The sequence below is a fragment of the Eschscholzia californica genome, unplaced genomic scaffold (genome assembly GCF_041429995.1).
Source record: "Eschscholzia californica isolate CP2 unplaced genomic scaffold, dmEscCali1.0.p SCAF_6, whole genome shotgun sequence".
Taxonomy (NCBI): domain Eukaryota; kingdom Viridiplantae; phylum Streptophyta; class Magnoliopsida; order Ranunculales; family Papaveraceae; genus Eschscholzia; species Eschscholzia californica.
In genome coordinates this window covers 18,373,350-18,517,129 of record NW_028238483.1, presented here as the reverse complement: position 1 = coordinate 18,517,129, position 143,780 = coordinate 18,373,350, and the positions used below count along the sequence as shown (strand labels likewise).

At 36.2% G+C, this 143,780-nt stretch overlaps 11 protein-coding genes across 12 annotated transcripts; 3 read left to right on the top strand and 8 right to left on the bottom strand.

Annotated features, from left to right (window-relative positions):
* Positions 1–34,861: 34,861 nt before the first annotated feature.
* LOC147532169 (uncharacterized) lies at positions 34,862–36,339 on the bottom strand. The gene is made up of 3 exons (XM_086648888.1): positions 36,124–36,339; positions 35,909–36,038; positions 34,862–35,646 (listed from the first exon to the last, which is right to left on the bottom strand). Exons 1-3 carry the CDS (start codon positions 36,278–36,280, stop codon positions 35,028–35,030), a joined length of 906 nt encoding a protein of 301 aa, XP_086505014.1. The 5' UTR covers positions 36,281–36,339; the 3' UTR covers positions 34,862–35,027.
* An 11,098-nt stretch (positions 36,340–47,437) lies between these two features.
* Positions 47,438–53,302, bottom strand: LOC147532168 (Gut esterase (DUF1350)). The gene is made up of 10 exons (XM_086651200.1): positions 52,748–53,302; positions 52,472–52,541; positions 51,934–52,058; positions 50,785–50,893; positions 50,648–50,711; positions 50,485–50,540; positions 50,096–50,203; positions 48,946–49,095; positions 48,185–48,355; positions 47,438–47,857 (listed from the first exon to the last, which is right to left on the bottom strand). The coding sequence occupies exons 1-10, from the start codon at positions 52,999–53,001 to the stop codon at positions 47,624–47,626; spliced, it is 1,341 nt and encodes a 446-aa protein (XP_086507326.1). The 5' UTR covers positions 53,002–53,302; the 3' UTR covers positions 47,438–47,623.
* Positions 53,303–59,255: 5,953 nt separating this feature from the next.
* On the top strand, positions 59,256–67,943 carry LOC147532167 (topless-related protein 1-like). Of its 2 annotated transcripts, none has more exons than XM_086651198.1 (25): positions 59,256–60,002; positions 60,094–60,273; positions 60,406–60,519; positions 60,611–60,769; positions 61,294–61,480; positions 61,563–61,683; positions 61,872–61,984; positions 62,107–62,275; positions 62,462–62,571; positions 62,684–62,753; positions 62,914–62,987; positions 63,131–63,226; positions 63,330–63,425; positions 63,517–63,644; positions 63,769–64,003; positions 64,352–64,501; positions 64,578–64,676; positions 64,799–64,945; positions 65,407–65,517; positions 65,613–65,792; positions 65,881–66,009; positions 66,106–66,201; positions 66,404–66,592; positions 66,864–67,030; positions 67,357–67,943. In XM_086651198.1, exons 1-25 carry the CDS (start codon positions 59,923–59,925, stop codon positions 67,556–67,558), a joined length of 3,402 nt encoding a protein of 1,133 aa, XP_086507324.1. In that variant the 5' UTR covers positions 59,256–59,922; the 3' UTR covers positions 67,559–67,943. The 2 variants fall into 2 exon arrangements, with proteins under 2 accessions (XP_086507324.1, XP_086507325.1); XM_086651199.1 differs by having other exon boundaries at positions 59,262–60,002; positions 61,875–61,984.
* Positions 67,944–71,254: 3,311 nt separating this feature from the next.
* On the top strand, positions 71,255–76,446 carry LOC147532166 (uncharacterized). Its single transcript, XM_086647940.1, has 8 exons — positions 71,255–71,546; positions 71,809–71,921; positions 73,127–73,198; positions 74,022–74,057; positions 74,851–74,896; positions 75,145–75,232; positions 75,322–75,379; positions 76,204–76,446. The coding sequence occupies exons 1-8, from the start codon at positions 71,450–71,452 to the stop codon at positions 76,252–76,254; spliced, it is 561 nt and encodes a 186-aa protein (XP_086504066.1). The 5' UTR covers positions 71,255–71,449; the 3' UTR covers positions 76,255–76,446.
* A 584-nt stretch (positions 76,447–77,030) lies between these two features.
* On the bottom strand, positions 77,031–81,440 carry LOC147532165 (putative polygalacturonase At3g15720). Its single transcript, XM_086649912.1, has 11 exons — positions 81,141–81,440; positions 80,114–80,275; positions 79,785–79,922; positions 79,316–79,489; positions 79,147–79,164; positions 78,489–78,696; positions 78,313–78,394; positions 77,857–77,965; positions 77,471–77,587; positions 77,210–77,365; positions 77,031–77,102 (listed from the first exon to the last, which is right to left on the bottom strand). Exons 1-11 carry the CDS (start codon positions 81,438–81,440, stop codon positions 77,031–77,033), a joined length of 1,536 nt encoding a protein of 511 aa, XP_086506038.1.
* Positions 81,441–81,551: 111 nt separating this feature from the next.
* Positions 81,552–84,465, bottom strand: LOC147532164 (uncharacterized). The gene is made up of 3 exons (XM_086648067.1): positions 83,869–84,465; positions 82,522–82,677; positions 81,552–82,103 (listed from the first exon to the last, which is right to left on the bottom strand). The coding sequence occupies exons 1-3, from the start codon at positions 84,424–84,426 to the stop codon at positions 81,798–81,800; spliced, it is 1,020 nt and encodes a 339-aa protein (XP_086504193.1). The 5' UTR covers positions 84,427–84,465; the 3' UTR covers positions 81,552–81,797.
* Positions 84,466–98,212: 13,747 nt separating this feature from the next.
* LOC147532163 (GDSL esterase/lipase At5g45910-like) lies at positions 98,213–99,522 on the bottom strand. The gene has a single exon (XM_086649911.1). It carries the CDS (start codon positions 99,488–99,490, stop codon positions 98,213–98,215), a length of 1,278 nt encoding a protein of 425 aa, XP_086506037.1. The 5' UTR covers positions 99,491–99,522.
* A 672-nt stretch (positions 99,523–100,194) lies between these two features.
* On the bottom strand, positions 100,195–101,133 carry LOC147532162 (uncharacterized). The gene is made up of 3 exons (XM_086649910.1): positions 100,875–101,133; positions 100,626–100,676; positions 100,195–100,478 (listed from the first exon to the last, which is right to left on the bottom strand). The coding sequence occupies exons 1-3, from the start codon at positions 101,131–101,133 to the stop codon at positions 100,195–100,197; spliced, it is 594 nt and encodes a 197-aa protein (XP_086506036.1).
* Positions 101,134–126,576: 25,443 nt separating this feature from the next.
* On the top strand, positions 126,577–128,001 carry LOC147532161 (GDSL esterase/lipase At5g45910-like). The gene has a single exon (XM_086648542.1). It carries the CDS (start codon positions 126,609–126,611, stop codon positions 127,884–127,886), a length of 1,278 nt encoding a protein of 425 aa, XP_086504668.1. The 5' UTR covers positions 126,577–126,608; the 3' UTR covers positions 127,887–128,001.
* A 1,219-nt stretch (positions 128,002–129,220) lies between these two features.
* LOC147532160 (dolichyl-diphosphooligosaccharide--protein glycosyltransferase subunit DAD1) lies at positions 129,221–132,072 on the bottom strand. The gene is made up of 5 exons (XM_086648488.1): positions 131,807–132,072; positions 131,673–131,720; positions 129,806–129,893; positions 129,662–129,705; positions 129,221–129,559 (listed from the first exon to the last, which is right to left on the bottom strand). Exons 1-5 carry the CDS (start codon positions 131,918–131,920, stop codon positions 129,476–129,478), a joined length of 378 nt encoding a protein of 125 aa, XP_086504614.1. The 5' UTR covers positions 131,921–132,072; the 3' UTR covers positions 129,221–129,475.
* Positions 132,073–137,301: 5,229 nt separating this feature from the next.
* On the bottom strand, positions 137,302–140,151 carry LOC147532159 (uncharacterized protein At2g34160-like). Its single transcript, XM_086648066.1, has 5 exons — positions 139,811–140,151; positions 139,504–139,552; positions 137,950–138,012; positions 137,799–137,863; positions 137,302–137,603 (listed from the first exon to the last, which is right to left on the bottom strand). The coding sequence occupies exons 1-5, from the start codon at positions 139,922–139,924 to the stop codon at positions 137,508–137,510; spliced, it is 387 nt and encodes a 128-aa protein (XP_086504192.1). The 5' UTR covers positions 139,925–140,151; the 3' UTR covers positions 137,302–137,507.
* Between the last annotated feature and the right edge of the window lie 3,629 nt (positions 140,152–143,780).

Below are 143,780 nucleotides of genomic sequence, written 5' to 3'. Positions count from 1 at the left end.
TCCATCATCTATTCCATCTTTACCAAGATCAGTGTTCAACCCTAACACTGCTACTACAAATCCAAGTATCAATACTACTTATACTCTGAATAATCAAAATCCAGTTGGAATTGGTCAGATTTACAATAATTTAAATAATGTTGGTGATTTCCAAAGAAACATGGTTCCTGCGCCTCATATGCAGATGCAGCTGCAGGATGTAGCTAATACAGATGGTTTCCAAGGTTTGTTTAACAACCCTAATCTTCCACCTTATCCTTGTGTGGAAGATCAAATGAATGGGTTAGTTGGTCAAGGTGTTAATCCCACTAATCAAGAGTGGATGCCGCAACAGAGAGTTGACCAATCATCATTAATGGTAGAACAACCTGCTGATGTTCTTGCTCTTGGAGGTTTTCCTAGTACCATGCAGGACAATATCAATACTGCTACTGGAAATCATTTTTATTATGGTCATTTCAATGATTATTCTACTGCTGCTAATCATCACAGTTTTGGGAATGTGATGACTAACCCTCCTGTTCCTCCTTCTCTCTCTCATCTTAATGATCCTTTTAACAATCTTATCAGTAATGAAGTATTCGGTTCTGGTTCTGGGGATCATGTGAATCTTGCTTCTCTGCAAATGCAACAAGGAAACCAGTCATTGTATTCTTCCTTTCAATCTACCAACTTGGGAAATGTTGGATTTGGAGAACAACCACCCTCTTATATTCCTCAAAACACCACTGTGGATAATTTAGGATTTGGGAATCAGATGAATGCCCCTTATGCTCAGATGCAGTCGCTACAAGGAGGACAATCTTCATATCCCGTTTTTCACGATAACAACATTGGACATGTTGGGTTTGATAATGACATGAATACTCTTGCTCAGCAAATTCAAATGCAGGTGCAGAATAACAATGCTGGTAATGTTGGATATGGAGGTCATTAACAAGAGAACCATTCCCTATGAGAAAGATGGAGCAAGTGAAAGTAGCATATCCGTAGACATTTATAGGCGTCTTTGAATAATATTTGTGGTTATGCTTGCAAGTGTTTTCATATGGAATTTCTTACAATTTTTTGTGTTCGTTTAGAAATTAGGTCAGGTTTCGTAGCATGGTTTGTTGAGTTCGGGATATGTTTGTCTAGTTTTATAAATTAAATTATGGGTTTGCAACTATCTTTCTTTCTTTCAATTCCATATCAAAAAAGTTATTCTTGGTTCATTTATTTTTACTTTTTAAAAACACATCATAATGTAGTTGCTATTATTGTTGGCATTCGCTGAACTATATACATACATATATATATATATATATATATATATATATATATATATATATATATATATATATTGAACAACCGTGATACAATGCCCGACACGAATCCGTCAGGATGGCGTGTCGGGCCTTGGATTTTGCAAGTGCTGAATGATGCTGAGATTGTCACTTTCAATGATGATATTTGTGTAATTGTGGTCCACTACCCATATAGTTCCATTTAGAGTTGCATGTGCTTGACTTTCTTCACTTGTTCGAGCACACAGAGTTTGAACTTTAGCTTCAATGAACTTTGTCTGGTGATCATGAATGATAAACCTGGTGCTTTTGCAATCATTAATTTCAGTAAAAAAAAGCGGCAACATTTACTTTGAAAAAAAGGATACGTAGGGGGTTGCCATTTTAATGAGATTTTATGTTTTGATTTTAGCCTCTCGCCTTTCATTCTTGGGAATGCCATGATTTGTTCTATGACCTATTGCGGGGATGTTATTGTATGTTGAAAACATCAATCACATTTGGCTTTCCAGATGTGCCAAAGTATAGTAGCAAAATGAGCGTTCGATAGTGTGTTACTAATTTCTTGGGGGTCCGACCAAGAGAAAATCTAGTCAGATATTGATGAAATGTTAGTCGAAGTAATGTTAAAATACAATAAAATATTCTTTGCAAATATGGGTCTATTCTTAATGCACTGAGTAATAGGATTTTGTAGAGAAGATATCATTCTTAGTCCTAGTACTCCTTATCAGTCTATCTTGGATTTCAATATTAACTAAATATGTTATTAACAACATTGATGGTATGATCGTCTAAGTATTCTTCTAATATCCTCTGATTCCAGTTGTTAGTATCATGACTAATCAGATCTGAAACCTTCCTAATGTTAGCTGGTATATTCCTATTCAGTATTGGTTTGTGATAAATCATTTCAGGTAACCATAGATCTCGTGTGAGGTCAATTTCATTACCGTTACCCACCTACGAAATTAAATTTACTTGTAAAGTGGCTCTAGTTTCGAACATAGATTCCAAAAAGTTGAACCTGTTCTATTGTTATCTACCGACCAAAAGTCAGTGGACGTAAGATATTTCTAAGTGAAGAGCTTTACCCATATTTCTTCTTGTTGTGTATGAATCGCCAAGTCATTTTGGCGATAAAGGGAAATTTGGCTCCCTGAAAAATTTGGACTTTAGTTAAAAAGGATCATCAATTTTTTTGTCTTCAGCTCCGGAGTACTTTTTTAACTTGCGACAACTTTGCAACACCTTGCGATAGCTTTGTAGTGACTGGCGACAACTTTGCAGCGCCTGGCGACAGCTTTGCAACGCCTTGCGATAATTTTACAACTATTTTGCAAAGTTTTGCCACACCTTTGCAATGCCTTACGGCAACTTTACAACGATTTTGCAAAGCCTTGCAACACCTTTGCAGTGCCTTGCAGCACCTTACAACCCCTTGCAACACCTTTATAAAATTATTAGGGTTTTAACCGAGAAAATACAAATATTTGAGTTTTTAACGAAAAAAAATACCAAATTTGGGTATTCAACAAAAGCAATTTTGAACTTGTCTTTTTAACTAAAAAAAGTTTAAAATTGGGTCTTCGCCAAATTTTCGGTTAATTAAGGAAATGAATTTTATGAGATCTTATCTTATGACCCCACCAAAAGCTACACTCTCTGTTTCTAATGTTTTAATCACTTTTTTGGGATCAATTGATAACTAAAAGAATAAGTGCAATAAGATCCTGATATCAACTTGTTAAGCACCGTCTTACCCGCTTGGGAAACAAGATTTTGTTTCCAACCCGCCAATGATTTGTGAAGTTTTTCAACTAACCAATATTGTGATTGGGTAACATCTTATCAATATTGTCATTGGACAAAAAGTGGGATTGGGCGCTGCTAAAAGCACCCTCCAAAATGCTTTTTGCTGGCAAAGCTATTATCAGGCGGCCAAATAGCTAATTTATCAATAGACGGATAGATGTCGGCTAATTTGTAAGAAACCAACAGAACCCCGTTAACGCGAACAAGACGTCTTTATCTCTCTAACTGAGTTGTTCATGGCTTCCTGCCAATTCATTTAGTCGATGAAGACGAGTTCCAAAACAAGCTCAGCGGATGGATATCTTCACTACCTAGTAACTAACATCACTTACTCTTGAAAAATGTGAAAGCTTTTATGTTAGGTGTCACATAAAAAATAATGTATTTTTTCAGCCAAACATGATTTCCTCTTGATCTGTTTTCCCCTCTCAAAGTAAAACAAAAATAATCAAATCAAGAGATCGCTTAATTGGAGAAGACGACCCACTACTCCACTACACCCATGTCAGGCCGAAGATTATCAGTTGTGGGTACAACTAGATTGAGTCCGAGTATCTGAGGAGGAATTTATTCGGATCTATTACTACGGTTTAGTTGTGCGTTTCGGTGGTTCTTTATTAGGGTTAATGGCGATGGTTGTTTCAAGAAATCTTGTGATGATAAGTGATCCAAGAGATTCTTTAATTACTCCACTCCAAAACCAAGTTAGAATCATTGGTCAACTTTACGATAAAAGCTTCTTAAATTTTTAATGAATTACGGAACTTTATATGGTTAGAAAGCCCAAGATCTCCATTTACAGATGTGTCAAACGGTTCGTGAATCCGGATTTTGTAGAAGAAGTTATTCCAATTTTCATACGAAGAGTCAGCACAGTCCTTAATGAGCATAAATGCTAATTCATGCATCTTGTTGTTTCTACGTAGTCTTTTCTAGAACGGAAGTCTAAAGATATGTCCTAACTCTATAAATTGTAAGTTGAAGTCTGTCTAGGAGATCATATTCTGATTAAGAAAAATTCATTTGAAGTCTATGACTTATTTCTAGCCCTGCATGTCTTTGGAGTTTTCCTTAGAGTGGTGAGCATATTCGGCCCTCTATCTCTTCGGTTTTCCTTAGAGTGGTAAGCCTTTTTGTTGTAGCTTATGTTGGCTTCTCTTATCTCCATTAACCGGCATCAATAAGAGTTGGTAATGATATTATGCAATTACGTAATGGCCGTGGTAGAATCTTACGGGCTTACTGTATTTTTATAAATTAAAAATGAAAAACTAATTAACGATGATATCAAATTGATTAGTTTCTTTTTCAGAAATTTGTTAAAAAGGTGAAAGAACTGATCATCCTTTGTATTGCATCTGTTTGTGCAAATGTTCACAGTGAAGGTGATGACAATTCTCTACAAACCTGACCAACCTCAGGTAGGAAGGTACATGAAGTCCTCCAAAAGATCGTTATGTTATCGACTTATCGGAGATGGACTATTTAATCGAGAGCACAAATAATCTAGTGGCTGTATATCATTGAACAGAAGATTGACAAAGAGAAAGATCGCCTAGAAAAGGTTCAGAGGCAATAAAATGAAAGAGTTCAAGCTGCTGATGAAACAAATATGTTTCCAAGGTACGTATGAGTTTACTAGATGCCAATAGTATTGATGATTTGAATATCTGAAATGAATGACTGAGCACTAAGAGAGGCATATCCAAAGGCTAATAGTACCATTTTCTGTTGAAAATCAAGAGTACTAATAAATTTTAACGAAAACGATAAGTGACCAGCCCGCACGACCATCCCTCTTATATGACTAGCATGAAAAGGGGCGAAAACGATATGTGACGTCCAGTCAGCCTGGGTGGTAAGTGTATAATCTCCGAAATCTTAATACTACTACTGGTACTCCTAAATAGTACCGGTAAAAATGTAGGAAAATAAAATAAATTCAAAGAAGTAAAGAATAAGGAGAAAACGGCATCACCTTGATTGAGGAAACTCTTCTTGTTTCTATTCTGTTAAATTTTTTTTATTAACTATCGTTTAGGGAAAACGACTGGTGAGGAAAACTGTCGATATCGAAATCGCCCGAAGAAAATGAGTTATTCCTCATCGAACAGATAAAGAGATAACGAATTGAGCAAGAAGAAATTAGGTCAGTAAGTTATGGAAGAAAAGGATCATTTAGCTTGATTTATCAAACACTAATCAAACAAAAATATGAAATTATGACAGAGAGATTGTTTGTTCTACTGTAATCCAGTCTCCCGCGAACTAGGGATGGGTATGCTTCACTTCTTCCAAGGACTATCTAAATGTCGTCAAATAATATTTTCTTGAAAACTTGACTACATTTTCGCACCTTAAGACGAGAAAAGTTAATTTATGTTCTCGATGGGTCGAAGGTATACTTCTTTCGACGACTTGGGGTCCTTGAGAATAACATATCCTCTTTAAGAAGAAATAGGCCCAGTCTTGAACTTGTCATTGACGGTAAACTAGAGAAGTCGTTGGGAATGTGGACAAATTTCTACTTCTCTTTCTAAACCCGTCGGGAATATGTAGCATTACCGACAACTTACTTTTGTCATTCAAAAAAGATTGTCACCAGAACTCACGTGGTGTTTGTTGTAACCATGTTTCTTTAAACACCTCAAACATCATCAAAATTATTGTAATTACCAACCATCTTATCTTAACTTTGACGATTCTTGATATCTTTAATATGGTTAATTATCATACAACTTTGTTTTGTTGTATCGTTAGGAATACTAATAGTGGCCTTGGTGCTTTGAGACGAGTTGACCCGTTGAACTTTTGGTCTTTTGTTTTTTTATTGACGTCGGTCAACTGATTACCATTTTATGGATCATCAATTATTGTATAATATTATAATAAGTATTTAAAATGTAAAGGGTAATTAACGATGGTATTCAATTGCATACTTGTTTTGGTGATTTGTTAAAATTAATTACATGAAATCATCGTGTTGGGCCTTCTAACATGTGTATAAATGTACAAATGTATGTAATAGATTGTAATTAATATTGAATATTCTTTCTTAATGCTAATATTTTATATTCTTAAGAGTTTAAAAAAGATCCTTCTGACATGTGTCCTAAAACATATGTTAAAAGTATAATGAATTTCTACATTTAACATGTCTAAATTCATTTTCTAGTTTCTAAAAATTTGAACTTAAAAGAGGAAAGGAATTTATGTCTTTCAGTGTAATCATAGAGCACATAATAGGAAAACCCTATTCTAAAAATGCAAACCTAATTAGCAATATATAATAATAAATATTTAAAGGTAAAGAATTAATGATGGTATTCAATTGGTTAATTGTTTTGTTTTTTTGTTCAAATTGATTAAATTAAATCATTAATACATGGCCACCAACCCTCCTTTTGTAACTCACCTCTTTTGGCTCCCTCATTTTGTGTATAAATATATCTCACACAACCAAGCTTGTTCTCCACCATCTTCTGTTTCAAACCCTTCTTCCTATAAACAATTTAGTATTATTACCATGCCGAGATCAAAGGCGAGACTAGAAAGGATTGAAAGTACCCGTGCAAGAAAAGATACTTTCAAGAAAAGAACAGATGGATTGATGAAAAAAATCAAAGAATTGAGCGTCCTATGTGACACACCTGCGTGCGCAATCGTTTATGCAGAAGATAATGGAGTACCACCAGAAACCTGGTCATCCTCACAATTGGAGGTGCGTGAAGTCCTACAGATGTATAATTCGCTACCAGATATAGAGAAGAAGACGGAGAATTCAGTATCCATCTATGAGAAAAAGGTTAAGAAGGAGAAAGAGCGCTTGAAAAATCTTCGGAGAGTTAACGAAAAGAAAGAGACGAATTTGCTCATGGAGCAAATATATTATAACGGTATGAGTCTGCGTGATATCAATAATACTAATGATTTGAGTTCTCTTAAATATATGATTGAACAAAAAGAGAAACAATTCGAAAGACAGATAAATTTACTCACAGGGAAACAAAAGAATGATGTTGGTCCATCATCTATTCCATCTTTACCAAGATCAGTATTAAACCCTAATACTGCTACTACAAATCCAAGTATCAATACTACTTATATTCTGGATAATCAAAATCAAGTTGGAATTGGTCATATATCCAATAATTTAAATAATGTTGGTGATGTCCAAACAAACATGGTTCGGGCTCCTCATATGCAGATGCAGGATGTTGCTTCTTTTCGAACTCGATCATATTGGGATGGTTTCCTAGATCTGTTTAACAACCATAATCTTCCACCTTATCCTTGTTTCGAAGATCAAACGAATGGGTTACTTGGTCAAGGTGTTAATCCCACTAATCAAGAGTGGATGCCACAACAGAGAGTTGAGCAATCATCATTAATGGTAGAACAACCTGCTGCTGCTCTTGCTCTTCGAGGTTCTAGTAGTACTATGCGGGAGAATATCAATATTGGTCATTTCAATGATTATTCTACTGCTGCTATTCATCAGAGTTTTGGGAACGTGATGAATAACCCTCCTGTTCCTTCTTTATCTCATCTTAATGATCCTTTCAGCAATCTTGTTAGTAATGAAGTATTCGGTAGGTTTCCTAATACTGGTTTAGGTTCTGGGGATCATGTGAATGTTGCTTCTCTGCAAATGCAACAAGAAAACCAGTCATTGTATTCTTCCTTTCAATCTACCAACTTGGGAAATGTTGGATTTGGAGAACAACCACCCTATTATATTCCTCAAAACACCACTATGGATAATTTAGGATTTGGGAATCAGATGAATGCCCCTTATGCTCAGATGCAGTCGCTACAAAGAGGACAATCTTCATATCCCGTTTTTCACGATAACAACATTGGACATGTTGGGTTTGATGATGAGATGAATACTCTTGCTCAGCAAATTCAAATGCAGGTGCAGAACAACAATGCTGGTAATGTTGGATATGGAGGTCATTAAATTTTCACTTAGTGATTTTCTAATAATCTTTTCATCTGAAAATGTTAACAAAAGTTTGAGGATTGTTATGCAAAAGTTAGCATTGGGTGCGTGTTAACAAAAGTTTGAGGATTGTTATGCAAAAGTTTGAGAACCAGTCCCTATGAGAAAGATGGAGCAAGTGAAAGTAGCATATCTGTAGACATTTATAGGCGTCTAGGAATAATATTTGGGATTATGCTTGCAAGTGTTTTCATATGGAATTTTTTTTTTGTGTTCGTTTCATTTCGGAAATTAGGTCATATTTCGTAGCATGGTTTGTTGAGTTTGGGATATTTTTGTCTAGTTTTATAAATTAGAAGTTTGCATCTATCTTTCTTTCTTTTCGTTCCGTATAAAAAAAATTACTTTCGTTCAAAGCACATCATATATATATATATATTGTTTCTTAACATGATTTTTTGTAAGAGGTGGGTAGGAAATATATGTCCTCCATTTCATTGCCAAAAAAGTAACATCTTATCTTTTTTTGAACGAGTGATCTATTATATCAAAACTAAGGTCCTTACAAACATAATATTGGCACGATATAACAAATTAACATCAAAATACTAGTTGATCCTTTAATTAACGGTCAGGTACTAAATATGTCGTCGCTAGCATATGAGGGGACTTCGTTGGCATTTTGGCTACAGTGGGAGAGTCGCACATGTGTCGTTCGTATTCTTCCACGTAGCATCTCCACTTCCCGTTGAATCCTCCATGGGACTGAATATAAACTGTCAGATAAAATAGAGACCATAACCCTAGAGTCTCCTTCCATTTCGAAATCTATAAATGAAGTCTTTCTGTCAAATCCAACCCTAACCAGAATGCCTTCATCTCGCTATGAATGGCAGAGATGGGAGAAAAAGTTTGAGAAAATTGTCTCTAAAATGGTACCACTAGAATCTCTAACCAGCCTCTGTCTCCGCTTTGTCTTCTCTGTATGTAGCATCAACATTGATTTTCAACCTTCCTTAATCGAAGGAATCCAATCAGTAACCTGTAAAGAAGAGACAGGAAGGAGATAAGCAGTTAGATTCCGATTTTTATGTAGCTCTTGTTCCGTTTGCCACCAGATTCGATTCAAATCTAATGGTTTATGTTGAAAGTGAAACTCATTTCGAGCCTTTTACCATATCCACAAACAGATAAATATATTTATCCTATTAAATTCACGATTATATAATAATCGGAGCTAAACATTGAAAGTAAAGACACGATAGTTTAACGTGGTTCGGTCGGATACTCAAGATCTACATCCACGGAGAAATAACTCTTTATTATAATTCACCACATACAATTGTATGTGGGTTGATCGGTTACATAACTCAATAACTCGATGATTTAAATTCTGTAACCCAACTCATATTTATAGAGTGATTCGGGTTATCTAGTTTCCTAAGTTTCCTAACTAAACTTAGGAAAGAATGCAATATAAGAGATATCTTGAATATATGAATATATCTTCTGATTTTCATATATCTTGGTCTCTTCTTTTATCGTCGGATCTCTTCATCTCGATCCGTCTCATATATTTTGTATCTTTCGATATCTTCCATATCTTGTGTATTAGTAGTAACCATATCCAATATATCTTCCATATCTCAATACCCCCCCGCAAGTTGGAGCACGTAATTTTGAAGTGTCCGACTTGGAGAGAAGATAAACTTGTTGATTTTTTTTTTTTTTTGCTTGCAATTCTTCGATTTTGGATGCTTGGTGAAGATGATGGAAGAATGATAAAGTCACAATGAAAACGTTGGTAAAGACGGTCATAGATTGAATGAAAATCAATGGCAACGAAAATAAATTTATCGTTGTCATGTATGAGAATATGTCATTGTATAAACAATGTGAAAGAAAATGTCGACAACAAAGTTGTGTTTAAAATTGACATGGAAAGCAATGTCAATTTACCAAAAAATGTGTAGAAATAACCATAATGATGGTTTAGGAAAAATTGTCGACAAAAGATTTCTTGTCGTAAAAATGTCGAAGTCGCGGGTATAGTTCCGGAAGAAAATCAAAATAGATCGATGAATCAAGTCTATTTTGGAGAAAAATATAAGTCATCACAAAGTATGATCTTGAAAATGTCACGGTTGAATCTGGAATGAAAATCAAAATAGAGATTCTATTCGTTGAAAGAAAAGTTCTATTCGGTGAAGAAATATTTCAAAATGTAATTTGATAGGAAAGACAAGTCATCATAGACAAAGTATGAGTTGAAAAATGTCACGAAAGAATCCGGAAATAAAAGTCAAAATAGATATATTCTATTCGTGGTAGGAAAAGTCAAAATGGAGAAATAAAATCGTCATAAACAAAGTATGACTTTGGAAATGTCACGGGTATATCCGGAAAGAAAAGTCAAAATAAATGAAATTAATCTATTTTAGTGTCACAAATAGAAGAGAAAGTGACAGAAAAAATTGTGTCACAACTATACATAGTTGGGTATAAGTGACAGTAAGAGACTGTCGCAAAATTATTTCCAACAGTGAAACTGTGGCAAAAGATCGTCACACAAAGTTGTGTCAAAAAACTTAATCTGTCACAAATATCAAATTTGGGGAATATAGGAACTTCTAAATTAGGGTTTACCCAAATTGAAAAATTTCTCAAAATTGGGTTTCCCAAATCAGAAAGTAATTGAAAATTAAACAACAGAGATCATCTGTGAAGTGTATGAGAGTCCAAATCGATGATTGGTATAACCAAACACGGCCAACTATCGCCTATGAGTAATAGAATTGTAGAGAGAGAAAGTAATCAGGGTGGTTCAAAACTTAGATGAAATTCAACCGATTCTTCACAAATCCATAGGTAAATAAATGATAGTTGATAGCGTGACGTCCAAATCGATAGAAACGATCGATTGGTAAAGAAAAAACGCCGGAAAATATCGCCGGCAAAGGAAGAACGAAGTCAGTTGGTGTGGACGCTCTGTGTAAACGTGAAGTCACCAATTGGGGTATGTGTAGTTGCCGGTCAATAAATGTGGCGGCACAAAAGAAGTGGTTTCACAACAGGAAACCTAGGGTTTCATAGGATTAAGTGAAAAAATTTCTCAATGGAGAAAAAAAACTGCCTAGAAGAACAGTAGGTCCTTTGGAAAGGGTGGGTTGCAATAGGGTACCAGGAATATTTTGGGTCAATTACTTTCTATAGCCACCATCTAAAGTTTTATAAGACGAAATTGAGAAAATGTAGAGAAGAAATAAAATTTATTGGAAAAGTTACCTCTGTTCTGTAGGGAATCATTGATGATTAGGTGCTACCTTGATGAATTTAAATTAACTCCATCCAATGAAGTAAATAATATCGCTTTCCTATTCTCAAACAAAAGAATAAATAAATATTTTCTTCTTTCACCTTATTTTTCGGTTTGACAAGCAAACTTAATCACAAGAATAATCTTGGAAAAGTTAAAACAAATCGTATACACGATTGAAAAATAATATAATCACAACTAAAAAAATAATTAGAATTTTGCGAAAGCATAAAACACGAACAAATAACCAGCTCATGATACCATATTAAATTCACGATTATATAATAATCGGAGATAAACATTGAAAGTAAAGACTCGATAGTTTAACGTGGTTCGGTCGGATACTCAAGACTTACATCCACGGAGAAATAACTCTTTATTATAATTCACCACATACAATTGTATGTGGGTTGATCGGTTACATAACTCAATAACTTGATGATTTAAATTCTGTAACCCAACTCATATTTATAGAGTGATTCGGGTTATCTAGTTTCCTAAGTTTCCTAACTAAACTTAGGAAAGAATGCAATATAAGAGATATCTTGAATATATGAATATATCTTCTGATTTTCATATATCTTGGTCTCTTCTTTTATCGTCGGATCTCTTCATCTCGATCCGTCTCATATATTTTGTATCTTTCGATATCTTCCATATCTTGTGTATTAGTAGTAACCATATCCAATATATCTTCCATATCTCAATATATCCCAAGCACTATTTCCTTCTCTCCTCTGTTTAAAATCATCTTCATGTTGGAAATAGGATCTTGATCTACCTGCAATAACTCTTGATCATGAATAGTTAGTAATAATTGTTTAAACAAAGCACAATCTCCAAATAAACGGAAGTTAGTTTTGAGTTCTTGATATGGACAGTTTACAAACTGAACCTATATGATGAATTCTTTTGGAAATGTTTGAAAGTGTAGCCAACCCATCATGAATTAACTTCCAAATAAATAAGAGTATTGACTCATGGTAGAGCTCGAGCTAATGACCATAGATATTAGGAGGGTGAGATAGATATGAGAAATTGACAGCTTGCATTCACATATGTTAGTTATAGATAAAAATAATGAAATAAGTCTCGTAAATCAACTTATATTGCCATTAATTTTAAACTGAAGGGCACAGTACACGGAGTTCCTCTTTCCATCCTACTTAAATAATTAATGGGCACGAACTCCAAAATCAACCATAATAGTTAGTTATTTCATTTTCATTTTTTTTTCTTTTTTCAGTTGTTGCGACATATGATTACCTTATCTATACAAGAAAGTGATTATATGTTGCAAAAACTGAAAAAAAGAAGTTACTAACTCTTATGGCTGATTTTTTTCTCAACAAAAAGAAAAAAAACCTGTTATGGTTGATTTGGAATTATTTAAGTGGGGAAGGAAAGAGGAACACAGGGTACTGTGCCCATGAGTTTAAAGTTAATTTACAAGACTTATTTAATTATTTCTAATGTTTCCATAACTAACTTATGTGAATGCAAGCTGTCAATTTCCCATACCTATCTCACCCTCCTTACGTCTATTTACGGTCATTAGCTCGAGTTCATGCCCATATCTATCTCACCCTCCTTGTATCTACAGTCATTTGCTCGAGCTCGATGAATCACTCTCAATAAATAAATGAATTTTAGGATTAGTTTGCTCTTTTTCCATAATTTAGTCCAGGAAAAGTCAACTAAATGATTAGCTAAATGCATGAGAAATGGGAATTTGTAGAGAAGATACCACCCAACTCAGTCTATGTTGGGTTTCAATATTAGCTAAATATATGTTATTAATAACATTGATGGTATGCTGGTCATAGTATTCTTCTAATATCCTCTGATTCCAAGTGGTAGTATCATGACAAATCAGATCTGAAACGTTCCTAATGTTGGATGGTAAATCCCTAATCAGTATTTGTTTGTGATAAATCATTTAAGGTAACCAGAGATCTTGTGTGAGGTCAATTTCATTACCATTACCCACCTGTCAGATTAAATTGTCTTGTAATGTGGTTCTAGTTTGAAACATAGATTTCCGAAAAGGTGAACCTGTTCTATTGCTATCTACCGACCAAAAGTCAGTGGAGGTAAGATATTTCGAAGTTAAGAGCTTTACCAATATTTCCTCGTTGTTGTTTATGAATCGCTAAGTCATTTTGGCAAAAAGAGACTCATTAACTTCCTTTAATGATCTGCTACCAATATCCCCATGTTTCTGGCACTACTACTCATGTCTCAATTAAGGAAATGAACTTTAGGAGATCCTATCCCATAACCCCACCAAAAGCTACACTCTTCAGTTTCTAATGTTTTCATCATTGTTTTTGGTATCAATTAATAACTAAAAGCTTTCAACAAAAAAAAAAATTAATAACTAAAAGGATAGGTGCAATAAGATCCTAATATCGACTTGATAAGCATTATCCGACCTGCGTGGGAAACAAGATTTTGTTTCCAACCAACTACTGATTTTTGAAGTTTTTCTATATTGTCATTGGGTAACATCTTATCAATATTGTCATCGGGAAACAAATGGGGATTGGGGGCTGCTAAAAGCACTTGCCCAAAATGCTTTTCGCAGACGGAGCTATTAGCAGGCGATCCCATAGCTAAATTATCTATAGACGCCAGCCAATCTGTAAGCACCTAGTCGAACCCTCTTAACGCAGACCAGACGTCTTTCTCTCTTTAACTGAGTTGTTCATGGCTTCCTGGCAATTGAATTAGTTGATGAAGATGAGTTCCAAAACAAGCTTAGCAGGTGGTTATCTTCACTCCCCATTAAGTAACATCACTAACTTTTGGGAAAGGTGAAAGCTTTTGTGTTAGGTGTCACATAAAAAATGATATGTTTTTTCAACCAAACATGATTTCCTATTGATTTGTTTTTTTTTAATTCTTCAGCATGTCTCGAATTCTTGACCTCTAAGGTGGAAGACTATACCTTTTGATTTATTTTTCCCTCTTAATGTAAAACATAAATGATCAAATCAAGAATCGCTTAATTAGAGGCGAAGACCCGATGTCAGGCCGAAGATTATCAGATATGGGTACATCTAGATTGAGTCTGGAAACTGAGGAAGAATATGCGTCCACAAAGAGTATTGAACTCAAAACCAGATGCTTGGGAACAAGTTTGAATTCCATTCGAACTGCATTCAATATCTTTGACTAGTTCAGAATTTCAAACTTCTATATTAAGTTTGGGTTATTCAAATTAATTGAATCTATTCCCTTCTTCATCTTAGAGCATCTCCAAAGGTGCTCTAAATCTCTATATATAGAGTTTTCCAAGCTCCAAAGGAAACTCTATTACTCTATAATATCAAGATTTCTTATTAGTGAATTTTGTTATTTGAAGCTCTATAATATAGAGTTGATGTTCTCGAAAAGCTGGGAAAAGACCTGACTAATTGGAATCGGGATGTGTTCGGCAACATAGATCGCCAGATTAAATCTATTAAAGAATCCATTCAATCCACCCACAACTCTAGTACCTATGTTAAGCTTAACGTTAGGCTGGAAGAGCTTTATCTTCAACAAGAAAGCCTTTAGAAGGAGAATTCTCGCAACAACTTCATCTCCTTGGGGGACAAAAAAACCAAATACTTCCACTCCCAAACTGTTCAACGCAACCATCACAATCGAATCCTTGCTATGAAAGATGACTCTGGAGATTGACAGGAGGACATTGAGGACATCAAAATCATTTTCACCAACTGATATGGCGTTAGAATGCCACATTTGGATCGCTTAACTTGGATTACTTAGTTCGTTTCGAGTTTTATTTCTAATTCTTATGTGTTTTTCTTGTTAGGAAACTTATTTGGAGTTTGACATTTGATTCGGAATAAAACAAAGCATTTATCATATTTTCATCTCATGTGAAAGAGACCGGAAGGAAAGAGCACCAGGGGTATTTTGGTCATTTTGAGAAAATCAGAGGTTGGATGGAAAGTGGAGTCAATGGTGAGTCCGACGGCGAAAACGGAAGTTGAATCGGAGCTCGGATAGAGAAGTTACGAAAGAAAGAAATCGAGGGTCATTTTGATCTTTTCTGAAAATTAGAGGGAGTATAGACAAAGTTAAAGGCACTCCCTTGTTTTCTAAATTAGAAGAAGAGCCTAAACCCAATCCCACAGGTCCAAAGAAGAAAACACATGTAGAGAAGTTTTATGAGCACCCTCTTCAAGAGTTTGACCCAAGTCAAAGAAATTGACCAAGTCAAAGTTGACTAAGTTTTAATTGGAAAGAAAAAAAGAGAAAGGGAGGTCAGACTAAGGATCATCTTCTACATTGAAAAAGATTAGGGTTTTGTTAGGTTCTTGGGGGTTCTAGGTTTTTCGAAAGCTTGAAAGGGGGAGTTTGAGAAAGCTAGGGAGAGAAAGAGAAGAAGCAGCCGGCCAAAAGCTTGGTCGGCCACCACACTAGCAGCCCATAGCTTTGGCCGGCATTAGAGCTACTCGAAGACAGAGAAAGAGAAGACGGGGAGAAGCAGCCAAGTAGCTCCAGAACAGCAGCAAGCTCGGGTTGAAGAAGACCACCATTGGAGCTGCTTGAGTGTAGCTCGGGTTTTAAAGGACGACATCTTTGAAGCAGCAAAGGAGCTCGGTCTAGCCGCAACAGATACAAAGGGATGGGACGCACCTGCTCGAGACCGGAATTGCTTGGCCGGAATAAACCAGATCTTACCGGATTAGTTTGTGGTGATTCCGGCCATTATTTTGGCCGCAAAGATTAGGGGTTTTGCTTGAGATGTTATTATCTTGATTCCCTGGTGTTTGATTTGTGTCTTGGTGTTTAACCTGTAGAGAGAGAAAGCTTAGGTTAAAGCTTTCATGGTGGATTGTTATTGAAAGGAAGAAGACAACTCTGTTGTTAAGGGGAGGTTAAGTTTGACTAAGAGGACACCTATTGTATTCTGTTAAAGGGACTCCTGCATTCTTTTACAGGGAGATCGACAACAGTTCAACACATATATTTCCCGTCGATCTTAGTCTCGCGCCTCATCGAAATAGGGAGATTCTCACCTCAACTCGTGTCTTTCTTTATTTTCTTCCCGTTTATTATTTGTATCGCCATGTCTAGCTAACTTTTGTATTCAGATACTCGTGAAGCATGTTTTGATGTGATAAATGAGTTTTATTGCTTTTGATGATACCATCTTCCAGATTTTAGACCATTCCCAAGTAAATGGGTGAAGTTAACTAACTTTTCATGCTTATAGATTATTAGTACTAGTCACTATCGATTTTGTGTATCGAAGTATCCTCCTCACTTTATTCTTGCTCGACCCTTTTTCTCGAATCTCTCTCACCTCTCCTGTATATAGTTTAATTTACTTTTCGTTGTTTCTTATAAATCACTCCAAAAACCAAATTATCATCTTTTATTTTAGTTTGAGTTCAGTGACACCTAGACCGGTGGGCTAGACTTTCTCGATATTCGCATTACCTTCCTATATTCGTGGATCGATCCCGGTCTTACCGAGTTATTACTTGACGCCCGTATACTTGGGGGTGGAGGCCTTTTAGGTTTAACCTTCTAGGCCCATCACTAACCATCTCCGGAACATTAATACCTCCCCGAACACTAGCACTGCCTCTATCATGACCGACCTCTTCACCCCTAGCATCACCCCTGAACAAAACATAGATATGTCTGCAATCCCGGACAAAACTGAAATTGACCAAGCTATCCATTGGCTCAAGAAAGAGGCTGCTTCGGCTGCTGATTGTTATCCCACATTATCTTTCAGGTAAACTGGGATACTTTTCACCATGGCATCTATAACCTTGTTCAGAATTTCTTTGAGACTAGCACCCTGCCTCCGCTAACTAACCACACCCGCATTTGCCTTATCCCCAAAACCCTCACCCCCCAAACTCCGGCTGACTTCCGTCGCATCAGCATCCTTAATACTACCTACAAAATCATCACCAAAATTCTGGCGGAAAGACTCAAGTTTAATCTTGGGTCCATCATTTCCCCTTTTCAGGCTGCTTATTGCCCTGGCAGGCAAATCTCTGACAATATCATTATCGGTCAGGAAATTATCCACACCTTCAGAAAGTTAAAAGGGGGTACTGGATATTTCAGTCTGAAGCTCGACATGTCCAAGGCTTATGATAGAGTCGAATGGAATTTTCTTAGCGATGTGATGAGAAACTTAGGTTTCTCAGAACACTGGATCTCTATGATTAACACTTGTGTCTCTACGTCCTCCATGGCGGTCCTCATCAATGGCCGCCCAGGCCCTAATATTTGTCCCACTAGAGGTATTCGACAAGGTTACACACTCTCTCATTTCTTATTCCCTCTGGTCATGGAAGGTCTCGAGTTCTGACCATTCTATGACCATCCCCTATGAAAGTTATATATTAGAGACATCACTCTCGTATTTGTTATGTTTTATAAAAGTTTTTGGACATGACCGTCGAAGTCTTATCGGTCCGGCACCCCCCCCCCCCCCCCCCGGGTGCCCCGGAGATCTTTTGGAAAGTGTGTTTTAATTCTCATCTGTCAGGGTAAAGGCCATGGACTTTGTCGGTTCTCGCAAATAAGTTCAACTACGAGTGACGGTCTGACCCCCGATCAACGGCTAGACCACCAGAATTTGGAGGTGATCTGAAAGTTATACGTAGATGGTGCATCTAGCGATGCTCTGATATGAGCAGGAGATATGCTAATTTATGCATACGTACCGGATTATGTTAATCAGGTTCCCACTACCAAACAGTGAAGTTGAATATGAAGCTCTAAGGAGAAGTCTATAATCAGTTATGTGAATTAAGGCAGCTGAAGCACAAATCTTTGATGATTCCCAACTTGGTACTCAAGTTTTAGGGGAACATGAGGCCAGAGGAACCTAGGGAAGATAAGGTCTCTATCGAAGCTACTTTATAAAATTTAATTACGAGAATACCTAGAGCAGAGAGAGGTTAGCACCTTGTCTAAGATAGTGAAAAACAAAGCTACTCTGAAGAGATTTCTATTTAGATTGTTCCTTGTAAAGAGCCTCAAAATGACATGATAAGTGTTAGCCACACACCTAAGCGTGAAAAAACATCTAGATGACTCCTTTGGGTACATACTTCAAATTTGGTGAGAAACGAAACGATGCGAATGAAGCTCACAAAGTACAAAAGAAGAACACTATTTACAATATGATTGATGATCAAGTATTGAAGATCTTTTGTGCACCTTCTGTAAAGGTGGTTTTTAAAAAAAAGTATTAAAAAGATACACGAAGGCTCTTATAAGAGTAATGTTGGACCCAGAGTAATGAACTGGATGGTATTGGGCTAAGATGTTGGAGTTCTCCATAGAGTTCGGAAGGTACCACATACCCTGTTAGGTACAATTAAATATACAAAGACGCACCGGCCCCAATCTACTGACCCCCATAGTCAGTCTATGGCCTTTTGCTCAGTAGGGCCTGGACATGGTAGGTTCCTTCACCAAAGTAGGGGGAAAAAAATTCTTGATAATGAGAGTTGATTACTTCACTAAATGAGCAAAGATAGTAGCTTAGGCGAAGACAAGTGCCCAAGTACTTTGTCGATCACATAACATCTTCGCCAGATTAATGGTCCCAATTATTATTGTAATGACCCATTAAAACCCAGCTCAAGAGTGAACGCATACGAAGCTTCGTGGTAGATTACAAACTAGATGTCCAATATGCCATCTCATTCAATTAATAATGGACAAGTGGAGTTCACCAACAGAACCATTGCTCGTTACTTGAAGACTAACTATACAGAAAAGGGTAAGAATTGAGCAAACGAACTTTCTATTGTCCTTTGGGCTTACAGAACTAGGGGTAGGAAACGGACCGGACAGGTAGTCCGCGACCACATACTTCCCCGATTCGTGCGGAAACGGACAAATTTTGAATTTGTCCACTTGTACTGCCGGACAAAACGGGCGGACACTTGAGAAAATCGAGTTGTGCCCGTCCACGTCCGCCTTAATTGCCAAATAACCCGGACATCGGGTCATTCGAACCTGGGCATAACCACTTTTTTTTCTTCTTTAAGTGATCGACCATAAATATATTAATCAGATTTTTCCTTAGATCGAAATCCACTTTAAAGCCTAACAAGGACAGTTTAATCTCTCAAATCTTATACGTAACTCCAGTCACTTTTTCCTTTACCACTAGTGATGTGCAACAAAAATGTAGAGGATAAAACTTATTTCTGTTATAATATCTTAGTTTCACATTGTAAAAATTTTGGGATAAAAGAGATCCAAAGCTTTATAAATAAGAGAAATTTATGTAATAGTCTACTAATGCATATAGGTTCAAGTGGGCATCCTAAATGCTACATTTTAGTTAAATCATTACTATTTATATACAATTAAAATTCCAAAGTGAGGTATATATCAACTGGTCGGGCTTTATCAGTCGAACTCAGACAAAAAGTCGGTTAAAGCTTCTTGTTTGTGTCTGTATGCCTAGTGGTGGTCCAAACGGGTAGTGTCTGTCTCGAACATCGGATGTCCGCGGGCACATCGGACTCGGGCGGTTCGTGGGAAAATCTGACCCGCAAACTTTTTTCCACTCCTATACAAGACCACATCGAAAAGAGCAACAAACGAACCTCCCTTCAAAATGTCCTCCGAATTGAAATCTATTATGCAAGCAGAAGTGGGAAAACCGAGCTATCGGAGGAAATACTTCGATCCCGCGCTAAATATAGAAGTGATCAGAGAACAGGTGGACCTACTAGAAGAGGTCTGAGGTAAGGAAGGGCTTAAATAAATTGCATAAATGTACATGTTATCTAGACAATATTAACACAAATGCAACATGAAGGAAATAACACTAATAGTTCGCGACATCGTCTGGAGACAACCAAATGGGAATGACCACACAAGGTGGTGAAGATCGTGTTCCTAAGAACATACACCTTCGAGTAGGCTGACAGATACGTCTTGTCCCGACCTTGGCATGCAGAGCACCTGATGAAAGCTTTAGCGAAAGGACTAGAGAGGACCTTTAAGAGGCACATACCTTTAAAATTGTTAGATCACGATTATGTAATAATCGGAGAAAGACATTGAAATAGTGACACGACTATTTAACTTGGTTCGGCCGGATAATCATTACCTACATCCACGGAGAAATAATAATCACCACATACAATTGTCGGGTCGATCGGTTACATAGCTCGATGATTTAATCCCTAAAATCCTCTCCTATTTATAGAGATATTAGGGTTTAGGGTTTCCTAGTTTCTCCTAACTAAACTAGGAAACTAAGTAATCTCTATCTATTATTTACATTACATAGTTATAATAGATATCCTGATATAAGAAATTTTATCTTCAACATCTTCTAATATCCTAGTTAGTCTTGATCATCGGATTTTCGTCTATACGATCCGTCACGTATATCATATAACTTATTAAAATTTACTTCATAAATGAAACTTCTGAAATACTTAATGTGCTTTGAGTTATTGTTGCATCAATCCATTCTACGTTGGGTAAGGGAAAAATCATGCTTCGCCAGGCCACAAGGCTCAGCTCGATGTGATCCCAAAAGACCTTTTCTTTTTCTGTTTTCTGAAAGTCAATATTTTAAGAAATAGTTTTTGTGCAGAACACTTTTTCCGAAGAATTTTTTTTTGGATTTTTCCTTTTTTAGAAATCAGTTTTTTTCAGAAACCGTTTTGTGAGACAATTACAGTGACAGTTACATGTATAGTTTCATTTGTAATGAAAGTGTAAATAGTAGTGACAATGAAAGTAAAAGACGGGTTCGGTGAAAAGTGGCTATCGTGAAAAAATATTTTTTGTAAAAAAAAATTCGTGGAAAACACGGTTTGCTTAAAAAAAATAGTTTCTGGAGAAAACATTTGGGAAAACAAATAGCTTTCGAAAATAAAAAAAAACAGTTTCTGAAAAAAGTAGTCCGTGAAAAAATGATTTTCGAAAAAAAAAAAAAAAACGCAAGATTTTTGAAAAAGTAGTTTCTTTAAACAAATAATTTTTTAAAAATGCGTTTAAAAAAACAAATCAACAACTATAAATCCTATGATCCTTCCTAGTTACTAAACAAATAAAAAACATCATTTGGACTCATGAATTCGTGGAATCATGAATCCGAAGGGCTAATGAAACCGTGGATCTATGATTCTTCAACCAAACACACCATTAGTTTATTCTCTAATTACTTTAGCATTAACTCTGTCGGTTGCAACTGAGTCCGTTGAAAGAACATTTTCAGCAATGTAGTCAAGACGTGCTTAAGAAACAAGATGAATGCATAAAAAAATTCCTCCATGTCTAGATAGATACATAGATTCACTGTTTCACAGCAAGATCAGTGGCATTCTCCATCGTCATGGTCAGGTGCTGCCTCTGTGGTGAAATGATAGTTTAATAGTCTTTATTGGGAAAAAGGTTTTAGTGAAATTGACGATGAGTCAATTATCCAAACATGAACTCTCGTAGAAGTGAATTACGTATGTAATCCTTGATGTATTGATATAATTAATGAATATAATCATTTTGTTCATTACTGTATTTACAAAAAACATTAAGAAATATAATTTCGCGCCCCTTAGGTCGAAATCCTGGATTCGTCCCTGAGTCGTGAATAACAAACTTGTAAACAACAAAACTTCATGGGCCAACCTTACAACTATGAAGTACAAATGTTGTAAATGTTGCGAGCGGTGAGAAGCAATGAGTTTTGATCGTGAAGGCGTCCTGAGTTTCTGTCGTCGATTTTTTCGCGAATTTTGGTCGGATTTCATTAAACTTCTTCCTGGTAATTCTATTCGACTCATTCCACATATCTAGCGTTTTAGAATTTTCTATTTCCTCCGAATTTGGTGGTCAGTTGATAGTTATATAGAATATTGTATAGTTGGGTCCAATTTCTTTTGGATTCATAATTTGAACTGGTTATTCTTTAGTTTCTTCGAATAATTTATGTTCGGGATCATGTTTAGGATATTATGGACTATTTTGGAGTGTCAATATATAGACGGGCTTCTATCGAATTTTTTTACAGCTCAAATTTCTTATTTGGACCAGTTTTAGAATGACATGGCATATAGAGGATTACTCAAACTTTGTCATATTTCACATGAATGGACGGTTTGAGTTATAAATTCATATTTTATATCATCTGACAGCTTATGAAGACTTTGAAATGGAAAATAGAGCTTATGGGAATTTGGTTGGTTAATTTGTATGGATTTCAAGTGTTCCACAGAGCATCAATTGTGGTCAAAATTAAATTACTCAAATGATGGTTCCCTATTTTTAGTTACATAAATATTTGCAATGTCTTTGAACTATTTGGTATGAAAAATCGGCAAAATTGAATTACTCAAATAAATGATAATAGAGCATATCAATATGAGCACCTACATTTACAACCAAACACGTAACATTTTTTATTAGACGTGCCTTTACTAACAAAAGATCTTCTTCACGAGTAGAATTTAGAATGGGTTAAAAAAACTATCGAAGAAATAGCTAATTTTCCTATTTACAACCAATCACATTTATAGAGACTTCAGAAGAACTAATCATCAAGTTTTAATCTTCTATAATCTTCTAAAGTTACGATTCTTCAAATCGATGATTTGAGTACAGAGGTAATGCTAGATCTTTTATAGTTTCTTCATATTATAAGTTATAAGGTTACCAAATTCCTAATTGTCACCCATATTATTTTCTTTATATTATAAGTTATAAGGTTACCAAATTCCTAATTGTCACCCATATTATCTTCTAGATTACCAATAATGAAGGCTTACTTCCATATTGTACCAAGAGAGAAAGGCTTTATGTTAAGAGGGTAATAAAATCTTTTAAAGCCCAGCGCCTTCAAATAAATCGTGATTTGGGAATTCCAGTACTGCAAGACATGAATATCTAAACCCCCAGCTCCACTAGTTAATTTGCATATTTACAACCAACCACAATTATAGAGACTTCAGAGGAACTAGATTTTAACATCAAATTAATATGAAGAGATTAGTTTCTCATAGACATAGAATTAAGAAGATATCTCCATTTATAAAGGTTAATTTACACGTCTTACACCAAAGTTGTATATGAATGTAAGTCGGATCCACCACTGAGCAAGAGAACACGACACTTAAGAACGTTATATAACTTTTCACATTATATGTGGATATTTGTTTTCTCAATTTACTCCAACCTCTCAAAAATGTTTCTCTTTTGTGTTTTTATTTTCATCTCCATACTTGGTCTAACCTTTTACATAAGAAAATAAGATACATATTGACAATATATAATGAAAATGAATGAAAGCATTAATGAACAAGTTGTTGAGTAAACACAACGAACATATTTCTCATAACAATAGCACCTTTGGATGAATTTAATGTGAATAAACAAACTCCAATTGCATGAGGTGGTTCCAGTATGGTTGTGAAACTTTTCAATTTTGCATGATATATCACTGTACATGCTCCACACTAGTATATCTATTGAACCAAGAAGTTATTGTGGTAGTATTATACTATTATTTGATATTTTGTAATACTCATTTGATATGTGTATGTTTGATGGTTATGTTATTTGATAGCTGGATTGACAAATCATCATGCAACCTTTCCATTTGAATAATTTGGATTTTATCCCACTAATTTCTCTTGGCTTGGAAATCTATACAGAAAAATCAGCAGAAAGTTGACAGATACATTACATGGGACATAGGGGATGGAACCAAGGTTAACATTTGGTTGGATAAGTGGATTCTAGGCATGGCAGAGTTAGGCGCTAATTTACCCAACTTTGGTTACACCTGGGTCTCCCAACTCATCAATCCAGACCATACTTGGAATCTTGCCGCCTTATCTCCTATTCACTCCAGTGTTGGAAATTAGAGGTATAAATACTCCAATACACTCAAATAAACTCAAAAGATTCACATCAACATACTTTCATATAATAAAGCTTCTTTAGATCTACACAATCTCATAAAACAAGAGACACAAAGTTTTGTCACAATATTAAACTAGATATTGAAGTTAGTTCTTACCTTAAACACAATATTCATACTAGATCTATGTCTTCTTCTTCAAGTTTCTTGTATACTATTCTCCTTTTACTTTCTCTCTCTAGATTGTTCTTGAACTTGACTAGGAAAAGAACTCTCTACATCCTTTTAATTAATTTCACGAGGCTTTTACTTTTTTACCCCTTCTAGTTTGGTAAACCATTTACTCAAACCCACACTTTTATATTGGGCCCAAACCCAAATTTGGTTTAAAAGCCCCCTTTTCAACATCCCCCCTTAAACCAAATTTCCATAGCTTCTCATACCTAGCATCCACTTTAATCTCTCAAAGACATCATGCTTCAAGGGCTTCGTAAATATATCCGCTATTTGATCTTGAGACTTGCAATACATCACTTCAATATCACCTTCCTTAACATGTTCACGAATAAAATGGTAGCGTGTATCAATGTGCTTGCTTCTTTCATGACAAACGGGATTCTTGGCTAAAGCAATAGCCGATTTGTTATCAAGGAACACTTCGGTTGGACCAACTTGAGGGCATTGAAGATGCTTCAACATATTTCTTAACCAAATTGCATGACAAACCATAGAGCTAGCGGCGACATATTCCGCCTCACAAGTAGATAAAGTCACAATGGGTTGTTTTTTAGAAGACCAAGTAAATGCCGTGTAACCCATAAAAAATACAAACCCCGATGTACTCTTTCTTTCATCTAAGTATCTACCCCAATCACTATCGGAATAACCGATAAGCTTAAAATCTTGTTCACAAGAGAAAAATAAACCATCATTGAGCGTACCTTTAATATATCGAAGGAGCCTCTTTGCAACATTAAGATGAGATTCATCCGGTGTCTCCATGTACCTACTCACTAGCCTAACTCCATAAAGAATATCCGGTCTTGTACATGTAAGATAACGTAGACTTCCAATCAAACTTTTGAAATATGTAGGATCGACATCACTTCTTCTTGAGCATTTTCTCAACTCCACTCCACTTTCAAGAGGGGTGTTTACCGGATTACATGACTCCATTTTAAACCTTTTAAGAACTTCCTTAGCATATCCACTTTGAGAAATAAATATGCCATTTTCCATTTGCTTCACTTCAATACCAAGGAAATGACCCATCAACCCAATATCGGTCATATCAAATTCCTTAATCATGCTCTTCTTGAACTCATCAAATAGTCTTGAATCATTACCGGTGAATATCAAATCATCAACATAGAGACAAACAAATAACATACCTCCACCTTCTTTCACTTTCATATATAAAGTGTGCTCATGAGGACACTTTTCAAATCCATTTTCTTGAAAATACTTATCAATTCTTGCATTCCATGCACGTGGAGCTTGCTTTAACCCATAAAGGGCCTTCTTCAACTTATAAACTTTATCTTCTTTGCCCTTTCTAACATATCCTAAAGGTTGTTCAACATATATCTCCTCCTCAAGGATACCATTCAAGAATGCCGACTTGACATCAAGTTGATAAATTTTCCATGAATATTGAGCCGCTATAGAGATTAACAATCTAATTGTTTCCATACGAGCAACGGGAGCAAATACCTCACTATAATCAATGCCGGCTCTTTGCTTGTAACCTTTAGCTACAAGTATTGCTTTGTATCTTTGGACTTCTCCACTTGCATTCTTCTTTGTCTTATACACCCACTTCACACCAATAGGTTTGTGTGATCAATACATGGTAAACCCCTTACCATATTCTTGCTTGCCAAGGTCTTCATCCCATCAAAGTTTAGATGCCCAAGTCTCAAGTGCCACAACCAAGATTCATCTTTCACAATAGAGTTTAAGCATTTTGCATCACCATGTTGAATGTTCAAGGGAAATAATCTATTCTTTGCCATATTTACCTTAGCAATTAGAGTTCCACTTCTATCTCTTAATGTGAGATGAAGATCCTTCAATCTTATATCATAACCTTTTTCTAAAAGTTGTCCCAAACTCAAAATATTATTTTTCATTGCGGGAACATAATAGACATCGGAAATATAGTTATGTTTTCCATTTTTTAGTTGAATGAGGATATTACCTTTCCCTAGCACCGGTATCTTTGAGGAGTCACCGAACTTTACACACCCTTTCACACTTTCATTCACTTCAACAAACAATTCTCTTTTTCCACAAATATGATTACTTGCACCGGTGTCGAAATACCAAGTGTTTGTTTGTGATTCGTCAAAACCATCACAAGAAAATAACAATGTAGGATCAACATTAATTTCTACTTCATCTTCAACAAGGTTTGATTCTTCCTTAACTTGATTTTTATACCAACATTCATTACTATAATGCCCGAGCTTGTGACAATTATAGCATTCAATATCCCTTTTGTCTCTACCTTGGCTATTATAAGCTCTAGTAAAGTTTCCTCTACCTCTTCCTCTTGGTTCATTTGTTCTTCCTCTATTAAAAAAATTTCTTCCTCTTTGGTTTCCAAAGCCTCTTCTACCATTATCATAACCTCTACCATAACTCTCATAGCTTCTTTCTTTTTGGGATGTATATTGTTTTTCTTCTAAAGTGAGTTTTGCTTGAAGTACTTGATCAACCGAACAATTTGAAGAGGTTGCGACATTTCTATTCACCCTTTGTTCATGGATTTGCAATGTTCCCATCAATTCATCTACCGTCATGGATTCCAAATCTTTTGATTCTTCAACGACAATAACCACATTATCAAATTTAGGTGTCAAAGACCGTAAAATCTTCTCCATCACCCGAACATCATCACATTTTTCACCACACCTTTTCATTTCGTTAACATTAGACAATACTCTTGAAACATAATCGGAGACAAGTTCTCCTTCATTCATACTCAATTTTTCAAATTCACCACGCAAAATTTGGAGACGAACCTTTACCACTTTATTAACTCCTCTAAATGAATTCTTGAGAATATTCCAAGCCTCTTTCGATGATTTTGCTTCGGAAACTTTTTCAAATGTAGGACTATCAATTCCTTGATATATAAGAAATAAGGCTTTTTTATCCATCTTTCTTGAGTCTTTAAGAACACACTTTTGTACATCATTCATAAAACTCTCTTCTTCTTGAGTTGGTTCTACATAACCATTTTGAACAATATCCCACAAATCTTGAGATCCCAATAATACACTCATTTGAATACACCAATGTTCATAGTTCTCTTTAGTTAACCTAGGTATTTGAGGTTGTATCATATTTGACATTTTCTTAAAAGATCCCCAAAAATTTCACAAACCCTAGATCTCAAAAATGTTGAAAAAGCTTGAATTGATAAACTAATATGGCTCTGATACAAATTTGTTGGAGATTAGAGGTATAAATACTTCAATACACTCAAATAAACTCAAAAGATTCACATCAACATACTTTCATATAATAAAGCTTCTTTCGATCTACACAATCTCATAAAACAAGAGACACAAAGTTTTGTCACAATATTAAACTAGATATTGAAGTTAGTTCTTACCTTAAACACATATGTCTTCTTCTTCAAGTTTCTTGTATACTATTCTCCTTTTACTTTCTCTCTCTAGATTGTTCTTGAACTTGACTAGGAAAAGAACTCTCTACACCCTTTTAATTAATTTCACGAGGCTTTTACTTTTTTACCCCTTCTAGTTTGGTAAACCATTTACTCAAACCCACACTTTTATATCGGGCCCAAACCCAAATTTGGTTTAAAAGCCCCCTTTTCAACATCCAGATGTCCAACTTAGAATTCAATCAATACCTCTAAACTCTAATCAAGCTTAGCAAAAATAGATACTGTTGAACTCAGGGGACTTCTCAGTTTTCTCACTGTACAAGCATCTATTCCATGAGCACCCCTCTCCTAACCAATTAGGTGACTGGAAGCATATATGGAAGCTTAGAGTTCATCCTACGATTCTCCTATTTTTGTGGAAAAGTGGCCCAAGGCATCCTCCCTCTAAACTACTTATACGCTCAACATATGACAAATGTGACATCCTTATGCCCACTGTGCTTAAAAGAGGAAGAAACCCAAATTCACTTCGTTCAAACTGTACTGTCACTAAGGCAATCCTGGAGAACTTTACTACTTTCAACCTTAATGAACTCTCTTTCTCAACTTTCAAGGAATGGTTCAATAGTCTCAGAGATATGGGAACAGGAATTGATCACTCATGTGTTCTAAATACGATAGAAACTATGGCCATTGCTTTGTGGCACCTTTGGAAGGGTAGGCATGGTGTGAGTAGGTCTTTAAAGGGAAACAACTGAACTACACTAACTTAATCACAAATATTCGAAGCTATATATGTTGGGTTTGTATCATGGTTGGGCCCATTAGGGTGATTCCTTGGTTGGGCTCATTACCATCTTACAATTAATTGAGAGTGAGTCTCACCCACTTAATAGTGGTCAAGACTATTTGTCTTCTAGTTAGCACATGAATAGGGTCCACCTATAGAAGGAAGATGGCATTCAAAGCCATCTTCCAACTAGTGAAACTAAAGGTGCTTTATAATAAGTTGTTTGACAACTCATTGTAAAGCACATGGTGGAGTAGAGAAGGCTCCCACACGCGCGCGCACATATGTGAGGCATATGGGCTTTTAACCATTTGGGCTCTGTGGCTATTTGGGCTTATGGGCCTTTGGCCCGTGTGCTCGGGAGCTCGGGAGCTTATAGTGAAAAAACTCTTTTGCCACGAAGAGTAGTTTCACTTAAACTCGGATTTTTACTAAGTCGGTGGGATTAACCTAATCAGTGTTTGAGTATATCTCTAACTGATTTCGTAGGGTTAGTCCGATTAGTTTCCGAGTTTATCTCCAACTCTCTTAACTTCTCTACCACGTTTCCTAGGCCGTAAGGGTTTTCTCAGAGGCTATATATACTGGCCAAAATCAAGAGAGAAAACACACAACTCAATTTCGGCTATACTCCTCTTTCTCTGCTTAAGTTTCGAATCCTGCAATCTCCATTACTGTCTCTGTTAGTGTAGACAGAGAAAGTAAGTTGTGATCAATCCTTGGGGAGTGTTCGGAAGTCAGTAATTTAGCACCCCGGTTACTCCGAAATCACTTTCAAGGCGTGGCCTCCACACCACGACACAGCGAATCAAGTTTTATCTACTCAACAGTTTCATTGATCTATCCCATATTTCCAACAATTTGAAAGTGATTTTCTGATCAATGGCTGCTAATAACATCAAAACTCTACCGGATATGTCAAAGATGACCCCTCTTGACTGAACCAATTACAAGAGATGGTCACAGAAGCTGCTTATCTTCTTCGAAAAACTTGAAGTTGATTATGTTCTGTTCGAAGTCTTACCTTCTGGGTCCACAATCGACATCAAATAACCCCTATCAAGATAGGGCGGCTACTTCGAATGGTGATGTTGTCAAACATCAGAAAGACAACAAAATCATTCGAAGTCACCTTCTGAATCACATGGATAACAAGTTATTCGACTTGTTTGTCAACTACAAGTCTGCTAAGGATATCTGGGATACCCTTGAAAAGAAATACGGAGCTAATGACGCTGGAAGGAAGAAATACATCGTAGGAAAGGCTACAGTTCCAGATCAACGATGAGTCTTCAATCATGGATCAGGTTCATGTCTATGAAACCTTGTTGCGGAAATACTTGCTGAAGGGATGAAGATGTGTGAAATTCTTCAAGCTAATGTTCTGTTGGAAAAGTTTCCTCAATCCTGGAGTGACTACAGAAACCATCTGAAACATAAGAAGAAAGACATGTCCCTTTAGGAGCCAATCAGTCACATGAGGACTGAAGAGGCAAATCTCCTCAAGGATAAGTTTGCTAACCTCACTTTAAATTCTTGTGATGTTAACTTAGTTGAATCTTTTCCTTCTGGAAACAAAGACATGTCTAAGGTAACTAAGAAGAAGAAGGAGTCTGGTAAAAACCAGAAGAACAAGACAGGAGGAGTGAAGTCCAACTCTAAAATCCAGAAATCGAAGGGTCTATGCTATGTCTGCGGAAAAACATGACATATAGCATACCAATGCAATCAGAGAAAGGACTAGAAATCAAACACTGTTGTTGTGTTGAACGTTGCTGAGTCTGAAGACATCATTGTTGCAGTAGCTGAGACCTGTTTGGTGGACTGCAAACACGAATGGGTGCTGGACACAGACACATCCGTGCTTAAAACAAGAATGAAAGAAAAACTTTCTATAACCATACTAGTTCCCGCATTCACATCACATGCATTCATATAATATTCAAGGCTAACTATTATATATGCATGATAATCCGGGATATACTTTTGTCGACATCTCTATGTCACATTACGGACCTTAAGCCTAAATTCGAAGAATTCGACTAATGGTGCGTTCCAGTTTTATCTTTTTGGGCTTTTGAAGAGCTCGAGTCAATTTCAGAAAAATTGGTTTAACTCTCAATGATTTTCCAAATCAATTTGAAGAAAACCCCTTTTCGGGTGTGGCCCGAGACAATTTCGATAATATTTGGGTGGGACCGGGAGAAAAGTCTAGACTTTCGTCGAAAAACTCCCACTCGGGTCAAGACCCGTAAAACTTCAGCTCTAGGACCTAAGTAAAATTTGGAATAGCCCTGGACAACCATATGTCAAGACCCGGAGGTCAAGGCCCAATATGGTGGTCCGACCCAAAAAGACTCGGGTCATGCATAGGTCCGGCCCATGCACGGTTCGGCATGAGTCCGGGTGAATTGAGTTGTGCCTAGCACGATCTGGCCGAGACTAGACGCGTCTCGGTCGAGGCATTGGACGCGTCCTGGCTCTAGACTAGGACGCTAGCCAAGTCCTAGACGCGTCTGGCCTATGGTCGAGCCCTATGGGTGTCTCAAGTGAAGACCGAGACACCCTAGGCCGTCCCAGACGCGTCTGGCCCTTGACCGAAGCACCTAGGCCATCTCGGTCCAAGACCGAGATGCCTAGGATGCACCAGACGCGTCCCATCGCGTCTGGTGGAAGCTTCCACACGTCTCGGACTATGTCCGAGATGTGCTCGGGCTACCCGAGTTCCCAGACGCATCTAGTGAAGTCGCATGTGTAACCCGATGTAGGATCCGGTCGAAGTTAGCCGCGAATTACTTCGTAATTCGACGATCGTAGTTGGTTTCTAGCTAAGCATTACGACCCCTAAATCAACCGGACTTGATGATCTTCTTCATCAATTGTCCTATCCGACAAATTGCTCGCATTGCATTCTTGGTCGAAGGACATCTCTTTCAAGGACATCTCATTTGCAAAAGAATATCCTTTAGTTCAGAACACGAAACCATTTGAAGTTTGTCACAAAGGGAAACTGGTAATTGATCAGTTAAATCTTTATGGATGTATAGCATACTCATTGATTCCTTTCTCAAGAAAGAGAAAAATTGGACAAAATAGGAGAAAACTTATTTTTGCTAGTTATAGTGATGAATACTGAGGCTATCAACTTTTTAATCCTAAGACTAACAAGTTGATTGTTTCAAGAGATGTTGCATTAATTTAATGAAACAATAGCTTGGAGTTGGGGAAGTTCTTCTGAAGCACCAAATTTATTTGAAATCTTGGAGCCTTCAGCAAACGAGAGAAAAGAACCACAAGTTGTTTCAACCTCCACCACAAGTAGTTCAAACTTTACCATCTAGTCCAAACATAACCTCACAATCAAGTTCATCAAGTGTCATAAGCCTAAGTAGTCCAGGTTCATCAGAAAGAAAGACACGGTCATTAAATAAGTCGTGTGATGTAGTATTCTTCTCTTGTGATTCACAAACTTTTCAAGGAGCAACAAATTTGGTTGCAAGGAATTCTCACTGCTTTACTTCAAATTCAAAAACAACCAACTCTCTTTCATTGTGACAACATGTCAGCACATTGAGTTACTTCACCACTTCATTAAAGATTTGGTAGACAAAGAGGTAATAAAATTAAAGTTCATGAAAACGAATGATCAACCAACTGATTTCTCACGAAGTTATTCAATAGTGAGAAATTTGAGAAGTCCAAAAAGTTCTTAAAAATTACAATTGACGAGGGGTGTTGAAATAAATTAGTAATTTTATATAAAATAAATTACCTACATATTTAAGTAAAATGTTAATATCATAAGAGTTATGTTAAACTAAGTATGGGGCTTTAGATAGGGAGATCAATTTTTAGCAAAGGCAGTGTATTAGATAGGGAGAGCACTCTTTTTAGAATAGGGAGGGATAAATATTTTTTTTTTAATATTCCAAATTTATGCTTTGGTCCCTCCCATCAAACTATTTTGGACCAAAAGAGAGAGAAGAGAGTATCCTCATGTTTGACTAAAAACCTTCGAGAGAGAAGAGAGAATTATGTTCGACCTAAAACCTTCGATCAAATCAAAGAGAGAGAAGAGAGATAAACATCCTGAAAAGGAGAAAAGCCCTAAATCTGTTTGATTCTATCAAAAATAGAGATATAGAGATAGAAACCTAAACCCTAGATGACAAACACAACACTCATCTCCATAGAGAGTTTGTAATTCTTGTTATTGCTTGATTTCTCCATAGATTTTTAGGGTTTTAACACTAATTAAAGTAATTTTTGAAGATTTTAAGTATCAATATTGCAATGAAGAATAGAAACAAGGATGTAACTCGAAAAATATATAAGCGACATTTACATAAAAGAAATTTCGCTTTAATAAAAATTTATGAATACCAACTGAAAATTCTTAAAAAATTCGGCCAGAGCGGTTGAAAAAACGGACTTATTTCAGCCATCTCAGCCGAAATTTGTTACTATTTTCAGCAGGACTGGCCGAAATTTGTCATCTTTTTCAATCGACCCAACCGAAATTTGTCATCTTTTTCAGCCGTTACGACCGAAATTTGTTGTCTTTTTCTCCCAACCTTATCAAAATTTTTTTGTCTTTTTTAGTCGATCCAACCGAAAATTCTTTACGAAAAAAAACGACCTAAAACCCTAAAACGGTTGTTCAACCATAGAGAAAGACAAGAAAATGATATTTCTTTACCTGATACATATTATCTTCATTATAAATGTCTTTGTTTGAGTCGATAACTTCGTTTAAGTTGATGTCCTTGTTTAAGTCGATGGTTTCGTTTAAGTCAATGTCTACATTTAAGTCAAAGGAATCTTCTTTCTTGATGTAGGTTGCCCCTTCATTAACGGTGGTTTCTCGTCCATGAGATCTTGAGGCATCATTAAAAGCTCGAAACTAAGACTATAGTGATGGTAAACTTTCCAAGTTTTTTAATACTAATGATGATGTTGATAGTAGTGACGATATTAGGGTTTTGGTTGTTTATGTGAGAACAACTGCAAGTGAATAAAATATTAGATTTATTATTAATTTTTATCTAAGTCCTTATATTTTGGCACTATTTATTAAATGATCCTTATATCGCCCTCCTTATACTAATTTGGTAAAGGAATAGCAAATACATAAATTCACCTTTCTAACGGACTGCCTTTACTAAATAGTGTTCTTCTTATCCTATACCAAAAGTCGAAATCAAGAGTTGGGAGTTTATAAGTCTAAGAATCATAATTTATTGTAAGAGTTATGTCAATCATCTATACAAGTAGATGTCTTTATAACAAGAAGATATCAAGCAAAGAACAATAAATATAAATATATAAAATATAAGTTCAGCAATTATCATCTTATTCTTACAATCAGAAGCAGACCTATGTGAAGTCCAATCTAGGAAGTGGCCCAGGCTGGAAGTTATACTTGTCTTTTAAGGATAAAATAGAGACAGACCAATAGCTAGCTCAGTGGTTAGGACTCCTCCGTGGGCACTAGAGGCCAGGAGTTCAACTCCCATTGCCTACAAGCACTTTTATTTTATTTTTTTGCTATTCTTTGGGAAGTGTTAAAGACGTTCCCTGTAACTACGAAAGACGCCTCCATGAATTCAAAGTTTGTGAGGGAAAGAGGTGTCCTTAAAGTTTTTTGGGGCGTCTTTAAGACTACCCTTCTGGAAAACTACATCTCCTTTTTCCCTTGTAACATGAATAACTCACAAAAGGACTTCCAAAAAAGTAATATTTTTAGTCGTTTTTCTTTAATACATCGTATTTAAGTCCGCCCCGGCTAGTTAAAAATTCTGGTTCCGCCACTGCTTACAATTCTTCTAGTAAGAAAAGAAAACACCAACAATCCCACAATCCAGTTTCAACAAGGCGGGGGTAAGCTCGAGGTTGCACCTATAAGACGAGAGGATATTCGAAACAGAAAACATGATAATTTAATCTAAAAAATTAATTACAAATAAGTTTCTATAAGTAATGATATACTTATTAATAAATTAACACTCTTTAATTATTTTAGAAAGAGGGCGGCGTTTTTACTTGTATATAAAATATTTTAACATAATAGCCATTTTCTATAATTATCTTATGTATTTTTATCATTCTAGCTAATTTTTTGTACTTCAAGAAAAAACAACTAATCTTTTGTACTTTTTTTCATTTGTGGTTTATAACTAGTTATTCTAAAATCCATTCATTACCTTTATGAGAAAGAACAAAACAGAAAGAAATGTTAACATACAAATCAATTTGTACTGAAAATTATTGCAAACTTGAACAATTATGGAGAAATGATGAGAACAAACAAATATAAAAACAATTACAAACATTAAAAATACTAATAACCTCAAAGCCAATTGAGATTCTTATTCCAACTCTGTTCAGAGCTTCTCTCTAAAGACTCAACTGAAAGGATGGAGTAGTCTTCTTCTAGAGATGGCAAACAATAAGTCTCATCATAAAATATAGTTTCATCCCACTTTGGCCACCAAGAAAGTACATCACCATTATCTTCACAACTCAAAGTACTAAAATCCACTGCAAGATTAGGGCTTAAGGTTCTTTGTATAGAAGTACTCCAGTCATCTAATCCATTATTCATGAACATGTCTTGGTGGATCCTTTCGGTATCGTATATGACCTCAGTATCATCAAGTTCATATGATCTGTCGATTCGGGTTGTGTTGGTTCGAGTACTTTCAGTAATGGAAGTTGGTTGGGTACTAGTAGTAGTACTTTTTGCAGAAACCCTAATTTCATCATTAAATCCAATTCTTCTAGTTGATGTTGAATGCTTGGTGATATTAGTATCTGTGGGATTAGTTTTCTTTGGATTAAAACTAGTCGGTGAGTCGCCTTGACGATTCTGTTGATGAGGAAGTTTTCTTTTGCTTAGATGAGTATTCCAGTAATTCTTAACTTCATTGTCTGTTCGACCGGGGATTCTGCCTGCAATTAGTGACCACCTTCATTTAACATGAAACCATGATTAGTATTAGTACTTAAAACATCCAATATACATTCGCAAGTTTGTCTTAAAATCTGATGTGACATCTTCCTGATCACGAAATATATTGATCAAGTGTTCTTTTATTCCATGGTATACAAATTCAAAAGTACAAATAATTATGTTATCAATGCTATGGATGAGACTTTGAGTCCATCTCTAAGTGATGGTGGGATCTTATACTATATGAACATATATAATGGAAGGGTATGAGTACTAACCGGTTTCCGAGTAGTTTATGCATTCGGATGATGAGATCTTCTTCATCTTCTGAGATCTTTCCATGTTTGATGTTAGGTCTTAGATGATTCTTCCATCTCATCCTGCAACTTTTTGCTCCCCTCATCAACCCTGTTAAAGGAGAGAGAGATGATATGAGGAAAAACCAAGGAAAGATAGTAAATCTTAATATATGAGTGTATGAATATGTCCATACCAGATTTCTTGGAAACATCAGTCCATTTTCCTTCTCCATAGGTTTCTATATATTTTCTAAGAAGTAAATCCTCTTCTGGTTTCCATGCACCTCTCTTAATAATACTATCTTTCTTATTATTGGGTTCTTCATGATCTCTTGATTCTCTTCTCTCCATCACTCTCTCTCTCTCTCTCTTTCTAGAACTACTCTTACCCAAAAGAAATTGATGAAAGATTAGTTAGATGATGGAGGAATCAAGAGAGATCATTAAGTAGTACTAATGTGAATGTCAGAATGTGGCTTTTCCTCCCATTAACAATATATTATATTATACATTATAATATATTAATATGCACTAAAGTTTGTGTGAGCCCTTTTATGTTTTAGATATGCTTTCCCTTTTTTAATTTTTTTTTTTTTTTTTTTTTTTTTGTTGAGAGGCTTTCCCTTTTTTAATTAACTCTCAATTCATCTCTCCTTTTAGCTACCAAAAAGCAGGAATATATATGAAAATTTGAGGTGGATCTTATGATGATTTTCTTGGTCCAAGTGAATGAAAGACAGATACAAATTACACTGCATTTTATGAAAGTTAAGACAGATCTACCCACTTTCATCTCTGAGTAAAGTTACTTTCAAATTTGTTTATAATCTTGGGGCAAATTTCCTTTTCGCTTCCGATTCGTGACTAACTCGTTGTTTTGGTCCCTATAAGTGTCAATCTATTTGATTTGGCCTCGAGGACAAAAACATATTTAACTTTTTATGCAATACCCTTAGGACCCAAAATAAAATCAAACTTAAAACACTTATTTTCCATCTCCTCTCTCCGCCATTTCATCACGTCTCCTTCTCTCATGACCTCATCTTTCTTCTTTGGTAAAAGTTCGTCAGTCAATAACCTCCGAGTGGCGACCTACAATCCAAAAAAAACAAACAATTTATTTCTTCATTTTTCCTTCTCTTCTTCATCTTTCTTCTTCCTTCTTCTTCTTCTCTTATCTTCTCTTTCTGTGAGGGACTGAAAAGAAGTTAAAAGACTGGATCATTGACCGGAAGTTAGACCTTCACTCGTTAATACTTTATGGGCACCGACAACGTTCTTGGGCTTTAACCTGTCTGACAAGAAATGAAATACACGCGATAGTAAGATCTTTGGGACACCGGGATGGTGCCGACTAAAGGACTCTGACTGTTAAGTCAGTAAGCTTGTATGAAAAGTAATAAACACGTGGATGATATCCCTGGAATTTTACCATCAAGAGGATGGTCGGAGTGTGACGCGGGTCGTAGAGTGGTCGGAGTTCGATCTCTACGGGTGAAATTGACTAAGGATAAAAGCTTATCTGACCTTTAGAATCTCCAAGAATGAAGAATGAGCAGAATGGTTGCTTAAGTGTTTTCTTGAGAATATGACTGACCTACTGTAAAGTATGGCAACACTTATGAGGTCGTTAAGGATAAAGTGGAAGGTTTGCCTTAGCGAACGGTCCACCGCGTATGTGTGAGGGTAGCGAACAATCGTCTGTAACAGTGACAGTCGTCCCTTGGGAATGTGATACTCTGTAGGAGAGATGAAGTAGACAACCTCTATAAGAGAGATAAAGTAAGCAGTCTCTGTAGGAGTGATAAAGTAAGTTGTTTCTGAAGAGAGATAAAGTAAGCAGTCTCTGTAGGAGATATAAAGTAAGCAGTCTCTGTAGGAGAGATAAAGTAACTTGTAGGTTGCTTGCGGGGGAATTGGATTCGATGTATGAGAGAGAAGTATGTTTGCTTTGTTGTCAGAAAGAAAGTAAGACTATGTGAGTTATTAGCCGATTGTCAGATGTAGTGGTCGATAATTGGATGCTTGTATCCTTCTTTCCTTGGCCATCTTATAGTGTTTTGGGGTCGACTGTCACCTAGTGGTGAGTTGTGGTCTTTAATGTGGTAACGTACGGAGCTGTCATCTTTAAATATGGATAGCGTGACCCTCTATTCTCCATTTAACATATATATTGGTGATATCCAGATATATTGGTAATATCCTTGATTAGTTGTCATCTTGAATGACTAGTACGTAGTAACGTTTTCAACACATATATAGGAGAGGAAGTCTGTTTAGGAGGTGATGACCGACCTTTTTATCCAGCTTGGACTCTTTTTCAAAAGCGCGTGTGCATTTTTTCTGTTGCTTCGATTTCCCAAAGATGAATGGGTCGGACCCATTTGTCATTTAGTTCATGGGCTTGGTTGGCATGTAAGTTTGTTGATCGTGGATCTTTAAGGGCACTCTTGATAACGGATTTTGACCCATACACTCTCTCTTTCTCCTCTCACCGGCTAAAGAGAGGATTCCCCTTTGCCGACGCTTAGGCTTACCAGACCTTCGACTGGATCTGGAGTTCTAGATCTAGACGACAAGAGCTACTAAACCATATTCAAGGTTTGGATCGTCCCTTTGTTTATTCATCAATTTCCTCTATGCTCTTCCCCACCAATCTCCTTAATCAGTGAATCAAATTTCCTCTTACTTCTGATAGCATCTCAGCCCATGTGTGCATGTATTAAGAAACATATTGTGATTGAGGTATTCATTCTTTTGTTATATTACGTACGTACTCTTCTTTCCTTATAATTGTGTTGAAAAAATTATCCTCTCCTTGATGTTTTTTTTCGTTTTTATTATAAAACCTTAAAATATGTGTAATATAAGTGATAGAGGGCTTATATCTCTCATATTTTAGGAAGCGACTAGTTTTTTTGAAGGACGATTAGTTAATATAACACAAATGTGAATATAATTTTTTTTTTTTTGTGAATATAATTCTTCTTTGTACCACTAATTTGAATTTTTATTTTTTACGACTAATTATTCTCACATCTGAATCAGGGTCGGTCCTGGGCCTCGGCAACCCAGACGCCTGCCTAAGGCCCCAATTTCTACATCATCATATAAAGAGTATTATTAGGTATTTTTTGTTTATGCATACACATATCAAGTTTGTTTGGGTAGTAGAGTTTGTAGATTAGTTTGTTAGAGAACCAAGGTACTAACTACCTCCACATTTTTAGTTTCGCCACTCGATTGTAAGCAGTTTTAGGTTGGGTAACATATGAAAAATGTATTTTTATTTATTTACCCTCAATAGTAATTAGAAATAACCTCTATGTTAACTTCTCAAAATTAAGTTAAAGGGTTAGTATTGTCGTTTATATTTTTCCACCTAGAACAGGGGAAAAAGTCGTGGGATGGAGAGAGAGAGTTGCACGGATCTAAGAGCATCTCGAATGCAACACTCAATCTTAGAAACTCTGAGTGCCACCTAGGATTTTTAGACTTTTTTTTCTTAAAACTCATCTCCAATGCAACACTCTAATTGTCCAACTCATCAATATTTGATTTTCAACCAATAAAAATCGAGTCTTCTATATTTTCTAAAATAACTAATTATTTATTGACAAAAATAACTTTGCCACATAAGTAAATAAGATAAGTTTAGATTTTTCCATTAGAGACAAAAAAAAATTGAGGATCTCTATTAAGGCCACCTAGGAGTGAGAATCTCAATTGGAACTTGACACATAAGATGAATAGAGATTTTCATGAATTTTGCATTGGAGATGCTCTAATTTAGGAAATGGTGGATTGAGTTTCCCTATTAGGGATCAATTTTAGGTTGCTACCACTTAATCTTCATCTTCTCCTCCCTCTAACTTTGTTAATTTTTATTTCATAGATTCTCATTGTTTATCCTTCATCCCGTTCTATAGATTTTTCTGCCAAGAGATTCATTAATTTGTGCATTCTTCATCATGTTTCAAAGCTATGTCGAGTTCCATTGTATTATGAGAGAGAAAAAATCAGTTAAAAGACCAAGAGAGGAAAAAATAGAATGAGCAAGATTTTTGTAATTCTTTAATTTCATGCTCTCTCCTATCATTTCTCACTTCAGTGTTATGTAGATCTATGAGTTTCCTCTTAAGGATGTTATTAATGTTGTTCTCTTCGTATTTATGTTTCATGAAAATTAATTAACTATAATGTTAATTTGTTGCTTCTAATGTATGTAGATGTTTGGAAATGTTCATTAGGAGTTACAAACGAACTTATCTACCCACTTTTCTCTTTAGGGATAGTTTTTCTAACTCTCTAGTTTCGTGGACTAATCTCCTCACATTTAGGAGGCAGTCAAAACTATAATTCATAAATCTCATTCACTGAGCAAAGGTAAAATTTCAGTTGGAAGTAATTAACACTTCTCTTTCACAGTCTGTTTTTGTTAATTAATTTCTTTTTTTCTTTTTGCATGTACTTACAATCTCAAAGAAATCAGTCATTCACATAGAAGTTCTTATCTATTGTCATTGTCTCGTGAAGATATATAATTTGTTAATTTCTTAGAACGTTTTGGATGTAAATTTGAAGGACATTGATCAATTTGTTAGAACATTACTAGATATTGTCTAAAAACTTTTAAGTCCCTGCAATGCCAACTACTTTTCTTTTTTATCTTTTTTTTTTAGTTTTTTGTATGATTTCATTAAAAGAATTGTCCTAAATCATGAACAAATAACACATCAAAATGAGTTAGCTAGGAATGATGAGACTTAAAGAACAACAAATTTATTCAAGAAATAGAGAAAGAACCATCTCCATATTTTTCGTTATGTGTTGCTTTCATAGTAACGTTAATTCAATGTTTATTTTACATCTACGTAATTATTTTACTCTAATTACTAACTTTTTAGGTGTGTCTTCCTTTCATTAAGGATTACGGGTTACTATAATTTATTTTCTTTCGACCATAGTTTTTGTACTCATTTCTTTAATTTATTTTTTCTTATGTTTTTATTTAAAACAAGTGTCTGTGGTATTTTACTAGCATGGTCAATACTGCCGCCAAACACATTTATGGATAAATTAGGAGTTACTATAATCTATAATTATTGTAGCCAACATAAAAAATTATGGGTGTTTTGCTTATGCAAAAGAGAATTTTACAGAATCATATCTTAAATAGTTGAATAATCTTTTTTTTTTTTTGAATTGTTCAGCGTGTGCCCAGAACCCTTGACCTCTAAGGTGAAAGATTATCCCTCTTACCACTCCAACCAAGGGTTGTTGGCAATAGCTGATTAACCTTAGACTAGGCATTTCCCGCGCCCTGCGGGCGCGGTCAAACCCATCAGGCTTACGCCAGTCGTGGTCGAAAATTTCGTAGTACAAGCATAGTCGGTTCAAGCATTCACTCAGGGTGCACGTAACACGATGTCTACGTAAACCGTCGATTGCCGTCACGCTGAGTGATCGTACACCTGAACGTGCTAGCATCACATGATCAAAGAACATGCACCATAGTGCTAGCACGAGGTTGCGTTCCCAAGGATCTAGGTCTTCTTCGCCCTAATGGCATTGCTAGGTCGTCTTCTATCTAACAACTAAGATTTTAATATTTAATTTCTTTGGATATGTTTTGTATCCTTGCTCTTTGTCTTATTACGAGGGTTATCCCTTGTCCTACGGCACGAACAACATCAATCAAATTTGACGAAATTTTCTTTTGCTTCTTTTTTTCTTAAATTAGTTATTTTATTGAGAGAGAGGTTTCAATTTACTTTGTTTAACCCTTCTAATTTATTTTGTTTTCTTTTTTTCTTAAATTAGTTATTTTATTTCTAAGAAGGACACACTTTTATTAAAAGAGAGAGATTTCAATTTTTTTTTTTTTTTAACCTGTGCAATTTCTTTTGTCTCTTTTTTCTTAAATTAGTTATTTTATTTCTAAAAAGGGCACAGTTATTTTTTTAATAAGTTAATTTAGTTCTAAAAGCATCTCCAATGCAACACTCAATCTTAGAAACTTCGAGTGCCACTTAGGATTTTTAGAGTTTTTTCTTAAAAACCATCTCCAATGCAACACTCTATTTGGATCTCTAAGATGACGTGTCGAGGGTGGAAGACAGATATCTCAAGAGGACACTCTATTTCTAGAGTGTCCTCTTGAGATATCTCTAATTGTCCACCTCATCAATATTTGATTTTCAACCAATAGAAATCGAGTCTTTTATATTTTCTAAAATAACTAATTATTTATTTACAAAAATAACTATAACACATAAGTAAATAAGATAAGTTTCGAGTTTTGCATTGGAGACACCAAAAATTTGAGGATCTCTATTGACGTCAGAGCATCTCCAATGCAAAACTCAATCTTAGAAACTCGGAGTGCCACATAGGATTTTCTGAGTTTTTTTTAAAAAATCATCTCCAATGCAAAACTCAACTAAGATCTCAAAGACGATGTGTCGAGAGTGGAATAGAGATATCTCAAGAGGACACTCTGTTTTCAGAGTGTCCTCTTGAGATATCTCTAATTGTCCAACTCATCAATATTTAAATTTCAACCAATAGAAATCAAGTCTTCGTAAATTTCCAAAATAACTAATTATTTTTTACAAAAATAACCATGACACGTAAGTAAAATAAAAGAGTTTAGAGTGTTGCATTGGAGACATACAAGAATTGAGGATCTCTATTTTCGACACCTAGGAGTGAGAATCTCAATTGGAACTTGACAAATAGGACGAATAGAAATTTTTTTGAGTTTTGCATTGGAGATGCTCTCACCTAGGAGTGAGAATCTCAATTGGAACTTGACACATAGGATGAATAGAGATATTTTTGAGTTTTGCATTGGAGATGCTCTAAGAAGACTATATTCTGAATTTTGGAAAGAGTTTCTAGACATATCCTTTATAATAAAAAGATGTTTCTCCCTGTCAACATTTTTCCCTTCTATTTTATTATATAGATTCTTATTAAGTATTGTTATAAATTTTTGCAACAACAAAAAAGTATTGTTATAAATTTTTAGTAATAAATTTCGAATCTTCACATACTTAACAACAATTTCCTATAAAAAAAATGGTTCGTTTTTCCCAAAAAAACAAAAGTTATAGCTCCCGACCACCAATCCACCTGTTAGGTGAAACCTGAGCTAGACGCCTAGACCCATGAGTCCATGACTAATTGTAGCTCCACCAACATATTTGAATACTGACGTGAAAGTCCATGGACATGACTTAAACAAAATTTGTTTTAAGAAAAAAGCAAGATTTTGGAACACTCTCATGTTTCTGTAAAAAATTGATATGATTGTGACAACATATTTTCACTAAACAAAAATTAAAAGAAATGAGCATGTGCTAATTCATTGTTTTATTTTATTACTTGTATATTGAACAAATTAATAGATGGACACTCAATGATTATTGTAAAGCAAATGTGTTATGTCGGAGGGCCACTAGTGTTGTGTTTATTAACCACGTGTTCAAAATATATTTAGCATCTAACAAATAAAAATGCAAGGGTTAAATTGTGATAAAAAAAACAATTGTGATCGATGATCTATGGTATAATGAGGAAACCCTAGTTACAATTGTTATTATGTGATCAATCAAAAATACAATTGTTATTATGTGAGAAATAATAGAAAATTATGACAATAAAAAACAATCATCATACGGATAAAAGTGTTATTGTTACCGTATTATAGTACATTAACAACTATTAATGGTAATGAGAAAAATGTTCTTCGAAAATAGTAACATCTAACAGATAACAATGACTATGAAAAAAAATTATCGGTTGTATTAACAAAAGATTGAATCTAAAAATAATGCATGAAAAAAAGTTGAGGTTATCACAATTGTTTTTTATATCAACTAGTTCAACAAAAAAAAAACTAGTTTTGGGACAATTTCATCAAAAAAATAAAAAAACTAGTTTTGGAACACGGTGTGAAAGAGAAACGTTACCATTGTTAACATTTTAGTTTATTATTATAAATTCAAGTTTGGAATTAGATTATGATATATTCTCACCCATGAGTCAATTATGTTGAATTAAAAGATACCCTACCGGATACCTTTTAAATTTTGCCTTCTGGAGACTATACCATCTGTATGTTTATATGAATCACTTTTTTTTATTATTTTTTAATTTTTCCTTATAGATATAATAATATCCGTGTCTCGGATCATATGACCACATTTTGGATCCAAAGTTTTATTACGAATATATTGATCTGAACTCTCGAACATCCGCAAAAAGAAAAAAACCGAAAAAATAAATAGTGGTAGGCTCCCAAGCTTTCTTCCTGCTTTACAATATAGTGAGGTTTACATAGAGTGTTCTCACGGCATCATTGTCAAACAATTTTTCGCTTTTAATTTGATACATATATTAATCTACACTTTCAAAAAGAAATCATTTAAATTGTCAAAGAATTGTTAATTTAAAAATTTTCTGCTTTGCAGATAACTTTATATCTTGATTAGAAAAGAGGGAAATGGGTAATATTAAACAACATGCAAAATGATTTACATGTCGTCTAATTAATTATATATAGCCGTTACAAGTACAGTAAACCGCGGAAACAAAAAAAGAAAGTAAACCGCGGAAACAAAAAAAGAAAGATCTAGACGAACTTAATATCTAAGAGTTGGAATGGGTCCGGACGGACGAGAAATGGACACTAACTCAATCCGTCCGGGTGGAACGGGCACAAGTCCTAACTGTCCACTCGGACAAAACGGGCGGACATTTCAGATTTTTCTCCAATGAAGTGTCCGTCCTTGACCATTTTAATAGTCGGGCAAATCGGGTATCGGTCGGTCGGACACTAGTCACTAATGAACAAATAAAGAGATTTTTATTCGAAATTAAAACTGTTCAGTAGCTAAATACAACTTTCTAAACTCCCACTTTACAACGTCAAAAAGTAAATGAATAGAAATTAAAGGATAATCATTGAGATTTCTCATTCTCATGGATACGATCGGTTCTATTCTTCTTCTCATGGATTACGATCAATGTATTGTGGATCCTAGGTTACTGATGACACATTGAGATTTTAGAGGAGAGAGAGATTGGATAAGTAGAGAAACGAAGTCAAGATTAAGAAAAATGATTTCTATAGTTATATATTTTTACTCTTGAAATCTAACAGTTGTAGCTAACCCCACAAATCTAGAGACTTAAAATCAATCATATAGACGGGCGAGTATAACAAATGGACGAGTATGGACGCTCGGGCGGACTATATAAGCGGACGGACTCGGTCGGGTCACCGGTAAGGACCTATGCCCGCGTCCGTCCCCTTAAGCTCTTTCAGTTGGGTGGATACGGACTGATTCGGGCATCAGACGGTCACAGACCCTTCGGACTCGGACGGTTGTTGGCGGCTTTCGGGTTTCCGAGGCCAAAATCCCATCCCTACGTGGACAAAGATAAATTAGGAATTCTGACTTAATTACATGGCACACAACTGTAAAATTAAGGGTTAATTCTATTTTGGCCCCCTAAAGATGACCAACTCGTCAAAATGGCCCCCTGAAGATGACCAGCTTCCAATATAACCCCCTTTTGAGTTTTTCTGTTAGTGAATTTTAGTCAACTTTAATAGCTGACGAATTATCTCCTTGTATACCCCTCTTTTAAAAAAATCTACCATATTTGTCTTTTCTCCCTCTGTCGTCTGAGGAAAGTCGTCGGCGACGGCCGTCACCTCACCAACGACGGTCATCACCAGAAATAATATAAAATAAAAAACATTTTTTTCTTTTCCTTCTTCCTTTTCACTCTTTCTCTCTCTTCCTCTCTTCTCAAATTTTTGGGATTGGAATCTCATTGTGCTTCATTTATCCATAAGGCAACTTCATTTATCCAGAAGGCAACCTTACGAATTCTCCATCAAATCGATTAGAAATTTCTTGGTCTTCATCAGATCGGTGGCAACAAGATCGGAATCTAGTACATGCGGACATTTTGTGGGTCTTCATCAGATCGATGTGCTTTCGCTGTGTGTTATGCCTGGAAAAAAGAACGATGATGTAGATGAAAGGTCCAGGTGAATTTTGATTTCATTGTGCTTCATCAGATCGATGAGTCTTCATCAAGAATTTCATTGTGCTTCAACCTAAAATTTGACGATGAATTAACGAATTTCTATGTTTTAAAACGTCCAAGTGTTGAAGAATTTCATTGTTCAGCCATAGAGAAGAATAGTAACAACCAGATTAACCCACTTTCTCTGTTTGTCTCTTTAGATTTTTCATCCAATAAGTCCATAAGATTCTCTAGATTTTCTCTCTCTAGGTTTGCTCTTTATCTTTAAATCATGTACTCAAAATCCCTAATTTTATTATTTCGCATGTAGTTGTATCAAATTAGGGTTTTGATTTGTGATTGAAGCTTGAATCTGTAAAAAAAAGATAGGGTTTTTTGTTGTTGGAGCTGGGAGTTAATGATGATAACTTGAAGGCTTGTTTGTCAAAAAAAAAAAGGTTTTCTCTTTCTCTAGAATAATCATCAACTACATCAAGGGATCCTCAAGCACTTCTGGTGGCATCTGATTTACAACCTTGTTGATAATTTTGGGTTTCCTCACTACGATCAATCTTCACATCAAGAGAAGATACACACAGAGAGTGATGGAGAAGATAGAGAGAGAGATCTCCAAAATTTGAGAAAGATAGGAAGAGAGAGAAAGAGGGAAAAGGAAGATCAGAAAAAGAAAAAAAAAATGTTTTTATTTTATATTATTTCTGGCGACGACCGTTGTCGGCGAGGTGACGGTCGTCGACTGAGATATGGTAGATTTTTTTAAAAGAGGGGTATAAAAGGAAATAGTTCGTCAGCCGTTAAAGTTGACTAAAATTCACTAACGGAAAAACTCAAAAGGGGGCTATATTGGAAGCTGGTCATCTTTAGAGGCCATTTTGGCGAGTTGGTCATCTTTAGGGGGGCAAAATGGAATTAACCCTAAAATTAATCACCTATCATTGGCCGCTTATGTAGACCAATAAATGTATGCCACGTCTATATTCCATCAACTTTTTCTCATGCTCTCTCTGCAACAAACTCATTTCTCTCTTGACCTCATTCTTCCTTCCTAACGAATCATTAAAATTGTGGAAGGATCAGCTTTCTTTTTTTTTGGTTGTTGAAGAGAAGGATTGGCTAATATTAGTGCTCCATTGCTAATGAAGTAAGGTGCTCCAACTTTTGAAACAAAATCTTTGGACACCCAAGTTGAAGACCTAGAATTCAACAAAAAAAAAAAAGTTGAAGACCTAGACAATATTTTCTAGATTAAGAGATTATCTTTTGTTTTTGTAGAATTAGTTTCACATGTTCTTTGACTCCTTGCGTAACTGTGATATCATGTTAAATTTATCGTTACTTTACTCAAAACCAATCGACGATGAGTAGAAAAAAAAAACATATTTATATCTACGAGAATATCCTACGTCTATTCTTGAAATAAGAAAGACTTCACTCCACAAATTATCGAATGTATGATTCTAATATTTGTACCCATTTTGAGTTTCTATCCATTTCCTTGTATGTTTAGAGAATTTCTGGTAAATTCAGCTACTTCTGTAACAACAAATCCCTCATCGGTACTGTGGTTTTTATGCATTCTGTACAATTTCATTACTTGATATTACCCATAATGGGTTCGTAAACATTTCATGGCCTCAGAAGTTTTGGACCTGAATTCGACGCCATCCAAGATGTCGTTTCTTCAACGAGCAGATTAACTTCCTTTGAGATTCGTGCACGAAGGATATTCGAGTCAACGCCTAATGTGTTGCCAACTTCTCTACCTACTGTTTCCCATGGCGTTCCCACTGTTAGGTTTGCCAAAAGCTCGCTTCCTCGGTTTACAGCGTCTGCCATTGCTGGTGGAACATCTGGGAGAACCTGCAAGTTACACATTGTACGAGTTCAGTTGAGGCATTTAAATTATAATGAACTTTATGTATCTCTTCAACCACGCTTATAAGGTTAAAGAACTGTCTTCACTGTCTATAGTTCATTAATATTTCAGTAAAAGATAAAACAGCCGAACGGGGAAAATGATCTAAATAAAGACTAGGTGGCAAAAATGAGTTTTTCTTTAAAAGACTGAGTTCTTTCAGAGAAAGGCAAAATGAAAAAAGTAAGAGGCTGTCTTCGAGAATTTGCTGTTACTTTCCATTTTATCGACTGTTTTATAAGCACTGAATTCAAACAAGAACGTCAGTTCACCTGTTGCAATGGAAGTCCATGATCTCCAGGCAGTGAACGGATAGACATATCCAGTAGTGAACTTACAGCAGATTCTGAACTTAGAACTTGTGCAAGTGTTGGAGTGTCGTCTATGGTGTCATCTTTGAATTTTATTAGAAGATTTCTTGACACTCCATAATACGACTTTATCTGCAAAATTTGCAGGCATAGCCACGTTTAAATTTACTACCAACATTTAAATGAATAAAATATAAGAAGAGATTTTGTTCTTGCCCAAGAGTAATACAAATATACTTTTCATGAGTTCCAACTTAGGATCCATGAGTCCTACAAAGGTCATGAGTTGATTTTCCTAGGACCTTATCATCAACTCTCCTCACTTCCCCACTGTCCCTCTGCCCCCGCAATCTAATAACCCTAAATCCACTGGCCTCGACATGAATAATGAATAGATCTGTCCATCTATAACAAGTATATGTTCTAGACAAATCTGATGAAAAACTGCAACCTAACTTGGGTTTGGAGAGAGAATTATACTGTAGAATTTTTCTTTTTCTATTTTTTCGTGGACACCTGCCCAACGACCGAGTACCCGAAACCCAAGCTGCCCAAGTTTCTTGCTGGCAGCTACCCTAATAGCCAACCCACACGGCCCACTGATGTTAGAGCCCGTAGGTACCTGCCAGTTTCCAACCCTAAGTGTGGGCTACCGTTGGGAAGTATAATAAAAGCATAGACAAAACCAGGATTTCGATGAAATAGTCATTGAGGTTGCATACCAGTCGTCGAGTTTCTTCTGGTTTTGGGATGAAGTCCTCTCTGCCTTTCACTAAATCCATATATAAGGGAGGAAGTTGTTCAACTAGAGGTAGAACTTGCTTCAAAATTGGAGGACTAAGGTTCTGTAGCTGCTTCATAGCCATTTCTGCCTGAAATTTATTCATTATAAAAAGATTAATGACAGAAAGAAATTTCATTTGTTAATTCTTTATGTACTATGCAATATATCAACTGGTCACTCCATACATTAGCACTGGTGAGGTATGAACAACATACCACCGAACATCAAAACATAGCCACATGGCTCATGACAGTAAGATCAATTTATTTTTTATTTCGACCAAGCAGTTTTTAACCCTAAACTAATTAATTGAGAATGTTACATCACAACAACAAGCTCCTTTTGTTCATCACCATTTAGCACTCTCACAGCATTTAGTGATAAGTAGACGTACTGTCTCCCAACTGCAGTGGAGTTTAGTCTGAGAGGGCTAGAATTTGAATTTAGCGTTTGCTGTACTGCTGTAGAGAAGTAAGAGAATTTAGCCAGAGGGCTATCTTTGGCTTATTCAGGAAATTGAAAAAAAAAATCGCATAAATAACTAAAAGTGTATTCCATTTTGCACATTCACAAAGAAGTTCTAGGAGCAAGACTCCATTTATCAGAATAACAGAATGAATTGAGGGTGAGAGAGCCACTTATCAGAATGAGAGAATGAATTTAGGGATGAGAAAGCCACTTATCAGAATGAGAGAATGAATTGAGGGATGAGAAAGCCACTGTTCCTAGTTACTAGTACGTTGGCAACTGCTACCTGAGGCAATGTCACTAGCTCAGTCTAATTTGCTGTAACTCGTGGAAAAGATCTGTTCTGATCCATTAACATGTTTGTGACTTCTGTCCAGTTCACAGGGTCACGATTTATTCATGTGCAGGTGTTAGATGGAAAGTAACAAAGGTACTTCGAGGCTGAGCTAAACATAAATTTCAACCACGCTAGATATTTGTTACAAAAATTATTTCCAAGACCCTGGCTCGATCTGCCACAAGTATATCCACCATTTATTCACATGCCATCACCCAAATTCGAACTGCAATAATATGAGCATAATATGGCAGATACAACCAAACACAATGTTGGTACTCACCCCAATCCGGACAGTAGGAGATGATGTCAGCTGAGATAAAATGGGACCGAAGTTTTGCGCCATTGGAACCATAACAGGCGAGAATAAGGGAATAGCTAAGCTTGCTTCCTGTAGAATAAATAAGAACACCTTAATTTTGCTAATAACTCAAACTATTCACATAAAGAAGATGCTATTTAGCAAGAGGGTATTCATACATCCACCAGTTACATGGTTATCACTTATCACACTTTGCATAGTAAGAATGACCCAGTTACAAGACAGGTCATAAGAGGTGCTTAAGTTTAGGTTTTTCTCTACATAACTGAAGCAAAAGAAATTATGATGATCTATTAATATAAGTGGAAGTATTCAGTGATTATCATTAAGTCCCGAAAGTCTTTGGCTACCTTATTGTTAAATGACATTAATATGTTTCCACTTCTTTGAACAGCATACCTTGAACCTGGTAAGTCCAAATTAGAGAAGAGACCATTACACACTGAGTAATTTGATTTGACCAAGGAAAACCCATGAAAAGAATATGAAGTTTGTAATAGTAAAAGAACATACCAATCAGAAGGTGGATAACCGATCCCAAAGAATGGCCAACACCAAATGTAGGAAGGTCATTTACCTGTACAAAGATACTTAGTCTTATATCTTGAAAAATCATGAGAAGATTTACGCACAACTAACATTTAACTCACAGTATCTTGTAAAAGTCGAAGACATCTATCAAATTTGAACTGTACTTCATCCGCAATGTAGAAGTGATCAAATCCACTAGCATATGGTGTGGCGATTACTAAAATACCCCTAAAGCAGCAAAGGAGTTAGATCATTAGTTTAAGGACAATCTTTTCTCTCTCGCTCTGTTAGTACGCAACTCGCAGGGCCACATATGGAGATACTTGTTAGTCGTTACTCAGCTGATGAACGATCTACTTGTCAGTTTAAATAGAAATCTTAAGCCACTTTAGTTGTACATCAACTTTCTAAATAGTCAATATTGTCAAAGGATGATTTTTGGTAAATGATTTTTTTTTTTTTTTCAAAATTTCAATCCAAATTTCTCCATTTCAGTTCATTCTATTCCATTCGTAACATAGTTGATGCACAGGAAACTTTTTGAAATGTCCTGATTTTAGTAGAGTAGATCTCCCGAAAAATCGACATGTCAAACATGTTGTTCCACTTACTATAAGTAAATTTTGAATCTAACCTTGCAGTCCGTATAGTCCATTCCTGTAGACGTTCAATAGTCAAGACGTACATATCATATGTCAAGCTTCTCCTAAAAATGGCCACTGTTGACTCATTTGAGATAATATGGGAATCATCTGATTGGAGATTTATCAATTTCCATTTAATTATTTATAGGTTTATTATAGTCAATAAGTTGACAGAATATGGAGTGAAAGAAAATTGATCGAGTCGGTTTGGGCAATGTAAAACAAGCACTGACAACATCAGAAGTGAAAAAGCATCACCCTTTGCAAGTCGAATGTTCTATCAGAATGATATGTAGAAAGAAAATGACATGGGTAGAGGTAGCAAGGGAAAATCTTAAAATTCGTTACATGGTTCTTCTAAATCTATCTCATAAACTAAAGTTATGTCAAACTGAAAATACCACGATATTGCTGTTTTCTCATATTAGTTGGACTCCTAGTAATAATGAGAGGAAATATAAATGGGTATTGCATGTCCCTGTAATGGAGTTTTTATGTTGCCACATCAAACACCCATACTCGTACTCGGAATACGATACATATATGGGGTGCCTTACCTTAATATTATGTATATACATATATGTATTATGTATTGACAAAAGATGGTCATAAGAAACTACTTACTTCTCTGAAAGACGCTCCAGAAAAGAACGGTAGGTGAGCTGAGGGGCAGCACCAACGAAGACGCCACCAACGAAATGAACAACTGATGTTGGTTTTAAGTTCTTTGGCTTTAGCACCCATGCTCCCTGAGACGGAAAAAAAAATACACTTGAACTCACTTATACCCAAGATAGTCTAAACAGGTAAAATCAACTATATCAAGCTTCCAAAAGAACTAATAACTCAAAAACTACAAGACTAAACATCTAAAACCTTGTAATCAACAAGCTAAGAGATTTCAGTAAAGGGATAATGATTTTAGTCCAATTTCAGTTATAAGGATGGTAATTGTTTTCCCTGATGTCTTTATTGCAATACAAATTGAGGAAATTGGCTCGATGCCAATACCATGAATTCGAATCAACAGATGCATTTCGCAATTTGAGTTAATTAAAAAAACTTGCAGCGAAATTTTAGTTATTTTCCTGTAATCAAATCGAATTGTTCCTGAATAGCCTTGATTCCAAAGCAAATTTAGCAATAAAAATAGCAAAAAGACCTCAATTTCACTCCAATCTCCTGAAGCACTCCAACCATCTTGGGATTGCTTTGCAGTTTCTGTAATTAATCTGCAAGTAAAAGTACAATAAACCATCAATCTTTATCTTCTTCTTCTCTTTTGATTTCACTGGTTGAATGAATTAAAAGATAATCAGTTCAGATTTTTTCATTTTTAAGTGAAATTGATTCAGATTATCAATTAGGTTTTAACACTAAAAGTAGTTGATGATTGTGTATACAGCTTAGTCGAATTACTAATAGTAATTGAAATTACCTCTCAATCTCACTATAGATCTGAATACCGCGTGGCTTATCCGTAGCTGCTGCTTCATCGGAATTACTCAAGCACGAGATCTTCGTCTTCTTGTTGGTGATAGCAATAGAACGGAAAGATATAGAAGTCGTGTGGTGATGCTGAGGACGGCGGATATGGAGGTGGTGATGGAGATGATATCCAAATTGACGGTGAGAAGAAGGAGATCTTCGTGGCTGAGGTAACAGTTGCACACCGGAGACGCAGGTCGACATCTCTCTCTCTATCTACCAGAGACTTGTCTTCTTCCTGATTGTGGAAGTAGTTGAACTGGTGATGATTGAAAGTTTTTCGTGTTACCAGAACCAATTACTACTATTCAATATCAGCAGAATCAGATGGTACCGATTTCAACGGTTACGATTTAGTCATTCAGAGTTCTCACTTCTCACACAACCCTCTCTCTATCTCTCCCTTGATGTCACTGTACTACTATAGTCGAAACAGAAGGGGTCATCCAAGTGTGGCAATAAAGCTACTTTTGTCCCTCCCATTCCCATCAACCACCTCTAATCTCTCACGATCCGTCGGCTTGGATCTTGGGATCCAAAAGTCACAAGTGGGTGGAAACTCTAAAAAAAAATAATATGGGAAGTTTTTTTAGACCGCGATTTTGGAGAATAAAAAAAATTCTCCGGAGAATAAATTCTCGAGGGAATCCAAATGTTTTTGAAATTTCTCTGGGAAATAAATTTTTATGGGGAATACAGTATACATATTTTTGAAAGTTCTCCTCCATCTCATCTGTTCTCTCTGCCACTTCATCTTCTCGCCACCTCATCATTTTCTCCGGCGAAGGAGACCGGCGACCTTCGAACATTAAAAAAAATATATATATTTTCTCTCTCCTCTCTCTCTCTAAATTTTTTTTTCTTTTCTCTCTAGAACAGATCTAGAGAGAAGGTTTGTTCTCACGAATAGAGATTTTTTGGGCTTTTGGGGTTTCTCTTTGAAGCTCTTGAAGAAAACCAAACCTTTTATACTTCTTCTTCATTCGGTACGACCTCAACAAAATTCACTGTAGTAGACTATTTTTGTGAATTCGCAAGTTAACAAGAATTGGGGGCTTCTTATAAAACTTCTCAAATAATTTTTAGTTACTGCTTCCAGGAATACAATATTTTTCAGAATAAAAAATTTTAATCAAATTTTCTGAATACACATTTCTTTAAGAAACAAATTTTCTAAAATCTTTTGAAAATGTAAAAAAGATAAATTGTACTACTTTTAAATGAAGGTACAACAATTTTAAAAGAAAAATTCTTCTTTCTTCTTCCATCTTTATTCTTTTTCTCTTTTTTTCTCATCTACCTTTCATGTCCTCTATCTATTCCTAATAAATTTGTTTGATTCTCTTTTCAAACATACTCCATCATCTCTTTAGTTAGTCTTTTTATTCGGTAAACTCTCTCCACGCCATTTAGTTAAAATAAAGAGAGAGCATTAAAAGCATTTTAGAGAAAAGCATGTTAGAGAGAGAAATTTTCAAAAAAAAAATTAAAAATCATAATTATGGGACGTAGAAATCGAGCATCTTCGTCTCACAATCCTACCGCAAGAGACGTAACCTTCTTAAATCACCCTCCAAGGCCCAAGCACACTCCTACACAACTGTCCTTGTTGATGTGTCTATAAGGACAAAACAAATGGAGGGTATTGATGTTTCTTCTGGTTTGGTAATGTAGAGAACCGTTCCAAAAGGACATTGTTCTTGGAACCGAGGGTCTATCAATATTGATAAAATTCAACCAGTCATCTTATCAAATAGCCAACAAAACCCTGACGTTCACTTTTCATCCCTCATTTCACTTTGTTTCCTCTACGGCTCTACTTACTCAGCTGACCAACATACTATATCTTTAATTTTCTTCTCCCATCTCATCTTCTCCTCCATTCTTTAATCTTCTTCTCCATCGTTCTATAACAACCGACAAACTCCCAGAAAGTTACATCTTCAAGGTAAAATTGATGGTTTGAAAACAGTTACATCTTCAAGTTAAAATCGAGGGTTTGAAACAATAATATATTGTGTATTCTTCTTTTTTTGTGTTGATTTTTATGCTTCATATATGTGTCTTATTTTTTGCTTCATATATACCTGATTTATATGGTCATGAACTTTCTCAGTTTTTATTCTTCATATATTGCTTCATATATTTTCTGATTTTTATGCTCTCGTAAACTATCCCTCATTTCTGGTTTGATGTCTTTAAAGACGAGACGATCCTCGCACGAACGTTTCTCTGTAACGCCTCTAAGACCGACTTTGCGCCATTAAGTTCGTCCTTATCCATATATAAGGAAGTCAATTCTACAGAAAAAGGAAATCCAAATGCAAAAGGTTTCGGTTTAGCATTCCTTTGTCCTTCAACAGACATTGTAACTCGAGTTCTCTCTCCCAGCAGGATCATCGTCCTCCATTTGCATATCCGAATGATTCTCATTCTCACATTCAATAGGGAGCTATCGAGAACATCTTATCACTAATAACTTCTCTCTCCTAGAGGCATTTCATCCATGTCCACTTACAAACCAAACCACCCCGTGGAGTCGAGCCCCGACCACTGTACAAGTCAGACTAAGTTCTGACGATAATAATGTCTTCCCTTTAGTTATTTTGCTTAATCTCCATATAAAATCGTTAATTAGACCAACAAAGTCCCTTTAGTTGGCACCACTTCGGTGCCCCAATGTTTGTGATCCTTGACCTATCTCCTTGTTCGTGTATCTCTTCGCTGACGTCATAGGTGTCCGCAATATAAGATGCAATTAGAAAAATCGATTGTCAGCCCGACCTGTTGACTTCGACCGTTGAACCATTGACCTCGTTCATAGGCCCGTTGACTATCGATTCTTTGAACGTAAACACTTTGACCGTCTATAGTTTGGTGTGCATCGTGTGACAACTAACAACCGAATAGATCGTCGCGGTGGAAGAAAGTCTTACCACCACTCAAATGAATATCTCGACTCAGCTTGCTACTCTGACCGACTAGATATGCAAGAGCGGCGAAAGACCCAAACTTTTGAAAGAAGAAAGCGCCCAAATAAAAACTCAAAACAAGTTGATAAGGGACTAAGTTAAAAAATTTACAGTTATCGCTCCCGAGAGACCAACGATCTGAACTCTGGAAGATGCCTAACCTCCACATACCTCAAAGGCGGGAGGTTATTCGAGTCGATCAGTTCTTCTGCCCACCACAGATTGAGATACTCCTTTAGAACAAGCTATGGAAAAACGACTAGTATAAATGAGATCTTTGATCACCCAGAAAACTGAAGTCCCAACTCCATTCTTAAAAAGTCTCCCCCAGAGTTGATTCTCCGTTCGTTGGTGTCATTACATTTGTAGAAATGTCCAATACGTTTTCATTCTCCAACTTGAAGATGTACGATGGTACCTCAAATTTGGACGACCACATTGCTTCTTACAAACAACACGTGTTTAATGAACCCATTACGAGAGACCTCAGAGAAGCGTGTATGCAAAAAAACTTTAGATCCGGCCTAACTGACCAGCTTTGCAATGGTAACGAACAATAAAAAAACTTCATTGCCTTGCTCACTCAGCTCGTTGACACCTTGATCGGGCAGTTCGCGAGCAACAATAACAGTTATATATATCAAAATCGAGCAATGGAAAGATTGAATAAAAAAAAATCATGTATATCATCATTTCATTAAGTTTCTCTATCTAGAACAATAACGACTACATTGTATAAAAATTAACTCCATTTTTTCATTAAATGAATTCATTTATCCATTTATAGTAGTACGTAAACCATCTTCTAAAGGCTATTTTGATATATTGTTTCACAAAATTTGTTTCTCTCCTAATTGAAATGATTATATTCGTTTTTATAACTCTTTTTTTCTCTCGAAATACGGTGTTTTTCATAACACATTATGAACTATCATACTACCTAAATAGTTGTTCATTATATATTATTTCTCCGTATGCCATTTTTTCGTGCGTAGTGTAGAAAGATGGAGGGGTACTTTTGTTATTTCTACCATTTCGTCCGTCTACTTATTTTTTTTTTTACCGAGAGGGTATCTTCAACCCATTTCTGAACCTCTTTTTTTTTTGATGAGGAACCCCATTTCTGAACTTAAGGTGAGATTTTGGCCCAAGTTCTACTACAGTATACGTACTGTTAGTTGGTTGAAACAAAGACATTGAAGCTTGTGGGCTTTGTGGGCTTGTGGCTCCACTATTATCTTTGAAATTTTCTAACTCTTTCTTGGTGCTATTTTCTTTTATTATTTTTTTCAGCTTAACTTCTTTAACCAACGATATAATGTTAATATTATTGAGCCTAGATTCATTTACTTTTTTCCAAAGTTATAATAAGATCAGTAACATTAATAAATACAACGTTAAACTTAAACGGTTGATTAGGTTTTGTTCATTTATTGTGTTTATACTTTATCCGCATTTGGATAATTTTGTTCTCTAAATACGATGTTTTTTCTTTTCCGGAGGCAAGTAATATTTAATTAGTTATTTTCAAGGGTATAATTTGTTTTTTTTCAAGTGGTTTAAGTAGTGCAAATATGATTTTATTTTGGGACAGTGGCATAAGAAATATATTAATCATGATTGTCAATCGACGTAAATTTTGAATCCGCCATTAGTGGTATAACCGACTAATTTCTATAGTAAAGATGGTACACAAACCAAACCCTTGAAAATGATCAATTAAGATTTAAATAAAATGTTTGGACATTTGTTGATCTAACACTCAAATAAGAAAGATTTAATTTAAACATCTATTGCTCTATTATCTTAAACAAATCCATTTAACATCAAGTTTAAGACAAATTTTCAAACTTCTATATATCAAAAAAGGATGGAAACACCAATCCTTAGTATATCAGTTTTGAACTTATCACAAATCGTATGGTTTCGAACAGAAAGAAAAAGAAAAAAAAAATAGATATGCCTTCCTTAAAAATAAATTGTTCTAAGTAGATATTTGCTTATCCCTAATACTAATGTCAACCATGTGTATTGTCAAATGAATATATTTTAGTGTTACACATAGTTTTGGTGAATGTTTTTCGAACTCCATTTTCGTTACAAATCATGGAGTTTGTTCGAACAAAAGTGGATGAGAGAGAAAATGAACTCGACTAAGCAAAGAGGTAATGAAGGTTAAATTATATGCCATAATTTTGTGACGGCATTTATATCATTATTAATAAAGTATTATGTTTAGGTAGATTTTTTTGACGTAATGTATGTCAATTTACTCGATTGATTTTGGCATCAATCACTACTCACGTCATATATTTGGCTAAATTTTTTTTCCTTATTACTCGCGTCATATATTTTGGACCAAAAAACAATATTTCTTATTTGAAAGGAATGATATAGGTTGTCATTTTCACAGACTTAAATATAAAAGGTTACACTAGAATGACTGTGAACACTATTTCGAGAAAAGTTATACATATCCATATCCACATCCACATTCACTCAAAAAATCAATTTGTGTTTAAACTCACATGGTAAAGTTTTGTAGATTGATTAGCAAGATTATTTGCAGTAGCTTATTTCATTAACTTTCACGTCACTTCAAAGTAATTCTATATATTATAAAATATTTGGTCTCATACCGTGACAAGATCTTTATAAAACGAAAATGCTTGGTTTTGCCAAAGATATAGAAAGTACTACTTCTTTTAAAAGGAATAGAGCCAAACACAAATCTTAGTTGCTATTGTGACAAAATTGTTTTCCTGAAAAAATTAATCTCTTTGATTGTATATGGCATTCGTGTAGATCACACATTATTAAATCTCCTTTTTCTTAAATCTCCTTTTTTCTTTACTACAAATCTCTAAGATTTGAAGGTGTGATTTAGAGGATTCAACATTAGTAAATATCTGCAAAATCCATTTGTTAGATCATCTGCAATATCTATTTCATTAATTTGTACGCCACTTCAAAGTAAAGTAATTCTATGTATTATGAGATATTTGGTTTCATACGGTGACAAGATCTTCATAAAACAAAAAAAATGCTTAGTTCTGCCAAAAATGTAGAGATTTTTTTCAGAAAAGAATAGAACCCGTTTACAAATCTAATTAACTTACTAACTTTACCAAATTGTTTTCTGAAAAAAAGTTAACCTCTTTGATTACATACACTCTTTGAGATCACCCATTATTAAATCTCCCTTTTTTTTTTTACCACAAATCTCAAAGATTTGGTGTGATTTAGAGGATTCAACATTAGTAAATATATCAACTAAAAAACACACCAAATGATCTGATCACATAAAATGCCCTTTTGGTAAGAGATAACAGGGCGTATACTTAAAATCTCATAAACCCATAAACAGAATATTGATTGAGATAACCACATGCACCTATTCAGGAATTTCTTTAATTTCCATACACCCACTTATCAAAATGATAAGTACATTTACTTATCATACTATAAGTTGGACCGCTTATCATTACATTCGATAAGCTTATAATCTAGATCGCACTTCACTAATCCATCCATCTCTCTTTTTCTAATGTTGAGTTAAAATTAGAATCAGCTCAGGTGTACAGTAAGTCTTAGGTCAACTATCTTATCTAACGATGTAGAACGAAAGGTGTACGGTACTCTTTAAGGTTTATTCAAAGAAATCTGTGTCCGTTTTATTTTGCAGTGAAACTTCTGACTTCTAGGTCTTGGATTTTTAGAGAGAGAAAGTAGAGAGAGAGAAGGTCTTTATATAGAAAGATAGAAAAGATTGAATGACTTTCTATAAGAAAAAACATTTTAGACTGAATAAAAAGGGCTCGTCTTCTTAGATTTCTTCATTTTTCATTGTGTTTCTTCTCTTCCTAGCTTCTATTTATATAGATCTGTTTCAGATTCTTCTTCTTTGTCTAGTAAATCAACTAGTTCTTACAAAATCCTTCATTTTTCTGTTTGTTTTTCTTCGATTTGGTTTTGACTTTTCTAAAGAAAGACCTATATGTTCGATCGCTTTCTAAGGAAGTTCAGTTTTTCAAAATTGAAACCCTAATTCGACCAATTTAGAAGTTTGTCCTTTTTTTTTGCTCGAATTGCATCGATCTATTAGGGTTTTGATCTTTTAAGGCGGGTTAGGAGAATCTGAGAGGAGACTAAGATGTCTTCTCTTAGCAGAGAGCTCGTTTTTCTGATACTTCAGTTCCTGGACGAAGAGAAATTTAAGGAATCTGTTCACAAGTAAGTAAATTATTGTGTTATTTGTGTATAAATATGGTTACTTGATGATATTGAGTATTTGTTCTGGTTTATTTGTGTGTGTTTTTTGAAGATTGGAGCAAGAATCAGGGTTTTATTTCAACATGAAGTATTTTGAGGATATTGTTAATAATGGAGAATGGGATGAGGTTGAGAAGTATCTCTCTGGATTTACTAAGGTTGATGACAATAGATACTCCATGAAGATCTTCTTCGAGATCCGGAAACAGAAATATCTTGAAGCTTTGGACAAGTAAGTGTTTAATTTCTTCATTTCCTTTGTTTTAGGTTTTGTTTCTGTTCAGAAATGTGGTAATTTTTTTATATAATCAAGTTTGTTCCATTTTTGAAGACGAAAAATGAATTATTTGTGTTGTGATTTTAGGCATGATCGTCCGAAAGCTGTAGATATCTTAGTCAAGGACTTGAAAGTGTTCTCGGCTTTTAATGATGATCTTTTCAAGGAAATAACTCAGCTTTTGACTCTAGAGAACTTCAGGTATTCAAGAAATTTTTGTAAGTTTGGTTATTGAAGTAAATGTTTAATTGTCCGTACTAATATGCCGCATTTATGCTTTTTAATATTTCAGGGATAATGAGCAGCTATCGAAGTACGGAGACACAAAATCTGCCAGAGGCATAATGCTTATCGAGCTCAAGAAGCTGATTGAGGCGAATCCTCTGTTCAGGGATAAGCTTCAGTTTCCTACCTTGAGAAACTCGAGGTTACGAACTCTAATCAATCAGAGGTAACTCCGGTTGCATCACATTAATAATAATTTTAGCTCTGTTGTTGTCAATAAAAAGTAACATACTGTTATCATTACAATGTTATCAACCATATGGAAAAAAAGAGATTTTGATTTCGTAACTATAATAACAAGTACTGAACAATTTTAAGAAAATGCATAGATGCATCGGAGAAGATAAGAAAGAACTCTTTCGTCACGTGCTTCGAGTCCATCAAATCTTATATGTATCCGTTTTTAGAATCTTGCATTTTTTCCTTATAATTTTGTGCTTTACTTAAAGTGTTTATTTGTTATGTCTTTTAGTTTAAAGAAATCTTTACCTCTTATAAAACATATAAATGTTTTTTTATTCGTCGTACTTGATATTGGCTCGTAATTAGTGTTACAAGCATGTGGCATCTATCTAAGTTATGTTCCCAAATCCTTTCGGGGTTTCACTAATAAATGCAGCATATGAAAAAGAGGTACGTTTAGTTGTTGATGGATACTAGTAGTCTTCAGCCTCTTAATTTGAATTGCAGTTTAAATTGGCAACATCAACTTTGTAAAAATCCAAGGCCAAATCCTGACATCAAGACCCTCTTTGTGGACCATACATGTGGACAACCAAATGGTGCTCGAGCTCCATCCCCGGCCACCACCAGTCCGCTAATGGGTGGTATGCCAAAAGCAGCGGGGAGTTTCCCACCTCTGGGTGCACCACATGGAGTAAGTGAAATTCAACCACTCTACCAAATGGGAAAAAAATTAGACTAGTGGTCAAGAAAATTGAATTTGGTTTGGCTTGCAGACATTTCAGCCGGTCCAAGCTCCTCTACCGACACCAATTGCAGGGTGGATGAATCCCTCTGCTGTACCACACCCTGCAGTTTCTGCTGGGCCGATGGGCTTAGGTGCTCCAAGCAATGCAGGTACTCTTACTATACTGCTCATTATTTCCACCTCAAAGTAACCTTTGTTAATAGAATTTATGGATACTATACAAACTGATTTTCCTTGAGTCCTTCATTTACAATTTCATAAGATCTATTAGATATGAATCCGCTGGAACCACCATTTTCATGTTGTAATGTTGGGTGTTATTGATTAATCACAACAGCAGCTATTCTCAAGCGTCCAAGGACTCCTACAAACAACCCTGCCATGGATTATCAAACAGCAGATTCCGAACATGTTTTGAAGAGAACAAGGCCAATGGGAATGTCAGATGAGGTACTAAAAATGTTTAAGTGGAAGTTTGTTTTTCCCTTCCTTAATATTTGTTGTAAAATTATGCTTTCTTTTACAGCATTTGTTGCTTCACTTTAACTTGTTCTAATTTATGTTCTATGCAGGTCAATAATCTGCAAGTTAACATTTTACCAATTGCATATCCTGGCCCAAGTCATGCTCAGAGCTTATACTCATCTGATGAATTACCGAAAAATGTTGTTATGACTCTACATCAAGGCTCCACTATCAAGAGCATGGATTTTCATCCGGTGCAGCAGACAGTACTTCTCGGTAAGCTATTACATATTTTCATTTAGTTCTCTTTCTGCTTCGCTGTTGTGTCTTTGTGTAGGCTATAAGAGGAAGAATGTTGACTTCTATGTTTCTTCCTACGTAATGATTTGTGGCTTTGATATAGTCATTCATCTTTTCAAAAAAAAAAAAATCTACTGATGATTTGTGGCCTTGGATTTTCAGTTGGAACAGGTAATGGTGATATTGCAATATGGGAGTTAGGTAGCCGAGAGAAGCTTGCTCACAGGAATTTCAAGCTTTGGGACAGTGGGACATGCTCAGTGCCTTTGCAGGTATCTGTTTCATATTCTAAAAATCATGTTGTGTTGTTGGCTTGTTGTGTTTCTCTTAGTTACGAGTTTCCAAGATGACACTAATTTAGTTTTTGTTTGATATTTTGAATAGGCAGCTTTGTCCAAGGACCCTGCTATATCTGTTAACCGTGTAATGTGGAGTCCTGATGGTACTCTTCTAGGTAAGTTCGCTGTTTAAATACTGAGATAATGTCTACACATGTTGACTCGATTAATTTTCATTTTATATGTAAAAATTCTATTGTGGGATACTTTTTTAAGTATGAAACGCTTGATTAGTGTTTATGTTGCTACTTACAATTTTGTACGTCCCTATCTCAGGTGTTGCATATAGTAAACACATTGTGCATGTATATTCTTACCATGGTGGGGTTGAAGTACGACAACATTTGGAGGTTTGCGTCGTTCTATTTGGTGTTCCAACAGTATTATATTCTGTCTACTACTGAAAAGAATATGTGTCTATATGGAGAACCATGTCCTAGTATTTTGTGTTTTTCATCTTGAGGCATTTGTTAAATTTAATTTGTAATTGCAGATTGATGCTCATGTTGGTTCTGTTAATGATCTTGCTTTCTCTCACCCAAACAAACAACTGTGCATCATAACTTGTGGAGATGATAAGGCTATCAAGGTATAGTTGTCTGTTCCACCAATTATGATCAAATTTTTCCTTATAGAAGTCCCTTATTACAGGTTGTGAACCTAGGGCTCACATCAATCTTGAGTTTTTGTAGGTGTGGGATGCAGCAACTGGTACAAAACAGTACACTTTCGAAGGGCACGAAGCACCCGTTTTCTCTGTTTGTCCTCACTACAAGGAAAACATTCAGGTACCTATTTCTTGTTTGTCGAGTTTTTATTTGTTCCCAGTGGTTTGTTGAAGATCTTGGATGCTTAAGTTTCTTCTTCTCTCTCTTTCAGTTTATCTTTTCAACCGCTGTTGATGGGAAGATTAAGGCATGGTTGTATGATAATGTGGGGTCAAGAGTCGACTATGATGCACCAGGTCACTGTTGTACTACAATGTCATACAGTGCCGATGGCACAAGGTTTGCAAATTATTTCCTTCTGTTCTGTAATTTGATGGTATACAAAACTTTCTTTCAAGAATAATGAAAACGCTATTTGTTATATTGTGTGACACTCCATAAAAACACATCATCTTTCTTCCAGGTTATTCTCATGCGGAACTAGCAAAGAGGGCGAATCATATCTTGTCGAATGGAATGAAAGTGAAGGAGCTGTAAAGAGAACATATCAGGGATTCAGGAAGCGCTCTGTTGGAGTTGTCCAGTTTGATACCACTAAAAATCGATTCTTGGCTGTTGGGGACGAATTCGTGATCAAAATATGGGACATGGATAGTCCTAATATCCTGACAACCATCGAAGCAGATGGTGGATTACAGGTAATTTCCTCTTGATGATCTTGTAGCCCTGGCCACTCCTTTATTGACATGCCTGTTACTATATTCTGAACTTGCAATCAGTCAGTCGGGACAAATCACCGTAACCTACCATTCTTGAGAGAATGTTGATATGGTGGGTATAAGATAAATATATAACCGACCATAAGCTTTATTGTAATATATATATATATATATATATATATATAATTTAAGATAATACTGATATGTAAAAGTGTTGATTAGAGCCGTAAATTATAAAGTCTCGAATTCAAGGAAGTGCTCGCATTTATATCCACAGAAGTTGTTACATGGACAAAGGTTAACTTATCTTTTCTTTTAAATCCCCAGGCCTCCCCTCGTATCCGGTTCAACAAGGATGGTATGTTGTTGGCTGTTTCGTCAACTGATAATGCTATTAAAGTATTAGCAAATACAGATGGCCTTCGGCTGCTACATTCTGTTGAAGGTTCTAGAGGCGCTTCTGAGGCTGTTGGAAAGGTAAGTTGACTATTAAAAATGTTCGGCCCATTATCTGGAATTCTGGATATGAATAGTTAAGTGACTTTTCTTGCAGGGGCCAATGATTAACCCACTAGGAGTTCCCGGTGCAATATCCGGAACAAGTGTTGCACATTCAGATCGAGGTCCTCAGTTGGTAGCGCTCGGAGGATTTGTAAGTTGTTTAGATCTTTCACTTGCTGTACTAGTATGTCTCCTAGAAAAGTATGTCTTAATTCTAAGTTGATCTAATCTTTTTGGTGTTTTTCCATTTTAATTGACTTCAATTCTTTGCAGAGTGGAGAAAATCGAAGTATGGCAGATGTGAAACCCAGAATTACTGACGAGGCAGTAGAGAAACCGAAGATATGGAAGTTGACTGAAATCAACGAACCATCTCAATGCCGCTCCATTAGACTCCCTGATAATTTATTACCTATAAGGGTATGTTTTTACTATGTCTATACAACCGTAAGAGGTTTGGAAATATCTTAATAGAACAAGACTGAAGATAATTGTAGCCATTGAGTCCTCTCTCTTCTCAAATGTAGTAACTATGTTCTTGTTAAAAGTGCCAGTTTCAACAAGTTTGTTATTTTTCTGTTCTTGTTTCTGGTGTATATTCCTTAATTGAAGGAAGCAAGTGAATTAGTGAAAGGTTGAAACAGACATAATAACTCTGTCATTTTTATAGTTCCCAGAATGCTCAATGGCAGGGCTTAAGTCTTGTTTGTGGTCGGTTAGGAATGGACTAGGGAATGATCTCCACCATCTTGAATCCTAAGAGAACCCGTTAAAAGCATCAACTTGTCTATTAAGCGTATTATCTGTTCAAGGAATTATCCTAGTATGATAAATATGTTATTTTATCATTTGTGTTAAATTGTTTGTTTTGGTTGTTTCAGGTTTGTAGATTGATTTATACTAATTCGGGAATTGCTCTGTTAGCATTATCATCTAATGCAGTTCACAAGCTATGGAAATGGCAGAAGAACGACCGCAACGCGACCGGAAAGGTTTTCACTTTTCATTAACATATGATAGAAAACTTTCATTTCAATGAGTCTTCATTTTCTTGAGTTGAACTAATCAAATCTGCAACCTTGTATAGGCAACCACTAATGTGCAGCCTCAGTTATGGCAACCTTCAAGTGGAATATTAATGACCAATGAGATAAGTGATACAAAAGCGGAAGATGCTGTTCCTTGCTTTGCTCTTTCAAAGAACGATTCTTATGTTATGTCAGCATCAGGAGGCAAAATATCCCTCTTCAATATGATGACGTTCAAGGTAAAGTTGTGAAATATCGAGTCATGTATTTGTTTGTTTGTTTCTATTCTTTTGCTTTATTAATTGAATTTATATATTTATGATGCAGACAATGACAACGTTCATGCCCCCTCCTCCGACAGCAACTTTTCTTGCTTTCCATCCCCAGGACAACAATATTATTGCAATAGGAATGGAAGACTCATCGATCCAAATCTATAATGTCCGAGTTGATGAGGTCATGATCTAGTTGAGCTGCTTGTTAAATCTGTAATGTGAATTGGCAGATCATTCTTTGCAGAGAGATTTAATTCTTTTTCCGGTTCCTTTGCAGGTCAAAAGCAAACTTAAAGGTCATCAGAAGAGAGTAACAGGTCTTGCCTTCTCTAATGTATTGAATGTGCTTGTATCATCTGGTGCTGATGCTCAGGTAAGATTCTCTCTCTATCTCTCTCAATCAAATAAAAGTCCATTTTGTTGATCCAGCTACCTTGTTCTGAGATAATTAAGAAAGATAAACTCGAGCACTACTAGTATTAAAATGAACTAATGTACACCAGACCAGGTCGAAACTTAATTTGTTGATGATAACTCTTACAGTGGCTCTGTAATGGTTTTGTATTGTTTTTCAGCTCTGTGTGTGGAATACCGATGGATGGGAGAAGCAGGCTAGTAAATTCTTGCAGATCCCTACCGGACGTGTGTCAGCTCCCCTCGCGGAGACGCGTGTTCAATTTCATCAAGATCAGATACACTTTCTAGTAGTCCATGAAACACAAATCGCTATTTATGAAGCATCTAAATTAGAATGTCTGAAACAGGTAAGCTTAGTATAATTTATATTTGATGTTCTGTGTTCTTCCCTTGGTAGTACCACATATTAATCATAAGCCCGTGTCGAACTTAGGACTAGGCTCCACTTCACTCTATTTTCTCCCTTCAATTCTTTTCTTACATATGGAAGTTTGGAAAGTTAGTCAAAGAGCTCTAGAGCTGTCGTTTTTTCTTCAAATAAGAAATATAATCTCAAAGAATGATTTCCTCCTACTCTTTGTGGGTCTTTGTTAATATATTTTGTTTTCTTGACAACAGTGGGTTCCTCAAGAATCAGGTATTCCCATCACACATGCTACATATTCCTGTGATAGCCAGTCTATTTATGCAAGCTTTGGGGATGGAACTGTGAGTGTATTTACCTCAACCACACTCAGCTTGAGGTGTCGAATCAATCCAACAGCATATCTATCATCCAGTCCCAGGTAATTTCGGCAAACAAACCAATCTAAGGTTATGCCTGGATCTGACTCGTCTAAGGCCAACTTGTACTTGGGTTTTTCTTTAGGCAATGACCTCTTAATTCAGACATATATTATGACCGACTCAAATCCACTCAAAATCAACCTGAGTCAGCCATTCAGGCGAGTCAGGACTCGGGAGGTTTTATATAGAAATGAGCTTTCTAAAATCTGACTCGTCGACTCAGATCCCGAGCCATATCTCAGATCTAAGTTTGAAATAAACAATCATTACCTAAGCTTATGCATTTTCTCTCGAAGATCATTTCAATTTTGATATTCTTTTACAGCTCAAATAGCACAAGAGTTCATCCGCTTGTGATAGCCGCTCATCCATCTGAAGCTAATCAGTTTGCCCTGGGGCTAACTGATGGAGGTGTTGTCGTAGTTGAGCCTTCAGAGTCAGAATGGGGCACGGCCCCACCACCTGAAAATGGTGCTGGTCCAAGCATCACCTCCGGTCAAGGTGGTTCAGATCAATTGCAAAGGTGATGATTTTCCCTGCATCAATCCGCAACTTCTTCCGAAACCCATGACACAAACTTACATATTTAAATAGATCGAAATTAGGTGGTTCAGAGCAGAGCTCAGGCTGATGAAAGACTTGGGATAATCTGCCTTCGTACTTGGAAGGCTCGAATAGAAGGTAGATGTAAATGTAGAAGAAGAAGAGGAAATATATGGAGATAAGATGGTTAGGTTGTTAAATTAAATATCACTTTTACTGTGAATTGTGTAGGTTTGGCAGGGAAACAAGGGGATTAATTCTTTCTTTTCTTTTTAATGTTATTGTGTGTTAACTTCCTAGGGCATCAAATGTATTGGATAATTAATTTTTTCAGTTTCTTCAAGTTTTAAGATTATATGATTTCTAGCATTTCTTTCTGCATAATATAATACGCTTTTAGTGTTTGTGGTGCGGAGTTATAAGAGTAATTCGCCTGAGTTACTCCGTTGAAGGCTAAGTTTGAACAATCAGATGAGGTAGCTGAGTTTGTCCTACAAGTCTCCTTGTTGTGAATGGGTGAAATTCAAGAAAAGCTTGTGTGCATATAGACTTCTCGTAAAAGATGGCAGCTTACAGGTTGAATTCATGGGCAACTCGCCCAGTCCTGTCTTGTGAGAGGGTTGTTGGTTCTAACGACCCACTGTGGTATCTAACATTGGAGAAAGATATATGTTAGCACCAGGCCACCAGTTACAATTGGCTTCGCACTTCTGTCGGAACCAACTTTTCTTGCCTTCAGAAGTGTTAACGAAATTTGATAAGCCTGCTTAAAACAGTTGTTGGAACAAGATGCAAATTGTCTGGACTAGGTTGAATTTGTGGTAGAGATAAAGTTTGTCCTGGGTATAGTTCCAAAAGCTAGCAGGTCTTCCAAGGGGGGGGGGGGGGGGGGGAATCTCCTCCCACTTCCAATTCCTAAGGATTTTTCTTTTCACTAACCCACCACTTAAAACGTTCTATTTTGATGAAAGACCTAGAAATCAAATGATTATCTTCTTCCATGAATATATTCAAATCATTGAAGCTTTTTATTGATGTTTTAACAGTAAAAATCATGTGAGAGGGAGAAACTTCACATTCTTATTTTGATCTAAATAAAACCATAAGGACTGTAGAATTATCCACTAAAAAAGTATGGAAACATCCTATGAGTCTTCTTTTTGAGTTTTTTTTCAATAAAAGTGGTGTTATTCTCGAAAAACAACAAAAATTCATAAAAGCAATCTATCAGAGGTACCCGTTCGACAAATTACATTAGAGGTCGACAAGAAGCTACCGATATGTAATGAAACATATCGGTGTTGTCTTATCGACAAAAACTTATCAAAATTTTCTATAAATATTGTTGTTCTCTGTTATCTGTCGGTAAAACTATACCGATGCCTTATGTTACTCGTCGGTTTCATCTTCCTTATAGTTTAAGTATAGCAACAGTTTTCTTGTTAACGAAAGAAGATTATTAAAATTCTCTTCGGATGTTCCTCTTTGCTATATGTTGGTATGATCGGACTGATTCTTTATGTTACACATTGATTTCATCTGTCTGATAGTTTCAGTATAGAATCTTACCAATGGAAACTGGTGAAAGCATTTGACAACATATGTGTGTACAGAAAAAGTGAATGTGCTAGGGTTAAAATAGGTTGAAGTGTAAATGTGAATAACAATGAGGATAACGGGCAAAAATAAGTATAACATTTCCCTTTGGAGAACCTAAATTCAATTAGAAAAATAACAACAATTCTGAAAGCACCTCATTTTCCTAATACCCACTAAACACTTAAAATTTAACTTCACATAGCAATCCACCACCTTTTGGTGCAGTGGTTGGACACTCCCTTCTTAAGCCTATAAGGTCACAAGATCAGGCCTTAGTGTGAACAGTTTATCACAAAGATTTATCCTACTTAATTTAGGCAATAAGTAAAACAAATCTAGGAATAGATGGACACATGCCCCCTAGAACATACCTTAAGGGTCTTTATATGACCTTTAGGGTCCAAGATGCCTTAATATGATAATTATAATACTAATCCAGATTCACGATGTATTACATATTAAGTTCGTGCAAGTGACATTCAAATGTTTTCGCGACCAATCTCAAGTAACATAATAAATTGATAAGTCTGTGAGGTAGACACATTTTTCTTTTTTGAGTAAAACCAGAATCACATTGATAAGTAGAAATCAATCCACAACATTACATGGTTTGAGAATTTTAATTCTTCTGAGAACTACATGAGAGTTACATAAGTAAAGTTCTACACAGAACTTTCAGACGTAAAGTGCCTCGTGAAGGGAAAAAATAACAAGACAAAGACTAAATGAAAAGCCCCTAAATGTCGTAAAATGAAAAGATCATCAAGATCGAGAATAAAAAGACCCTAAAGGTCATAAAATTTATTGTATCAGAACATAAATTGCTTCCAAACAAGAGAACCACTGCTGCCATCATCGGAAAATCGCCACCACCACTGAAAGACCGCCGCCACTGCGAGGAAACCACCGTCACTATCAGGAACCCACCATGACCAAACCACAAAACCACCACCATCTCATACCACAAAACATACCACCACCATCACCCTGGAATAACCACCAGAAAACCTCCAAACCACGAAAACATGCCACCACCATCACTTTCGTTCAAACCACACCACCACTATACACAACAAATCAAACCACCACCATCACTTCCGTACAAACCACCGCCACCACCATACAACACAAATTAGACCACCATCATTATCGTTCAAACCACCGCCACTACCGTACATCAAAAATCAAACCACCACCATACACCACGACCACCACCACAATAGAACACAACGACTACCATAACAGCAACAACCGCGACTACCACTACAACATAAATTGGATGTGTGAAATTCTAGAAACTTTTATGGAGGGATATCAAACTTTTATTAGAAAGGAAAAAGGGTTCTGGTAAAGGGATGCCCCTTCGCCGGAGAAGAAACGAAAATCTCTCAAAATTTTCTCAAAAAACGGTTATAGAGAGAGAGAAATTTAGGAAGTTATCTATTTGAATTTCATGGATAGTTGACCCCATAATACACGCATTTTTCAATGATGATAGAGGACTCCCTCGGAGATACTCCCAAGTGTAATCCCCCTTACAGTGACAAGACCATTTTGGTCTTTTCATAATTTTTGTCAGAGTTAAAGACCGAAGTGGCCTTGTCCTGTGATCCGAGAGTACATTTGGGAGTATCTCTAGGAGTCCCCAATTCATTTTCCTTTTCCTTTAAAGTTGAACTTTGAAGGTTAAAAATGGCACCAGTATTGGGCCTTTGCTACTACAAGGGCCACGTCAGGAATCTGATGCGGAGCCTCATTATTGGTCTAAATTTCCACTTCACAGGTGCCACATCATTTGGTCTAGGGTTTTGTCACTTCCTCGAGCATTAACAAAAAAACTCCGAGATCCGACAGTACATCTGGAGAAGTGACGAAACTGGTGGTAAAAAGAAAGCAGAAATGATATAAGAGGCGAAAGTTGGAAACATACCGTAGACCTACGCTTATACGGCATTGCCACGTAGCCTCTTATCCTCGTTAGCCTCTGATTTCAAATATTTTGTGTTTGGCCCAGGGAAACACCGTGTTTCTATTCCAGTCCCTACGTTTATTTCTGATCTAGACCGTTAAATTAGATTAACGATCCAGATCAAAACACACATCCAAACCTCTAAAACCAGATTGAAGCCTTTCTCTCTCTATCACTCCCAAACCGAGAGCTTCTTCCCCAAAATATCAATCTCTCTTTCTCCATTTTTGTATAAACTCGATCTCAAATCGAATTAGGGTTTGTGACTCTAGGTTTTTGGGTGAAGAAGAAGAAGAAGAAAAGATTAATGGAGAAAAAGAACAAAATGGGATGGATCGGAGAGACCGTAGACTCCATTAAATCTCTTCAATTCCGACAAGTTCTTACTCAAGCCGTTAGTCTCGGTTCGTCCTAAACCCTAACTCTAGCTTTTGTATCTTGATTGCTTCTTAGATCTATCTTTGATATCATTATGGGGGTTTCGATTCAAGTAGATATCTTTGTGTCTGTAATACTCAAAAGGGAATTGTTTCCTTGTTAATTTTGATTTTTTTGTAGTTGGACATGCAAAATTTCATCCTTGATCTGAATTTGGTTCTGTATTATTTGATTTTGATTGGGGGGGTTAATGGGTTTTATGTAGATCTGAATTTGGTTTTGTTTTAGGTATGATTGTTACATCAGCTTTAATAATATGGAAGGGATTGATGTGTTTTACTGGAAGTGAGTCGCCTGTTGTTGTTGTGTTATCTGGAAGTATGGAACCTGGCTTCAAGAGGGTGAGTTGAATCATCTATCTAGTTTTATTGAAATTCAATCTCATGACTTCTACTTTTTTTTATCTGATTTTAGTTTGTTTATTAACATGTCAATTTATAATGCAAGTTTTTTTTCTTTGGAATATTTCCGAGTTGTTGACCTACAATTGGAAAGATATAATGGTTGTGGACTTTTTGGTGGGTATGAGCCTAGGGGGATAAACGTTTGAATCTTCTATTGAACACTTTTGAGCTTAGCTAGTTAATTAATATCTAACGTTGCAAGCGAATCAATAAAAACTCCCAACCAAGACCAACACATAGCCACATAGAAAGATAGTTTCGGACCTGGTTTGAACAGCTACATAGAGAGATTAGATTGTCAACAGCCTGAGCTTTGTGCAGCAATGATCTCGTTACATCTAGACTTTAGAGAAACCAGAAAGTTTCTATAACTCTTAGCTCGATGTGTTCGTTGCTTACCTGTTCGTGAATGAAATTGCGAAAAACCTCATATCACTTAGAAAGCGGGTTGGTGAGAAAGGGGTGTGGAGGATTACAGAATTTTCAGTTAGGTAAGTGGTAATGCTGATGACCCTGAAGGGTTTCTTTGTCATGACAGAACGATTTACCCCTCCTTGGGTGGCATAAATCTGTTCATATTAGTAGTCTGTTGAGTAAACTTGCATCGATGTCATGCACCTTCTTAGTCCTTAGACCCTAGATTCCTAGACAGCCACGCCTAGCTAATTTGGAGTATTATATCATCATCAGAAGCATGCTCTTGAGAAGTTGGAACACTGTGTCAGAATCCCAAATTTTTAGTTAGATTTCTCTCTACTAGTCTGATTTTACTTCGGGAGAATGGGAGATTATGTTAGGAGGCATTGCAACGTGAAATGTTGCCCATCTAATTGATTTTACTACTCATCATGGTCATTTCGTATTGATTCTTCTTCTTTAGTAAAACATTTTGCTGACAGGATTGAGGCAGTATATTACTATGGTCATCATGTTTCATCTCCAACTCAGCTCCACCGTCTTCATTTTCTCTTTTCTCGGGGGGGGGGGGGGGGGGGGGTAGTAGTTGAGTACTTTTATTCATAACTTTTAGCAGGTAGTGTGTGTAGAGGTATCGAAGCTACTATTGCATCATTTCTTTTGTATCTCCTATTGTTGTCATCTTTCTCAACAAAATAACGTATGAACAAATTATGGTCGTGCAGGGTGATATATTGTTTTTACACATGAGCAAGGATCCAATTCGAGCAGGGGAAATCGTTGTGTTTAATGTTGATGTAAGTATATATTACTCCTGACATATGTTATAAAATAATGTCTCATCTCACGGATTCTGCTATTCCAAGATAGTTGCTTATTATTTTAGTTTTGACTTTTGATCACTATTTGTTTGTTAACTACAAAACATATTTCCGATATTATTTTCCTTTGATTCTTTAATTGACACATTGGATATTTCACTTGGTTGTTAGAGAAGTCTCTAATTATAGTTATTTTGTTTACAGTTGCACTTGTGTTACTTGGATTACTAAAAAATAGGGGAAAAAAATGTTGTCATGTGACAAATGTTGGAATTATATCATTACTTTTAACTCCCCCACCTTCGTAGCAACATAGATTATGCACTAGTATAACATGCTCATTGGCCTATATGTGAAGATGATTCATGGACTAGGCTTTGGTGAAGTTGGTTTTCTCTGCCATAAGAACAAAGGTTCAACTCTTTTAAGACTTCTAACCTGTTTGGTATTTAATTTGAATATTAGACCAAGTTTATTTCAATTTAAGAGCTCAAATACAACCAACTCCGAAAGTCTGCTGCTTAAAGTTACCCCTCTTATTATTTTAGCTATCATTTCAATGTGTTGCTGAGTTTTGTGAATGACACCTTTGTCATTCTCTCTACATGTCCCTTTTTTTTCTCTTATTCCTCATCACTGCACAGTTGATTTCTTTCAGTTATTTTACTTTCAGGTTCCTCTCTGTATTTTGTTATGAAGTTTGTAGTGTTATAACTTGTTTCCTAATATTGTAGAGGTTTAGATTTTTTTTCTGGCTGGGTTTCTTCTTGCTGATATGTTTACCCCTCATTTGTTTCAGGGCCGTGAAATACCAATCGTGCATCGTGTGATTAAGGTTATCATCTTTTCCACACCTTTCCCTTTATGTCACTTCGCTTATGGTATAAAACCGCAAACAACACAATTTATTTTTGTTAATTTTCTAACTTTTTTGATAAGTCAGGCTACACAATTTTTCTATACTTGCTGTCAGTAACAAATATGGGCAGTACCCAGATATCTAAAATAAATTTAAATTAATTTTTCATTGCTAGTCGACTTGAGCTCTCCAATGCTGGAATTGTTCGTTTGTCACTGAATTAAGTAAACTATAAATTCTTAACGGGGCAAACCAGTAGTTCAGCAGATACAAAACTGCAAAGCAGAAAAATCTTCTGCGATCTGTTTTGGGCAGTTTGGCTTACCCGATTGAAGTAGTAATTTTACAATTCCTGGTGATTGACATATTCTAATTGAATTTATCTTTACAAGAAATTTGGAATTTGAATTACTAATGAAGGGTTTACGTAGCAAGAAATGTCTTACCGTTGTTGATAGCAGTTCCAGCCATTGCCAGATGCTTAGGGAAAAGATGACTCAACCAGTAGAAACACCCCAACGTTGTGATCCACTCGAAAATAGGTTCATGTCTAGATGGCATTTTTGGCATTTTGCTAACTAACTGTAACGATGTCACATTCACCTTCAATTTTGTATGTTCACGTTAGTGTTGTCTACGTGTACGCTTAGTTCTATTTACTGTCTTGCATTATTTCATAACGTTTTCAGTGTATTACTTGCAAAAGAATAAAACAAAATGAATATATTAGTACTGGAAGCATTGACTGATTTTTTGTTTCTGATATTAGGTTCATGAAAGGAAAGATACTGGAGAAGTTGATGTCCTTACGAAAGGTATTTTTTATAAAATGAATTCATATGGAGTTTATGTTGGTCCCATAATTTTGTCAGGATAACTTATACTGGTGTCATTACTCGTTATCTGTTTAATAATTTGTCTCTCAATTCGAGCATAAATGTTTTCTCTTGAACATTCCTTGTTTTCACGTGGTCCACTTTTTTCTTTTTTACGACACATCATTTATGTGTGCCTTTCTGGTAAAAAAACTAATACCTTCAGAAATTGCTTATTTTTGTTTCAGGGGATAACAACTTTGGGGACGATAGACCTTTATATGCTCATGGTCAGCTTTGGCTTCATCGCCACCATATTATGGGGAGAGCTGTTGGGTGAGAACCCTAAGAAATTATTTTCTTTTATGTAGTTGGTATAGTTGTATGTAATGTCATGACTGGCACTAACTATTATTGCTGTGCAGATTCTTACCATATGTTGGCTGGGTAACCATTATCATGACCGAGAAACCGATCATCAAGGTATATCTTATACTTTGGTACAATCGTCAAATAATAATGATGATGTTCAGAAATTAATATGGTGTTTTTCTTCTCCTTCCCCTTCTCATTGTTTGAGTGTGACTCGTCTGGCTCAAATTGGCCAATGATCTGTCTCATTAGGTTTTTTAGCTTACCCCCTCAACACTAATCAGTAATTGAGTTTACCCCCTTCAGTAATTGGTGATTGAACTTACCCCCTTGAATTTAGAATTTTTGTCAAAACTACTAAGTGACATGTTTGGTATGTGATAATAAAATCATAAATTAAATAATGTACAAAAAAAATCAATCTTTAATAATCATATTTCCGACCAAATCAAGCAAAATAACTACTAGGAATCATATTGAAGAATAATTGCTCTTGATAGTGACAATTATTTCACGTACGCCAACCACAACCTTTGTGTTTTTGTCAATTACCCATAATTGAGGGGGGTAAACTCAATTACCAATTAGTGACGATGGGGTAAGCTCAAAAAATCCGTCCAAATAAGTCATTTAAATGAGTTAGACGTCTGAAGTCAGACAAAAACAAACATCCTGAAATATGACTTGAATCAAGTCAGACTCGGAGTCAGATTTCAGATCTGATTTAGAAAAAAACAAACATTATGTAAGATTTTCTGTACGTTTCATTGATACTAACCCTGATCACAAGTAGCTTGTTGGTCGACATATTATGAATTTTCCACATTGATCAACCGAAGCTTTAAATGTATATCATAACGAGACTTTTTTATTCTCGGGTAGTTCTTCAACATGTATGCATCTTTTTAACTTGTGGATACATGCTTTTCGTGCAGTACATACTTATCGGTGCATTGGGGTTGCTAGTCGTTACAGCAAAGGACTAATGAGCAGCAGAATCTTGTGCCGCCTCCAGTAGGGACTTCATGGCCCACTTCTTTTTACGGCTTTTCCATCTTGTATGTTGGCTGAAATATGTTAACCTTGAAAGAGTAGACTTGTAGAAGAAGTTCTAACATATTAAGAAGATAAAATTTAAACCAGCTTATCATAGTAAGAGTTGATTTACTTTTTAGACATGTCCATCGATATTTCATTGTTTCTATGCTTTTTCCATTTTAGATTACTGGGTTGAGTTTCTTGTCTAGAGTAGGGGTTTTACTCTGCTGGCCGGAGGCAAAATACCTAGGAAGATGGAGAACAAGATGGAGGGAACCGTCGTTAGTGGTGCCAAACGGGCGAGTTGTTCGCACTTGGGGGTCAAACGGAAATTAACCCTACGAAATGTAATTTTGTATTCATATGTTAAAGGAGTTATCAGAACAGGAATATGAATTCTAGATCCCTATGCAATAAACTGTAATGCCCAACCACGAGCATTTCGAATTTGAATTTCGAGCACCACTTTCTTGTGTATGCTATACTGTTCATAGTTTAGATTCACATTCCATTTCCATAGTTAACAAAATTGTTGATCTAAATGAGAACAAGCTGACTTGTTTAACAAAAAACCAGGCTCATTTCGAATGCCATGGTCTGAAATTATAATTGGTAACTCCCAAAAGAATAGGCAAATGATTTATCCGTACCGGTCTCATTCTTAACCAAACTAAACAAGAAAGTAACATATTCAAATCAAATTCGACCCAGAGTTTTGTATTGTTCATAGTTTAAATCCATTATCCATTTCTATTATCGTCAAAACTACTGCTCTTACCAAGAACAAGTCTACTTTCTGAAAAGAAAAAAACAAAATCAAAAACTTGGAATCTGAGGTAGGCATGAAACGATAGGAAAAGTATCGTTAGATATTCCAAAAGCACTGAAACAAGAAGAAAAAACCTTCTCCACTTGATTTCCTGATCGAATATTGATATGATTCATGGTTATATGTTTGCAAGGTTTAGTATCACTGCATCTCAAATGAATGGCTTGATCATTCTCACAAGTTCCATGAAATCTACTGTAACTTACATGACTAACTTCAACAGCAGATGTCTGATTCATAAAATAACACCATTAAATTTGAATTAGTCCACTAATAATAATTAGTTAGTAGTTTGATTATAATGCATGAAAAATATATAGTGATAGAGTTCTTACTTGATTCTTGCAGTTATTTTTTCCATTACAGTAGAATTGGTCAATGATTATTGAATTTCTTACTTGTTCAAGTGTTATTTCATCAAATGATATATTTCTTGCATATCCAGACCCACCCTGAAAATCAACCAAGACAAGGTACAAATACATGTAAATCAACATGAACATTCTTTTATCTTAGTTGTTTCTCTTTGATAGTTTTTTGGTACTACTCTCTCAGCTGGGTTATATGGTTAGACAAGATTTAGAAGAGAAGGTTTGACATCAATCTCTCAACCCGACCGGAAGAGTGGCTGGGCAGAAGGTCATTTTCCAACCGGTAAAATGTAGGAGGCTAATAAACAGGCCCCCCGTCACATTCGAGAGATAAACGAGAGATTAGTTACCTGCCATGTTTTGATTCTAGCTCCATTTGTAGATCGAGTGAATTTACAATTGTGCACAAATATATTTTCCACCTTCTCATGAGCTCCATTTGCTCCTAAGCTTCCAACACTACATTTTTGTATAATAAGAATTCCAACCACCGTTATTTGGCGGTGCTTTTGGAAGAAGAAAATGCAAGAGTTTTCAGAAATAAGTTAACATTCTTTAGTTTAAAAGTTAAATTATCTGTGTCCGAGGCTCTAGATACTTTAACTCAATTCATTTTTGACAGTATTGTTCTCTTGGAAACTAGTAATTGCTAACTAACATAGTACTATTTTCGATGGTGTTGTTCCCCTTTTGTATTGTTTTCCTCCACTTTTTAACAATAGGTATTTATTACTAAAAATAAATATTTTATTTTCTCACAATTGGCCTAAGTAATGGCTTAAGTACTGAAAGATTTAGGAACAAACCTTATGCCATGTCCAGGGCCACAATGCACATTTGAGATATTAATGAAATAAGAACCACCATTAATAGCAACACAATCATCACCTAATATAATACACAAAACCATAATAAAAAAATCAAACATAAATAAAAATCATAATGAGAAAAAGGTATGAAAGGGTAAAGTTGTAAAACGTACCGGTCGAAAAAGAGGAGTCTTTTACTAGAACGTATTTTGATTGACCAATGTCAATGCCATCGGTGTTAGGACTATCTTGAGGAGCAATTACAGATATGTTAGAAATGGTAGCATGGTCGCATTTTGTTATGGAGATATGACCTTTCTGGCTGTTCCTAAATTTCAACCCACTTAAACGAAGTCCATTACACTCCTCTATTCTTAGTGCCTACAACCCACAAAAGAGAAATATCAACAATTCAAGTTGTGTGATTATTCTTGCTTTGTTGGAACATTGTTATTCTTGCAATTTTCCGTATTTAAGTAACGAAAATGAAAAAAGAATTGATCCACAAATTTATTTTGTATTTAAGATTTTTTTATTAGAACTCTGATTCATTTGAAATGAGTATTAGAGACTACGAGTTCATCCCAAGGACCTATATAGCCGTATAGGTATAAAATAAACTAGTTGTCAATACGTGTTTGACTTCAATAGACAATATTTTTTAGCACAAACACTAAATTTGAGGCCGAATAAGCTGCCCTATGTACATTCACATTTTTTTCCAAAGAAAAATGAAAAAGTTCGACTCTAACGCTAGAGAGAGTATTAAGATTTAGAATTAGATTTGTTTGTAGATAAGCAGTGGAGACAACTCTAACAAATCAAGCTTACCGTTGCTCGTTCAAGTTCCTGCAAATAAACAAATCAAATATCAGAATCAATTACATATTAGATAAAAAAGTTAGAGTTTTAGGAAAAGAATGAAATGACATCTGAAATTTGACAAAGGAAAAGGAGAAGATTGGAAATAAAGAAAGAAGAAACAAAAGGTATACATTACATATGAGTTTCCAGAGGTGGATATTAGATCCCACCAAGCAGAACCTTGTCCATCAATTTCACCTGATCCATGAATGGTTAGCCCTTCCACTTTAGATAATATAATCCATCCTTTTTTACCCTTATGCTCATCCCACAATTCAATTTGGTTTGGTGCTATTAGTTTCCCCAAAATCTGCACATACAATGTAATATTGCTATTAAGGATTTCCAATCGATGTCTAAAAATCTTAAAACTTATGGAAGCAATTATTATAAGGAAAATGATCCTCAGCCCGACACGTAACCCGGCCGAAACTCGGCGGGGTGACGTGTCGGGCTGTGATCTAGAGAGAGAAAGTGAAATACTTTATCTTTCTAAATCACAGCCCGACACGTCACCCCGCTGAGTTTCGGCGCGTGCCAGGATGTGTATCACGGTTGTTATTATAAGCCAAAAATAGTTGTTATAATATATGGTCAAATATTACCTGTAAATGAATGTCTTGAGAAGTGCATGGACCTTTCAAAGTTATAGGACTCAACAAAAATATCTTGTCTGATGGTACTTTAAGGGTTGGGGAAGCTATATTTGTTCTACAAATATCTCTCCATGCTTTTAAGAAAGCCTACATGTAAATTAGGGTAAAAATTGTAAATCTTACATAATTAATAAAAGCAATCTGAATCAAACTCTTTAGTTTTGGGAATCGTAATAAATTTTAGTCTATCGAAACTGCAAAAAACTCAAACTTATTTCAAATATGGTACAAAAAATAATTTTGATAGTTATAAGAAGAGGAAAAATAGAATAATTTACATGGGAGTCATCCGTTTTGCCATTTCCAACAGCTCCATAAGCAATCACATCGACAACACCACCATGACCGCTACACTCTTTGATCATAGCAAATCTATCACTGAAAAGCCACCCAATACCTATCCATAATTCCAAAGCTTTCGAAATAATACATAACAAACCCTGAAAAAGATAAAAAAGAAAAATAATTGTTGGTATGAGACATCATAATAATTTATAAAATCTTAAGCAAAAATTTAGTAACTATTTGGAATTCTATGAGTGTAAAAAAGAGATGTGAAAGCTAAATTATGCGAAGATAACAACATAAAAATATACTAGCAATCTTGAAACATAGTTAAGCACTTTCCATCGTGAGTTTACTTGCCAATCCTCACAAATTACCAGTCGAATCCCTCTCGAGACTATTGAAATTGGCGATTAGCCTTTTCCATATCACAATTATATACTAATTGAACTACACACAAGATAACCTAAATGGCCGGAATTACTGAAAAAATAAAAAATACAAGTAAACCATTCTCACCATCTCTAAGACCACCAACTAATTTGTTATTAGAAAAAGAAAAAAGATTCACATGGAAAATAATATTGGGTTTGATCAAGTCATTCATAAATATTTATTTTAATTGAAGTTTTTTCTATCACTCTAACAAGTAAAAATTTATTAAAATAGAGATTATAAATAATATTACTTAAGGTGGATAATTCAGTTAAATAAACTTCATTAGCCTTAAACTTTCTCTATTAATTAGGTTTAAACCGTTTATGATGCCTATTAACTTCTTAATGCATGTGATCAGTTTTGCTTTTTTTCCCCATAAGGTTTATGGACTTATGGACAGACCGAGAGAGGGTGAAGAAAAGAACTTCCAACCAAAAAAAAGTTATTTTCTTCATTTAGTGCGAACCAATGAAAACCGTACACAGTCAGCAAAAATAAAAAGAAATTGATGGATCATTTTCGAAAATAAAATTTGTTTAGGGAGTTTTTGACCAATTTTTAAACTTCTTTTTATGGAAATACGACTGCATAATAAGTTGAGAAGTAAATTTCATGGAAAACTACAACATGTTTTGAATACTGTAGAGATGTCAGAGGAGGATGAAGAATCGAGTCCCAAAAGGGCTCTTCATGATTTCTCCTAGACCGCTTAGCTAGAACATCAGCATTATTGTTACGATTTCTACTAACAAACTGAATACACATACAAGTAAAAAAGTTTCTATATTGTGGTAGCAGCTCTAGACTGTCGTCGAATCTCTCGCGTAAAATCAATCCTACAATATCTTCATTCAACGAGATGAAAGAAGCATCAATGTTCATCTTAACGCAAAACGTCCTAGGAGGAATACATTGAGATGTTCACACTAGTTGGAACCCATCTCTGGGTTAGGTTTGGCGAGAGCTAATAATTGGAGAGATACGACTTAACAATTGGAAAAACCAAAAGAACCACGAGAACACATAACAAGTTCAAGTACAAGTACAATTTGGTTCGAATCATCCCTAAACAATGAAAAAAACATAGTCATCCTTGAATGAAGTTTATAAGAGAATAATAATGTTACAAATTGGCAGCTTCACCAGATTTACTTCTTAAAAACCGACTTAAAATTCAGAAACCTGCCCCAAAGAGGCAAAACCGGGTTCAAATTATTTTACTAAATTGGACTGGAGTCATTATTTTCTCCATACAGCTTCAACTTCGTCGGTTCTGAATCTCTGAGTGAAAGTAGAATCCTCTAATGGAGTCGATATACCGTTTGCGTGAGCAAGGAGTCCAGTGTAAGCAATCATTGCACCATTGTCGATGCAATACCGGTCATCTGTTGCAAATAAGTTTCCGCCTCTTTCGGAGCACATTATTTTCATCATCTCTTGTAATCGCTCATTGCAGCCCACACCTCCAACAATAAGTACATCTTTCTTATCACAATGTGCCATTGCTCGCTCTGTTATCTCCACAAGCATCGCGAACAATGTTTCCTACCAATTTTTTATAAAGATCGTGGTCATTACAGATGCAGAGGAAAACCAACGTAGTAAGGTTTTTTTCTTGACACATGATTGTTGCTAAAGGCAAAAAGAAAGAAAACAGTTGGCTGATAAAAATTACGACAAAAGGTTGCTACAATGTTATCTTTTCTTTGGGGGAGAAGACAGTCAACACAATAACACGAAAAACAGCGTTACAAAGGTAAAGAGGCAAAATGGAACTTCTCAAATAAGTAACGAACTCCCACCATTACCAAATAATGTAAAATTATCATTTTGGTTGACTTTGAACACACTGATATGATAAGTGTGTTCAAAATTACAAAGCTTGTGTAGTTTTCTATTTCTATAGTATCTATATGATAAGAAATAAACTTTATAAAATGGGGAAAGAACAATCACTACTTACCTGCAATGAATAGCATAAATCCGCAGGAGTACATTCATTATTTTTTAGCTTCTCCACGGCGGTGGCTTCGATGTAGCTTAATATTCCACTGAAGGAAACATCCATTCCTTTGACTGCATAAGGAAGGTCTATAAATTGTACTCCTTTCTTCGCAAGCTGGTAAAATATTCAATGTTCATATCCAAGTAAAAAAATAAATAAGAGAAATTTAATTCAAAACTCAAAAGCAGGAACATTACGATTTTCTTATCCTATATTTTGATTTGCGATTATAATCTTGATTCTTGAATCAATCACCAGTACTACTACATAATACATAAAAGAGTATAAAAATAGAGTTGTACTTTACAGTTCTATTCCATTACACACAAAACGTCCACAATCTGAGTGTCTAAAATATGACTACCCACTTATCTAACACGGTAAAAATACTAAGAAGGCGTACCCGTGTCACATACCATACAATTACAATGCCAATGATAGTAATACTGATGGAACACATACCAAGAAGACGTCGGATATGTGGGAAAAGGTAGCACCTTACAACTTCAAAAATGATACTAGTGTCATACTGTCCTAGCTCGTAAACAATTTAACACAAAGACTTGAATATATTGCCTCACAGCGACGAAAACAATGAACTACTTAATTCACTAATCACTATTACCTATGTAACAAAATAAGCGTCAAACGTTATCATGTAGTGTCAAACACTGTGAGTACAAGAATGCTAAACACGAATCCCATATATCATAGTCATAATTATAACGTCATCTATATTTATAGCAAGTCTACATGTACCGACCTATTAAGGTTGGTGGTGGGTACATTCACGCGAACGAAAAACCACCATTAGATGTTCCAATAATGTAAGATATTGAGAACATTAGATAGTCGGTCATCTGTAGAACCTCACAAAATCCCAAAACTATAAGCATGCCACGTATTTATCTTTAGAACATTATACATAAAAGACGTCTACAAGTAGTATTTGATGGCTCTAACACAATTGTGCGTAAATATACAAGATCCACATATAAAATGTAAATATTGACATTAGACCTAAGTATGAAATATGCGCCTACTTTAGTTGAATGGTAACTGTGTGTCTATCCCACTCGAGAGACCAGAGTTCAAATCTTAATGTTTCAGAACAAAAAAAAAGGCTTGAAATCAAGGTGGTGCCTTTTTTCGTATGGTCTTCTAATTCCTTCGAGAAATCCTTTTTCTCTCTTATATTTCTACATTTCCAAATCGAAAACCGAAAACCTAATTTTCGTTTTGTTCTGTACTACTACTACTACTACTACTACTAATAACAATAATCAAATGAATGAAATAGATTACCTGCTCAATGTTATAACCTGGGCTAGGATCATTAGAGAGTGTTAAAACCCTAGCAAATCGATCTAAACAATTTCCAACAGCAATATCAATGGTTTCCCCAAAAATTCTATACTTTCCTTCACTATAAGCAATAACTTGAGTATTTCCACCACTAACATATAAAACAACAGGATCATCAGCACCAGTAACAATCCTTCCCATTTCAATATGAGCAACACAATGATTAACCCCAATAATTGGTTTCTTCCATAGTTGAGAAAGTATTCTAACAACTATTGCTGATACTTGAAGAGGAGCACCCATTCCTGGTCCTTTAGTATAACATAAACAATCAATTGAATCAATTGAAGTTATATTTGCTGATTTTAGGGCTGATTTGATCAGTGGAATTATGTGTTGAAGATGGTGTTGAGCTGTTTCTCTTGGAAGAAATCCATGGCCGGGAGGAGTTATGTATGTATGACGAGGGTTTGATAAGATTGTTCCATCTAGGGTTACGATTCCTACTCCAATTTTGTTAGCAGACCCTTCAAACCCTAGGGCAATCATTTGTTTCATCTCTGGTTTTAGAGAGAGAGAAAGTAGTTGTAGAAGAAGAAGGTCAAGGGTTTTAGCAGTTGAAGGGCGGGGTTAAGAGTTTTAGAAGATGGCTTCAATTAGATAATACCTGTTATGTCCCTCGACTTTGGTCAAAAGTTGACTAACGGAAAATACATAACTCCTACGTTAGGGCTTCTTTTAGGTTAGGGTTGTCCCCGAAATTATTTTTTCATTTCTCTCACTATTCTGTAGAAGCGAATTTTGTTTAGCAGGTAAGAGTTTCCCCATTCTTTAATCTCTTCATCAGCAATTTGAAAACAAAACTTAGGGTTTCCATAAGGAAAGTTACATGCTTTGTAGACTCTGATTAAACTTTGAACTATCTTGGATCTATTTCTTTAGGTAATTTTGCTTTTATTAGGTTAAACATGAACATGTGATTATTTTTAGGGATGAGTAGATTTTAATGGTTATAGTTAGGGTTTTAGCTTGAATGAGGTTGTTTTCTTCACTGTTTAATCCTATTTTAGGGTTTATGTTGATGGGGAAAAACTTGGCATTCTTTTTGGGTTAAGATCCAAATTTTCAACTTATAATATCATAGCAATCTTGAAATCAACATAGCTTTTAGTAATGATTTTAAAGAGTGAATCTTGATGGGTAGTAGAACTTTTATTTATGTTCATCAAGTAGTTTAATGGAGCTTGAGAGACTAAAATCTTTGAATGTAAATTTGGGAGAGGTATGCAATTTATTCACTAAAGATTTCTCAGATAAGGATAATATTTATATCAATAAAGTTTGGGATTCAGGGAGTTGTTTTAGCTTTATATTATTATAATGTCCATGCTAGAATTCTTATATCTTGTATGTATGATATGTGAACGATGAGGTATACCATGCTTTATATTAGTGAAAAATTTGAAAATGGGTATCTATTCGCTATCCTCGATAATACAATAGCTTAGTAAAGAATCGACTTGCTTCTTCCGTTTTAAGAATAACAAGATACAAACCCTGCTCTTTGCAGTGGAAACACACGCATGTTAGCATCCACACAAAGTGGGTTTCATTATCAAGAAAAGTTTTGAATCATAAATATAGCAGATATTGTAAAAGAAAGTAACTTTTATCTTTCCGAGAAGATGATCTTCGATTCAAATCCTTGCCTTGGAATGAATCGTTCCGCAGTAGGACTGTAGGAGATGGTTTCAAGGTTAGCAGGGTTTCGGTTAAACTAACGATAGACACGTATGAAGTATATTTTGCACTTAATGCGTTCGATTATAATGTGATGAAAATCTGTCGAAATCTATGAAAGTAATGTGTTTATCTACTCGGATATATGAAGTGCTTCTTCACTGCTTGTGTCTCTGACTGAACTGATGATTTTTCTAATTTATTTTGAATAGAGATGAAGGTTAGATCATCCGTGAAGAAGATGTGTGAGTTTTGTCGGACGGTTAAGCGCCGAGGAAAAGTTTTTGTATTATGCACTGCAAATCCCAAGCATAAGCAACGACAAGGCATGTCGACTATCACATCTGATGCCCCATTACCTCCTTTGTATGTATTACTACTTTACCTGATTCTTTCCTCCTTTCCATCGACTGTGAATTATTTATTTGGTTCCTTGCTTAAAATGGTATTGAAACGATATTCTAGAAAAGGCCATACAATTCAAAATCTTCCATATGTTATAGTTATTTCTTGTCACTGTTTAGCATTTTAGATTTTACTTCTTGTTTTTCCCTCAGTGGCCGTTATAACTGTTAGTACATTCGTTTTTTCTGCTTTGACAGTCGAACAAACCGTGATGTCCTGATAGTAAAAAGTAAAGATTGATTGTTATCTGACTGTGTTACATGGCATCTTTTTCCTACAAATTACGTGACTGTTTTCTACAGTACTTCGATTTGATAATAAAGAAACACTATGATACTCATTTTTTTCCGATTTAGGGGCATTTACTTGTTATTTGAACATTGTTTCAACCTCTACCTGAAGAGTTGAGACTTTAGATGCCTAGTTTGTCATGTAAAAGTTAGGTTTTATAGATATCCAGAGAATGTATTCTCATGTATATTTCGGAATTTCGAGTACAGGATTTCAGAGATGAGCACAAAACAAGGGACATCTTCGTTGATCTATAACTGGAAAGCAGGTCTTGCATCAATTTTCCAGAAAAAGCAAGAGCCATCTCTAATCTGTGGTGGAAGGGTTGGCCTAGCATCTCTCCTATACAAACAAACCAAATAGTCCGAGATCCAACAAGCAAGGGCCTTTCTCAGAACTGTTCTCATTTTGATTTCTGGTTTTCAATTTTAGTTCAATTCAAGACTAGTGTAAGGTATACATTAAATCAGAATTTGTTTGTATTAGCGAGTGAAATAAAAAATATTGCTAATATGGAGCTACCAGATATATGATGGTCAATCATAAAGATTGAAGTGAATGCTCAATTTGTAGGGTTTTTTTTTTCAGTATCAGATTCAACTGATTGTCTGGATATTTACACCCCGTAGATATTCTTTTCATGTAGATTTGAAATTGCACAACCTTATGGAATCTGTCTGTACGGCGAGAAGTTTGTATAGGGTGTCTTCGTAGGCGCTCTGCCTTTGTTCTCTTCGCATTTCGCTAGAGTTATTGACTCTGGTCAATCATTTTGACTGAAAATGTCATACTTTTGCAGACTGTTTAGTCTGAAAGCCAAAACCAGGCCTCAGACTGTCCAGGTGAAGTGGTCTTGGATTTGTTCCAGTCTGAGGTCTGCTTTGGCTCTCGGACTATACCTATGGTCTTGGATTGGCGAAGTGGTCTTGGATTTGTTCCAGTCTGAGGTCTGCTTTGGCTCTGGATTGTTTCGAGTCCCAGACCGCTCAAATTTTTCAGAATTGAAGAAACTAATTACTACTATATATAAAGCACTCTAAAATTACTCGATCTCAACTTAAAATCGTCACTTTTCAAGATTTTAATCACTTCAAAACTTTTCAAACAATGGATCAAAAAATAAAACTATAAAAAAATAAGATTTTCGATCGATTTCTAACAAATGGATATCTTTTGAAACACATCTTTGGCCTCTTTGTTCAATGACTGAACTATATACGATATCGATCAAATGAACAGGAAAAAAAATCTAACGGGTTTTGATAAAGATTTTGAGAAAAAACCGAAATGAGAATGGGAAAAGAGAAAAAAATTCAAGGAGTGTTGGGGGCGACAATGAAAAGAAAGAAAGTATGGGGCGCCTACATAGTCACCCGTTTGAATATGCAAATTAGGCCGGCGTTTTGGGTGAATAGGAAAATTTTCCGGAGTGCAAAGATTATGTCAAAACTTGGTCAATTTTGTTTGACTAATTCTTTTTCTAATTGTAGTGGGAAACAACTTTGAATGAAATATTCACTTTTACTTTCTTTCCTCCACAACTCCACCACCATTTTTTTTGGCAACTCTGGTAATAGTTGCCGGCAAACGACCACTTCTGACAACCTTCAATTTTTGTTGACAACCTTTTTTCTCTTCTGTCCGCCACAACCTTTGTTTTTATTCTCTCTCTCCCCAATTCTTCTCGCTTTAGCCGTTTCCTGACGAACAAAATATTATCAGAAACGACATTGGTTTTGGAGATCCCAAACTAGATCGGTTTTCAGACAAAAGGGAATCCCCCCTTCGTCAGATTAGGTAAAGAGAAAAGATTAGAGAGAGAGAGAGAGAGGACAATGAGAAATAGAGAGACAAGGATACATGGAAGTGGTGGACAGAGAGACAAAAAAAATGTTGGGAAAATAGTGGTGGTAGTGGCCGAATTTTGTGTTGGTGGTCAGACTTGGTGTTGGGTGTGGTAGGAGATGAAGAAGAAAAAAAAAAGTGTTTTATTTCCCTCACCATCGAAAAATTAGTTAAAATTCGAATTTTCCCTTTAAAAATTTTACACCTCCATTCCTCTTGTCAGACCATCGATAGCACTCATAGAGGCTCATAGCTACAACCCTCCTACTTTTTTTTTTCTAAAAATTGGTAACCCTAGAAAAATTTGTTATTTCTCCAAAAAAGGGGGCATGTAGGAGTAGATAATGGATTTGGACATTCAAGATCTTCATTGCTCCATCCACATGATTAAGAAAGAATCAAGTAGAAATAGAATCCAAACAAGAAGTTTAAACAATTAAAAGCTGCCATTGTATTATAGAACACAGCCAGTCAAGGATCATGAACTGAGCAACATAAATCAGACGGTCGGTCAAATGTGACACTGTTTCTTTCCATCAGATTGGGTGGGTCCTTTCCCTTCTCTCTTACTTTATCATAGATTAGATTTGATATGACTTGACTTTACCCTGAGTTATTGTACGAACCCTAAAAATAGCAGGAAGAGTTAACTCATTGTGGGGTTAGTATCAAACGGTCGATTCCAAATAAAGAAAAACCAGAAAACCTCCCACTGCACTACTACAGTTGCCTAAAAATGATTGATCACCCATTCATTATTTCGTATGAACATTTCTGTACATATAATAATAAAGATAATTAAATGTGATGAACTCATTATTTCGAAAACAAAAGATGAGCAAAATCTCATCTTTTAAGTGTCACCAGGTATAATAGCCCCCTATTTTAGTTTTGAACAGAGTGAGGAGGTCTCAGAGGTTAGCTGGACACCTAAGTGCAGCTTAAGCAGATGCTCTGCCTCGAGCAAGCAGAGAGGTGGATTCATGCCCCTGAACTTAGCTCTGATCAGAGAGACAAAGTAGGGAGGTTTGCAGAAGTAAGCTTGGCACCTCGAACTTTACGAAGCCTAAAGAGAACGACAGTTGCGTGGAAAGCCAGATTGCGTCAAAGATCCACTTTTAGCCTATGTACCGTAATGTAAGAAGATCTTTCAATGTCAAAACATAACCATAAGACGTGGCTCTCTTTTAGCCGGTGTCCTCGAACCGCATCATCCCATTAGGTGCTTTGCCACCACTTTCCAAACCTAGATAAGTGCATTTGGTTTGCCCTATAGGGGGGAACTCTTTCACCCACTCACTTAAAAACTTTTTTAACCTACAACATTTGAATGACTTGAGTGTTGGAGAGTTTTTTGAAACCCCATCCCTCCGCACCATCAAATATCATTTTTATTTTAGGGAGAACATTCAAAAGAGTTTACGGAATCAATTTTCTAAGAGGTACTTGGAAACCACTTTCAGTCATCATCATTTTAGCGTTAAAGAAAGGGACTGTCATTTCAGCAACCCCTAATTTTCGTTAAACACGAATTCAACAATTTAGAGCATATGGTTATGCAAGTTCAGTCACAGTACGATCAGTCACTTGAATACTGAAATTACCCATGTCGGGAGAAGGAGACATAACCGGAGAAATTGCTAGATTAAAAGAAGAAAAGAAGTAAGACCGAGGATTTTCAAAGATCCTTTGTGATCTCTATCTTTATGTATATTTCCTTGTGTAATGTGTTTCCTGCTTTGTGTAACTTCTTTATGTTGTATTCATTGAATATTAGTATAATATAACTATACAAAGAGGAAGATCACCTCAGTTTCCTTGATTATTAAGTTCTTTTAATGAGAAAGAAGAAAAGAATCAAACTACTCACTACTGGTTAGTCTTCAGTAAGATCAAAAAGTCAGTGCAGCAGTTCCAAAAAAACCTAGAAACTGGGAATAAATATTATCATTTTCAACAGTGTTTTAACTATTTACCCACCCATGAGTAATAAGTGTTTGAAGGCTCTCCATTCAATTGGTTAAGAATCAAAACCCTAGCTAAGTCTTGTCTCCTTTACTGCCAACAAGTAACAACCTCCCAAATGCTGTCTCAGTATTTCCCATCAAGACTTTCATCCTTTTCTGTATAAATTCTTCTTTAAATTCTACTTATAGATAGATTTCTTATGTATCTTCTGTTCCATCTCTTCTCCTTTCAAATCTTAAGACTGATATGGGTTTTCTAAGGATAAGAAGATTTTGGCTTCTCATTATCATCATCATCTCTTTTGTCTCATTTCTTCCCACTAAACAAGGTAATTCATTAAACTTTCATAAGGGTTTAGGGTTTACCACTTAAAAGAAATGATGATATTTGAAGTATAAAATGTTTTTGTCACTCATATGACCTTATTTTTTATTTTAACCTAATTAATCAAGTTTTATTATGTGCAGGAAGGAGTGGGAGTTCTACTAGTATGATAAGAAGGAAGGTGTTAGTTTTGGGATCAAGACCACCAGAGTGTATAAACAAGTGTTTTAGTTGCAGACCTTGCATGGCTACTTTGGTTATTCCTCATGTTCCAAAAGATGATCAACAACAACAACAAAGGAAGGAGAAGATCAAGAATAAAAAGATGAAGATGATGAGAAATAAAAGAAATAGTTTATTTATGGCCTCAACATCTAAAACAGAAGATGATGATAATTACTATCTCCTCTCTTGGAAATGTAGATGCAAAAATAAGCTCTATCATCCTTGATCATATATGGTATAGTACTTTTTTTTGTTGAAGAATATATATGGTATAGTACTTAAGTATGTAGAGTTTATATTGATTTTTGATATATATTGTTAGATACATATCTGGTCTTTTTCTAAAAGTATGAACAAAAGCACAATCAAGATTATAGACGACATCTAGAAACTAAAAGCAAAATTTACCAACACCATCTTTTCGTACTCTCTGAGGCAGAATAACCTATTGGCGGACGGACTAGCCAAATGGAGCCGGAAGAACAGGCAACATCATGTGTGGCACAACCTGCAAAAGTTAATTTTATGTTGTTCTTAGTTTCTATTTCTGTACGATTCTCAACAAAAAAAAAAAGCAAAAGCACAAATTGCTTTTGGGTCAAAATTGTTATTTTTTTATGCCAAAGATCTAGGCTGACGTTGACTGAAATTGGTCATGGACACAATCACAAGTTTCGTCTACATTTGGTTGTCCAAGCAGCGTATAGTGTTGAACTGTTGATATAAACTCTAAATCCTTGGAGGTCCCAGGTTCTATTCCCCAAGGAAGTGAAATCCATGGTTTATTGAACTCGGGTCATTAAATGTATAAATAAAATAGTTTAGTTGGACTTTTAGGCCCGTAATTCAGTTGGCTTTAGGTTGTTGTCTAGTTGGACTTTGGCCGTTTATGTATAAATGTCATTGCAATGACTATTGTAGTCACTTTCTAAAAACAAATCCCAAAGTTTCCCTAACTCTTTTGGGAAAATTGATTCGGGCCGTTCATGACTTTTCAGTCAATTTTCTACTTTGACTCTCTATTTATGATTGTTTAGTTTTGGTAGACTTGAAATTTCGCAAATTAAAACTTGATTTGTGGTTCATCTGAAATTTATACGTGGATAAATTTTCGGTTGGCTTTTTGGGTTGGATGGTATCATTCTGGAACCACAATATTTGGGGTTAATTCCTTTTCGCCCCCAATGTGTGACCAACTGACCAATTTAGGGGTAGCCAAATTGACCAGTTGGTCAGAAATTGGAGTCAAAACAGAATTAACCTAGTACTTGATTTTGATTAAAATCAGATAGACCTTATCCAAATAAAAAAAATAAGGAGGGTAGAGAGAAGATGATTTGGGTCTTCCCATTTTGGGACAACAATATAACTAAAAGGGTTATTTAGACATTGACCTCCAGTTATTTCGCGATATTAGGACAACACCCCCAAAATGAAAATATGTATGGCGTTGACCCCCATTCTTGAATTTTCCGTTAAATATCAGTTAAGTGGTTCACGTGCCAACCACATACGTGACTTATGACAAATATAGCCTTCACGAAATATTTAGGTTTACTTGCACATTGACCCCTAGTTAATTAGAAATTTTAGTACTACACCCCAGAATAAAAATATGTATGAAATTGACTTCCATTCTCGATTTTTCAGTCAAACATCCGTAAAGTAGGCGCGTGGCAACCACATGCATGAGTTTTTTTATAGGGTTAATTTCGTTTTAGCCCCCGATTTGTGACCAACTGGCCGTTTTGGCCCCGAATTGTGTCCGGCAGTTCGTTTTGGCCCCAAAAAATTCCTAAATGGCCCCAAATTTTTTCAACCTCCCAATTCTACCCCCATGGCATTTCTGTAATTATTTTTTTTTCTTTTTCTTTGTCCACCTCATCTAACAATTACCACATCACTCTGTCCACCTCACCGTTCTTCTCCGGCGAAAAGTCGCCGGCCGGAATAAAAAATTCCGGCCGGCCACCTTTACCAAAAATAAAAAATAAAAAATCTTCATCTTTTTCATTTCTCTCTCTTCTTCATCTCCTTTTCTTCTCTCTCTTCTTCTTCTTTCTTTACCTCTCTCTCTCTCTATAACCCCCTCTCTCTCTCTAACCCCTCTCTCTCTCTAACCCCTCTCTCTCTCTAACCCCTCTCTCTCTCTAACCCCTCTCTCTCTCTAACCCCTCTCTCTCTCTAACCCCCTCTCTCTCTCTAACCCCCTCTCTCTCTTTCTATAATCCGGCGAAGGGGCTCCGCCCCTTCGCCGGAAACCAAACTCGGTCTGGTCGGAAACCAAACTCGGTCTGGTCGGAAACCAAACTCGGTCTGGTCGGAAACCAGACCGAGATCTAGTTTCTACAACCAGATCCCGGTCTGGTTTGAAACCAGATCGAGATCTGGTTGTAGAAACCAGATCGAGATCTGGTTGTAGAAACCAGATCTCGGTCTGGTTTCCGAAGAAAGAGAGAGGGGGTTAGAGAGAGAGAGGGGGTTAGAGAGAGAGAGGGGGTTAGAGAGAGAGAGGGGGTTAGAGAGAGAGAGGGGTTAGAGAGAGAGAGGGGTAAAGAAAGAAGAAGAAGAGAGAGAAAAAAAGGAGATGAAGAAGAAAGAGAAATGAAGAAGATGAAGATTTTTTTTTTTTTTGTAAAGGTGGCCGGCCGGAATTTTTTATTCCGGCCGGCGACTTTTCGCCGGAGAAGAAGGGTGAGGTGGACAGAGTGATGTGGTAATTGTTAGATGAGGTGGACAAAGAAAAAGAAAAAAAAAATAATTACAGAATTTCCATGGGGGTAGAATTGGGAGGTTGAAAAAATTTGGGGCCATTTAGGAATTTTTTGGGGCCAAAACGAACTGCCGGACACAATTCGGGGCCAAAACGGCCAGTTGGTCACAAATCGGGGGCTAAAACGGAATTAACCCTTTTTTATATTATAAGTAACAAATCTAAAACTAACTAAGGACTAAACTTTGTATCTAACAATTATATATCTGAGATCTTCTCTAATCTCTCTAATCAACTAGACTTATTAGACGACCAGATATAGGGGTAAGCCTTTTTTATATGTTTCTCATCGGTAGGCTATCTAATATATCTAGCCAGACAGGTCGAACCCGTCTTTGAGTTAGGGGTATACGTCCTTTTTTTTTACATATGTATATTTTTTTATCTTCCAATTATTTTCTTATGCAAGTAGTTTCTTATGCAAAAATATTAGTTTTTGTTGTTGACTTCAAGTTTTCGGGTATACCAATACTTCTTTGATTCATATAATTGTGTCTTTTAAACATTCAGTTAAAGTGTGTTCTTGGATATATTTAACTACATTAAATATATTTTAGATATTATTATTGGCATTAAATAATCATTGCATGCATTAATACTTTTATATAAATATATTTTTGTTACAATAATATTCCTTTTAACTAAATTGTTTGAATATTTATCTAATACGTCGCATGTGATTTTTTTTTCGTTCTCACTGTGAAGGGGTGGGGTTAAAATTTCGCACCGGGCCTCCGAAATCTCAGCCACGCCACTTCCCCGGATAAGGCCACAACGACTACATACTTTATTACCCATAATTGTGGTGATTCATTACAATAACTGAATATAAACTAAGAGGGCCAAATAGGAAGTTAATCGGTTTTTTAGGAGAGAGAAGCTCCCGCTTGACGTAGGCAGACGAAAAGTTCCTCCTCTCCTTTCTTCCCCAAAACTAACCCTAAACCCACTTCTACCATTAACTTCTCTAAACCACTTATCCTATAAACCATCAAATCCGACATGCACCATCAGTAATCCCTTCCTCGTCACCCACAAACACATATTTCAAAGCTTATACTCCGAAAAACAACAAGTTATACCCCAAAACGCAAACAATAAATCTTCACAACCAAACCATAACAATCACCCAAATATCCCCCTGATTTATCAACTTAAAGCCAACTCAAAATCAAGCAAAGAAAAGTCATAAAAAATCAGCAGCATTTTATCCCCTCACACTATCAATTTAGCTAGCAGATCTAGGGTTTCACTACTAAGCGATTTTAACTTGAAGAAGTTTCGGGATCTTTTCCCATTCCGTTCTCCTTAGCAAGTAGATTAGAGCAATACTTGAAAACATCAGAAGATCCACTAATAGTGAACCAAAAGGTAAAGGGATAAGAAAGTTCATCGCCCAATAAAGAGAGTTGCAGAAGTCTGGTCCAAACCATCAAGCTCCAGAATCGGTTTTTATTCTTCAACAACAGTCGAGAAATCAGTTTAGTGAAGCTCGATCACAGCCAAGACATTAACCGAATTCAGAACAGGGAAGCATATCAAAACTCCTCTAATTATCCTTATTCTCTAGTTTGGATTTATACATAATTATATCGACTTTCCACACGTTGCTGCATGCTCACTTAACCATGAGTTCATCTTGTTTTCATCCTGATAATCTGCCATATGGTATGCTTCATCCATGGGGAAAATATACTTTCTAGTTTCACTTCACCTTTCTTTAGCCATTCCTTCGATAGAACTAAGAACAACAAAAATCATGGTAGAAAGCCTTGTACATCTATTTTTCAATCTGATCTCGAATCTGTCTGTTTATCAGTCAGGTTGTACCTTCACGACAACTTTGATTACAGTTCTTTTCCTTGGCATATAATGATACAATGTTATCGAACAAATTATGATTAGTTTGATAGGATATCCACTCTAGTTTCACCCATCTTGAACCGCAAACAGGTTAGGAACACTAATCGTCCAATAGATGGACTCTTATGCCGATCAATCAGACTAGAATTAAATACCATTCATCTCAATTTTCCCTTCGACCCCGGTCGAAAATCTTCACACATTAATCTACATCATTGTCAAGCAGTTTATGTTGTTTATCTTCCAACTCAATTTTTGTTGATTACATTAGTTCTTGATGATCTTATAGATTTAACTCTGAATCCTAGTTCCGTAACATATTCACTTTCACCCCTTTTCGCAATTTTATTGCGATCGTTTGTCGGATTAGCTGAGTATTTATACTCGAGCTATGACGGCGATCCTATTTTCCAGGTGTCTAACCTGTTTCTACGTCGTAGAATTCGATCGGATATGATCTCTTTATATGGAGAATACTGGCGGGATAACTCGGAATCATCTTTTGATTCCATCTTGCATACATCCCCGTTTCTTCTCGAAACTTTAGATATATGTTTAATCAATCTTAAGTGTTACAGGAAGTTTGGCACACGTTTCATCTTTAAATCAACCAGATGGATTCTCAAGACCAGAAATCACAACATTCTCAAGAAGAGCTGCCAGACACGCAAGCTACAGAATGAGGACTGCGCTACAAATCGAAGCTCTATTATGCACTCCTTCAGTTCTGTTATTTTGTTGTACTTCTTTACTTATTGTAGTGTTTTTTTTTCTTAATTGGTTATTGTAATAGACTCTTTTAATTAATGTATCGCCTTTCAAAAAAAAAAAAACCGAATATAAACTAATATAATCGAATGATTAATTCCTAGAACTCTCTCTTATTTATAGAAAAATTAGGGTTTAGGATTCCCTAGTTTCTCCTAACTAAATTAGGAACAATATAACCTATCTAATATTAAATAGTTACAAGAGATATACGAAATATAAAAAAATATATCTTCAAATATCTTGGACGCCTTGATCGTCGGACCTCTTCATCTCGATCTGTCGCATATCGCAATCCGAAGTATCAATACGGCAAGAAAAAAACCCAACACGGTCTCAAACTCGTCATTTTTTTTAGAAAGGAAACCTTGCATTAAACACGAAAACAAAGTGTCTATTACATTGTCCCTCAGAGAATAAAAAGGAATAGAAGCAAGACAGAACGTTAACGAAATTGAACAGTAAGGGCTAGATTAGTACACTACTCATATCTCTAGGTCATAGGCAGATCTGGCGAGGTTATCGGCACCAAAATTGGAGTCCCTAGGGCAGAATTGAATATCGACGTGATTTTCTGACAGCCTTCCACGGAGAGTAGTAATCTCGCTAGATAATCGCCACGACACCGATGCATCTGTATCAGACAAGATCTGGACCATCGAATTGGAGTCTCCCACAAATATATAATTCCCTTCTCTTAAATCTTCAGCTAGTTCACCCTAATGAGAAGGCTATCATTTCACTATGGAGAGGTGATATCGCCTGAAAGGTTGAAGTCTTCAAACCTAGAAATTCTCCCTCTGAGTTCTTTGCTATAGCCCCCGCTGAGGCTACCCGGCGGTTTGAATATCTACGTGGGTCTCAAACTCGTCATTGTCCTACATTCTAACAGGATTTTGTGTCGACAAATGCCCAAGCACTCATTTGACTCCGAGAAATTCTATTCATCCCTCCATTTTGGTCCCTCCCCTAGCCCTCCGCCGATGACGACATATCACTTGAGTGTGGAGCAATTAGAGAGAGAGAGTGGAGAGAAAATATACTTCAGTGATATGTCGCCACATCAGCGGAAGGCTGGGGGAGGGATCAAAATGGAGGGATGAAAGTGGTATGTCACCACATCGTCGGAGGGCTGGAAGAGAGACCAAAATGGAGGGATGAATAAAATTTTTGTTTGACTCCACCCAAGATACTAAGAAGTGGCCTTTCCCACTAGATATATGTCATTATGTGGAAATGTTTTTTATATCTTTGTAGTTGGGTGAGTATAAAATCTCATATACTATTTGACACAAGAAATACAAAAGAAGACTATCCTTGTTAGTTGTTACGTAGGCATAGGATTGAACTTTGTAGTCCAGTGAGTGCATATGAACTAAGCATAACGGTTAGCTAATCAAACTAGAGAAAAAGAGAACCAGGACTGTGTTTCCTTCTCTCTTCTATTCTTACGTTCTTTGAAGCTTTTGGTGGCTAAGGTATGGCTAGCATATCAATATCTTCTGTTTCTGCCCTTAAGCGAGTTGCATATCTTTTCTGCTATAATGCCCTTAATATGCTTACTTCGTATGTCGTTTACATGGAAATCGTTGGAACGTTTCCATTCAACTCTTTCCTCTCGGGCCTACTTTCTTGTGTTGGTACGACTGTACTTACGGATAAGTAACGATCTATCATACTTTTGTATAGAGAAGAATCTGTGAAGCTAAATCAATTTCAGGAGAGAGAGTATACAACAAGAAAGAGTAGGACTATGTATTCAAAATAGAATAAGGTAAATATATAACAAGTCAGAAATAGAGGAACATAGTAGATTACAAGAAGCAATAAGAGTCCATGAATATAACAAAGTTCTTTCAACAAAAAAAAAAAAAAAAAAAGAATATAACAAAGTTAAAGAGAATGTAAATAACAGAGAAGCCGAAAAGGTAAATTAAAAAGAAGGTAAACACACAGATTAGAGAAAACATGAACATATGCATTTCAAACCAAATTACTTACACGTAGGAAAAGAAGCAAAACTGTAATTTATGAGTAAAATTTCTTGGTTATATATTAGTATCTTGGTCATTAACATAAAATATAAACTACTAGTTCTTATAATTCGAAGCACAATTGAGTTACATAAATCAAATTAAACTATCAATGTGACGTAGAACACTTCCTAGCTGGCATGTCAAAATATGGAACGGTAAAGTTGCCTGAAATAACACTAGAAGCCATTAGTTGATAAGCAGCTTCCGTCATATGCGTCTCGTCCCACATTATGTAGCTCTCTGGGTTCTTACAGACATTGTTCGTCTCGCACGTCTCGGCATTATCTTCATAGAGGTAAGCGTCCAACCCTCTTGCTTCACAACAAACTACTGAAAGTGTATCTCTATTCTCTGTAAATCCGAATTCATCACGTCGCGCGTTGATGAAACGCATCGATGCGGAAGCATAATCAGCGTAGATTATGTTGACATGAGGATATAGCTCTCGAAGTTGTTGAATAGTGAGTTGGAGGAGAGCATTGTGATTATGAACAACTTGGTTCAATTCGTAAATACACCCATTTCGATCATATACATGCTCATGAGGATAGTTATTTTGAGCTCTAGGAAGACATCCAATTGGAATTAGTCCTGCAACCATTACTTGTGTTGCTCCTAGAGATATTAATTCGTTAACGGTACTGGTAATTTCGCTAACCACCCTAGGCACCATATAGATATGGAGTTCACTACTATCTTTGTCTAACATATAGTCGTAAGTACCAATTCCTCCTACGTGAAACAATGAACTCCCAAAAAATTGTTGACAGTCTTCGAAGTTAGAACACAAAGATGGGAGTAGAGTTTTGAACCACTCCATTTGAACACTAAGTGAATTTTTAGTTGAAGGAGCAGATAACGATGACGAGTTGACATCATCAAGAACAGTAGCTCCAATGACGGCAAAGTTTACGCCGTTCTTTAAAGACTTATCTCCAGCCAAGTAGGGTGGTAGGAATGGCAGACCTAGAGATTCGGCTATGAAATCGATGATGAGGCGACCATTAGAGAAACGTCCAGAGGGTTTGTTGAAGAAAGTGATGCCATAAGGAAGAGAGTGAACATCTCCATAAGTTCTGTTGGGACGAATATAACCATGAAGGAAACTCATGTCTTGATCAACACCATTAGGACTTTGATTAACTTGATCCCAGGTGAGGTTAGTAGGGCGAGGAGGAGATGCAGAAATTACGTTTAATTCTTGATTTTGTAAGACATAATTACCGGTATCAGATAAATCATCTCCAAAATTGAAAATTGAAGTTATACATGAAGTTCTACCTTGTTCATTAGTGTTTCCAGCAACACCACTGCCCATTACCCCACTTGCTGCTAACAGTAGTACAAACCAAGAAAGGATACTCATCACATTGGCCATTCCCATAGTTAGTTTTTAGAGAACGAGAGAGATGAGAGAAAGAGATGTTTGAGCAGATAGATAGCTAAGATGGTGAAGTGGTTGGTATTTATGGAGATGAATTGCTTGTTGAGGAGGTAATCCGTTTCCTGTTTATACAAAACTTTCTCAATCAGCAACATTTCTAATTTACAAGAATCTCTTTAGCAACAATTCCAGGGATACTTCTCCAACTCGGACTCTGATTTAAAAACGCCGCCCCAATCCCATTAGTTAGGAAATCCCCATAAATGAACAAATTTTAGGGAGATTAGTTTTAAAGGCGCTCTCATCATGTGGCCTCTCCTTAGAGCAAAACCAGTGTACAGGGGGCCGGGGCTTACAAATTGAATTTGGGAGCCCCAGCCCCCAGGCCACATCGCCCAACCTGGGAGGCCCGGGGCTGGGCTCCCAGCCCCAAAATCTAACCGTTGGGAGTTCTCAACGGCTAGTTGGGAACTCCCAACCGGTTAAATGGGGTGGGTCCCTCACACCATTTAACCCCCCCCCCCCCCCCTTTTTTTTTAAATGTAGAAAATTGTTTTATTTTTAATGTAATTTTATTAAATGTATTTTTTTTAAAAATAACACTTCATTGATTGAAAACCAAATACATAATAAAGTAAAGTAACTCCCTCACAAACACATAATCGAAATATAGAAAAATAAGTAAAATAACGAAAATAGTTCCGTTAGTGGTTGCGATCTTTAGTAGTCCACAAGTGCTCTACAAGATCTACCCTTAGTTGTGTATGAAAATCTTTGTTTTTAACTCGGCCAAGACGATCAAACATTTTTTCGACAACATTTGGCCCAACACGAACTTCTTCTAGAATACTTCCATCAAAATCATTAGTTGCATTAGGTTCTTCATTTTCGATTATCATGTTATGCAATATAGTACATGCCTTTATGATATAACCTAGTGTTTCCACATCCCAAATACGTGCCGGTTCTCGGATAATAGTAAAACGAGCTTGCAATACACCAAAGGCTCATTCAACATATTTTCTTACCGGTTCTTGACGTCTCGTAAAATATTGTTCTTGCACAGATAACGGATTTTGTATGCTTTTAACAAAACAACCCCATTGTGGATATATCCCATCAGCGAGATAATAACCCATATCATGATGATTACCATTAATCTCAGAATTAACAGTTGAAGCCCTACCTGTGGCAATTGCATCGAACAACGGAGAACGCTCCAACACATTGATGTCATTCAATGATCCAGGCAACCGAAAAAATGCATGCCAAATCCATAGATCCGACGATGCAACAACTTCTAGTATGATTGTTGGACTATGGCAATGGCCAGTATACAGTCTGTGTTGTGAGGTCGAAAAATTTTTCCACTCTCAATGCATACAATCTATACTCGCGAGCATTCCAGGAAATCCTTGTTTTTCAACAAGTGCTAAAAGCCTTTCAATATCAGATTCATTAGGAGACCTTAAGTAATGAGGGCCAAACACATTGACCATCGCGAATACAAATTCTCGTAGTGAATCGATTGTAGTCGACTTTCCAAGTCGAAAGTATTCATTAATTGCATCTGCTGGTGTCCCATAAACAAGCATTACCCGACGAGCATGAACAATTGCGTCTAGAACATTGGGATGGGTCATGTCACCAAAGAGAAAAGTTCTAATAATGCATGAACACCTTGCATCTCTGTGTGTAGATTTCGAGCTTGAAGGTCAGAGTCGACTGCCACGTCGAAAATCAGGCTGGAGTTTACTTGAGGAAGAAAGACATGAACAATAAGAAAAGCCATAGCAAGGATGCATCTGGTCCTCTAAATTTTAGAGAATTTACAAAGAAAGATTGAGTCGGTGATCGAAACGATCAGATGCCACGTTCTGATAATGTAAAGTCTCATTAAAAGATAGTTACATGCTTAAAAGAGCCGCGTCGAGATCAAGTTAAAACAAAAGGGCATAAATGAAGCGTCGTTGACGGCTAAAATGGCTACTAAACGAATTCGTTCAGCTGGGAGAATAATCAATGACAAACAACCAACTAAGAAAATATAAGTAATATAATTTATTCATGTTTGAAGAATTTATTACAGAAGAAATTACAACCTTGTACCAGGTATATCTTAAACTTGAAAGATTAATTTATATCAATTCATTATGCATTATCTTAATTTCTATACGAATTATTTGTGGAATTCAAAGGAAAGACTATAAGTTCTTCTCCTCCTTAGTTTCTCTACTTTTGACTAAGGAGTGGCGGGATTCGTGATGATGTCAAAAATAGTCATAAGTTGACTACGGTCAATAAGTCAAGAAAAGACCAAAAATCCAATGAGTCAACGCGTATCAAGTCACCAGTGAGGTTGAATCCGAAAGAGTACCTACCACTTAAGCCTAGAACTTGGGGGTCGGTAAGAATGTCCTAGGCGCCTCTGCCCAAGCTCAAATACAACCAGGTCTTCCCTTGGATTACAGAAAAGACAAGAAAGGTTCGCATGAGTGGGGTCAATACCTTAATATCAAAATATGAGGGGTAGAATCGTCCTTAATGGTTTACCGACTTAGTCACGAATCCTATCTAAGATCCAATCGGCAAGGATCTTAAGTATTCAGATAACTTAGAATACAAGAGTCCCACAGGGAGAAAACTTTCCCCATGCAATTACAAGATCAGAAATTCAATCTATCTTAACTATCGAGTATCCTCGATTAACAGAACTTGCATCCATCAACTATACGGGATAATCCCAAAGAGGAAGCCCAATATCTCAAGACCACAAAATAGTACTCCCTCCGTCCCAAATTGAATGACCTAATTTGTATTTTGGGTTGTCTCATTTTAGTGTCATATTTCTAAAAATAAAGAAAAGAACTTTTCGCTCCTTCCAATAATACCCATTACTAGAAATTCAATGACAACTTTATTAAAAGTAACTTCAACTTTTTCATTGTAAATTAAAAAAGTTAATGAGGATACAATTGAAAAAACAATGTTATTTTTGAAAGTCAAACTCTAATCAATGATGTTCCCTTAAAAAGTTGGGTTCTCAAAATAGGTCATTCATTTTGGGACTGAGGGAGTAATTCCAATCAAATACGGTGAATCAAAACAACCTCATCTCAGCTGCTCGATGCAGTCGGCTACAAAATCTTATAAAAAGGTAATGAACTCGCTTTAACAAAAGAACGAACTATCAGAATCACAACTACGGTATCCGAAGCTTATAACATCAATTAAAGGTCCAATTTTTACATTCGGATTGCTCAATATTCATTACTTTTTACTGCAAGAACGTTTTAACGGGCTTGAGCGTCAGAGAAGTTGTCGAGTTCCTTGCTGGTAATTTTGCCTCTGGCTCCGTGAGGAGCAAGTTCGAGATTCAATTAATTAGTCTCTCATCCTGAATGATAGCGGAATGACAAATTTTGACATCAGTAGGTATATGAGAAAGGCGTTGTTAATGGGCAACTTTAATGCATATGAATACTAAAGTTTGCTTTTTCAACTTGGTCAGTATATGATAAATGCAGATGTTGATGGTTTTATAAGAAATATTGATGTCGATGACAAATACAAAGACGATAGAGTTTGCTCAAAATTTGTAAATGAAGTTCAACGTACTTTTTCAGTATTATTTATCTATTTTGGGACTCAATCTAATTATATAGAAATTTGTGTTATCTATAATTGGTTTTTAAGTTATAAATGATTCTTGTGCCACTCACATTTTATAAGGATAGAGAGGGTTAATCGATTAAGAATGGTATGTTAGTCTATGAAATCGTTTTTTGTTAAATATGTGATCTTCATGCTTTCATTGCTTAACTGTAAAATTAAGAATTGTGACACAAGTATTACAGAATCAAAAGGTGTTCTTTATTGATTAGAGAAGGTGTAGATATAGACTTTACATGAAGAGAAAATAACATAATTAGAAATACAAGAATAGGAAATATAACTACAAAGATAGAAATATACTAATCCTAATTACAAAGAGTATCTAAGTATTTTGGAAGATTGTTGCGCCAATATCTTCTTTCCAATGTTACTTCATTACCCCCCCCCCCCCCCCCCCCCCCCCCCGCAAGTTGGAGCTGGGTAAGAAATCTGAGTCAAGCCTAACTTGGAAGTCAACCGATGGAATTGGTCAGAACCAAGAGGCTTTGTGAAAATATCAGCTACCTGATCTGCAGAGCGAACATGAGATATCTGGATAAGAACACTTTCAAGTTTCTCACGAACAAAGTGGCAATCGAGTTCGATGTGTTTTGTTCGTTCGTGAAAAACTGGATTAACAGCGATATGCATAGCTGCCTTATTGTCACAGAATACCTGAAAAGGTTTTGGAATGGAAAACTGAAGGTCCTGAAATAGGTATTTCAACCATTGGAGTTCGGCAGTAAGGAAAGCAAGAACACGATATTCTGCCTCAGCAGATGATCGGGAAACTGTCGGTTGTTTCTTAGATTTTCAAGACAACGGACTCGCACCAAGCATTGTGAAGTAGCCGGTGGTGGAACGACGTGTAATGGGGCAGCTGTCCCAATCAGAGTCGGCAAAGCCCGAAAGTGTCAGAGAGCTAGAAGACGAAAGAAAAATCCCATGATCGAGGGTGCCCTTCAAGTATCTTAGCACTCGAGTCGCAATATCCATATGTGTTGAACGGGGATGTTGCATAAATTGACTTAAATAATTCACTGAAAAGGCGATGTCAGGCCTTGTTACAGTGACGTAAAGAAGTCGACCAATGTGACGCCGAAAAGAAGTGGGATCGTCTAAAGGTGTACCATCTGTAGGTAATAATTTCAAGTGTTGTTCCATAGGAAATAAACTCGGTTTAGCTCCGAGAAGTCCAGAATCACGGATAATGTCCAAAGTGTATTTCCGTTGACAGAGGAAAATACCCTTAGGGGACCTAGATACTTCTAGGCCTAAAAAATATTGAAGTCGTCCGAGATTTTTAAGAGAAAATCGTTTCTCGAGACGTTGTCGAAGGAAGTCAATTTCCTTGTTGTCATTGCCTGTAATGATGATGTCATCTACGTAGACAAGAATATAGATAGTAGTCGAACCATTAAAATAACTGAAAAGAGAATGGTCTGACGAAGATTGAGAAAAACCCTCAGCTTTTAAACCGGATGAAAATTTAGCAAACCTGCATTGTCTAGAGGCCTGTTTCAAACCATATAATGATTTGTTCAAACGACAAACTCTAGTGTCATCTTTGCTGCTAAAACATGGAGGAATGGTCATATAGACTTCTTCTTCCAAGTCTCCTTGGAGGAAAGCATTATTGACGTCTAATTGATGCAACGACCATCCTTGGATAGAGGCAAGGGATAAAAGGACTCGAACAGTTACCAATTTGGCAACTGGAGCAAATGTATCATGATAGTCGACACCTTCAACCTGGGTATATCCTTTGGCAACGAGGTGTGCCTTATAACGTTCGATAGATCCATCCGAACGATATTTAATTTTGTAAACCCACTTACAATCAATGGGTTTCTTGCCAGGTGGCAAGGAAGTCAGACCAAGTATTATTAGTCTCGAGAGCTGAAATCTCTTTAGTCATCGCCTCACGCCATTCTGGAGAAGTAGAAGCGATTTTGTAAGATTTTGGTTCTTCTGTGGTGATGACGGAAGTTAGAAAAACCTTATGAGAATTACTAAAACGGTCGAAACTGATATAGTCAACCAGTGGATAAGGAGTGCGCGAAGATGTCGTTTCTGAACTAGAAAGAATATAGTCAGCCAAATAAGCAGGCGGATTCCTAACACGAATGGGTCGTTTAGGATTATCAGATTCCTCGGCGGGAGAGTCGAGTGATGAAGTGCCACCGGTGGTAAAAGACCGAGGAGAAGTGGAAGCAGAAAAGTCTGGAGAAGATGCACTATCAGAAGAAGCTATAGGCACCTCTACAGGAGATGATGAAGGTATATCCTTGTTGGGATCAGAGGGAGTCAGGGGCCTACCTGAAATAGGAGGCGTCGGCTCAATAAAAGGCAAACGAGGAGAATCAATCGAAGGCGAGGGAGAAGACTCGACTAAAGGTGGAGGTGAAAAAATATTGTGTCGCGACGGAGTCTGAAAAGTGTCGGGAGAAGGCACATGGTCATCCAAAATATTCAAAGGAGTAAAAATGTGTGAGTCAGATGAAACGTCAGTAATCGACTCAAAAGAAAATTTGTTTTCAAAAAAAGTTACATTTCGAGAGTCATAGAGAGTTTTAGTCTCTAAGTCATAAATGGTGTAACCCTTTTTTCCATAAGGGTACCCGATAAAAATTCTTGGTTTAGCTCGCATATCAAATTTAGTAGTAGCTTTAAAATTATGAGCAAAGCACAGACACCCGAAGACAAGGAGGGTCGAGTAGTCTGGTGGAGTATCATATAAAATCTCATAAGGTGACTTAAGTGATAAAATTGGAGTTGGCATCTGATTAATTAAGTAAGTTGCCGTTTTTAAACATTCGCCCCAAAAATTGAGGGGGAGATTAGCTTGAAATCGCAAGGCACGAGCGACATCCAGCAAATGTCTATGTTTGCGTTCAACAACCCCATTTTGTTGTGGAGTATGAACGCAACTGCGTTGGTGGATAATACCATTCGACTGAAACCAAGACTGTAAGTCCTTAGTGAGAAATTCAGTTCCATTGTCGGAACGAAAAGTCTAAATAGGGCAGGTAGAGCTGGTTGCCGAATCAGAAGAAACAGACTTAATAGTCTTTTGATACTGTTTAATTGTGAAATTGAAGAAATATTCTAAATATTTCTTAGTCTCAGACTTGGACTGCATAAGAAATGTCCAAGTATATCTGGAATAGTCATCAACTAAGGTGAGAAAATATCGCTTATTTGTGAGCGAAGGAACAGGAAACGGTCCCCAAATGTCAGCATGAACTAACTGGAAAGGAAAAGTACTAACTGTTGTACTTTTCTGAAAAGGCAATTTGGATTGCTTAGCCATAGGGCAAATTGTACAGTCATGCGTGTAGTCGAAGTAAATAAAATCAAATCGTTGAGATAAGTGTTTGAGGCGATTCAAACTTGGATATCCTAGTCGGCGGTGGCAAATGTCAAGCGACTTATGTAGAGTAAGTGCTTTAGAGTTACGACGTAAAATATAGAGGTCGCCAATCTCATCAGCCTGTCCAATCAGGCGGGTTGTCAAAACTTCCGTAAAGACGCAGTGGGAAGGTGAGAAAGTCGCAAGACAATTTAAAGATTTACATAACTGTCGTACAGAAATCAAATTAAACTTGAAACTTGGAATATGATAAACATTTTCGATATGTAAAGAGTCAGAAAAAACTACTTTACCGATATGTTTAACGGGAAGGGTGCTCTCATCAGGAATTTGAACGTAAAGTGATGGAGGGGAAAGTTCGTACGAACTAAAACACTGTAATGAAAAGCAAACGTGGTTTGAAGCTCCACTATCGATAATCCACGAAGTAGGGTGAATGGAAAGAATAGTTCCAGAGAAAAGTGTCGTAGCCGTAGGGCTAGGGTTACCAGTATCTATACCGGAAAAAAGAATCGATCTCAATGAAGGAGAAGGAAGATAAATCATAGGTCGGCAAAAAGTAGTAGAATAACTCGAGAGAATACGTTGTAAGAGTCTGCTAAAGAAAAAATAAGTATGGAAAATAGGTTGAATAAGTGATAACTTAAGTATCATTGTCGGTGAAGTCGACAAGTAAGTCATTGTCAAAGAAATGTCAAATATTGATTGAAAGAGCGACAACAAAAATAATTTTGTTGTGTTTAAGATTGACAAGTAGAGCAGTGTCGAATTTCCAAAAAATTGGATGATAAGGAAGCAAAATGATGATTTCATGATGATTGATGACAAATTATACATTGTAGGAGAAAAGGTGGCCAAAATTGACATTAAATATAACAACAAAATTGTCGTCATAGGTGAATTAAGTCCAGAGATATTAAATCGTCTTATCGACGAGATAAAATTGGGAAGGGTCGGAAAGAGGTCAAAGTAGCAAAATAACTACTTGTATGTAGTAAAAGGAATAATACAGACGGTAAATAAGTGTCACAACTGCAAACAGGTGTGTATTCTACTGTCACAAAGGAATCGATTGTTTCTGACAGTGAGACAGTGTGGTTAATAGAACCGTCAGAACAATCTGCCGTCACAAAAATATTCAGGCAGGAGAAGTTGCTGGAATATTTACCCGAACTAGGGTTGCTTCAAAAAAAAAACAATGATCCGAATTGCGTTGAAATATCAGATAGGGTAGTTGCACAAACCCTAATCGATGAAAATAGGTCAGAAAAACAGATCGTTTTTAGCCAAAATCGATCGATCCCCTAAGAAGAAAAACCGGTGTCGGGTTTATATTTCTAGAGAGAGAAAGTTCGTGAAGGATTGATTGTAAAAAAATCTCTCTGCCAATGGTTTTAGTGTATAGTTACCGGACAATTTTGGAGTCTTTTCGTCGAAAGAGGGGTCTTTCCGGCGAAATACAAGGTCCTCTATAGTGTTCGTCGTCGGAGAAGAAGACTACTAGTAGTCGGGAACCAAAACAGATGTTTGGTTCCGGTCTTGGGCGAGTTTGTATGAAACCGGTATTGTAATAGACCGGGTTTGAATTCGGGAACCAAAAATATATTTGTGGTTCCGGCTAAGAACAGGTTTGTGCTAAAACAGTCTGGGTGTGGGGTCGGGAACCAAAAATGAATTTTGGTTCTGGTCGCGGACGGTTGGTTGTATTCCAGTTTAAATGTGAACTGGAACAGGTCAGAATTTATTTCTAACCTAAAATAAGACCAAAATTCGAAAAAAAAAATCTCAAAAAATTCGAAACAATTCGAAAAAATTGGCAGAAAATCCGAAAAAAAACGTTGATGAGATTGTGTTACTGACCTTTGAAGATGAATGATTTATTGTAACACGAAAATGAAAATCCTGACTTTCGGAAGTGGGATGAATGATAATAGAGAAGAAAATTAATCTCTAAGCAAAGTTGATAATCGAACGATAGATCCCGATAGCGAAGAAATCCTTATGCCTGTATACACAACACTTTGTGTAGATAAAAAAACGTAGGGATGACGAGAAGAATTACCAGATAATGATCGAAAGATTAATGAAATCCTTAGCTCGTGATACCATGTAAAATTAAGAATTGTGACACAAGTATTACAGAATCAAAAGGTGTTCTTTATTGATTAGAGAAGGTGTAGATATAGACTTTACATGAAGAGAAAATAACATAATTAGAAATACAAGAATAGGAAATATAACTACAAAGATAGAAATATACTAATCCTAATTACAAAGAGTATCTAAGTATTTTGGAAGATTGTAGCGCCAATATCTTCTTTCCAATGTTATGTCATTATAAACAATACATTTTATGGCAACAAATGATAATATTTATGTAATATAAGGGAAACAAAATCTTATCAGTCTTGCATAGTTGCATTATATCCTTAGTTCGAGTTTGGAATTTACTTGTATTACGTTAAGTAGTCATATTGTTAATTTGAGTTCGGTAAAATACTAAAATCAAATTATTCATTCGAACTTTGAATAATATTTTGTTTTGATATTCAAGCATAATTTTTTTTTCTAGAAAGGATAAGAGTTAGATTTATGAATATATGTTGACTAAGTAGTATATTGTTGGGGTTAGGACATTAATGCATATGCCTTTACTCTTCGGAAGAGTTTTCGATGTAGAGGTATTGAAATGTCCATGCATAGATTATATTATCGTGGAGTGTTCTGGTAGAAAAATACTCAACGAACATTTAATTTGTTGTGGAATGATGTCCAATTATAAGGTTTAGCTTTTACATGCATGGTGAAATTGTTGACGAGCCACATACTCTTGAACCCGAAGTATTACCTACTAATACTGGCATAGATACTGAGGGAGGAGTTGACGACATAGAAGGCGTGTCGCACAATGCTTGCGGGATAAGTGTGGGCGATTATATGATATTATTAAAGAAGAATTAGATAATGTAGATGTTAATAATGACGCTGCCCAATTTTACAATTTGCTTGAAGAATCTAAAATTGGGTCGTACCCAAGTCGTAAAAAGTATACAAAGTAGTCATATTTATTTTGGCTATGGCAACTCAAATAACCTAGTGGAATTAGCAAAATGTACTCACAACAATACTTTTATTGTTAAGAAAAGTCTTTCCTTGTAGGTGTACATTGCTCGAAAATTTTAGTCACAACAAGATGATCATTATGGAGAGCTAAAGTTTTAAACAAAAGAAAATTGATGCATACCCAAATAGGCAAACATTACACATAAAAAAGAACTACCAAAGTTTTTCTGCCACTTTGCATTGAAATAGCGGTTGAAACGTTTGTTTATGTAATCTAAAGTTGCAAAAGACATGACATGCCATGAAGAAGATGAAACAAAAGGTTGGGTTCTCAGACATTCAACAGATGGAGAAGCATATAAATACTTTAACAAGATATTACGAAGTTTTTTTGCTGATCCACGAAATGTTAGACTAACACTAGCTACTAATGGTGGCTATCCATTTAGGAAGATGAGTTATGTGCATAGCACATAGCCAGTGGTATAGATTCCAAAAAATTTACCACCCTGGCTGTGTATGATACTGATACTTACATGACACCTCTAATTGATATCCGATTCTAGGAGGCTGTGTATATGATTTTGGCTGTGTATATGATTTTGTCCTTGTTGATATCCGATTCTAGGAGGCCTTAAAATGATACTGATACTTACATGACACCTCTAATTTATGAATTGAAAGAGTTATGGGAAGAAAGGGTGGACACTTATGATCCATCAAAGAGGCAAATGTCCAAAATGCATGCAGTTGTAGTATGCACGATTAAAGACGACCCACGATTGACAATGTTTTTAGGTTGGAGCAGAAAAGGTATAAGACATGCATAATATGTCGCAAAGATACCAACAACAATTATCTAATAAATGGGAGTAAAATATGCTAAATGGGACGTCGTATTTTTATCTACCGATCATAATTTTCATTTAAGGGTTTTGATGGAGATGTTGAAATGACAGAAACTCCCCCCTTTGATAGGAATAAAATGAGTAGAGTTACTGAGAGTAATTTAACACACATTTTGGCAAAATTACTATTGTAGGTCATGAAGAAGATGAGGAAGTCAAGGGACCTAAACAAATCCTCGAACAACATCTAATTTTTCTCTTACTTGGAAGAAGTTCTCCATACTTAATAATACCGTATTTTTCATTTGTTCTTCTTGGAAATAGTTTTCGATGTCATAGACACCGAACAAAATATAGACATACCCTGTTAGGTACTCCTTTGGGTCAAAACAAAAGATCTCAAGATAATCTTAAAATGAGGCATGCTTTAGAACTAATAGGGATCAAAGCAGCTCCATCTATGGTGGATTGAGGATACGAACAAGTGGTGTATACCAATGATTGTTATTCGATAACTTATAATAAGAGACAAGCTTTTTACAAAGCAGTGACAAGTTTGAAAGTGTCTGACGGGTTCTCTTATAACTTTTTCCGCCCTCTCCCAAAATACACACTCTCTACTCCTTCCGTCATTTCTTCTCTCTTTCTTTCTCGTCACATCCTCTCTTAACTTAATATTTTTCCTCTCTTTCTCATTTCCTTTTACGCGTAAGCCATCATCAACTTCAAAGAAACGAAATCTCTCCCTATATGAAATTTGTTCAAGTTAGGGTTACATAATCCCTCCCAGTGTACAGTGTTCTGAAGGAGTTGAAGGAGATGTCCTTCGACCAAGGGGACAATGCGAACAATTTGTCGGATAGGAAAATTGATGTGGAAGATCATCAAGTCCGATTGATTTAGGGATCGTAGAGTTGTAGCTAGAGACCAACTACGATCGTCGAATTACGAAGTAATTCGCGGCTAACTTCGATCGGATCCTACAACGGGTTACACATAAGAGTGTCAAATTGATCTAGGATATGACTAGTGGGAGTGAGATATAACAATGAGAATGTCCCATAAACATATCTCATAGGCCTAAAAAGAAATTAGGCAAAGATAGTACAAAAAGGTGAAAAACAGGGTTTTTGGGCCTTAGCCGATTCGTGCACTTCTAGCGGTCGGATTGGGCTGAAATTTTGAGGGGAGATTTATGACATATACCGTATTATGCATGTAAAATTTCGTGGTGTTTGGACACCTACTCATTAGAGAATTGAGAAAATATCAATAGTTGCTATTTTCGACTATTTCCCTAAATCTTATTCTAAAGGGTGTTTTAGGAAACCTTTGAGGAGGTGTATTCTCATTAGGGTTCTATATAAACACTTTTAAGGCAGAGAATGAGATGTGGAATTTCTCTCTAAGCTTTCTTACTCTACCATATCAAGTAGCTAGAGAGGAGAAAGTGAGCTAATTCCTATTAACTATCTATCTAGTCAAGAAGAAAGGAGTTCTTCTTCCAACCACCATTGGTGTTCTAGCTAAACAACAAGGTGGGAGATCAAGTTGATTGCTCGTGTCCCAAGTAGAGGAGCTAGCTTGAAGCTCTTGGTCTTCTCATAAACAATTGGAAAGGTTCGAGGGAAAACTAGCGAATAAGGTATTTATCTTTCTAGTTTTACTTAGTATTATTATGTACTTGCATGTGATCCTGGGAATACTAGTGTAGACATTAGATGTCTTATTTCTGCTATAAACACTAGTAGAAGGGTGTAAATCCCATTAGTGGCGTCAGAGCCTCTTGCAATTAGCCTACTTATCTAAGTTTTGGACCAATTCCATGCTTTTCTAGATAGATTATTGTGTTTAAAAGTGTTTTGAACACAAAATTTTGATTAATTTTGAATAAGATTCAAATATTTGTCAAAAGATTTTAAAATTTGTTCTTGAAAAGATTTTCAAAACCTAAAATTTTGATCCAAATTGGTTTGATTAAAAGAGTTGTTTTAAGTTTTTGGAAACTTGTGAAAAACAAAATTTGGAAATTTTAGAATTGTTCTAAAAGAATTTGAGATATTTAGAAGTGTTTAAAATTTTGGAAATAGCAATTTAGAATTGCATCACAAAAAAAAAAATTCCGAGCCCTTTTGTGGGCTTGGGCCGGGACTTGTCAAGGACTTGTCCCGGGTTTTTTCAAGGATTTTCGGACCACGAAAAGGGACCATTTTTCGAGTGGGAGTTTTATCCAAATTTTCTCCCGATTTCAATCCAAATATTTTCGAAATTAACCCGAACCATTCAAGGCCCAAACGGAATTTCTCTTTAAAAATCAGATTTTAAAATCAAACCAAGACGCACCATTAGTCTAATCCTTTGATGTAGACTTAAGGTCCATACATGACATGTGGATGTCGACAAAAGTATCTCCCGGATATACATGCATATATAATTGTTAGTCTTGAAATATATTTTATGATTGCATGTGATGTGAATGCGGAAACTAGTAGGGCCATAGAATTTATTTCTTATTCTTGTTTTAAGCACAGATGGGTGCATATTGTAATAATTTTAATTTCAAGTTTACACGATCTGCGAAATGTTTGAGTCTTATAATTAGAGTTTAGGGTTTATGAGTCCATTGATGAAACTCAAGGAGGAAATCCAAAGGCAAGTGGGAGAAATCAATGGAGGTTCAAAGATGGAGATCTAGACGAACTAAAAGGCGAAACGAGAAGCAAACCAAAGGAGATTAGATCTTCTAGGTTAGGGGCCATACTAGGATCCATATGTGCTTGATTTACTTTCTTGCGCGCATTTACTTACTTTTACGCTTTATGTCGTGGATGTTAGTTAGGCTAATTAGTTCACTAAAACAAGCGCCAGACTAGCGTAAAAGTCCCTAAAAGTAATTTTGAGTATAGTGCCTATCCAAATTAAGACACTCCTTGCGCCCTTGTTCGAGGAAGGTGGGTTGGCCTTCGCAGAGTACCTCCTCTACCTTGGGACATTGCGGGTAGGCCTATAGAAGAGGCCTAACATGTCTAAATGGTTCTACTCAACGAGATCAGCAAGAGAGTCTTGGATACTCGAGGCAAAATGATGGATTTTACACTAAACATGTAATCCATCAACCGAGAATCATATGGTATGATCAGTGAAAGTGTTCACTCACCTAAATCAATGGGAATTAAGGGCAGGGCCCTAGTCCGCTTAATCCTTGAGAGATGGGATCTCGGAATCGCATTATTCATCTAGGGACACGTTTTATCTTGAATAATGTGGCAAAAACTTAGGACTTTTTACAAAAATTATCGAATGTAATACTTAGCAAAATCGTTTTTCTGTTTCATGTAGTTTTACTATGGCGAAAATCAATCTTTTCAACCTATGTTCAATCCTCGATGAGGACAAATTGAACATGGATAACTTCCTTGATTGGGAAAAGAGATTGAGAAGTGTTCTCAAGTCCACAAACAAAAAAAGCGTACTGGATACCCCTATTCCAAGGATAACTGCGAACTCAAAGGTTGAGGAACAAAAGCAGGCCAAAAGTATCCGGATGAAATCAATTTCAGTAACTTCCTTATGTTGGACTATGGAGCCTAATCTTCAAAAGAGATTCAGGAAAATGGATGCGCACAATCATCCGTCGATTAAGGGACATGTCCCGAAACAAATCACGGTTGAGGAAGTACGGTACTTCCAAGGCAATCCGGAGTGGCATTGGAATGTCTGAATCAAAGAAAGAACTTCAACTGATTCAGAAGAACAAAGGGAAGAAGGAAGGAACTCACGGTTCCGACCAAGGTATCTATGTTATCGAAGTTAACTTAGCAAATACATTTGATTCTCAATCCTGGGTATTCGATACCGGATGTGGTGCTCATATCATTTCTGATGTGCAGGGCCTCAAGGGAATCAAGTATTTATCTGCAAGGGAGCTTGTCCTACGAGTAGCAAATAGAGCAACGGTTGCTGCGAAAGCTGTAGGAACATTCAGTCTACCTTTAGAAACTGGTCTAGTTTTAGAACTTCATAATTGCTATTATGTACCCTCTATTTCTAGAAACATTATCTCTGTCTTAGAATTAGACAAAGAGGGATATCACCTATTAATAAAAAACCACTGTTGTTCTTTATATAAAGGTGAAATGTTTTATACCAGTGTTAAGTTATACAACGGTCTCTATATTACGAATATTGAGAACGAAGTCTTTAACATAGAAATCAAAAGGCTATGGTCAGATGATTCGAATCCAGGTTACCTTTGGCATTGTCGTTTGAGTCACATTAACATGACACGCATGAAGAAGCTCCATAAGCATGGACTTCTAGGATTGTGTAATTTAGAATCATATGACACATGCGAATCATGTTTAATGGGTAAAATCACGAGGTCTTCTTTTAAAGGAAAAGGAGACCGAGCCAAAGAACCTTTGAAACTCATACATACGGATGTATGCGGACCAATGAGTACTCCGGCGAGAGGTTACTATGGCTACTTCATCACGTTCTCGGATGACTTCACTCGTTATGGTTACATATACTTGATGAGGCATACGTCCGAATCGTTTGACATGTTCAAACAATTTCAGAACGAAGTAGAGAATCAACTTGGCAAGAAAATAAAAGTCATTCGATCCGATCGAGGTGGTGAATATTTGAGTCAAGAATTTGAAGATCATCTTAGGAGTTGTGGTATGGTATCTAAACTCACTCCGCCAGGAACACCCCAGATGAATGGTGTTTCCGAAAGGAGAAATCGCACCTTGTTAGACATGGTTCGATCTATGATGAGTTTAGCAAATCTTCCAAACACGTTCTAGGGGTATGCTCTAGAAACGGCTACTTTCACACTTAACTGAGCTCCGTCAAAAGCTGTAGAAAAGACGCCATATGAGTTATGGTTTGGAAAGGTTCCAAAGTTGTCTTTTCTCAAAGTCTGGGGATGCGAAGTTTATGTAAAACGTTTACAAGGAGATAAACTCGCACCCAAATCAGACAAATGTCTCTTTGTGGGCTATCCAAAAGAGACAAGAGGTTACTACTTCTACCACGAATCTGAGAACAAAGTGTTTGTTGCTCGAGATGGTGTCTTTCTTGAAAAGGAATTCCTTTCCAAACAGACAAGCGGGAGAAATGTAGATATCGATGAAATTTGATATGAGCAACAAATAAACACGGATATAGGGATATCAAGAGGTTTAGCGGCTCCTATCTATCCACAAAGCATGGAAGAGGAAAATGAGGTCGAGATAGAGAAACTCGTGGAACCTCCCGCACAAGTCGAATTAAATTTGTAGGAGACATCTCAAATAGTTGAGAACACTCCAAAAGTTGCTCAGGCCCCTCGTAGATCTCAAAGGCTCCAAGAATTATCTCAGAAAACAGATGTCCTACTGTTAGAAGATAATGAGCCGAGTACCTACAACCAAGCTATGACGAGCCCCGACTCCGAAAAATGGCTAAAGGCCATGAGATCGGAAATGGATTCCATGTCAGAAAATCAAGTATGGGACTTGATTGATTTACCCGATGGAGCAACACCAATCGGATGCAAAGGGGTTTTCAAAGTAAAAACTGACAAGGATGGAAACGTTAGCGTTTTCAAAGCTAGACTCGTGGCAAAAGGATACAAACAGATTCATGGTATAGACTATGATGAAACCTTTTCACCTGTCGCAATGCTTAAATCCATTCGGATCATTCTAGCAATTACAGCTCATTATGATTATGAGATTTGGCAAATGGATGTCAAAACCGCCTTCCTGAACGGACACTTGGAAGAGGAGTGTACATTACACAACCCGAAGGTTTTGTAGATTCTAAAAATGCTGGAAAAGTTTGCAAGCTTAAGAAATCCATTTATGGACTCAAGCAAGCGAGCCAGAGTTGGAATCTTCGATTCGACGAGAAAATCAAAGAATTTGGATTTCTCAAGAATGCAGAAGAGTCTTGTGTTTACAAGAAAGTTAGTGGGGGCAACCTAGTTTTCTTAGTCTTTTATGTCGATGATATATTAATCATAGGAAATAATATTCCGATGTTGGAATCAGTTAAAGACTGGCTTCGAAAATGCTTCTCTATGAAGGACCTAGGGGAGGCAGAATACATATTAAGAATCAAGATCTATAGAGATAGATCAAGGAGGATGATCGGACTTAGTCAAGAAACTTATATAGATAAGATTCTTCAACGGTTCGAGATGACAAACTCCAAAAGCGGATTCCTTCCCATGACACATGGCATAGTGCTTAGTAAAGATCAGTGTCCTAAGAGTCCTGATGAGCTAGCACACATGATGAAAGTACCATATGCTTCGGCAATAGGATCTATCATATACGCCATGATCTGCACTCGCCCAGATGTCTCTTATGCCTTGAGCATGTGCAGTCGTTACCAATCAAATCCAGGCGAAACGCAATGGAACGCCGCCAAGAATATTCTAAAGTACCTGAGAAGGATTAAGGATCACTTCCTGGCATATGGCGGGGAAGATACTCTAAAGGTTGTAGGCCATGTGGATGCAAGCTTTCAGACGGATAGAGACGACTTCAAATCGCAGTCTGGTTACGTCTACTGTCTGAATGGAGGAGCAGTGAGTTGGAAAAGTTCCAAACAAAGCACAATTGCAGACTCTACCATTGAAGCAAAATACCTAGCAGCCTCGGAAGCTTCAAAGGAAGGAGTTTGGATAAAGAAGTTCATAATAGAACTTGGTGTCTTACCTGGCATAGAAGAGGGAGTGACACTCTATTGTGACAACAATGGAGCGATAGCCCAAGCCAAGGAACCAAGAGCACACCAAAAATCCAAGCATATCCAAAGGAAGTACCACTTGATTAGAGAAATCATAGAGAGAAAAGATGTGGTCATTTGCAAGGTTCACACGGATGACAATGTTGCAGATCCGTTGACTTAACCGTTACCTCAGCCTAAACATGATTCACACATGAGGGGCATCGGTATAAAGCGCATTGGGGAATGACAACAAATGTAATTTGGATTCATAAAAGAGTTTATGTACCGAATTACTTGCATTCGATAAATAAAATAAAAGGAATTTTATTTTTGTCCTTAAAATTTGGTTTAGTATTTAAGAGACAGTCCGTAGATAAACAAAGCACTCCGAGTAGGCTTGCCGGATGCGTGATCTGATGAATGAAACCCTACTAAGTGAACTTGGAGTGATTCATTATCAATTCCCTAGTCCAGGTCATTGCATGGACAACAATGACTCACGAAGACTAGTACGGGAGTCGATGGGATAGCGCAGTTTCATGGGCTATAGGAATAGTGTATTCGATTCGATACGTGAGTGCATAATAAGGATTATACGCTGGAATAACCCTCAACATGAGAAGTTCATCCAAAGAATGATGAATCGTCAAACTTCTCATAAAGACAAGATTGAAGAGATTCCTCAAAACATGAGTGCTCAGCTCATCTTATGTAAGGAATGTCTGACTTTGGTTCCGTTAAACGCCGCGCCGTAAAAGGAGGTTTTAAAAACGGATACTGGGAAGGACATGATAGACATGAAGTTGAGTGGGAGCGCAAGAATGAATTATGTCCTCTTAACCATGTTAGGATATAGTGTCCTCGGGCCACTTGACGAGCAACAACTGAAAATGCATGGTCGTGCTCAAATGGATTAAAAGTTAATCATTTGTTTTGACAGTTGCACTCGAGATCAAGAAAGTCTGAATGACGTGACGTATCAGATGGGATACTAAGTGACATGGGAATCGAGCATTGTACTTGTTCTAAGTCCAAGTGGGAGTCTGAAGGAGATGTCCTTCGACCAAGGTGACAATGCGAACAATTTTTCGGATAGGACAATTGATGTGGAAGATCATCAAGTCCGATTGATTTAGGGATCGTAGAGTTGTAGCTAGAGACCAACTACGATCGTCGAATTACGAAGTAATTCGCGTCTAACTTCGATCGGATCCTACAACGGGTTACACATAAGAGTGTCAAATTGATCTAGGATATGACTAGTGAGAGTGAGATATAACAATGATAATGTCCCATAAATATATCTCATAGGCCTAAAAAGGAATTAGGCAAAGATAGTACAAAAAGGCGAAAAATAGGGTTTTTGGGCCTTAGCCGATTCGGGCACTTCTAAGGGTCGGATTGGGCTGAAATTTTGAGGGCAGATTTCTGACATATCCAGTAGTATGCATGAAAAATTTCGTGGGGTTTGGACACCTCCTCATTAGGGAATTGAGAAAATATCAATAGTTGCTATTTTCGACTATTTCCCTAAATCTTATTCTAAAGGGTGTTTTAGGAAACCTTTGAGGAGGTGTATTCTCATTAGGGTTCTATATAAACACTTTTAAGACAGAGAATGAGATGTGGAATTTCTCTCTAAGCTTTCTTACTCTACCATATCAAGTAGAGAGGAGGAAGTGAGCTAATTCCTATTAACTATCTATTTAGTCAAGAAGAAAGGAGTTCTTCTTCCAACCACCATTGGTGTGCTAGCTAAACAACAAGGTGGGAGATCAAGTTGATTGCTCGTGTCCCAAGTAGAGGAGCTAGGCTTGAAGCTCTTGGTCTTCTCATAAGCAATTGGAAAGGTTCGAGGGAAAACTCGCGAATAAGGTATTTATCTTTCTAGTTTTACTTAGTATTATTATGAGCTTATGCATGTGATCCTGGGAATACTAGTGTAGACATTAGATGTCTTATTTCCGCTATAAACACTAGTAGAAGGGTGTAAATCCCATCATGTTCGACGGTTCTCGCCCATCAGCGTTAGACCTCTTTCTAACCTAACCCTTCCCTCTCAGTCACAATGATCATCTTTGTCGCCCTAATTTTTCAGAACGGATGAAGAACACATTAAGTTAAGAGAGGCCCAATGATAATGTTCTCCCTCATCTTCGCTAGATTTCCCCTAGTTCACTCTGGTGGATAACCAATTTTCATTTTTCTTCTTTCCTTTTATGCTTCAAAATACTTACAAAGAAAAACATCGTAAGGAAACACAACAAAAACAGCAATACGAGTGATTAGCTTGCAAGAACTAAGCCCTTGCACCAAATTGTTGCGTGAAATGTATGATTGTTAAATCAAATGTGTGCACTAACCTTTTTATTATTTGTGATTTGAGAGTTTGTTCCATTATTTTCATAGGATTATTTACTTTGGATGAAGATCGCATATGAACTTCAGTTGTCATCAACACCAACCTCTATCAATGAGAAGAAACTCGAGTAACACTACAAAACTCATGTATAGAAATTTACAAACAGGAAATTCTGCTACACTGATGAGCACAAAACTAAACTGAAGTTCCCCACTTAAGTTAAATACATTGACAAATTTGCAAGTTTGTTTCATTATTTGAATAATAATTTTGCCATATTTAATGAAGCTTTCATATCAACTTCAGCTGTCATCAACATAATCGCTTGAAATGAGAATAACTCCCGATTTTTAATTGAAATTTAAAGCATCAGCAACAAAATAAATGTTGGAAAAATGGCTTCCAAAGCCTTTTAATTTCCAAAGTCCAACTTTAAGAGAATTTTCGGTCCGATCATAAGGGGTCGGGTCGGGTTTTCTTGTGGAACAAGTAAAAGATCCCTCAAATCAACAACTTCCTTATACTCTACCACTTTTCTGAGAAACCCTAATAGAGTTTGCTTGGCCTATAAATAAGACCTAAACTAGAATTGAAAAACATAACAATAAGAGAGATTCATCTTCTACTAAATATTGAGCCGATTTTCTACATCAGCAATATCATCTTCTTCAGTGCAGTTGAAGATGGTAGGTGTGGTAAGTCCTTGGGAAGTGACCGGAGTTATGTAATTTGCACGGGAGTTGTTTCGAAATCACTTTCAAGGCAGTGAGCTCCATACCACGACATAACAAACTCGTTTCTTGATTTTCTGAGTGATAATAATTTTCATTGATCTGACCTTATTTTTCCAACAATAAACTCCTAAATTTGTCTACCCAAAAGAAACCCTGAACCCCTAATTGAAGTTATCATCTCTGTATTTCCCTTATCTATTGGAGCCCAAAAAACCAAAATTCCTAAATTGTTATGTTCTAACCAAAGTACTTTTCATTTCAATTTGTTTAAAACACAATACCCCAACATTCTCAATTTGAAGATCCCAAAATGGTCCTGGATGTGCAACATATGTTGTTGTTTTATCTCCCTCTTTCTCTTTCTTTCTTTCTTTGGTCGATCTCTCTTTTACTTTGGTTTCTCTCTCACATACACATACATAATCGATTTTGAGAATAGATGAAGGGATCAAGACTACATGCACCCCAAAAAGTCCACTTCATATTGCTTTCTAAAGACACCATGAAATGAACTTTGGTACAACCCTATTAAACAATCAAAAGGTTAATTTCACATATGCAAAAATAGACTTTCTACCTCATCGAAAAAAGTTTATGTACATGTCAATTTTTTACCCCAAGATCTTCAACTTTATCACCAAAGGCCAAACCCATCACCTCTCTCTCTCTCTCTATATATATATATATATATATCTTTTCCAAGCAAAAATCTTCTCTTTGTCGAGAGAGAGAATGTGTGTGTGTGTGTGAAAGAGAGAAGGTAGAGAGGAGAGGGAAAATTTTTTGTGGCAGTCGTCAGAGGTGGTTGTAGTCGGAGGTGTTGGTGAAGTTTAAGATTGTAATAAAAAAAAAACAACGCCGATGCTTTACGGAAATAAGAAAATTTTATAGGGAAATTGTAAACTTCGACATATTTTCCGTGTTGCAAAATTTTAAAGGGAAACAAAATACTTATTTTTCTTTCTCATCTCTTACCACAACCACCAGTAAATCAGGTACCACCACCATTTTCCCCTTTTTTTTCTTGTTCTCTTCCTCCATCACCAGCCTCATCGAATCATCAAAAACGTTCTGGTTTGAGGAAATCCCCAAATCGAATCGGCCACTAGTTTGGGGTTCCCCTCCAAATTGAATCATCAAAAATGGAGAAATTGGTCAGTTTCTTTCTTCAGAACTTTTGGAGGTTGAAAAACGAAGAAGAAGAAAGATTTTAAAAAGGATTAAAGGTTGTCAATTGTATGGGCCAAAATACGTCACCAGGATTGCCCCAAGAAATTCGTGATTAATGGGCTTACTCGGTGACCAAACCCATGAACTAATGGCTAATGGGTCTGACCCATTTATCTTCGGGCACCCCGAAGAAACGCCAAGAAGCACTTCCAGCCCTGGAGGAAGAAGTCTGTCCTCGCCTCCTCACTAGGCTGAAATCCGTAAGCACTTCCAGCCCTGGAAGAAGAAGTCTGCCCTCGCCTCCTTAGCAACCTAAGTACGAAAGCACATCCAGCTCAGGATAAAGGGATCCGCCCTCAAATCCTCAACGGGCCTCCTGCCGTATATCCGTTGGAGAGACGTTTTAGTCATTCAGGATGACAACATCCCGGATATATCCGTTAGGGGGTTACAGCATCCATATTAGTGGTGACAACTCATGCGTTACCACCACTAAAGATGACAACTCATCACTGAGTAGCAGTCGATCAAAGACTCTATAAAAGGACCAAGAAGAAGATGATACAAATCATCTGATTCAGGGCAAACACATCGAGTACAGACTCAACATCGTCATCGAATTCCTGACTAAAACACTCGATCATCTGGTAATCGTCGAACACACCTCATTACTTTCCCTCTCTCTTGGGCGACCAGACAGACCATTACTTTCTCTCTCTTGGACTACCAGACAACCAAGGAAGGTCGACCATTACTTTCTCTCACTTGGGCGACCTGACAACCAAGGAAGGGCGACCTACCATTATCTCTCTCACGTAGGCAGGCTACTTTATCTCTCCTGGAGGTTAGGCTTTCCTTATCTCACTCACGTGAATATTTACAAGGTCAGGTCCTTAAAGCTTTCAACTTATTTACGATACATACCCCTGGATAAGGAAAACCATTTCAGGACTTCCCCACCCAAGGACAACCTCATAGACTGCCATATTCTCTCTCCAACCAAGTCAGTCAATCCGTAGAGAACGAGCTTCGGCCACTCTGCGAGCCGTGCTCGAGCTCCGACCATTATCCAACCAACGGTAACATTCCAAGGATATCACCCTCTTACATATTACTTCTCTTGCAAGCTAACTGACTTGACCGTCGGAGCCCCCTTAGGCCGGCACCATCCCGGTGTCCCCTAAGACCTCAAGATCAGGTGTGTTGTTGTCTCTTTTGACACAGGTTGAGCCCAAAGACGTCGTCGGTGCCCGCAAAAATATTAACAGGTGGAGGTTCGACATCCGGTCAACGACCCGGTCCAGCTGACTTCTTGACCCGCGATTTCTTACCCTCACATCAACTATGGTCGTTGCCGAAAACCATTACCGGAGGGGATAAAAAATATGGTAATGTTGTAGTGAAAAAAAATGTAAAAATAATATGTCAGTCAAAATTGTTTCTCTCTAACAATTAGAAAAAAAGATTATTTATTGACAAATCGTTTATAAAATCTTTACACTCCCGAAAATTTTCTTATTTTATCCAAGGCGCTAGTAAAAAACAAACATGTTAAGTTATACAACCAAAGTTATGTTACCTCTAAATTTTTTTATTTTTTTTTGTTGAAAGATGTACCTCTAAATTAGTTGGGGTCTTTGACTAAAGTTTGTATGTCTCACGTTCCTAACAAAAACTGTATTCTCCAAAGCACTCAATTTATTTATTTTTTGATTAAACCATAATTCCATTTATAAGTGATAACAATCACAAGATTACATGGTTGATAATTCTTATTCCTCTAAGAACTACATGAGAGTTACATAAGCAAAATTCACATAACTTTCGAATGTAAAGTGCCTCATCAAGGGAAAGGAATTGACAAGACACAGACTCAAAAAAAGACCCTAAAGGTCGAAAAAAGAGATCCTTAAGATCGAGAATGAAAAGACCTTAAAGGTCACAGATTAAAGACCCTAAAGGTCGACAATAATAAAATTACATCAATAATATAATACTAATAAAAGTGAAATCTTGATCGTTCTTTTCTCTTGTGTTGTAAGTTTATCTTCAAACTTATTGAGATGTTCATCGTAGAAATTGACAACAGTGACTCTTCTTTTCTCACTAAAATCTATATCCATACTTCCATTCCATAAACATTTAAAATCACCAAAAAGTAGATTGTATCCTTCATCGAATTTAAGTGTTGTAAGGAGATCCATGCTGGAGAGAGAAGAACAAGAAGAAGAGGAAGAATCTAAGAAGTAGAGAGAATTGGCGATCTTGTTGATGCTAATGATATTTCTTTAGAGTTAAGAAAGGGGGAGAAATACTGTGTAGGATGGGTTTAGATTCAATAGTTTCTCTCTCTAAAACCTACACTCTAATATCTTATTATAGATCTAATAGATAACATAAACTAAAAACTAGGAAAATTCGGAGGAGGGATCCCTCGTCCAGAGAAAAACAAGATCTGTAAAAGTAGTTTTAGAGAGAAAGATAAGAGATGAAACGATTTTTTCTCTGGGGAAAATCCTGTAATTTATTTCTTCTTGAATTGATTGGGTGGAGTGAGAAAAAAGCTTAAGAGCCAGAAATCTTGAGAGTACTTATAGCAAAACCAACACAGTATTAATGCAGCTTGCCTATAGACAAAAGAACGCCTAATAAAGTTTGAGGAGATATTTAAAGTGCTCCTGTCTATGTAACAAATGACATAGGTTTTTCTCTATATTATAACTTACAATCATAAATCTCATTCGTAAATATCTATAATTCAATTTGTAAATATCTATAATTCAATTTTCACTATTGCATTTTTTCCACTAATATAACTACTTCCCAACATATAACTCCCCACTCATTTTTAAGATAATTACCCACAATCTTCATCTTAAATTTGTGTCGGTCATGTTAATATTGGGCCAAAAAGTAACTTTTTAATTATTTGGGTTATTTCCCAAATGGCCCCCAACTTTGTGACCAACTTCCTGCCTAGCCTCCTATTTTATCAAAAATACCCAGATGGCTCCCTTTTTCAGATTCCGTATAACACTATTAACTAGTCATATTTTCTCTCTCCTCCATCCCATCTCCTCTCTCTGCCAAGTCACCTATCACGTCACATCATCATCTTCTCCGGCGAAGGTCGCCGACCGGAAATTTGGCCTGCCGGCGACCTTCGTCGGAGAAGATGATGATGTGGCGTGATAGGTGACGTGGTAGAGAGAGGAGATGAGATGGAGGAGAGAGTAACGAAAAGTTAACGGTAACTGAAAAAGGGGGTCATATGGGTATTTTTGCTAGAGTATGGGGCTAGGCAGGAAGCTGGTCACAAAGTTGAGGCCATTTGGGAAATAACCCTAATTATTTTCTAGAGACAAATTCAAGAGAATTTGATCGGGACTTCTTTTATTGTATGATTGTAGTTAGTTTTCATTTACTAACATGATCGACAAATTATGCCGAGGCGGAGGCACGGGCTATACCCTAGTTATTATTTCTATCGCTTCCTAGTTAAAAGCGTGTCTCAAGTTCGAGAGAATTGTTATAAAGGCTCCCTAAAATAAGCACTTTTATTCTTGTGTTTGACTCAAAATTGGTGGTCCCAATTGATTTTAGTCGGCAAATCTGATTCAATTTTAACGAATTTAGGGGAGCGTGAAACACAATCTATTTTTTTTTGTTCTCCAGTATTTATCAGCCACAGTTTGAAATCACGAACCCTACTACTCTCTTTAAATTCGATTCTCTATGCAATAAACCAGTGGAGCCTATGAAGTTCATATAATATTTGGTGCAGTGGTAGCACATCCCTCTTAAGCCCATGAGGTTTTGGGATCGAGTCTCGTGGAAGGAGTTTACACCAAGATTTATCCTGTGTAGTTTAGGCACTAAATAAAGTAAGTGTTGTTAGGCTTTAGGTTCTTTTTTGTCGGACTTTAGGCCTCTTTAATTATTGATTTAACTTAGGCGGTTATCGTACTTATCACATCTTAATGATGTATCAGTGCATTGTAACGACTAACGTATATCGTAGTTGATTTCTCAAAAAAATAATATTTGAAGTATGCCTTTCTCTCTATAAATTCATCGTGGACGAATCTAAAATGGGTAATCTCAGTGGTTTTTAGTTGAAATCAGTTGAGAATACTTCAATGGCTAAAAGAGAGTAAGTGTTTCTACAACGACCGATTATTATTAGCACTTCCGGGTTAAAAGCATCTCTCAAGTTCTAGAGAATTGTTAGAAGCACTACTTCTTAAAATAAGCACCCTTATTCTTGTATTTGACTCAAAATTGGGGGTATGAATCGATTTTAGTCGTCAAAATCGATTCAATTCTACGGAATTCAAAGGAGTGTGAAACACAATCAATTTTTTCTTGTTTATCAATACTTCATCAGCCATAGCTTGAAATCACAAACCTTACTACTCTCTTTAAATTCACTCTCTTTAAATTCGATTCTCTGTGCACTAATTCAGTGAAGCCTATGAACTTCACATAATATTTCAAGTACGCCTTTCTCTCTATGAAATAGTCACTGCACAAATCCAAATTAGGTAATTTTGTGGTTTTTGGTTGAAATCAGTTGAGAATTCTTCAATGGCTAAAATGGAGCAAGTGTTTGTAGAACGACCGATTAGGGCTAGACGTAGGTTTAGGCTGTTTTCGGTAAAATGAAATTGGTGGATTCCAACCGATTTCGGTTCACAAAATCGGTTAAATCGTACCACCACTACTGAATACGTTTGAGATCAGTGAACTTCAGTTGATTTGGTTCACAGAAACGGATCGAGTCTAAGAAGTAGGGGGTGCTAATAAACATGGGTGATCTTTCAACAAAAAAGAAAAACATGGGTGATCAAAACGAATTTACCGTACTAAGGAGAGGCCACATGATGAGAGCGCCTTTAAAACTAGTCTCCCTAAAGTTTGTTCATGTATGGGGATTTCCTAACTAATGGGATTGGGGCGGCGTTTTTAAATCAGAGTCCGAGTTGGAGAAGTATCCCTGGAATTGTTGCTAAAGAGATTCTTGTAAATTAGAAATGTTGCTGATTGAGAAAGTTTTGTATAAACAGGAAACGGATTACCTCCTCAACAAGCAATTCATCTCCATAAATACCAACCACTTCACCATCTTAGCTATCTATCTGCTCAAACATCTCTTTCTCTCATCTCTCTCGTTCTCTAAAAACTAACTATGGGAATGGCCAATGTGATGAGTATCCTTTCTTGGTTTGTACTACTGTTAGCAGCAAGTGGGGTAATGGGCAGTGGTGTTGCTGGAAACACTAATGAACAAGGTAGAACTTCATGTATAACTTCAATTTTCAATTTTGGAGATGATTTATCTGATACCGGTAATTATGTCTTACAAAATCAAGAATTAAACGTAATTTCTGCATCTCCTCCTCGCCCTACTAACCTCACCTGGGATCAAGTTAATCAAAGTCCTAATGGTGTTGATCAAGACATGAGTTTCCTTCATGGTTATATTCGTCCCAACAGAACTTATGGAGATGTTCACTCTCTTCCTTATGGCATCACTTTCTTCAACAAACCCTCTGGACGTTTCTCTAATGGTCGCCTCATCATCGATTTCATAGCCGAATCTCTAGGTCTGCCATTCCTACCACCCTACTTGGCTGGAGATAAGTCTTTAAAGAACGGCGTAAACTTTGCCGTCATTGGAGCTACTGTTCTTGATGATGTCAACTCGTCATCGTTATCTGCTCCTTCAACTAAAAATTCACTTAGTGTTCAAATGGAGTGGTTCAAAACTCTACTCCCATCTTTGTGTTCTAACTTCGAAGACTGTCAACAATTTTTTGGGAGTTCATTGTTTCACGTAGGAGGAATTGGTACTTACGACTATATGTTAGACAAAGATAGTAGTGAACTCCATATCTATATGGTGCCTAGGGTGGTTAGCGAAATTACCAGTACCGTTAACGAATTAATATCTCTAGGAGCAACACAAGTAATGGTTGCAGGACTAATTCCAATTGGATGTCTTCCTAGAGCTCAAAATAACTATCCTCATGAGCATGTATATGATCGAAATGGGTGTATTTACGAATTGAACCAAGTTGTTCATAATCACAATGCTCTCCTCCAACTCACTATTCAACAACTTCGAGAGCTATATCCTCATGTCAACATAATCTACGCTGATTATGCTTCCGCATCGATGCGTTTCATCAACGCGCGACGTGATGAATTCGGATTTACAGAGAATAGAGATACACTTTCAGTAGTTTGTTGTGAAGCAAGAGGGTTGGACGCTTACCTCTATGAAAATAATGCCGAGACATGCGAGATGAACAATGTCTGTAAGAATCCAGAGAGCTACATAATGTGGGACGAAACGCACATGACAGAAGCTGCTTATCAACTAATGGCTTCTAGTGTTATTTCAGGCAACTTTACCGTTCCATATTTTGACATGCCAGCTAGGAAGTGTTCTTCATCACATTGATAGTTTAATTTGATTTATGTAACTCAATCGTGCTTCGAATTATAAGAACTAGTAGTTTATATTTTATGTTAATGACCAAGATACTAATATATAACCAAGAAATTTTACTTATAAATTGTTGTTTTGCTTCTTTTTCTACGTGTAAGTAATTTGGTTTGAAATGCATATGTTCATGTTTTCTCTAATCTGTGTGTTTACCTTCTTTCTAATTTACCTTTTCGGCTTCTCTGTTATTTACAAACTTTGTTATATTCATGGTTGTTTCTTGTAATCTACTATGTTCCTCTATGTCTGACTTGTTATATATTTACCTTATTCTATTTTGAATACATAGTCCTATTCTTTCTTGTTGTATACTATCTCTTCTAAAATTGATTTTGCTTCACAGCTTCTTCTCTATACAAAAGAATGATAGATCGTTACTTATCCGTAAGTACAGTCGAACCAACACAAGAAAGTAGGCCCGAGAGGAAAGAGTTGAATGGAAACGTTCCAACGATTTCCATGCAAACGGCATACGAAGTGAGTATATTAAGGGCATTATAGCAGAAAAGATATGCAACTCGCTTAAAGACAGAAACATAAGATATTGATATGCTAGCCATACCTTAGCCACCAAAAGCTTCAAAGAACGTAAGAATAGAAGAGAGAAGGAAACAATGTCCTGGTTATCTTTTTCTCTAGTTTGATTAGCTAACCGTTATGCTTAGTTCATATGCACTCACTGGACTACAAAGTTCAATTCTATGCCTACGTAACAACTAACAAGGATAGTCTTCTTTTGTATTTCTTGTGTCAAATAGTATATGAGATTTTATGTAGTTTATATTTTACGTTAATGACCAAGATTATATGTAGAAGAAAGAAATTTTACTTTTTTTTTTTTTTTTGTTAAGAGAAGAAAGAAATTTTACTTACAAATTACAATTTTGTTTTCTTTCTCTTGAGTAATGATATATAACATGTTTGTTCTAAATTTGACGAATCTCTGTGTAAGTAATTGCTTTTGAAATCTATATGTTTCTGTTTTCTCAAATCTGCCTATACATGCTTTTACCTTCTCTAATAACTCTCTTATATACATACTGTGCCTGAAATATTTTAGTGTTTCTGTTTTGAAATTTATATTTTATGTTAACTCTGTTATCTTATCATTCGTGTAATCTACTATGTCCCTCTCTGGCATGTATACGTCGTAGTTTTGCCCGGCCAAATTCAAAAGAGAACCCTAACGGGCAATAAGATACCGTGCCTGATCCGTTAGAAATTTTTCCGTCCAGCCTGATTCACATTCATGTGGAGTCTGCGTAGATATTATATATAAAAGAACAGAGTTTTGTGTTGTTGAAATATATATAAAAGAGAAGAGTATTCCAAAAAGACGAAGACACCAGAGAGATCTCTAAAACCATCAGTAAATGGATGCGTCTCATAATCTCAAATCTCACTTTACCAAAACTGTTGTATCAGATAACTTTATGATAATAACTAAACATGTCATGGGAGGGGATCTCTCGGAGCTTAAACAGTGAATTAGCAACAAAAACTATTCATACCCTAGATTCAGATTGCCTGAATGATCAGACAACCTAACCAAGGAAATTCATGATCACCAAATGGAGAACCAAATTGCACAGCACAAAATCTGCAAAAGCACGTTCTGGAGCTAAATCCTGCATATAATCGAAATGTTACATCATTTAATACTCTAGTACTTAGAGATGTCTTAAACTTGGTAACCAACTCAGGTTGTTCACTGGTTTGAGGAATTTTACCTTGAATTCCTTGTTTTCTTTGTTAACTTGAATCCTTAGACAAACTGCAGCAAAAAAGACAAATTAACCATAGTGCCTCCTAAAATTAATTTAGCTTTTATAGCTTCTTCTCTATACAAAAGAATGAAAAGGATCGTTACTTACCAGCAAGTACTGCTGTACCAACACAAGAAAGTACGCCTGAGAGGAAAGAGTTGAATGGGAATGATCCAACGATTGCCATGTAAACGACCTACAAATAAGTAAAGTGAATTTGGAGACTTCTTAAGGGCATTATAGCAGAAAAAAAAAGTCATTAAAGTAATGCAAGATACACATCATACATGAATTTATCATACAGTATAGATTAACAAATACTACAAAAACCAGATTCAAGCGACTTACTTATAGAAGACATTGGTTTGAATATATCTAAGCCACCAAAAGCTTCTAAGAAGGTAACAATAGAAGAGAAAAGTAAGCAGAGTCCTAGTTCTCTTTTTCTCTAGTTTGATTGGATAATCATTACGTTTAGTTTATATGTTATAATCTATACCCCTCAATCATCAGTGCAGTCACTCGACGACGACCACAAAGTTCAAACCTATGCCTATGTAACAACTACCAGGGATAGTTGTCTAAAGTATTTTTGTTGTATCAAATACCCATACTCATGGATATCTGGACCCTATTAGAGTATTTGCCCTCACTTTAACGGGTACATATGAGATTTTATACTCATAACAGTCGGCAAAATCATCCTTGCACTTAAACATTTTAACATAGTGACGTATATCTTGTGGGAAAGCCCACTCCTTAATATCTTCTGTCGTCAAATATATGTACTTGGGCACTTGTCAGACACCTGCACTCACTTGAATGCATAAGATGTGACATTCTGATTGTCTACCATACTTGGCACAAAATCATGTTAGAATGCAGGACCATATAAATTTTACTCGAGCTTAATGGCATTTTGTATATGGACCAAGAACTGGTCCAAAAATTTAAAGTTGTAACTAAAAGTAAAGGGCATAACAATGACGAGTTTGAGACCGTATTGGGGGTTTTAATTGCCGTGGTGATACTTCGTCCAACTAGTTCACGACAATAATACCTGCACAAGTATCCGTGTTACGGGCAATGAAACTTTTGCCTACAGCTATGCTCTCGCTAATAATTTCACTACATGGCATAACCTATAATGCATGATTGCTGAAATCTAGAATAAGTCTGTACCGGATTAATCCCCTCTTCCGAAAAGGATTACTAGACATTTACGAACATGTTTGTCAAAACTACTGAAAAACTATTATTGCATCTTTCATTTGGAAAATTTCCCCTTCCAAAGACACATTTCATTATATTAGCTGCCAAAACTAGTTAACATACTCCAAATTCACCCACTCTTTAATAACCTAAAGAACAGAATAGTTAGTTAATGTTGTTTCTGGATAATCCTTACGCACATTTTTCACATCTACACGCTGAATTACGATGATTATAATCTTTACAACTTAATCACTCTGAGTATCTAGATCTTTAAAACTTATCTCCCAATGCAATAAAAACATAAACTAATAGACCAAACAAACCAAGGCAACTATCAATCTATACAACGATAACAATAAAGAACCAATCTGGTTCTTACCCACAGCAAGCAGGATCAAGGCCGAAATTAGAATACAACAGGCGTTGAAACAAGAAGTCACATAATGGGACAGCCGAAAGCTGATTTTCAAGTAAACCCTAAAGACTTATAAATTCATTTGATCAACAATCAGCTAACCAAAGTGACATAACATAATTATGTACCCTAATTGAAGTCCAAAAAACATGTTTTAACCAAATGAAGTATTCACGTTTCTACAAATCAAACCACAGTTTTTTGAATGTTTACAAAAACGAAGTATTAACAAAAAAACTGGATCTAAAACGATTTCAACCACCATGATGAATTACTTGGTGCTGTATTAAATTACTATACAAGTAATGAATAAGGGTTTCAGGGTCGCAGATCTAGATGTCATACCTGAATAAGAGCTGTCAAAACAGCAAAAACTACGTATAGATCTATGATCTGCACACACAAAAAAAATGCAGGTTTGTTAGAATTTAGGTTTTCGATTTCTTCAAATCTCTTTGAAAATAAGGGGGAAAATAGACCTTAAGATTGGTGGGAGTTGTGGCGTAAGCTGATCGGAGAGAATTCAGAAGGGCTTGAGCATCCTTGGTGGTGGTTGAGGTGGTGGTGGTGGTGGTTGTCGTCGATCTCGCCATTTTTGTTTTTCTCTCTCTTCTTCTCGGATGCGTATGAACCAAAACCTCACTCGCTGAGTCTACTACTAGTTGATAGTTGACCGGGCGTCTTCGGGTGTTGCTAAAGGCGCCTTTACTTTGGAGGGGCCTGCACTTTTTCTACTCTGAAACATAGGTTAGGAAATTACTTGTAAATTCATGGAGTTTGGTCTTTTAACGGGTCGACCTCTGTATCCCGGGCTGAACATCAGTTGGATAACCGACATTTTTATCCTATCCATAGTCTGGTCCAAAAGGTTCGGTTATTATAAATCTCAATCCGAACACATAACTTTACATGTGTGTGATTAATTTGACATAATTTATCAACATTCGAGGAAGATGAAAAAACGATAAACAATTGAATTCCACCATACATCATGCCAACTATATATTCTTACATATATAATATATAAAAGATAATAATAAACGGTTTGGTTTGGTTCGGTTATCCGTCAAACAAACATATGGATCGAACCAAACCCTTCGGTTTTGACCTTTTAGTATATGAACCAATCCGGATAACTGTTGGATCGGTCCCCACACTGCTCAAATCTGTTTGGACAGGATTGGTTTGGTCAGTTCGAGTACTAAATAGTACACCCCTACTTTTTATGACACTGTTAAGTGACCTGACATTGTAGTTTCAGTAAACTATCTTAGTAAATTAATGCAAAATAAATAAATAAATGCAACACCTCATACCACAAATATGGATGCAACAACTCGAGTTCTAAAATATTCGAAAGATTCGGGATTCTACTTTCTTCATCTGATTCTTTGACTATTCTAGATTTACGGACTTTGATTGGGCCAATTGCCTTATTACTCGGCGTTCTGCCACTGACTAGTATACTATGTTTGTTACAAGTCCATAGTCTTGGAAGTCAAAGAAACAATCAATTGTTCTCGCTCTTCTGTTGAGGCAGAATACCACACCCCTTGCTTCTCTAACGATAGAACTTCAATTGTTGAAATATCGGTTTCATGACTTATGTATTCCAATTCCTGAACAATATCAGGTTTATTGCGACAACATGGTGAGTGCCATTGCGGCAAATCTTGTTTTTCACGAACGAACTAAGCATATTGAGTTCGATTATCACTTTTTTCGTGAGAAGCTTGAGTTCAGAAGCGGAGTTACATGTGGGCTCAAGCGGGCTGCAGCCTGAGTCTTCCCACCTGTAAGCTTTCTTTTCGTTGGTCTTCTTACCATAGACTTCAACAACCCAGTTGGTAAGACAAGAGGATTCTTACCTAAGACTCTGTGAGGTTGTGTGTTTGATTCCCCTTACCGCATATTGATTTTTTTAAACTAATTCTTTTATTAACGTCAAGTCATCAACAACTAGAACATAAATAAAATTCTTCACTATTTTAAGGTTTCATTCTTGTGTGTATTTCTCCTCTCATACTAAAATATTTTTTTTTGTACAAAGATTTCTATGTATTAAACCTCCTATGTATTAAACGCAAATTATGTCTATTTTGTACAAAAGATAGATGTGGATCCAATAATACAGTGATTCTATAGTTTAGGCAAAATTTTTGTTATGAATAAGATTTTATTTTTAGTTATTTCCATTTTGGCCCCCTATTTTGTGATCAGCTTCCTTCTTGGCTCCCTACTTTTTATAAATTTAAATTTGGCCTCCTATTTTCAAGAATTTGTCGTAATATCCTTCCTAATTTCAAAATAAAAAATATCAAAAAAAAATATTAAAAATATTAAAAAAAAAAAAATCTGGGTAGTTATGGTATTTACTTAAGGGAAAATAGGTGAAGTGAAAATATCTCTTTTTATAATATTTTATTTTGAAATTAGGAAGGGTAGTTATGACATTTACTTGAAAATAGGGGGTCAAATTTGAATTTATGAAAAATAGAGGGCCAAGAAGGAAGCTGGTCACAAAATAGGGGGCCAAAAAGGAAATAACTCTAAAATGAAAGTTGATATGGTATTATCCGAACTTGAAAATTATTTTGAAAGTTTTGCTCAAGTTATAAAGTGCTCTTCATCTCAATCTTTCACGATGGTTGGTAAATTACGCGAGTTATTTTCCGAGTAAACGACCAATTTGAATGTCCCTACTTCTGCCTCTCCATCTTCGGTTGATGGTCCTTCTGAGGTTGACGACTCATCAAGGCGAAGTGTTTTTTGGAGCAGTATCATGAAGGCTCGAAGGGACCCTTTGGCTACTGCTTTCGAAGAAATATCTAGATATGATTTCGAGCCGGATCCTTCAATCGAAAATATTGAGAAATTTGATGTTTTGGGTTGGTGGAGTGAGAACGAGAAAAGGTATCCGATTTTATCCTTGATGGCAAGTGATGTTCTTGCGGTTCCGATTTCGATTGTTTCTTTTGAGTATGCTTTCTCTTTACGTAAGAGAATTTTGGGAGACTATAGGAGCAGTCTTACTCCAGGGATGTTGGAGTGATGTGTTTGTCTTCAAGATTGGTGGAAACACCAACTCAATGTTACTTTGATTGGAGTTTGATCCGTTAAACGACGGATTCCTGAAGCGATTCCTAGCACGTCTCAAGTTCAACCGCTCGATTAATGAAGTAGGGAGATGTAACTTTTTGTTATTAGTTTTGGACCTTTTGGTAATTGTGTACTTTTGTTAAAAACATAATTATAAAAGAAATGGTTGGTTAATTATTGAATTGTTTTTTTTTTAAATATCCTGAGACCGTCCGGCCCGTGACTATCGGAGCCCGCCCGGGCTGGCGGCTACGGACAGTACAATAGGGACATTTGATCGGTCTGATCCGCCCGACTGTATGAAGTGGGCACGATATCTTGGTGGCCGATCTGCCCGAGTTCGTCTTATTAAGCCCGAGCCCGACAGAATCCTACCCCTAGACGCAAGTGACCCTCATTGAGTTATGTTCAGGCGTATGATTTCTATATATATTCTAAATATATTCTAAGCTTAAGCAGAGAAGATGTGATTTTTACCTAAATAGTTAGCTATAATTACTCAGAAATATTCAAATTAAGTGACATTTTGTACTAGATTAGTCTTGAGTTTTTAACCCCCCTTCGCCATAAATCCTAGATCAACCACTGCTTGAGTGTTGTCTTATTAAGACAACTAATGTTCAATCTTTTGATCAAGTAGCTGATATTTTCACAAAGCAACTAATATTTTCACAAAGCTACTTGGTTCTTCACAAACAGGGGCGGAACTACTAAGAGACCAGGTCGGGCAGCTGCCTGGCTTGGATTTTGTAAATTTCTCACCTACCTACGGGTAATTTCGTAGTTTTGATACATAATATATTTTCTAGGGAGATTTTTGAGGAAATTGGACGATTTGAAGAAGATACGAGAGGGAGAATCAGAGAAAGAAATTGGAGGAAACCCTAACTAATAACTCAAATCGGTTTCTTCATGTACACTTCATTAATCTAAATGCAACTTAAGTTTAGTAATTTCATTTTACATGAAATCTGATTTTCATTGATTCAAATCATGAAATCATAATTTGAAATTATTCTTTGTTTTGGGGGTTTTGGTGTTGTTAGTATGAAGATCTTATTTTTTATCAAGAAAGTCAATTTTGTTCATGGGTTTTGTTGTAGATTTGGAAGAAGCACATCTTATGAATTTTACTGACCATTGAAATATTGAATAGAAATTGTATTTTAAATTTCATCTACCAATTTTGAAGAACATCTTATGAATTTTTTACTGAGGGTTTGTGTAGCTCTAATTTCTACTACTTCATCTGCTCGTATTGATTTGTTGATGTTATCATGTTAATAATCTAATCTTAAGGTGGGTTTCATCTATTCTTCGTGAATAGCAAATAAATCTTGATTTTATTTTTTGGAACCACTTAAATACTTAAATATGGCTTTAGATTTTCATTTAGCGAGTAGCAAATAATTCTTTAAGATAGATTTGTGGAACTTCTTTACATTTTCTTTTACTAACTTTAAGTAAGAGGGTTGCCCTCCCGGACCTAAAATCCTGGTTCCACCCCTGTTCACAAAGCTGCTTGGTTCATACCAAATCGGTTAATCGGGAATGTATTTATGTCCAAATAATATAAAGGCAATCCACAGAAGGCCTTAGTTAATTAGACCATCCTAGCCCTGCTTATGTAAAGTACTCGTATTCAAATGAATCAATAAAACCATTTTGATCCTCGTCCTCTCTTGCATTTTTTGTGTCTCCACTTTTACAGAGAGAAAGGAAGAAAAATTCCATGATCTCCTCCGGAACAAAACATGACCAGGTCGATTCGTCCTGTCATTTGGATGTTACTTGGTTTTAGAAAAGTTAAAGTTATCCTCTCTACACAAATATGTTGCTAAAAGATAATTCAAAAGTGGGCTTTTAATTCATAACCTTTTTTTTTATAGTTCATATAGATACAAAATAAGAGTTGTAATATGGCTGACCAAAACTGCCCATCTTCTTTGACTAGTAGGAGGTGAAAAGGAAGAGGTGGTGCCTGTATATCATTTTCTTATGGGCAAAGGCAGGATGCCTAAGAAAGAAGAGATGAGATGTTTTGTGGACACTCCACTTCATTGATGTTTTGTGGACACTCCACCTCATTCCATGCATCTTCTCTTGTGGGATGTTATCTTAATGCTTTGAGTATGGGTACTATATTACAATAGCTCAATCATCCATCTAGACAAATAAGAAAACCCTAAGACGAGAAATGAAGCTTAGGTTCCATAACTTAAGTCATGAAAACAGAAATGAGTATGGGTACTATATTACAATAGCTCAATCATCCATCTAGACAAATAAGAAAACCCTAAGACGAGAAATGAAGCTTACGTTCCATAACTTAAGTCATGAAAACAGAAATGAGTATGGGTACTATATTACAATAGCTCAATCATCCATCTAGACAAATAAGAAAACCCTAAGACGAGAAATGAAGCTTACGTTCCATAACTTAAGTCATGAAAACAGAAATGAGTATGGGTACTATATTACAATAGCTCATTCATCCATCTAGACAAATAAGAAAACCCTAAGACGAGAAATGAAGCTTAGGTTCCATAACTTAAGTCATGAAAACAGAAATGAGTATGGGTACTATATTACAATAGCTCATTCATCCATCTAGACAAATAAGAAAACCCTAAGACGAGAAATGAAGCTTACTTTCCATAACTTAAGTCATGAAAACAGATGTTCCAAGTAGTGGCCGTCTCCTGCTAAGCTTTATTTAGTGGCAAATTTTCACACAAATCAAACAACAATATCCATTTTTCCCAAACTTAAGGGCTGTCAAACATCAAGTATTCAAGTCCTTAGTCGATATGAACAATGAAACTCATGAGAACTATTATCTGCATGATACGCTCAACTGAAATTGTTAAACAAATAAAAAATAATCGAAGTTTTCATAAACTGTAACTATCTCTACAGAAGCTCCTGAAAACAAAAACGTTTATCTACTAGTACTAATATTTCCTTAACCCAACTCTAAATGTTCTCAAAAGAGCCCCAGTAAAGTGCATTTACCAGTATTTATCATCACATTAAAAACAACAAAACTACCAAGTTTAACCAACATCATACTTCACCACTTCAACTCTGCTCCTCTGCATTCGCAGCTTCTCTCTCCTCAGCTGCAGCAGCCATCAGCTCATCAAAGTTTTCTGTCTTCCCAAGCAATATCTCAATCTAATAGTAACATAATCCAGATATTAGTTTCACATTATTCAGGCAAAGAGAGAGGTTGTAGCACCAGGACTTTATCACCATGGTGGCCTTTTAACCCCAAGAAATATTGTAGAAGGAAAGTTAAATTCCGAAACATATGAACACAAATTACACAACTATTAGAATCCTTAAAGTATGTAGAGCTAAGGAGTTCACCTTTGCTTTTTGGACAGGGCGTCCTCTGGATTCGTCCTTCATATCAACGGTAGATGTTGTGATCTCTGCAATTGTCAAATTTCGAATGGAATAAGTAACTAAGTTTTTTCTTGAAATCAGAAATATTAATAGGATATGGTGAGAATCTCACTTTTCTCAACAGCCAGTCCATTGTTCTTCAAGATCTCTGCAATTGTGACGACAGTTGCAATGGCTACAGATATACAAATCAACCACTTAAATTATGGGCAGAGGTAATAATGAAGCATTAAGATGATCAGTTGAAGGACTTGTACTACTATCTTTTTAAACAGCTCTACATGATGCATGAGCACCATATTTAATCAGAGTTTCTAGTACGAGACTTTGGCGCTATCAGTGCTACCAATAGAATGTGATACAGAGGAAATTCTAGTTCATATATACAAGGTTTATCATCTCTTAAGTTAGATATATATGAATCATCATTTACAATCTTATTTTTCTCAGTGTTCTCTTTCTCCATGAAAGTGTAGGATGTGATTCATGTCTATTGTGAAAGAGTTGCTTCACAATATTAGTATTTTCCCACTTTTAAACTAAAAAGATTTAACAACACTTCCTTATAACATATAAACATAATGCCTTTCCATTTTCAGATAATAATTAAAACACTGAAATATACATTCAGATCATATTATTTATACACAAAAAAGCAAAGTACCCTCATGCAAAAAATGTGAACTACTGAATTATTTGTTTCCCCAAACAAGAGAGAAGTAAACTTGACAGACTTCCGAGGAAGTTATATAACAATACCATAAAGCACAAGTTCCTTTCAGATGTTCCTTTGAGTAATGAACCCCACAGCCTAGAAACTGCTTTGGGATTGAATACATAAAACAATGTCTTAAAATTTAAGCCTTGAAACAGTTCGCTTTGGAAAGGCGAAACCTGGCCACAACTTTTAAATGCAACACCAAGGCGTAAAAGGCACAGATCGGCAGTATAAGTATATTTGCACCTTTCGAACTCTATTCATTTGGTTTATTGCTTCCAATAGTTTTCCAGGGTTAAACATGTTACATGTCAGTCATCAAAGACGTCAAAACATAAAAAACGTAGACCGCGAGAACACTGTCAAGTGTCACCCATCGTTCTAATAATATGAAATATACCTCCTAATGCAAAGTCTGTTACATGTGGGAATTGGGATGGAAGGCATTCCTACCTGTGCAGGCAAACTAATTCAAAGCTCCTCGGATTCCTGGAATCCGTCTCCTAAAATCCAGACTGTTTTACACTTGATAGTTAGAATTAAGTGGTTTTCCACCCTCCTTGATACTACTCTTTTGTTTTCAGAGACTTTTACCTATTCTCTTATTAGGAGAATATGTGATTTAGAGTACAATTTCTGTTTTTTAACAACTTTGATATACCCATTTACAAAAGAAATATATAGCAAGTGCAGGGTTCATCATTTTCGCAAAAAACACTGCGAATTTTGAATCTCACCAAATTGGGGAACGGAATTTTATTTTTCGGTCTACAACACTTCAACGAAATACTTTCTTATTCTTGTATCGTAAGAGCTGGGTTCTTTTTTCGATCCATCAACATTAGTATGCGGAGAAATACTAATTAAATCTCACTATAAATACCCAAAAGCATAAGTCCCATAAACCAGATAGTGCCAAATAAAAGAGATAGACAGACAAGAACTTACCCATTCCAAGAGCTGAAAGCTCAACCTCATTGTATTGCTGCATATACCTCTGCAATTGAAAACCTAAACAAAATTAATACCATCAAACGGGCCAAATGAACAAGTAAATCATCATATAGAGACCTTCATAGCACTGATAACAAGTGTCCTGGGGCTTCAAACAGCAATAAAACAAACCCTAATTTAAAATCTAAATAAAAAGAAAACTTAAAGAAGATCTTCAACGAAATGTTAATCAATTAATCCAAAACTAAGAAAGAACAAACAAAAATAGTTGAAGAACAGAGATAAATTAGGTTTTTCTAACCTTGGCAAGATTGACGTAAAAGAAGAGAGGTTTCTTGGTGTTAGAGACTTGAATCCGATTCTTCTTCTGATCGGTGATATTCAAGTTGTTAACTGCGACAGTGATTTCTTCCATTGGAGAGTGAAACTACGAAGAAACGAACTTTTGTTTTTCTAAAACCCTAACCCTAAACAGTACTTAAAATAAAAGGGATGAATGGACTCTAGAGAAGAGGGCAAATAGCGTGCAAAATTTCTCAGTATCGTTGTCCAGTCTCATAATTCGTTAGGGTTTATTACGTTTTGCTGTAGGGGCGGTACAGTAACTTACCCAACACCACTTTCCTCTGACTTCCACGGGACACCTTCTTGGACCCATGTCCTGATTTGTACTAGCTCTGCTCGGGTAAGAGCAAGTCCAACGGGGACAAGGGCTGGGCCACTAAACGGTGGGCCGAAAACCCGAACCCGATCCGCATCCGTACTCAAATAATCTAACAATTCGGATATCGGATATTTTTTTGGATATTTTCGGATTCAGATATATCTATATCCGTAACTGAAATAATCCGATCTGATTCGAGTTTAAAATCAACGGTTAAGACTCACCTAAGGGGTAAAAAAAATTTATTCTCGACTTCAGGTCAAGTCTTCAACAGTTCAACCCTAATCAACAAAAAAGAAAAACCCTAGACGAACATCTTCTTCTCAACTCGGCAGTCGGAACTTCGGCAGCACCAGCAAGCAACTCCATCTTTGTCTAGGGTTGTAACCGGAGCTAACTCGGACTTTGCATTTTATTGTGTTAGGTTTTATGGTTTATGTGGTGCTAGGTTGTATGAACTTTGATGTCTTTCGGGTTAAGGAAACTGGACTTTGCATTTTCAGGTGTTAATTGTTAACTCTGAAATTTAAAAAAGAAGTTAAAAAATTCAGAATTTCGGATCGGATAATATTCGATATCAGAATAGCATTTCGGATATCTGATTCGGATATCATTTTTTACCATCCGTCAGATATCGAACCCTTATCGGATAGTCCGAATATTTTCGGATATCGAATTCGAACAGTAGTGTATCCGGAAAAAATTCGCTCCATTACTAGGGATGTCAACAGGGCGGGTTTGGGACGGTTCATCCCCTTCGCAACTTCATCCCGTTAGTAAACGGGTTTTATCATTACCGTACCAATGATTAATCGGGATGTCAACGGGACGGGTTTGGGACGGTTCATCCCCTTCCCAACTCCATCCCGTTAGTAAACGGGTTTTACCATTACCGTACAATAATTAATCGGGGTGGATATCCAATTACCATACCCGCCCCAATTTATTGCTAAACCATTACCTCCCCGCCCCGTTTAATATGAAATGAATCGGGTCGGATCGGGTTCAAACGCAAAATATTCACAAAAGTTATTTTAGTTTGAAGTAACATAACAATTGTTAAGAATATTTTATAAGACTTTGAGTTTATCGTAAACACTATAGCTACTTAAATAATATAGAACATGCTAAATTGATAATATAAGATTAAAGTTTTAGAAACATAACCCTAAATAAAACATATATTTAATATATAACATACTAATCGGTTCGGGGGCGGGGTTTACTATCTAATACCAAACCCGCCCCGAACCCGATTATTTTTTGTAACTTCATACCAAACCCGAACCGTTTAGTAAACGGGTCGGTAAAACCCGTCCCATTAGGGGCGGGTTTGGGAGAAAACCCACCGGTTCCGACCAAATTGCCACCCTTACCATTACAGGCGGCCCGGACACTCACTCCACTGGTTTTTCTTCGACAATGTTAATATTCGAACACAAATCTCCCCGGTCGAGACTCGAGATATATACATGTAAGCACTCAATCAAAATTAGATGTATATGGGTCCACTAGTTTATGATTTTGAATAATGAAAAAACCAATTTCTGGTCGTAAGGGTGAGCATAATAGACGGACCAACTACAATTAGATAAGTTTTAATGTTTTAGTGCAGTAAGGGTTACAGAGGGGCTAAACTAACACGATTGGGTATTTTTTATGTGGAACACTAATGTGGGAATTGTCAAATATAAGAGAAGTGTAATCTAGCAACCAAGAATATAGACATTGATCAATACAATATGATAAACTAACTATCTAAGCTAACCATTACAAATGCATTATGGAAACATTCAACAAGTGTTTCTAGATCTCATGCTTGCAAGAACCCAGAAACTGGAAAGAGTGGAAAGAGGGGACAATTTATGTATAATACGCATCTGTATATCATTATGAACGAAACTAGATAAGTAAGAGCTCTAACCACACTTTTTTGTTGTTGCAAACCATAAACCACATAGTCCACGGAAACTTAGTATTTTAAGGGTGTAAAGAGGTCGATTTATTCTTTTCATATTACAAATACTAGGGTATATCCCGTGCCCTAGGGCACGGACACTTGCATCAATCAAATATTACGAAATTTATTGTTATACTTTATTGAGAGAGAGAGAGATTTTTATTAGTTATTATTTTTTTGTATTACTTTTTTGTTTCTTTTCTCTTAAATTAGTTATTATTCTATTGAGAGAGAGAGATTTCAATTTCTTTTTTTTAACTCTTGAAATTTATTTTGTTTCTTTATTTCTTAAATTAGTTATTTTGTTTCTAAGAAGGAAACGATTATTGTTTTTTAAATAGGTAGCTTTATTTCTACGAAGGACTATATTTTAAATTCTAAGAAGGGCTTCTAGACAATATCCTTTATTAGAAAAGGATGTTTGTCCCAGTCATCGTTTTCCCTTCTGTTTTATATAATAGATTGTCTTTTGGGTTTCAACGAAAAAATATTGTCTTTTGGTTTTTATCTATGGATTAGGGGCAGTGGCGTATTTAGCATCACTCCTCATACATTGCACCAAGTACAACTTTGTAATTATAACCAACCTACATCTACTTTTTTTTTTTTTTGTTGAAAGAACCAACATCTACTTACACAACTACAATATATTTTAACTGGGTAGTTAGTAGGGGTTTTTGAGGAGAGAGAAGGTCTAGAATGACGTCATCAAGGCGATTTTAGCCCCCTCTTCTTTTTCCCCAAAAACGACGAAGAACCCTAATTTTAATCCTCAGGCTCGCACCCATTAATCCATCTAGAGGTGTAACACTAACAAGGTGACTAATCTATAGCACTAATAAGATTGAGACAGTGGAGAAATACAAATCAACCCAAAGGCAAGAACACTAGCTTTCTCGGAAGAAACACTTAGAAGACGAAAGGGTTTTGATCTCGGAATCAATTCCAAAAAGCAGATCCAAGTCAGTCCTTGCGAGAATCCAGGTTAGTTCTATCTCTCATTAATTAGCCCTCTTTCCTGTTAACATGTGTATGAACTAAATAGGCCGAGTTAGATTGTTCGGATCCCCTCCATCTTTGCATGCAATCAGAATCGGAGGGGGATTACATCTGGTGGCAGTCCAGTGGGTGAAGATAGACGTACTTCCAAGTGTTAGCCTCGTCTCCAGGTTTTAAGAGATTGAGGGTTTAATCAGAGAGATTCAAGCGTGCAAGTTGAGTCTGAAGCTGGTTTCTTCATTATGGGCTGTTCTCCCGAGACAAAATTGGACCTTCCCAAGATAATAAATTTAATCCATTCTCTTCTCTGCCTCATGACGCTGGGTATTCCTCTATTTAAAGCCTCCTTAAAGCAGCCCTGTTCACTCATCCTTCTGATTCTCAGACAACCATCCATGTCTTCCTCTTCTTCTCACCTCAACATCGATCACCTCTCTCAGAACATGGCTCTCCAACTCAACTTATCGGATTATGGTAACCTAACCATTAACTACCCAAAACCAGCCGAGAATCAAGAGCTACAGAAGATATCCACTGGTTTTATAGCACGTCTATGCTGTCAGTACAACTATGGGATCGGGTTCATCAGGAGAAATCTCTATTATCAGTCCAAATTCTTTAGAGAGTGTCAAGTTACACCAATTAATC

Bases quoted from the DNA above. Each gene is read 5' to 3' on its own strand.
- LOC147532166 (XM_086647940.1), top strand. From the start codon at position 71,450: ATGGAGAAAAAGAACAAAATGGGATGGATCGGAGAGACCGTAGACTCC. The intron at 71,922-73,126 runs GTGAGTTGAATC...ATGGTCGTGCAG, and splicing joins TGGAACCTGGCTTCAAGAGG to GGTGATATATTGTTTTTACA. The intron at 73,199-74,021 runs GTAAGTATATAT...CATTTGTTTCAG, and splicing joins TCGTTGTGTTTAATGTTGAT to GGCCGTGAAATACCAATCGT.
- LOC147532167 (XM_086651198.1), top strand. From the start codon at position 59,923: ATGTCTTCTCTTAGCAGAGAGCTCGTTTTTCTGATACTTCAGTTCCTG. The intron at 64,502-64,577 runs GTAAGTTGACTA...CTTTTCTTGCAG, and splicing joins CTTCTGAGGCTGTTGGAAAG to GGGCCAATGATTAACCCACT. The intron at 64,946-65,406 runs GTATGTTTTTAC...TGGTTGTTTCAG, and splicing joins ATAATTTATTACCTATAAGG to GTTTGTAGATTGATTTATAC.
- LOC147532164 (XM_086648067.1), bottom strand. From the start codon at position 84,426: ATGAAACAAATGATTGCCCTAGGGTTTGAAGGGTCTGCTAACAAAATT. The intron at 82,678-83,868 runs GTAATCTATTTC...ATATTTTACCAG, and splicing joins CAGGTTATAACATTGAGCAG to CTTGCGAAGAAAGGAGTACA. The intron at 82,104-82,521 runs GTAAGTAGTGAT...AAAAATTGGTAG, and splicing joins ATTTATGCTATTCATTGCAG to GAAACATTGTTCGCGATGCT.
- LOC147532161 (XM_086648542.1), top strand. From the start codon at position 126,609: ATGGGAATGGCCAATGTGATGAGTATCCTTTCTTGGTTTGTACTACTG.
- LOC147532160 (XM_086648488.1), bottom strand. From the start codon at position 131,920: ATGGCGAGATCGACGACAACCACCACCACCACCACCTCAACCACCACC. The intron at 131,721-131,806 runs GTCTATTTTCCC...TTGTGTGTGCAG, and splicing joins CAACTCCCACCAATCTTAAG to ATCATAGATCTATACGTAGT. The intron at 129,894-131,672 runs GTATGACATCTA...ACTTATTTGTAG, and splicing joins TTTTGACAGCTCTTATTCAG to GTCGTTTACATGGCAATCGT.
- LOC147532162 (XM_086649910.1), bottom strand. From the start codon at position 101,133: ATGACCCATCCCAATGTTCTAGACGCAATTGTTCATGCTCGTCGGGTA. The intron at 100,677-100,874 runs GTATGCATTGAG...CAATTGCCACAG, and splicing joins AATGCTCGCGAGTATAGATT to GTAGGGCTTCAACTGTTAAT. The intron at 100,479-100,625 runs GTTATTATCTCG...GTGTATTGCAAG, and splicing joins TGGTAATCATCATGATATGG to CTCGTTTTACTATTATCCGA.
- LOC147532163 (XM_086649911.1), bottom strand. From the start codon at position 99,490: ATGGGAATGGCCAATGTGATGAGTATCCTTTCTTGGTTTGTACTACTG.
- LOC147532165 (XM_086649912.1), bottom strand. From the start codon at position 81,440: ATGAACATTGATGCTTCTTTCATCTCGTTGAATGAAGATATTGTAGGA. The intron at 79,923-80,113 runs GTAAATTATTCT...ATTTACATGTAG, and splicing joins GCAAAACGGATGACTCCCAT to GCTTTCTTAAAAGCATGGAG. The intron at 77,366-77,470 runs GTAAGAACTCTA...TTTATGAATCAG, and splicing joins AAAATAACTGCAAGAATCAA to ACATCTGCTGTTGAAGTTAG.
- LOC147532168 (XM_086651200.1), bottom strand. From the start codon at position 53,001: ATGTCGACCTGCGTCTCCGGTGTGCAACTGTTACCTCAGCCACGAAGA. The intron at 50,541-50,647 runs GTATGTTCTTTT...TGGACTTACCAG, and splicing joins GGTTATCCACCTTCTGATTG to GTTCAAGGTATGCTGTTCAA. The intron at 50,204-50,484 runs GTAGCCAAAGAC...TTTATTCTACAG, and splicing joins TAATGTCATTTAACAATAAG to GAAGCAAGCTTAGCTATTCC.
- LOC147532159 (XM_086648066.1), bottom strand. From the start codon at position 139,924: ATGGAAGAAATCACTGTCGCAGTTAACAACTTGAATATCACCGATCAG. The intron at 138,013-139,503 runs GTAAGTTCTTGT...GTATATCTGTAG, and splicing joins GCTTTCAGCTCTTGGAATGG to CCATTGCAACTGTCGTCACA. The intron at 137,604-137,798 runs GTGAACTCCTTA...TGTTACTATTAG, and splicing joins GCCCTGTCCAAAAAGCAAAG to ATTGAGATATTGCTTGGGAA.
- LOC147532169 (XM_086648888.1), bottom strand. From the start codon at position 36,280: ATGGAGAGAAGAGAATCAAGAGATCATGAAGAACCCAATAATAAGAAA. The intron at 36,039-36,123 runs GTATGGACATAT...CTCCTTTAACAG, and splicing joins TGATGTTTCCAAGAAATCTG to GGTTGATGAGGGGAGCAAAA. The intron at 35,647-35,908 runs GTTAGTACTCAT...TGTTAAATGAAG, and splicing joins CATAAACTACTCGGAAACCG to GTGGTCACTAATTGCAGGCA.